At 41.1% G+C, this 121,213-nt stretch overlaps 2 protein-coding genes across 3 annotated transcripts; one reads left to right on the forward strand and one right to left on the reverse strand.

Moving 5' to 3' along the window:
- Positions 1 to 5,730: 5,730 nt before the first annotated feature.
- On the reverse strand, positions 5,731 to 18,085 carry LOC308684377 (protein NLRC3-like; the record flags this gene model as incomplete). 2 transcript variants are annotated; one of them, XM_081355557.1, is made up of 7 exons in its annotated part: positions 17,855 to 18,085; positions 17,424 to 17,526; positions 15,478 to 17,307; positions 14,889 to 15,062; positions 11,049 to 11,222; positions 7,461 to 7,507; positions 5,731 to 6,506 (listed from the first exon to the last, which is right to left on the reverse strand). In XM_081355557.1, exons 2-7 carry the CDS (start codon positions 17,468 to 17,470, stop codon positions 5,977 to 5,979), a joined length of 2,802 nt encoding a protein of 933 aa, XP_081211683.1. In that variant the 5' UTR covers positions 17,471 to 17,526; positions 17,855 to 18,085. The 2 variants fall into 2 exon arrangements, with proteins under 2 accessions (XP_081211683.1, XP_081211684.1); XM_081355558.1 differs by lacking the exons at positions 5,731 to 6,506; positions 7,461 to 7,507; positions 11,049 to 11,222; positions 14,889 to 15,062; positions 17,855 to 18,085 and having other exon boundaries at positions 15,474 to 17,307; positions 17,424 to 17,451.
- Positions 18,086 to 41,404: 23,319 nt separating this feature from the next.
- pamr1b (peptidase domain containing associated with muscle regeneration 1b) lies at positions 41,405 to 87,352 on the forward strand. The gene is made up of 15 exons (XM_081355415.1): positions 41,405 to 41,606; positions 51,470 to 51,646; positions 52,591 to 52,716; positions 54,421 to 54,535; positions 66,718 to 66,935; positions 72,490 to 72,597; positions 72,843 to 73,013; positions 73,195 to 73,383; positions 74,345 to 75,166; positions 77,858 to 78,043; positions 80,748 to 80,814; positions 81,004 to 81,236; positions 84,417 to 84,760; positions 84,981 to 85,913; positions 86,402 to 87,352. Exons 1-14 carry the CDS (start codon positions 41,483 to 41,485, stop codon positions 85,533 to 85,535), a joined length of 3,435 nt encoding a protein of 1,144 aa, XP_081211541.1. The 5' UTR covers positions 41,405 to 41,482; the 3' UTR covers positions 85,536 to 85,913; positions 86,402 to 87,352.
- The last annotated feature ends 33,861 nt before the right edge of the window (positions 87,353 to 121,213 follow it).

Below are 121,213 nucleotides of genomic sequence, written 5' to 3' on the forward strand. Positions count from 1 at the left end.
GACTCCAGTCGACCTCATTACGAGATGATTCACAGTAATTTGACCACTCCCCGGAGAGCGCGCGCTATTCAAATGCAAATTCTGAGAACCATTTCAGATCTGTGAAACGCCCACATCAGCTGTAAACAAAGCGCGTCGCGAGTGAGACATTAGCCTTTATGGAGAAAAGTTTCCACAGTGCTGATGAGGAGAAATATCCTGATATGAGCAGCAGATCGCGCTGAGGAGTGAGGTAGGCTGTTTTCTTTTCTCAAGTGTGGAATAACGTTATGGAATAACGTTAGTGTAGGCCTATAAACCGCAAAAAGATGAATCGCATTTCTATAATATGACTCGCGTTTCTGTGAGATGAATGAAGGGTACATATTTGTAAAGAGTGTTTAGCCTAAATATGAATCGCGTGTCTGTGTGTGAAAGAATAAACTGCTTTGCCATAGCCTACTGAGATGAGTAAAAATCGACTGGAATATGTTGAAATAAAATGTATTTGTATAAGCAACGTAAATTAACATTGATATGCCCTGATATTTCAATAAAACAACATTAGTCAGGTGTTAGTCACACTATTTTTGTCAAAAATAAAGTCATAGACTAAGATGTTAGATGTTCCAATGTTGGCTATATTCAAACTAATGAATACATATGATAAAATGTAGGCCTATAATCTTTTTTTTTCTTTCTTTTTTTTTTTTTACAAAGAAAGTTTTTGTACACTTGAAATATTGTTGAAATTGTAATTATTGTTGTAATTGTAACATTTTTAATAAAATAGCTAAACATATTTACAAGATAGATGTAAGCAAAATCTTAAATGGTCAATATAAGTATTCTTCTAAATACATTGTCCTTGCATTGTGGCTCAGTCAGTGTCACACCTGAATGAATGGCTAATTATGCAGAGTCATTATGCAGAGTGGGTGGGACAACCCAGGTGTAAACTACTCCTTCACGCCCCCCTCGCATATTGGCTTTCCAAGCAAAACCTGTTTTACACCATTTAAATCAATGTATTTTTTTTTGTGAACGATAAAGCAAGACTATTTTCACATAATTTTGAAGCCAGTACTCAAAGGTACAACATCAATTAGACAAAAGTCTTGTGGACACATATTTAATATGTGTTTTGTGGTCTTAATTCAGCCACTTTCATTTTTATTTTTTCCAATAACCACGCATAAACATTATTCTCTTAAAAATACAAACATCTACATACACGTTGCCCGCATATTTTGGTAGCCCTGTTTGTGCTATATAGAGTGATTTTACACCTTTGCCATTAACATGTTTATAAATAACTGAAAAAAGCACAAATTTCAAGGCATGTCAGAACATCTCAAGGGCTCCAAAAACACCTTGGTCCCCAGAGGGTTAAACCGGACTATCATAAAATAAAGTAACTTTTTTTTCGGGAGCTTCCTCTGTTTCTCTGACTGAAAATATCTGTATGGGAGTCGAGAGAGTGCTAAAGCTCCTCAGGTCGTATGGCATTTGTAGAAATTATCATTTTTTCTAAATGTGATGTAAATATGATAAAGAAACAGACGCGACTGAAAAAGTAAGTGTGTCCTCTTTCTTTTGTGAAATAGACCTAACGGTAATTTATTTCTGAGTGACTAATGTGCAATTTTGACATAAATTAATTCATTATGATCAATGTATCACTTTTTATTGTAAACCTGAGGTAAAACATCGCTTGGGTTTTAAATATTCAAGTAAACAAAAATAAAATGCTAGCAAACGGCCGCTTTTATCGTGTTTGTTTTCAACGCTGTTTCCAGTGATTTCTGATTAGTTTTTTGATAAAACTTCCATTTGTTGGTGAAATGATGGGTTAGTGTGACGTTGTTCCAGAGAGGCGTGTTACGGGCGTGTTTTAGTGAAGCTCTGTGGAGCTTCTGGCCCGACAGTGGAAACGCAGGCCCGGTGCTATTGGCCCGAAGCTATTAGCCCGGCACGACCCGTTTAAAGCCCTGGCTCGCACTTGCCCGACAGTGGAAACGCGGCTATTGTCATGTTGGAAAACCCAGCCTCGACCCATCTTCAATGCTCTAACTGAGGGAAGGAGGTTGTTCCCCAAAATCTCGCAATACATGGCCCCGGTCATCCTCTCCTTAATACAGTGCAGTCGCCCTGTCCCATGTGCAGAAAAACCCCCCCAAAGTATGATGCTACCACCCCCATGCTTCACAGTAGGGATAGTGTTCTTGGGATGGTACTCATCATTCTTCTTCCTCCAAACACGTTTAGTGGAATTATGACCAAAAAGTTCCATTTTGGTCTCATCTGACAACATGACTTTCTCCCATGACTCCTCTGGATCATCCAAATGGTCATTGGCAAACTTAAGACGGGCCTTGACATGTGCTGGTTTAAGCAGGGGAACCCTCCGTGTCATGCATGATTTCAAACCATGACGTCTTAGTGTATTACCAACAGTAACCTTGGAAATGGTGGTCCCAGCTCTTTTCAGGTCATTGACCAGCTCCTCCCGTGTAGTTCTGGGCTGATTTCTCACCTTTCTTAGGATCATTGAGACCCCACGAGGTGAGATCTTGCATGGAGCCCCAGTCCGAGGGAGATTGACAGTCATGTTTAACTTCTTCCATTTTCTAATGATTGCTCCAACAGTGGACCTTTTTTCACCAAGCTGCTTGGCAATTTCCCCGTAGCCCTTTCCAGCCTTGTGGAGGTGTACAATTTTGTCTGTAGTGTCTTTGGACAGCTCTTTGGTCTTGGCCATGTTAGTAGTTGGATTCTTACTGATTGTATGGGGTGGACAGGTGTCTTTATGCAGCTAACGACCTCAAACAGGTCCATCTAATTTAGGATAATAAATGGAGTGGAGGTGGACATTTTAAAGGCAGACTACCAGGTCTTTGAGGGTCAGAATTATAGCTGATAGACAGGTGTTCAAATACTTATTTGCAGCTATATCTGTCATAATATATAAGGTGGAAGCAATAATGCAAGTAACTCTTTATTGAGGGGTCAAAAGACACAAAAAACAGTTCAGGAACTCGGGTGGGCTGGTGGTGCAGGGACAAGATGGTCAGCGTGCTGGTGAAGAGTGGTGACGGTGAATCCAGTGCAGGTGAACATCCAGACAAAACGAAAACCATTAGACACTGAACAGGAACAGGAACTTGAACCAGGACTGCAGACGGGCACACGAAGAACACACACTGAGGACACCAAACCACGATCTGACAAAGAGAGGAGAGTGTGATGAGTCTTTATAGGTGAGTGAATTGGCAGCAGCTGGTGCGGGAATGAGATCAGCTGGCGCGCTGATCAGCTGCAATGAGCGGTCACGCCCACTCACACACACAGAACAACAAATACACGAGACACGAAGAAAACAGTGAATTCATGAACCGTGACAGTATCATACAAATAAATAGTTAAAAAATCATAAATTGTGATTTCTGGATTTTTTTTTTTTTTTAGATTATGTCTCTCACAGTGGACATGCACCTATGATGACAATTTCAGACCCCTCCATAATTTCCAAGTGGGAGAACTTGCAAAATAGCAGGGTGTTCTTATTTTCCTCACTGTATATTGAGAATACAGACAAACCCTATATTACTGTAAATGTCTAGATTGGCAATATGTGGTTAAAATATTTTTGGAAACTACATTTGAGCAGTGAAATTAACTTTAAAGAAGATCTACATTTCTCATTTTCATTCATGGAGATAACACAGGAAATGTGCCATGCTTTAGTCAAAGATTTCTGTCACCTGGTGGAAAACAAACTCTTTTAACATGAAAATGGCATGACATTACCACTGTAGCCAGCAGATGGCAGCAGAGGACCACTCATTAGCTCATTTGCCATTATCACATCCTTTTATAGTGCTTTTTGCATGTTTTACTTTTGGATTTATTATAAAATGCATATAATAGGTCTAATGTAACACATTTTGGCAATTTTTGGGTCTCAGGACTGACTGTTCAAAGGCAAGCCGACAGAGAGCATCCAAAGGTGCATCTTGTGAGATGCACGGTCATGGTTCTACTCCAGTATTATCAACAATAGCCCTGGTAACTTTAAGAAACTTTTCTCTACTTTAAATCACATCCTCAAACCGCAAACTGTCATTCAGAAGCCACAGAGGAGAGGTGCAACAACTTTCTCATTTTTTCAGGGAAAAAAGTAGACACCATCCGCTCCCTCCTATCCAGCTCCTCCACCCTGCCTGTCCAGACTGTCGACCCACAGCCTGGGACTTCCCAACCTCTCTGCTGTTTCTCTGACATCTCACAGCGAGAGGTTGAGGACATCATCAGAAAGATGAAACTCTAACTCTACCTCAGGAGTAAAATCAACCCCCTTTGCTGCCCTGCCATCATCCACTTTGACCACCTGCCTGGAGAAGATAAAGGTGTGGATGAAGCAACACGTCCGCAGCTAAAAAGCTCCAAGACTGAAGCCATCCTACTTGGCACTCCACACCAGGTCCGGACATCTGCCAGCATTACCAGTATTACCTTCTCTGGACAGGATTTTCCACTTTCAACATCAGCCACCAACCTGGGTGTTAGAATGGACTCTAGTCTGACCTTTGAGGCTCACATTAAACATCTGTCCAAGACCTCCTTCTTCCATCTTCGTCCCACACTCACTCTTGCAGGTGTGGAAAAGCTTGTCCTCGCCTTTGTCTCCTCCAAGCTGGACTACTGCAATGCGCTCCTCATCGGGATCCCTCACAAAAGCCTCCAGAAGCTGCAGTACATTCAGAAAAGCGCTGCTAGGGCGCAGATATGACCATATCACCCCCATCCTTAAATCACTCCACTGGCTCCCTGTCTCACTCAGGATTGAGTACAGGGTCTCCCTCCTCTCCCACCAGTGCAGCCCTTGTCCACATCAAATACCTTTTTTTTATATAAATCTGAATCGTGGCATACAAACACTCTAAGATCAAATCTGTATTTTATATTTTATAAATGAGGTGTAAATGTAAAGAAGCCAGTCATTTGTTCATTAAAAATACTTTTTATTTCCATTTGTAAGGGTGGGTTTCCTACAGGGTCTCAGGCTGCAAGACTGCCGAATGACTAAAGAAATGTTATTAACAAGATGGTAGAAAACTGTACATTTCTTGTCTATTCCACCCACTGCTTCCGTACCAATGACGGAAACAAGCGCAGTTACAATAGCTTAATATGTGGGAGAGCGTCGCTAGAGAGTGACGATATCTTATTGCAATAGGTAGCACTTTAAAGTCAATACCAAATCAAAACTAGTTAGCACATTATTTGTAATTGAAAAGGTTCAATAACAATATGGTTAGCTATTTAAAATAGTTATAACATAGATGTATGAGATGATAAAAACTTATACCGTTAATTGTACCCAGCATATATGCAAATTGTTACCTGAGAGATAGAAAGAGAGGGAGAGGCAGAGAGAGAGTGTAGAGTAAGAGAGAACGAAAAGAGGAGGCAAACAGAGAATGCCTGAAGAAAGAGAGCCAGAGAATCACAAAGAGACAGAGCAACAGTTACAATCATCTTTTATCCCTTCCTTGACCATGTGACCGAAACCCAAATGTGAGACTTTCAAACTGACCAATCAGATTATTACACTTCCCCCACCATACTAAGGTGTGACAATTCATCGACCCCGAAGTACACACATCTTGGCCAACAGGCCTTGATCACTATCAGCACCTGTGTGCCTTTAGAAACTCCAAATGTTCCTTGGGGTAAGAGAGAGGGGGTTGAAAACAGCAAAGCAAATGTCTTTGTTCATTTCAAATATCTTGGAATTATTTTCAATCATACACATTAAACCAATTAAATAGCATTTATATTTCAGTTTTTTTTTTTTTTGTTGTTATATTTTAATGTTAGTAAGTCATGTTAAAAATTGCTCTGTGCATAATAAGCCAGTGTGTTATGATGTGATGGGCCGCTTTTTTTTTTTAGTCCTGGTCAAATGAAAGCGCACAGACCAACTGCAGGTTGTTAAATCTGACACAGAGAGACGGAGGCATCATAAACCCTAAATCCAGCATAGAGGGGTTCAGTGAAAGTGGTGTTGAATGTGTGTAAGTGTGTGAGTGTGTTTGTGTCAGAGATGCTGTAGAAGGACAGAGTGCCGGATGGCCAGTCCAGATACACTCCTACTCTGTTAGATGGCGGTGAGGGGGAAGAAATGTTATTGCTCATATTATTGTGCCAGACAGTAAATCCATTTGCAGTGCAGTACAGACTCCAGGATTTGTCACTGTATCCAAACCAACAGTCATTCCCTCCTTTCCTGCTAATTCCTTTATATGCCACGGCTATACCAGCCCCCTTCCCGCTCCATTCAGCCTCCCAGTAACAGCGTTCAGTCAGACTCTCCCCACACAGAACCTGCTCATAGTTCTCAAATCTCTCTGGATGATCGGGATACGACTCTGGGTCTTTGGTGTGTGTCACCTTCCTCTTCTCCTCACACAGAGAGAGTTTAACATGTGCTGTGTTTGGATCCAGTAGGAGATCACAGGCATCTGAACACAAGAAACACAAGAAGAAGATTAGAACTTGTGTGAAGTTGATAGTTTTAGAGCAGTGCATGTGTGTTTGTGTGTGTGTGTGTGTGTACACTCAACAAATAAGAAAAGACAAACTAAACAAGTTTTTCATAAACATTTGATGAACAGAAATGGAATAATGAGACCCTGATCTGGGGGAGGATATATCAAAAGTAGCACTCGGGATCTGGTGTGTCCAGCAGCTGCTTTAAGCCCTACACAGCATCATGGACTGCAGCAAACTGGCCAGTTCTAGCTGTGAGATTTTACCTCACTCTTCCACCAAGGCACTTGCAAGTTCTTCTGGGGGGACACGTGGTTACACGTGGTTTGGCACTTCAAGGATGATTAGCTGTCCTTCTGTCTCCCTGCAGCACTACGTTAGGTGTCTTACACTACACGCACTGCACTTTATTGCTCTGTTCACATCTGCAGTCCTCATGCCTCCTGCAGCAGGTCTATGGCATGTTCACACAGGTGATCAGGGACCATGGGCATCTTTCTTTTGATGTTCTTCAGAGTCAGTGGAAAGGTCTCTTTTCATTTTTTTTCTGCCTGTAAACCCATTAGTGTTTTGAAGACTGTTACACAGGTGCATGTGCGATAATTGTTTATGGTTCAATGAAAAACATTGTTTAAATCCTTTCCAATAAAGATCCGAAAGTTTATTTGGATTTTACTAAATTGTCTTTAAAATACAGTATCCTAAAAAGGGCCGTTTATTTTTTTTGCTGAGTTTTATGAGGGTTATGTTTAGAGGTAGGGGTTGGGTTAGGACATATTAAAATATAATCACCTGATGAAAAAACAACAGAAGTCAACCAATTGAAATGAGATGTCTTCAATAATATAGTCATTAACATATAGTGTGTGTGTGTGTGTGTGTGTGTGTGTGTATGTGTGTATGTAAGTGAAAGAGAAAAGTCCTACATTTTCTCAGTCCTTGTTGAATTCTGAAATGTTCTCCATGATCCAAACTAGAAAGAGACATAAAATATTAGTGAGAACTTCAAAATAAATAAGTATTTCTCGAAATGAGGCATTAAAAAATGGAGCCAAATACAGAATCCTTTTGGACACAGTCCAATGAACTTAGCAGTCTAATAGTTACAGATCTCTAAAGACAGATCAGCCTACAAAACCAACAGCATCCGTAACGCAGTGACAATAAATTCAAGACCAAGTGACTAAACACACAGCTATATACATTTTGAATACAGAAAATCACTCACACCGTAACAGACAGAACCCAAACACTGGGTGGAATTAAATCGTTTATTTAGTCCGCAGTGAAAACAATCACAACAGTCCTGGAAGATAAATAAAAAAAAATAAAAAAAATCCAAATCACAGATGACGAGTCCCACTACAGTTAGATGATGAACTTGAACAGGAAGAAATCACTTGAACAATCCAATCTGTATAATCCAGGATGGTTTGTGATCGATACGAGAGAATACAACGTGGCATGAGATCGAAGCACAAAGAGACAGAGGGCAAGAAAAAGTGGAAAAGTGGAAGAAAGCGTCACCGAGCCACGAAAATTTACCTTGAGAAGAGAATGGAAGATTTGCCTGTATTCCGCACTGAGGGATTTTAGGCATTTCTTGACTCTGTCAAACAGAACGGAAGCAGGATTTAACACCCGTTGTTTGTCTTGGAAGTTATGAAATCTCACCAAGATAGGTTGCGGTCGCGGCCGCTGTGTAGAGGAGGGTTTAGGAGCAAGTGAGTTGTACGCTCTCTCTAGCTTTATACGGCCCGCTTTCAAAGCAATGCAAAGAGTCTTAGGAAGCCATGACTCGAAGAACCGCGTAGGGTTCACACCCTCAGGTAGCCCTACGATGTGGAAATTCGTCATTCTCCTGCTGTTTTCGAGGTCCTCAGCACGTTCGCCCATTTCATGTACGAGTTTTTCTAGAGATCGTAGTTTAGCCTCGATCGGAGTAACCACATCCACAGCAGATATCCTGGTTTCCGCCTCAGTGATCCGCTTTTCATGCCCATCTAATTCAGCACGATGCATTTGTAGAAGCTGCAGTATCGGATCCATCTTTTCGTCAATGAGCTAAGAGATATTGGCTGTAATCTCCGCAACCACGTCAGACAGCGGAGACGCAGATGGGCTAGTGTTATCACTAGCAGTGTCAGCTCGCTCATCAGCCTCGTCCGGGCTGCTGGTAATCGCCGTTTTCTTGCATGGCATGCTTTCTGTCTGCCTCAAAAAGTAATTATTTATGCTCATAATGAAAAATGCAAGACATGAGCATGCAAAAATTAGGATATACGGGTTTTAATATTAGAAACTTAGCGAAGTGACACTACATACAACCGCCCTTCAAGCCGCCATCTTGAAACTGCTTTTCAGTTACATTTGAATTAGATTCTGTTTATCATTCTCTACTATGATTTGTTTGTGGTGCAGAGTCATGTACGCATCATATTTTAAATTAATCTTTAGCTTGGTCACCTTTATTTCATAGGAGAAAATTGCACGTTTTTATTTATTGCACTATTTAAAGTAACAACATGTAGTTTTTCAACCTTCATAATATATTTCCAAGACCCTTGTGATGGTACATCGACTTACAATAGGTTGAATGACACGTCTTCCAGAGCCTGACGGGGTCTGTATCGCTTTTACTGGCACTATGTAACTTCGGGGTGCGGGTAGTAACCAGAGCTCAAAAAGACCTACAAAATTCGACTGCTTTACGGCATACGTCACTTCGCCAATCACTTCCTCAAATTCGGCCGTGACAGGCCAACCAGCGCGTTTGTTTTCGTCATGGCTGAAGCAGCAGCGAAACGTAAGAAGTCCAAGGTTTTGTCGGAGTAGAGTCGGAAGAGGAAAAGGGAGAGTGATAAACTGAAAGGCAGGACGAGGATCAATATTGGTCGAGCGTTTGCTCGCTGGCGTGAACTTATCGTCAGACCGATGCTGACTTGGCCGTCATGCTGTTGAACTAGTAAGTAAATTGCTTGCATACTATCTTTAGTTTTTCTAATCTGTTGTCTGCCTGGCTACGTTACGGAAACTATCTGGTCCTCCGTTTATCTTCATGAATCAGCTAACGTTAGTAGATGAGCGAATTATCAATCTGGTAGCTAGTAAACACTAACATACTAGGTTTAGATGGTTAGGATGCTATCGCTATCATTCTCGTTCAAATTTGAGCATTGCAATCGACATGCAAATCGCACATGTTTGAGTTAAAATGTTTACTCTACTAAACATGTATAAATTATGAAAGGAGGAAGATTAATAATATTATCATTGCCCATATGAAAAAAACCTGCATGCTTCATATACAGTAACAGCCCGTTCTCATCCCAAGTCGTCATATACTGACGCTTTCAAAATTTCTTCAATATCTGACGCACAAAGCACCCTTTAGCGTCCATATGAGACGCATAACCCTACCACAGACCTAAACCTACCCATAACCGAAGCGTCTCATATTGACGCTAAGGTGCTTTGTGCGTCGGATATTGAAGAATGTTTGAAAGTGACGATTTGGGGATGAGAATGCGTTGACAGTAACTGTAAATCATTTTACGACAGCGGTAATGGACAATTCCGCTTCCAACCTGTTGGGCGACCGCAGAGGAAAAGTTCCATGTTGTTGCTTTAAGGCACTTTTAGGTAAATTACCTTATTATATTTCTTATATTTTCACCTCTAACCTCTTTAACCATTTGTAAATATCTTTTACAAACTGATTTAAATTAGACATTTAATTGTTTTTGTTGATTTGACTTTATACTGTATGTGTATTTGTAGTATTGTTATCTTATAATCTTTCTGATCTTTAAAAAATTTTAAACCGACATAAATTATTATTATTTGGTCAGTTTGTTTTTTGTGATTTGTGTGTGTGCTCATGTAGCACATACTGAAAGTATAATTTGTATACATACCTGTTTGTGTGTGTGTTAACCTGGTAAATCCTACATTTGTACAGTATTAAAATCATTATGTCTAAAGAAAGTCCCCCATAAAACATGAAAACGCAACATGTGTGTGTGTGTGTGTGTGTGTGTGTATACAGTACTGTTTAAAAGTCGTAAGCACATTAAATGCTTCACAAAAAAGGTTTTTAGATTATTTATTTTAATACTTATTTTAATGTCTTTTGTTTTAGTGTACCAGTAGGAAATACCAGTTTAGATTTCCAAACATGTTATTTACGTATATTGTAATAATCCAGTGAAATTTTTGTATGAACAAGTCTGACAACTGTATGGTCTGGTCCACACAGAGATCTGATCTTACCATTATTGAATCAGTTTGGTTTGATTACTTGAAGAGAGAAAAACAACTGAGACAAAAATAAAAAACCAAAATATTGATTTGATTTTAGATTTATAATGTTAAATAATAAATACTTAACGTCTTCACAGGAACTTTTGCACAATACTGTATGTGTATTTATACATACTTATGTAATTTATTTCACTCAGTTTCACTGAGATTAGCAGTAATCTTGTGTAAAACCCTGATACTGCCCCACATACTTGAGTATCTGCAGTGAGCAGTTTGGATCATTCAGTTTGTCCGAGAGCAGCTGGACTCCTGAATCTCCTGGGTGATTGTAGCTCAGATCCAGCTCTCTTAGGTGTGAGGGGTTTGAACTCAGAGCTGAAGACACATAACCACAGCCTTCCTCTGTCACCATACAGCCAGACAACCTACAGACAACACAAAACAGTCAGATAATCTTAAACAGAAGATTAAGAATTGAAGTGAAGACTCAAAAACATTACACAGACCTGACTGGACCTGGCTTGACATACTGATATTTTATTTAGAAAAGCTGCCAAAACTTGAGAGTGTGGGTCTGCTGCGTCTAGACATGCTGCCATCTTACCTCACTGTCATACCATGTCATAAGTGTCTGGCATGTCAACACTACCAGACACTCTGAATCTTTTATTTTCTCGTTTTGACCGCTGTAACAAGAGAGGCCAGCATTCATCTTGCTCAACCAGAGAAGGACGAACCTATTCAGCTTGCCCAACATCAGGTCAGATCCACCATTAGGATCTGACCTGAGTCAATAGGGGCTTTTGCACAGGGTAGTTCTAGGAACTTAAGCCACATTTCCACCAAAATTACCCGGATCAATTTGTTGCTGGAACTTTTTTTCCACCAGACCTGTTGCTGTCTGCGTTTCCATCACAATCTAAGTACCGTAAATCTAGTACCGTGAAGATTAGGCAAATAGTCCGGTGACGTAGAACTGCGCGCTACTGTACAGTTCCCGCTGGGTTTCATCCTCAGAATTTAAGCCTAATAAAGCCTGAACCTCGTCGTTGGTCCATTGGTCGTATTTTTTAAACTCCATTGTTGATTCGAACAGCAAACAAATGTTACTGCACGCACCGTAACAGATGGTGGTTAAAATAAAATGTTGCGCGGAGTCAACCAATCAAAATGCGGCATGAACTCAACCAATCAGCATGTTCAACGCCCAAGTTCCACCCCTGAAAGTTCCTGAACTTTGAAAAAGTACTACCTCGCAAGCGGGGATGGGGGATATTTACCCGGAACTTCATTTAGACCCTGGTTCCTGTGGTGTAAACACACAGAGTACCACCCTAAAGTCACTAGTTCCTGGGGAAAGTTCCTGCGGTGGAAACGCAGCTTTAGTTCTAGGAACTAGCCACCAGGGTGGTTCCAGAGAACTAATGGTTCCCCTAGGAACGTTTTCCTGGTTACATTCGCACCGCCAGTAGGAACTCTGAAGTAACGTAAGTAACTCTGAAGTAACATTGTTGTTGAGAAATTTATTCGCGCAGCAGACCTTTATTTTGACGGAACTGAGAATGCCAGCCAGAGCCACACAGTGCTCGCATTCTCCATGTTCATTAGTTTACGATCTGTCTAACAGTCCTGTCTAATGAGTTATTAGATAGAACTGTTATACATAGAAAGTAGACAGTAGTGAAAAGTTATTAGCAAATGCCGTGTTGTTGATATCCAGCTGAGCAGAAATACATAATCATGTTTCGCTTAGTCCCCTCAAAGTTTTCTCCTCAGCGTAAAGGTTTAGAAACCCATCTATCACTGTTTTCAGTGTTCGTATCCTGTCATCATAGCTCTCCACATTGCCCTTACACACCTGGACCAGGAAAACACCTATGTAAGAATGCTGTTTGTGGATTTCAGTTCTGCTTTTAATACAGTTATCCCACACAAACTGCTTCCAAAACTCAGCAACCTGAACTTAGGCACTTCACTGTGCGCATGGGTTTTATGGCGCTTTTCCACTGCATGGTACGGCACGGCTCGGTTCGGTACGGCACGCTTTGGTGCTTTTCCACTGCATGGAATGGTACGGCTCGGTTTGGTATGGCTCACTTATGGCGCATTTCCACTGCATAGTACGGTACGGTACGGCTCGCTTCGGCTCGCTTTAAATGGTACCACCTCTGTTGAGGTTCCAAGCGTACCATACCGATACTAAAATGTGACGTGAAAACACTGCAGATTACTGACTGGTCAGACAGAAACATCACTACCAGCGTCATTGTATTTACGACACGAGACACTAATCCCGCTAGATTTAAATAGCCAGTAGACAACAGCCAACGCTGTAGCACTTGTTTTAAAAGTACTTGTTTTACTTGTTTTAAAAGAGTATAAACTTCAAAAAAAGAAATGGCTGAATCGTGGTCAGTGGACGAGGTGCGTACTTTCCTCTCGTTGGTTGCCGAGGAGCGGATGGGGTAACACGGAATGAAAAATTCGCATTAAATATGATGATGTCTTTGCAGTAAAGACGGCAACTATAACGATCAGTCCCACCCACTTTGAAGCGGTACTAACTGCAGTGGAAAAGCAACCGAGCTAAAGCAAGCCGAACCGTGCCGTACTGAGTCGAGTCGTACCACGCAGTGGAAAAGCGAAGCGAGCCGAACCGTTCCGCGCCGAGTCGAACCGTACCGAGCCGAACCGAGCCGTACCATGCAGTGGAAAAGCGCCTTTAGTCTTCCTGAGCAACAGATCCCAGAATGTCAGGAAGGGAGATTACACATCATCCACTCTCACCCTGAACACTGGCACACCACAGGGTTGTGTCCTCAGCCCACTTCTCTACTCCTTCATTACCCATGACTGCTCCCTGTTTATCCTACTAACACAATCATCAAATTTGCTGATGATAAGATATGGCATAACTTTATTGTCAGACAAAATCCAAAATTTGTTATTTATTACAATAAGTTCATTCACACTTACAAAACCATATCACATAGACACAACCTTTACAATCACATTAAAAAAGCCCCGGTATAGGTTAAATTTTTTTTGTAGCTTGTCCAATATGGAAGTATATGGGTAGCAATATTCAATTTGAAATGTAATATGCAAAATGACAATGCAATATGTAAAATGGCAATGCATTTCTGTATTTAAATTTAAATTTTCCATTACATTTGTGCAATGTTGATGCAAAATGAAAAATCAATTATATAATTTACATTTGGCATTTCATACACTAGTTTTAACATGTAAATTGAATACATATTTTAACACTTTATAAGTTGCAAAATGAAAATGAAAATGTATAACAGAAATTATTAGATATTTCTAAGCAAAAACTGTAGCAAAATGATAATTTAAATGTTAATTCAATGTGCAAATTGAAAATGCATTCTGAGCCAATCACGTCCCCGCTCCCTCCCGCCCTGTCAATCACTGCGTGAAGGCAGGGCTCGGCAACAGGTAAATGTAGGCTATGTGTTACGTGTTCTGAGGTGTTGGAATGAAACACGGCGGTGGCAGAGCTGATACAAGCGTTAAATTCACTGGCATATGAAGTGGAGTGTGAACAGAGAAATGGTAGAGTTTCCGAAGATTATTACGCCTCTGCAGGTGATATAACCAGTATGATGTTGGAAAGTCTGGGATCATTTTCTGCCTTATCAGGCGTCAACACCCGTTTGGTGTCAACATTATGCTGCGCTGTTGTTGTCTGATGCTGGACTGTGTTAATGATGGTTTTATTTTGTATAAAATATTCTCATTGTCTGATACACATATGCTTCTCTTTATTCTTAATACTATTAACTATAATTACCCAATAATTTTGGAGATCATACAGTTTTTCCTAACAAATACATAGGCCTATTGCACAGTTGGTTGTGAGCAGTATTAGCTGTGAGAGTGTGCACGGATTTGCACTTTATTTCAGAACACCATCCGGGTACAAGTACAAGTCTGTTATGACTTTTTTTTTTTTACTCTAGTTTTACCATTTCTGTGCTTGGATCCCTAAAATCACTATTAGCACTAAACACTCACACTCATTGAATTACAAAGATCCAAGATTTAGAAGATCAAATGTTGCATACCTCAGTATCTCTAGCTGACAGTTTGGACTCTTCAGTCCGTCTGAGAGTAGCTTCACACCTGAATCCTGCAGGTCATTGTTACTCATGTCCAGCTCTCTCAGGGCACAGTTTGAGGATTGTAGAGCTGATGACACAATTTCACAGGACTGAAGAGTCAGATTCCATTCAGCAAGACTGAAACAGAGCAGAGCACAACAGAGTTGCATTGCATCTTCAGCAGGCTAATAAGTCAGTTATGGTCTTTAAAAACAAACAAACAACTGTTGCTGTAAAATATGAAATATAGAACTTAGTATGTATACAAGCATACAAGATGGATTCATGTATAGTCTTTCATATTGAAAATTTATTATTTGTTTAGTAATTTAGCTCGCTAGGGAAGTTTTGATGAGAATCACCATTAAATCTGATAGTTTACTTTGCTGGACATTGCGAATGATGACAAAATGAACTTGTTAAACAAGATAAATGGTCTATGCTTATTTATTAATCGCACAAAGAGAGTGAAAGTAATTTTGATTAAAAAAAATGTATCTACTGACAGCCATATATCTAAAAACCTTTGTCTCTTAACTGAGCACAAACTCACAAAACTTTGTGGCAGTTGATCACAGCTGGTATCAGTCTTCTTCTACCCTCATCTGATGTGTTGTATTTCTTGAAGTTCAGTTCATCCAGCACCCCCTCTGACATCTGAAGCATGTAGGCGATTGTTGAGCACTGAGCAGGAGAGAGTTTATTCTCTGAGTGTTTGTCTGATTTCACAAACTCCTGAATCTCTCTGGACAGAGTCTGATCTTTCATTTCCAGCAGACAGAGGAACAGATTGATGGATCTTTCAGTGGGGAGTCCATGTCCATCTTTGATCTTCTCTTGAATGTACTGTGTGGTTTCTCTGATGCTCTCTGAGCTTTTAACTGTGTGTGTCAGTAGATCCTTTAAGAGTCTCTGATTGGACTCCAGTGAGACGCCCAGCAGGAACCGCAAGAACAGATCCAGCTGTCCGTTTTCACTTTTAATGGCTGCATCTACTGCTCCTTTGAGCAAATTATGCAGTGCAAAAAAGGTTAGTGTCTCCATAATAGTGTACAAATTGTAGTAAAAAACATAGAAAGCTGCAAGGAACTCCTGGATGCTCAAATGAATGAAGCTGTAGACTTTCCTCTGATGAATCACAGATTCCTCCTTAAAGATCTCAGTGCAAATCCCAGAATACACTGAGGCGTCAGTGACATCTATGCCGCTCTCTCTCAGGTCCTCCTCATAGAACATCACATTGCCCTTCATCAGCTGTTTGAAAGCCACTTCAGCAAGTTTCACAATCACTTCTCTGTTGGACTGCAAGACTTTCTCTGGATCTCTCTCTTCATACTTCTGATTCCTTGTGTTGATCTGAATCAGCAGGAAGTGGATGTACATTTCAGTCAGAGTTTGAGGGATTTCTGCACTCATATCTTCTTTCAGGAGCTTTTGAAGCACAGTGGATGAGATCCAGCAGAAGACGGGTATGTGACACATGATGTGGAGGCTTCTTACTCTTCTGATATGTGAGATAATTCTACTGGCTTGATGCTCGTTACTGATTCTCTTACTGAAATATTCCTTCTTCTGAGACTCATTGAATCCCTGAATCGCTGTCAGACGGTTGATGTATTTGGAGGGGATCTGATTGGCTGCTGCTGGTCTGGAAGTGATCCAGATGAGAGCCGAGGGAAGCAGATCTCCTTTCATGAGCTTTGACATCAACACACCCACTGATGAAGTCTCAGTCACATCAGAAACTTCCTGAGCGTCTGAAAACATCAGTGGGATTCTGCTTTCATCCAGACCATCAAAGATGAACACAACTTTACACTCCTCATAAATCTTTGAGTCCAGATCTTGAAGTTCAGGATGAAAGTCCAGCAGAAGTCTGTGAAGACTGTACTGATGATCTCTGATCAAGTTCAGCTCTCGAAATGGAAGCACAAACATGAAATCTACATCCTGATTGTCTTTTCCCTCGGCCCAGTCCAGAATGAACTTCTGCACAGAGACAGTTTTTCCGATTCCAGCAATGCCTTTAGTAAGAACAGTCTTGATTTGGTCTTTCTCCTTGCATCCTGGTTCAGGTGAGACTTTAAATATGTCATTACAGTAGATTGGAGTGTCTTGTGAGTGTTGTGTTCTGGCCGTTTTCTCCATCAGTAAAACCTCATGTTCTTCATTCACTCCTTCACTCTCTCCCTCTATGATGTACAGCTGTGTGTAGATCCTGTTAAGAAGGGTTTCATTCTCTTGGACTTTGGTTCCCTCAACTAAGTTCTCATACTTGTTCTTCATGCTGGTTTTGAGTTGGTCTTTGGCTCTCTGAATGACATCGTCCACTGCTTTCTGCAAGTCTCCAGTCTGCAGGGATGCAGTGCATGTCGGAAAGGTTCTGTAAAAAAGACAACGATATTATGATATGAAAAAACTCAATGAGATTGAGTTTCTGACATTTTTATTCATATGAAATGCAGTATAGTAAAGTAGCTACTACATGTTTATACTAACAAAGGGTAAGAGGACATGGAATCACTGAATGAAATGGGTCGATTCATGGATCTATTAAACTTCACAGACACACCGCTGGGTTCTGGAGACTCGTCTCTTCCTCCTGGTGATAGTGACAAGAAACAAATAAAATGACGTTATACATATTTGCCGTAGGGCTGCACGATTAATCACAATTTACATGAAATCGCACTTAAATCGAGTTGGCTTGTTGCAATTTTGAAATCACAAAGGCTGCAATTATTTTGTATGCACAGCTTATCATTGATGTACAGCTCTGTAAACGCTGCTCCATCTGAAAGCACTGTGAGTTTGTGTCACTTATAACGTGCATTTGAAAAAACAACATCTTTCCAAACATGAGAAGCATTTATGAACCTCTTGTCCAACAAAAGACAACATTTAATAACATGCTTTTACTCCAAACTCACTTTATAATGATAGTTGAGCATCCTTCTGTGAGATGATGTGGTTTCTTACACAGAATAAGGCAGTCGTGTGTTTATTAGTCATGTTTAATCAAAGCGTTTTTAATCAATCTTCTGTTTATTCAGCTACAGCGATGATGCCCATAGGAATGATGTGTGTTATCGTACTTCAGCGGAGGGGTCTGCGTGAGACACCCTCTGGCGTTCAGATGGCTTAAGCCTTGTCTGTAAAACCTGGGGAAAAAGTAACAGAAGAAATGTTATAAGAATAGAGAATAGTTGTGAGATGAAAATAAGAAAGTGAAACATACACAGTTGATAGGTGATTTTAAATAAATCTTGCAGAATCTGCAAAATGTTAATGTTTAACCCCTTAAGATCGCAGACGGCCCCAGATTATTGTTGTTCAACATTCACTACCAGTTAAAACATCACACACTTGATCTAGACAATATACAGCATCTGTCACGGCTCTTAGTCTAATGGTGCGCATATTTGGAGAAATAATGATTTATCATCACATGTTTATATACAGAATAATATTTATATTCTTTTTCCACTGAATTTTGCGATCTGAAGAGCTATCACAGTGAACACAGCTAGCTCTGTCTCTCCTCTTCCTGATTTGCGTCAGTTATGATCTCAGCGCTCTCTCATTCGCTGTACAGCTGTCAATCATATACGTGATTCAACGTGACCATAATCCTGCCCTTCTGCATGACGCTGTCCTGTACACTTCCTCATCCTGTGCTTCGTGAAAATCAAAGCCAAAGAAATATTTCTGCACCTGACAACAGCTCATAAAATGCACGATTTCGATTATATGTGGTTTGTGTGCGATTTTCGTGTGATTTGGGGTATTTTCATATGAATAAAGAATGTTTACAGTATACATGCTAAGAATGTGTAGCAATTAGCTGCATATAAAATTCTAAATATAACATATTTCAACATCATTATATGACTAAAAACCACTTTAGATCACGACTGGAAGATAGTACAAATACTCTATGATGGTTTAAAGTGAGGGTTAGTAGGTTGGGTATGAATGAATGAATGAGGCATTTATATAGCGCTTTATATGTACTACTGTACACCCAAAGCGCTTTACTATCATGTCAGGGGATCTCTCCTCAACCACCACCAGTGTGCAGCATCCACTGGGATGATGCGACGGCAGCCACAGAACATCGGTGCCAGTGCGCTCACCACACACCAGCTATAGGTGGAGAGAGTTAACCTGAATAAGTTAACATGAACCAATGTTCTAGTCTATTGTAAAGTGTCTAATTACATACATTTTACCAGAGGCCACTTTTTGCATCATGGATTGCCGTGGACCAATTGCGCATGGATTCATCATTCATACATGTACAGTCTGATCCAGGAGATGAAGGACTTGTTTCAGACGTAGTGTCTTTTGGAGGCACTGCCCACCTTCTCTCCTGTCTCAAAAAGAGTTTGACTGCAGACAATTAGTGGAAACGAATTTGTGGAAAATTAGTGGAAACAATGATACTGTCACGTTTGGCTGTATTAGCTCACACAGACAAGGGAAATTCAGGAACAGTCTTTAATTAGAAATTTGCAGGCATACATAGGGAAATCCAAAACAACCAACTAAATGCTTACGACAAACAATGCTGAACAAGGAACTAACTGAAACAGAGGGCTTACATACACAGAAAACAAAAATAAAGTTATTAACGTAATTTCGAGAGGAGTACGTCCATCTAATCTTCTAATTAATACCAAGGTATAAAAACCAGCCTCTTACCACATCCCATCGTTAGTTCTTTCAGAATCCCCCCTCATCCCCTTCTCCTTTTGTACCATATTTTGCCTGTGTAATAGGAGGCAATCGGAGCTCGAGTAGAATATCCTCTCTGAGCCCCTCATAGAAGACAGCAAGCCAAATTCGTTTACCACTTACGCTAAGATTATATGGGCACACAAACTCGTGAATGATCTAATTAAAAAGACACCTCAAACGAGGACTCTAATCAATCTGTAAACTAGGAAACAAACAGGCAATAAACAGAGGAGATTATGAACTAATTAACAAATTGATTGAATTGATTTGAATTGAACAGCGGACTGATGGACTGGAGTGGACTCATGGACTGGAGCAGACTCTGGAGTGGACTCATGGACTTGAGCGGACTCATGGACTAGAGCAGACTCATGGACTTGAGCGGACTCATGGACTGGAGCGGACTCATGGACTGGAGCAGACTCTGGAGTGGACTCATGGACTTGAGCGGACTCATGGACTAGAGCAGACTCAAGGACTGGAGTAGACTCATGGACTGGACAGACTCTAGAGTGGACTCATGGACTTGAGCGGACTCATGGACTAGAGCAGACTCATGGACTTGAGCGGACTCATTGGACTAGAGCAGACTCATGGACTGGAGCGGACTCATGGACACGAGCGGACTCATGGACTGGAGTGGACTCATGGACTGGAGCGGACTCATGAACATGAGCGGACACATGGACTGGAGCGGAATCATGGACACGAGCGGACTCATGGACTGGAGCGGACTCATGGACTGGAGTGGACTCATGGACTGGAGCGGACTCATGGACTGGAGCGGACTCATGGACACGAGCGGACACATGGACTGGAGCAGACTCATGGACTGGAGCAGACTCATGGACTGGAGCAGACTCTGGAGTGGACTCATAGGACTGGAGCAGACTCATGGACTGGAGCGGACTCTGGAGCACACTCATGGACTGGAGTTGGTGTGGCAGACATGTTGTGAACCGGCTCTGATGTGGCAGACATATTGTGAACCGGTTCTCGTGTTGTTGATATGTTGTGAAATGGGCTCTGCTGTGGCAGACATGTTGTGAAATGGCTCTGCTGTGGCAGACATGTTGTGAAATGGCTCTGGTGTGGCAGACATATTGTGAACTGGCTCTGGTGTGGCAGACATGTTGTGAAATGGCTCTGGTGTGGCAGACATGTTGTGAAAAGGCACTGGTGTGACAGACATGTTGTGAACCGGCTCTGGTCTGGGTGGTATATTGTGAAATGGCTCTGGTGTAGCAGACATGTTGTCAAATGGCTCTGGTGTGGCAGACATATTGTGAACCGGCACTGGCGTGGCAGACATATTGTGAACTGGCTCTGGTGTGGCAGACATGTTGTGAAATGGCTCTGGTGTGGCAGACATGTTGTGAAAAGGCACTGGCGTGGCAGACATGTTGTGAACCGGCTCTGGTGTGGCAGACATGTTGTGAAAAGGCACTGGCGTGGCAGACATGTTGTGAACCGGCACTGGCGTGGCAGACATGTTGTCAAATGGCTCTGGTGTGGCAGACATATTGTGAACCGGCACTGGCGTGGCAGACATGTTGTGAAATGGCTCTGGTGTGGCAGACATGTTGTGAAAAGGCACTGGCGTGGCAGACATGTTGTGAACCGGCTCTGGTGTGGCAGACATGTTGTGAAATGGCTCTGGTGTGGCAGACATGTTGTGAAATGGCTCTGGTGTGGGAACCACAGGGCAGGAAGGTACATAAAGCATTGGGCTACCATTAAAACAGGATTTGCTGGTTTTGTTATCTTCTCATAACTGAGATAGTTCCTCCTGTAGCATAGTATAATACATTAATGGCTATTTAATATTACCCCTAAACTTTGACTAGGTGTAATGAATAGTGATGTAAACCATGTGTCCAAAAAAGGAAACAATTTTTAGTGAAGCTTTGTATCGATGCTTGATTCGTTCTATCACAATCACGTGACCAATGACGTCCGAAGCTTCGTATCACACACACCCACTTGACTGCTTCGTACTTTGATTCAAAGGTCTAAAAATGCGCGATGCAGGGAGTGCCCTCATGAGTTGTTAAGGTGTATTGTATTCAAACACTTTGAAACATTTTAAGGGTAACACTTTAGAATACTGTTCCTTCATTAATGAGGTATGAAAAAAATAGTAGTTACTGATTAGCTAATAGTGAACTACCTCATTCAACTGAGCACTATTACTTACTAATGTGTTAATCAGAGGTTCTTCTTAGTTAATAGTAGTTATTAGAATGTTAATAGTGCGTTACTCGTGTTCCTGTGTAGTTATTCATTAATGAAGGAACAGTATTCTAAAGTGTTCCCCACATTTTTGCTTCTAAAATTAACGCGTTGGTCGGTTGTGAAACATTTTGCGACACATCGCTTTCACCAGCAGAGGTCCTCGTCGAGCTCTGATTTGAAAAGCTTCTGATTTGAGAAAGAAATACATTTTTCCTTAGCCTCAAATTTTGTGTAGGCTAGCTTACGCCTGCCCTGTGTATGCTCTCTTTTTTATGTAAGAAATATATAAAAAAAAATTATACTGACAGTCTCTGAAAATGAGAATCAATTCTCAGCCAGTCCTATACTATATTATACATACTGTATATGTTTTTGGCAGTTCTCGTTTCATCAATACATCTGTGGCAGGGCAGCGCTGAGTGAGTCTCACGGAGGAGCTCTGGAAGGATAAAACGACGACTGACGACAGAGAAGGGCGAGAGAAGACCAGGCCTGTGACATTTTAAGTTGTAATTGTGTTTGCATAATGCATCAGTCGTCCGTGAGGGGCTGCTTTACTTTTACTTTTACTTTGTGTTTGGTTTATTTTGTGATTAAAGTTTGTGTTGAACATTTGCTGGTTCTCGCCTCGTTCTTCCCTGAACTACAAATTCCATTACTACATCGTCAACCACATCATAAGACATTGCATTGATTCAAATTAATGTGACTAATATATTATAAAATTCATCCCTTGTCCAAAACTCAGTGTATTGTCTAAAATAAAAGTTATGACTGCTGTGTACTACACTTAAATCAATATTAAATATTGATCTGCACTTCACTACAGTGTAAATGCATCTGCTTTGCGCTGTCCAGTGTGTCAGACAGATTTTGATAGTTGGACAGTTGCAATAAACGGTTCAAGAATCCACAGCGGATTTTGCTGCAGCTGAAGAACTGATGACGGCACAGACTGATATCAGGTTGACTGATCCGTGGAAAGCAGCATTTCATTACCGTCATCGTGTTCGAATATTCAAGCTCAAGCATTTTCTACCCATGAACCTAAAATTGAAAAATCAAACTGAATTCTTGTTTTTTTCTTTTGTTCGTTCTTTAGTTCTTTCTTTAGTTCTTTCTTTCTTTTCACAGGCACAGTTTTCTTATTTCATTTCAAATTGAAAAACAAATTCAGACTGTACACAGACCCTCGGCCCGTTGTGTTTTGAATTTTTGCATCTTATTATGTGAATATAAATGTGCTTGTGCAATTGCAAAGAGATTGTAGAGTTTGAGTTGTAAATAATGCTCTCAGTTATGCTATGGAGATCTTGTGACAGTTTCATATATTCTTTATCTATGATCTCTCTATTACTTCTCAGTTGTTTGTGTTACTCTGTTTGAAACACTGTAGTACATGTGTAGAAAAGCAGTGCCTTTAATAGGCCTAATAGTGTGCTAAATGTGATACACTTTTTTTTGACACTTTTTGTAATGTAAAAAGACCACTAGCACATCTAGAAACATCAGGATATCTGCCTTGTTTTAACGTTAGATCGCGTGCGGCTCTTTGTAACTTTCAGGCTTCTGGTGTCCTTATCTCCACTTCTTCTTTTTTTAACCACAGGTGGAAAACAATAGCTTACTATGTGGCAAATAAAAAAAGGATAAATGAAAAAAAGTATGCATGACTATTAGTCTATAATATTTAATTATACATAAAAACTAAATTATTTTAACAAATATTATAATATAAAAAAAAATCAGTGTAAATATTAAAAATGATTTACTTTGACTGTAATAATCAGCATTTCTGACATTTTGATGAAGTAAGTCTGCACATTAAACAGCTGAAATAAAGATCTATCCCATGTAAAGAGAAGTAAAAACCTAAATCCCTTAGGCAACTTACCAGCTTTTTAAATATTCAGTGTAAAGAGGTTTAAAGCCTCGGAGTCAGCGACGAATCGGCAGCTGGCAACAGGAAGTTAACCGTCACTGGCGACTGAAAGTTTGATACCCGTCACTAAAACTGAATATTCCAAAACACCCAACATCCACTTTCATTTACAACCAGAAGTAGGAGGTTCCTGCAGCTAAAGGCAAATAATAATGACAAGAGAGTGATCACACTCAATTAATAATAATACTTATAATTGTGATTAAAATTTGTTATTACATGTTTTTTAATAAGAAGATTGGTAACACTTTAGAATACTGTTCCTTCATTAATGAATAATTACACTGGGACAAACGAGTAACGTATTATTAACATTCTAGTAACTACTATTAACTAACAAGAAACTCTGATTAACAAATTAGTAAGTAATAGCGCTCAGATGAATGTAGTAGTTCATTATTAGCTAATCAATAACTACTATTTTTTTCATACCTCCCAGAGAACTACTATCTACAGGTTCATAATTAACATGAATAATGCATAATTTATGATAAAAGGTAATGGTAACCCACTAGTAATGACTCAAGTATTACTACATCATTCTAAAGGAACTACTAATTATTTGGATCAGTATCTAAAGTGAAAAACATGATAACTACTAATATTGACTAAAGTCATTGTAAGCTTTTGAGATTTTTGTAAGATTTTGAATAGTAATTCCTTCCAATGGATTTGGTGACACTTTAGTCATTACTAGTGTGTTCCCATGATCTTCACTTTAGATTACTGATCCAAATAACTAGTAGTTCCTTTATAAAGATGTAGTAACACTTGATTCATTACTATCAAAAACCTTACAAAAGCCTTAAAACTTACAATGACTTCAGTCAATATTAGGTATTTATCATGTTTTTCACTTTAGAATACTGATCCAAATAATTAGTAGTTCCTTTAGAAAGATGTAGTAACACTTGATTCATTACTATCCAAAACCTTACAAAAGCCTTAAAAGCTTACAATGACTTCAGTCAATATTAGGTTGTTATCATGATCTTCACTTTAGAACACTGATCCAAATTATTAGTAGTTCCTTTAGAAGGATGTAGTAACACTTGATTCATTACTAATGGGCTACCATTACCTTATATTAAACATTGTGCATTATAAATATTTATTAACCTGTATATAGTAGTTCTTATAGTCTTCAGTGAGGTATGAAAAATAGTAGTTATTGATTAGCTAATAGTGAACTACCACATCCGACTGAGCGCTACTACTTACTAATTCGTTAATCAGAGTTTCTTGTTAGTTAATAGTAGTTACTAGAGTGTTACTAATGCATGACTCATTTGTTCCTGTGTAGTTATTCATTAATGAAGGAACAGTATTCTAAAGTGTTACCAGAAGATTGTATGCGTTCAAAGTTATGACGCAATCATAAAAACCATGTGTGCATCAAATGAGAATAAACTTCTACTCAGAATAAACATTCAGCAAACATTTATTTACTATACAAAAACAATTTGTAAAAAGAACAATACACAAACTTTATGTAACTGTTGGCAGATCTTCTCAGTGTACCTGTTCGGATGATGACGTTTACTCTCATCCACAGCCTCTGTAGTCTCATTTCTGGTTCCCACGTGTCAATCATCAGTTTCAGGAGCGAGTCGTGTTCTGTTATCCTCTCATTTCGACCAGATGATCCCACAGTAGCTGCACGGGTCTCGAGCTGTCTGGCAGACATCTCCACATGGATGAAGGAACATCACCTGCAGCTCAACCTGGCAAAGACTGAGCTGCTCGTCCTCCCTGCCAAGCCGTCTCTACAGCACGACTTCACCATCCAGCTTGATTCATCATCAATCACCCCATCAAGGTCGGTCAGAAATCTGGGAGTAACGTTTGATGACCAGCTGACCTTCACAGATCACATTTCAAAGACAGCTCGATCATGCAGGTTTGCATTGCACAACATCAGGAAGATCAGGCCTTTCCTAACTGAGCACGCAACACAACTCCTCGTCCAGGCCCTGGTCATTTCTAGGCTTGACTACTGCAATGCTCTTCTGGCCGGACTTCCAGCATGTGCTACCAAACCTCTTCAGATGATCCAGAATGCTGCAGCTCGTCTTGTCTTCAACGAGCCCAAGAGGGCCCACGTCACCCCTCTGTTAATCTCTCTGCACTGGCTACCTCTCGCTGCTCGCATCAAGTTCAAGGCATTGACGCTTGCTTACAGATCTATCACAGGCTCAGCTCCCTCCTACCTTCACTCACTCCTACGAGCCTACATCCCCACCAGACGCCTACGATCAATCAACAAGCGACGTCTCGTGGTTCCATCACAGAGAGCCACAAAATCACTTTCCAGATCATTCTCATTCACAGTTCCATGCTGGTGGAACACTCTCCCCACCCTTATCCGGAATGCTGAATCCCTGACAACATTCAAAAAACAGCTGAAAACCCATCTCTTCCATGAGCACCTAAACTCATTAAAAAAAAAAAACAAAAAAAAAAAAAAACACCTTTCCCTTAAAATCCCACCTATCATGCTTATGCTACTCTGAATAATGCCTGAACTTCGTATTCTGAACACTTCTTGCGTTGTTGTTGTCTTTTGCCTCTTCATGATGACTCGCTTAATTTAGTCCTGATTTGTAAGTCGCTTTGGATAAAAGCGTCTGCTAAATGACTAAATGTAAATGTAAATGTAAATGTATTGACTACTCTGTGTAATAATAGATATTATCTGATGTATGGATTGTCTTGGGTGTTGGACTCACCTGGTTGTGTTGAACAGCGATTCTTCAGGTCACTATCCCGATTCTACTTCAACACACTGACTGAGGCCTCCAGCGCCTCCTGTAGGGAACATGACACAACTACACACTTCTGGACAATCTGAGACATGAAAATGACAACTTGCAGCTCACATGAACAAACGTACTCGGTTAGCTAACGTAACCTCGGTTCTCTTTAGAAGAGGGAACGAATATTGCGTAAGTTGCTTACGCTACGGGTAAAGTTGTATTTTCTCGAGATCTGAAGCCAAGAAATTATCCTTAATTTTGTATTTAATGTCAACGCAGTGCGGCAGCCAGCAGACCATAGCAGGCTGTATAAGTGTGCTCATTGGCTGTCCTGCGGCAACTGCAGCAGCCTACCAGTGAGCCCTGCGTGACGTCACGCCCAATGAGGGTGCTTCGTGCCCTCCACGCGCCTCAGCCCGCCAGAATGGGTGTGGCTAGTGTGTATAAAAGAGGGGCTCACAGGCTGAAATTCTGGTTAACATAGACTGAAGCGAATAAGCTCGTGGCGCGACACGGCAGGTTACGCAATACTCGTTCCCTAGAGAACCGAGGTTACGTTAGGTAACCGAGTACGTTCTCTTACGAGAGGTTCTCTCGTATTGCGTAAGTTGCTTACGCTATGGGAACCCCTTCTCAATGCCGTGCGCGCCGAGCATCCACTGCATGAGTCCCAGGGGAGCCTGGGGAACACAACATGCGGGAACAGGACCAGCACATGTCATAAGCACTTCATAGGAATACAGAGCGGCTCTGCCGGTCTATGTATAAACATGGAGAATGCGGCCAGCAGTTTAGCCTGCAAGGCGGGAACTTCCAGGTTATAAAATCTCACGAATGTAGAGGGGGAGGCCCAGCCTGCCGCCATACAAATGTCGTGAATAGAAATCCCGCTGGACCAAGCCCACGATGAGGCCATGCCTCTAGTGGAATGGGCTCTGATGCCCAAAGGGCACTGCAGGTGTTTGGACGCATAAGCTGCTGCAATAGCATCCACTATCCATCTGGACAGGCTCTGTTTCGAGGTGGCGAGACCCCTGGTGCGCCCACCAAACGAAACAAAGAGCTGCTCAGAACGCCTAAAGGCGGCGGAGCGTGTGATGTAAACTCTCAGCGCCCTGACGGGGCATAAGAGGTTTTCACTGTTCTCGCTATCGGATGCTGGCAGAGCCGACAGGGAGATGATCAGCGCCCTAAAGGGAGTGCCAATTGCTTTGGGGACGTAACCGTGTCTCGGTTTGAGGATGACTTTGGAGTCATTTGGTCCGAACTCGAGACATGCGGGGCTAACAGACAGTGCGTGTAGATCTCCCACACGTTTTATTGACGACAGAGCTGTCAGAAAAACGGTTTTGAGCGAAAGGTATTTCAGATCCACAGATTCTAATGGTTCAAAGGGAAACGCTTTCAGGGCCTCTAGGACCAGAGAAAGATCCCAAATAGGAACCGAGGGGGGCCGCGGGGGGTTCATCCTCCTGGCTCCTCTAAGGAAGCGGATGATAAGCTCGTTCCTTCCTATTGCACGGCTGCGCGTCGTCTCCGCGAACGCTGCAATAGCCGCAACGTACACTTTGAGCGTGGAGGGGGACCTGCCCTTGTCCAACAGCTCTTGTAGGAAGGAGAGCACCCATGAAACCCCACATGTGTGTGGATCCAGGCTCTTAGTAGCGCACCATTTAGAGAACACTGACCATTTAGATGCGTAGAGCCTTCTCGTGGAAGGAGCTCTAGACTGCGTGATCGTGTTTACGACCCCTTCTGGCAAATCAGTGGGTATCCGTTCATTATCCACGCATGCAGAGACCAGCGCTCTGGATGGGGATGCCAGATTGATCCACCGGCTTGAGAGAGAGATCTTTCCTCACCGGGATCGGCCATGGGCCTGAGTGCGACAGCATACCAGCTCTGGGTACCAGATTTGGTTCTCCCATCACAGGACTATGAAGCTTTGCGCAGGCTGGTCGCGAGGACGGCGTGCGGCTGAGCTCGAGCGTCGAGGCAGGAAAAGGTTCATAGCCTGCGTAGTTTTCTGTACCTCCGAGAAGCAGTCCACGATCCCGTTAACCGCTGGGCCGAAGAGGCCGGTGGGGGAGAGCGGGGCGTTGAGGAAAACAACACACTCGGACTCCCTCATGTCAACCAGAGGTGCCTCTCTGTGACGGTCAGCGAGGACATGCACCTTCCAAGAGCCTGGGCAGCGGATTTTGTGGCGCGAAGGGAGAGATCCGTCGCGCTGCGCAGATCCGTAATAGAAGCAGGATCCGAGCCTCTCTCGTCCAGAACACGGAGGAGATCGGCTTGGAGGATCTGCAGTACTGCCATGGAGTGCAGGGCTGATGCAGCCTGTCCGGCGGCGGAGAAAGCGCGTCCAGCGAGGGTTGATGTAGTCCTGCAGGCTTTGGACGGGAGGGCAGCCTTTGAACGCCATCCAGAGGTCGGGCAAAGGTGCGCTGCAACCGCCTCTTCCACGGGGGGAATGGCATTATACCCCTTCTCGGCGGTGCCATCAACCTGTGAGAGCGCCGAGGAGGCATGGGAATGGTGCATTCCACGATTTAGAAAGCTCGTTGTGGAGCTCTGGCAGGAAGGGTGCAGTCCTGGATGTGGGTGTTCGGCGGCGGCGATGTAGAAAGCAGCCGTCGAGTCTGTTCGGCGCTGGCTCTTTCGGCCGTGACAACTCGAGGCCAAGCTGGTCAACGGCCTTAGTGAGGAGGCGCAGAAGTTCCGCATCCTCGCCGGCTCGAGTACGGCCGGATTCCTGGATTGACGAGGAGGCGGTGGACCATTCCTCGCTGTCAGAGGCCAGGATGGAGCAGCTGTCAGCGGCGGCGTCCTCATCCAGCTCATCCGCTTCATCCCCTGAAGCGGCGGCGGCGCGGGCGAGTGCCGGCGGCTGCGTGGCCGGGAGGGGGGGCGGAGAGGGAGAGAGAGAAGCTCGAGGGAAAGGTTCCGGCGAGCTTTTAGACGCCACATCGGTCTCCGGTGGTCTCTGGGAGCGGCGCTTCTTTCTGCGTGGCCCAGCAGAGACAGGCGGAGTGACAGCTTCGTTGAAAGCTTCAAGTCGAGCCCGCAGGGTCGACATTGAAAGTTCTTCGCACTCAGGGCAGCCGCCCGTAGAGAGTGCGGTGGCGGCGTGCTCGCGGCCCAGGCAGAGAGCGCAGATGAGGTGGCGGTCTCCGTTGCTGAGCGGGGCTCGGCACGAGCCGCAGGAAAGGCGAGGCATTTTGATAAAAACGCCTCGTGCTCTTTTAGAGAGAGAGAGAAAGTGTGTGTCGCAGCGGCGAACACACACAGCAGAAAAGGATATGTCGCCGGATGGCGTAGGAGGCACGGATGGCTGAAGGCGGCGAAGGCGGCCGGCTTCCTCAGACGCTTCCTAAGCTTGCTGGTCGCTGAATTCAACAGCGGTGGCTCTCAAGATCCAGCGATGCGAAGAGCTTCGCTGAAGACATGAAAATCAGAATTTCAGCCTGTGAGCCCCTCTTTTATACACGCTAGCCACACCCATTCTGGCGGGCTGAGGCGCGTGGAGGGCGCGAAGCACCCTCATTGGGCGTGACGTCACGCAGGGCTCACTGGTAGGCTGCTGCAGTTGCCGCAGGACAGCCAATGAGCACGCTTATACAGCCTGCTATGGTCTGCTGGCTGCCGCACTGCGTTGACTATAAATACAAAATTAAGGATAATTTTTTGACTTCAGATCTCGAGAAAAGACAACTTTACCCGTAGCGTAAGCAACTTACGCAATACGAGAGAACCTCTCGTAAGAGAACTACTAACTGTGTGTGTGTGTGTGTGTGTGTGTGCGTGTGTGTGTGTGTGTGTGTGCGAGTGTGTGTGAGTGGAAGTGAAGCTGAACTGAGGATCGTGTGTGTGTGTGTGTGTGTGTGTGTGTGTGTGTGTGTGTGTGTGTGTGTTTGTGTGCATTGCTTTGAGAGTGTGAGGTTAAGATGCTTGCTTTTCTCAAATGGATGGAGCGAGGGAGGGGTAAGCAAGAGAAGTTTCACAAAACAGCCTCGAAATCTTTAAGGAAATTCAAGGAAATAGCCTTAATCTAAATAGTCTTTAATCCAAAAAATCTACAGGAATTAAGTATTTGATTTCTCATTAAAAAAAAATAAAAAAAGGAAATGTAATCTATTGATTATTACTGTGATTGCAATGTAAATAATGCTTGAGACTGTAATAAGATGCATTACATCTTGTATTCTTACACTGCTTGATTAGTGGTTAGCTAATCTATAAATTTACATAATTAGTTGTAATTGTAGTGATAGTGTATTTGTATATGCGAGTACTAAAACTAACCACTAGCTGTCACTAGCGTCACACTTCCCTGTAGACTGTGTGCTGTTCCCGACCTGAAACTGAAGAAATGCTACACAACTGTTTCTTTACTAGATCAAGAAACATTAGAAACAGAGCTTGTTATTTCAGCTGTGCAAAGTCAGAGTTGCTTGATGATGGAAACTGGTAGTATTTGTTATCATATTATTATAATTTAAACACACTAGATTGTAGCGCAAATAGTTTTATCGTTTACTGCGCTTTGTTATTTTTCCAGGCGACTTATGAAACGACAGTCACGCACATACACAGAAAATAGCTTAGTACTAATGCATTAAAAAATAAAGTCTTTCTTTCCAAGAAAATTGACTGTTATTCCTCAGTTCCTCCATCGCACTATGACTGGCCTTTTCCTCTTGTTTTCTTGCACATTCCGCAAATCTTTCTGAATGAACATCTCCTGAGGACAGGAGGACGAAAGTCCTTGATAACAGCGTACTTGATAACGTCACACACACCACCTTCGCTACTCCGCTTTTCCTCACTGTATATTAATAAAACAAAATATGATATAAAACACCAATACCACTTTAAGTTTTCATTTAAAAAATATGAACTATATTAGCATGTGGTTCAGGCACTAAGTGCACAAATACTCTGATTATCTTCACTGTATGTGTAGGCCTATAATAAAATGAAAAAGGGCATAAAACACAACCCTGTCTCCTTTTGTTTAAAGGGTTAGTTCACCCCAAAATTTAAATTCTGTCATTAAAGGTACTGTATAGTGGAGGATTTTCTTTTTCCGGGTGGATCATCAAGACTATTGGTCCTCCTAGTTGTCAATCATTCTGGTGATATGTTTACGTAAGGCCGTCGTACGTGCTCGTCCCCAGGTAGTTTTCGCTTTCTGCGCATGCGCACTTTCAGGTGTATATGTGTGTTGAGCTACGGTTTCAGCCATTCATTGAAGCTCGCCGTTCTCACCGGGTTTTTTCAAAATGTCTGAGGGTCGCAAGAGAAAAAGTGTCTACGAATTGTATGACAAGAAGAGAAAGGCCTCTGAAGAAAGAAACAAGACCAGAGTGTTTTTGGGAGAATATTTCACACGCTGGCGTGCGCTAAAAACACAGGTTGGGCTTCCCACTGATGCCTCAGTCGCGAAGTTTCTACTCGACAGGTAAAGTTTGGCATGCTATTTGGAGAAATCCATTTAAATTCACTGCTAGTGGTAAAAGTTAATGTAAGCTATGATTAGCGATGCTAGCCCTGGCACAAGTCACGCACCGCGCAGACACGGTAAACATCTCAATTTGTCTAAAGTAGTCTTATGACCAAATGGTAAAAGGTATCACGCTGAAATGTTCTAAAACCTTGTGTGTTCATTTTTGATAATTCCAATGTGTTCACCACAGTATTTATTACACAAATGCAACAAGCTACTTCTCCATTGCAGATCATGTCTTGAGTCCTCACTCAATCGATCAGTATAATAAGTAAATAAAACACGGAAGGGCATTTGACATTTTGTCTTGCATGAATGTTTTTGAGTTAGTTTATAATTTGCAACATAATTTGCCACCAAACGTGACTAGCCAAATTTGGATGCCCTTCCAAACAATCTACTTTGATGCATATCTGTGCACTAAAATATAAAAGATGTTTTATGCTTGTACTTTGTTAGAACAAACAACTAACATGTGTATAAAGTAGGCTTGTATGAGCCATGCCGACAGCAACTTGTAAACAGAGCGTGCACGAGGAGAACTAGGCTCGTGCATGCTCTCTCATGCACACGTTTAATAGGCGTTCCCTCTCGGGAGCAGGTAGAGTGTTGCGCATGTGCATTTTTTCCAAAAGTGAAGAGGGCGGTTCTTTTCTAAAATTCGGGAAAATCCTCCACTATACCTTTATTTCCTAACCCTCATGTCGTTCCAAACCCGTACGACATTCGTTCATCTTCGGAACATAAAAGAAGATATTTTTGATGAAATCAGAGAGGTTTCTGACCCTCCATCGACAGCAATGCAACGACCACGTTCAAGGCCCAGAAGGGTAGTAAAGACATCTTTAAAATAGTCCATGTGACTCCAATGGTTCAACTTTTATTTTATGAAGAGACGAGAACCTTGTGAGGTGCAGCACTTCCGGTTTCTACGTCAGAATGCCGGCTTTGTATTGGCCAGCTGTGTCGTTGAGCTCACGTGAACAGCGTCGGCCAATCAGCTTTGCCGTTATGATGTAGAACCCGGAAGCACTGCACTGTGGGTACAATGTAAACGGCTGACGTGGAAGAGAAGAAATTCTTCAATAAAGTCGTTATTTTTGTTTGTTTTTTGCGCACAAAAAGTATTCTCGTCACTTAACATTAAGGTTGAACCACTGGAGTCACATGGACTATTTTAACGATGTCCTTACTACCTTTCTGGGCCTTGAAAGTGGTCGTTGCATTGTTGTCTGTGGAGTGTCAGAAAGCTCTCGGATTTCATCAAAAATATCTTCATTTATGTTCTGTAGATGAACGAAGGTCTTATGGGTTTGGAACAACATGAGGGTGAGTAATTAATGACAGAATTGAATTTTTTGGGTAATTAACCCTCTGTAATGTCAGTTTATTGCACAACAATAGCCATTATAAAAGTATAAGTAAAAGCTTTTATTAGGCCTACTAGCATATTGGCTGTTTATTAGTACATATAAAACACATATGGCCTTATTCTGCATGACCATATTCTACATCCCAATCCTACCCAATACTTAAACTTAACAACTACTTTACTAACTATTGATAAGCAGTAATTAGGAGTTTATTGAGGCAAAAGTCATAGTTAATAGTTAGTTAATAGTGGAAATTGGACTAATCTACAGTGTGACCATATAAAGTATAAGAAGCTTATACAAAAGGAAATAAGGACAAGCAAACAATTTAGTCAAATGTACAAAGTCAGCGCTCAACGGTATTTATAAGAATATAAAGTTATGAAACTTAACTTTGCCCTCAGCCAAAACGATATGCCCAGGGAACAAATTTTAGACCCATGAGACCAAAGATTGCCCATTAAATATACACAAGACAAATTATATTTCATATAAACCATTATAGAGACATCAGATCCATTATTTTTTGTTTCAGGGCAGACGTAACCTGGAGGATTATGTGGAGGAGTTCGTCAGCATTATCCATCACGCCAACTGCGATGACCTGACAGTCATGGAGGGGTTCTGGAGCAGACTGGACGATGAGATTCAGATTGTAATGCTTAATAGGGATTCCTGTTGGACCCTGGTGGAATATATAAACTTCGCCATGTGGGTTGATGGATCCTCTTTTGCAGTGGGCAAAGTTGAAGAGGATTCCGTCCCTAGCGTCCAGCCCCACTTAACATCAATCAGCACTCCAGATCCAGAGGCTATGCCCACTGCAGATAAGAAACCAGACTGAGAGACCCAGCTTATGCCCACCACGGACATCATGCAAGAGCCAATGCCTGCAACTGAGCCAGCATTCCTGGCTCTGCCTCGTCCCTCTGAGCCCTCAGCTCCACCTTGGCCCGTCGACCAGTCCGCTCTGCCCTGGATCCTCACCCCCTCGGCTCTACCTAGGACCATCGTCCTTCCGGGTCCAATGGGCTCCCTCGTCCCACTGGCTCCTTCTCGGCCCGTCATCACTCTACCGTCGCCACAGACTTCCGGACCTTCGGCTGTGCCTCATTCCTCCATACCTATAGCTCCGTCAGGCTCCTCTATCCCTCTGGCTCTGCCTCTGTCTTCATACACACCATCGTCGCCTCAGTCACCCGGCACCACTGGCTCCTCCTCAGCCGCTCGTCACCACGGTTCCACCTTGGTCTCCTGGTTCACTGGTGTCACCTGGTCTCTCGTTCCATCAGATTCCGCCTGGGCCTCCACATCTCCCGGCGTCACCTCTGTCGGTTAGTCCCAAAACCCTACCAGGATTTTTCAGACCGCAAGGCCCAGGTCAGTTGAGAGTTTGTGGTGAGGTAATAAGGCAATATTAAATACATGCAATAGTTTTTACACATACACACTACTCCAAAATGAATATAGGACTCACAGATGAAGTCATGCAGCCTTCAGATAATTTGTGTAACGATTTCCAATTTCAGACCAAAAGGGAAATTCAAAATAGACATCAAGCATGACCCCTCAGTCTCCACGGAGAAGCAAAACAAACTTTAGTGGGTGAAACATCTGTTTATTCCATTTGCCTCTGGCTATGTGTGTTTGAGTGTCTATTGTGAATGGGGAATGTGTGTGTATTTTGTGTACAGCAGGCAGAAAATCTCCTTTTCTCTGGGCTTTTCCTCATTGTAGCGTGTCTGTGGTTTCCATTATTTCACAGACATTTCCAAAACACTTTCCTCTACAGCATGCCATAACACTTAAGAAGGGTAGCAGTCCAACATTTCTTAAAGGCAAAGCACTTGAAGACAAATAAATAAATGGTAACACTTTACAATAAGGTTTCATTAGTTAACTACATTAGTTAACATGAACTAATAATGAACTGCACTTCGACAGCATTTATTACTCTTTGTTAATGTTAATGTCAACATGTACTAATACATTATTATAATCAAATGTTGTATTTGTTAATATTAGGTAATGCAGTGTGAATTAACATGAACAAACAATGAAAAACTGTATTTTTTATTAACTAACATTAACAAATATTAACAAATGCAATAACAAATGTATTGCTCATGGTTAGTTCATGTTAGTTAAAACATTAACTAATGTTAACAAATTAAACCTTATTGTAAAGTGTTACCAAACAAACACATAAAAAATATGCAGTGGCTCTTCTATTATCTGTGACATTTATATTTTATTTTATAAAATAATTATCAGTATAAGATATGCAAGCTATAACTGTCATGATTCTGCACTCGTGTCCTTGATTTTCTTTAGTCTTGAGGCAGAATCATGACAGACCCGTGTTTTATGTGCAAACACATGGCCTTTTGCGGGGCCATGTGCTTGTGTTGTCTCGGTCTCTTGCCCCGCCCCCTTGTTATCCTCGTTTTGTCATTATTGCTTCACCTGTGTCACCTGTTTCCCTCATTAGTTTCTCCCTATTTAATCCCCTTGTGTTTGCTGTCCTGTGCTGGTTCATTGTTATTCAATCAATGTGATACCTACCGTGAGTAACCTGTTGAAAGTCTTGTGAAGAGTTCATCTTTTCTTAGCTGTTAGTTTATTGTCTGAGTCCTAGTCTAGTCTTGTCTGTCTAATATCTACCCTGTCTTGTTTTGCCCCCTCGTGGGTTTTGTTTTCCCTGTTTTTCTGTAATAAACCCTTGAGATGTCTGCAAATGGTCTGCGATTGGGTTCTCTCCTTCTAAACCATAACAATAACGTTGCTTCAGCTTTCATATTTCTGCAATTATTTTTTCATTTGTTTACTGACATGACATACTTTAGTACATTTAATAAGTACAATACTAAACAATTACTGTGATAATTATGCACTGTGACGTGCATTTCTGGGATCCATGTAAGCCTTTTCTATTGTATCAATCATTCTACTGTAATTTTAATCAGGATGCTGCTTCAGTTTTGTTACTTTATTGGTTCTCGTTGTTGGTAAATGTGATTAGTGTGTCAATATGCTGATTTGAAGTAATGAATACATGTTTGTTAACAAATAATTAGGATATATAGAAAAATGTAGCATTGGTGCATGTTGATTCAGAGTTTGCTTCATCAGAAGTCCTCGCAGGAGTATACGCCATCTCTTCACAGGTGTTGGGACATCTCTTCACAGGTGTTGGGACATCTCTTCACAGATGTTGGGTTGTCTCTTCACAGATGTTGGGTTGTCTCTTCATAGGTGTTGGGCATCTGAAGTCTTCATAAGAGGCTGGATCCAAACTGGAGCTGACAAACTCTTTAGTTACCTCAGGAAGGGCATCCCAAGATAAAACAGAAAAGCAAATGAAAAATAATTAGCGTAGGTTTTGTTCATAACATTAAGCAAAGTAAGTCATGTGCTTTGATCTGATATAACTGGACTATAAGGTTATGAGATGCATTATGTAAATGCTTGGCTAAAGAGAGCCATATTTAATCTAGATTTAAACTGGGAGAGTGAGTCTAAGCCCCGAACATTATCAGGAAGGCTAATCCAGAGTTTAGGAGCCAAATGTGAAAATGCTTTCCCTCCTTTAGTGGAATTAGATATCCTAGGTACTATCAGAAACCCAGAGTTTTGTAATCTTAAAGAACGTAGGGCGATAGAAGATCAGTCAATTACACAGGAGCTAAACCTTATAGGTCAGTAGCAATACTTTGTAATTGATACGGAACTTAATAGGTAACCAGTGTAGAGATAATAAAATTGGTGTTATATTATCAACTCTAGCATCTGCATTTTGGACTAACTGTAGCTTGTTTATTGAGGATGCAGGACAACCAGCTAGTAATGCATTACAATAATCTAGTATAGAGGTCATAAATGCATGAACTAACTTTTCGGCTTCAGAAACAGATAGCATGTTCCGGAGCTTAGCGATGTTTCTGAGGTGGAAGAAGGCTGTTTTTGTAACATATGAAAAATGATTTTCGAAAGACAAGTTGCTGTCTAATATAACTCCCAGGTCTTTAACTGTAGAGGATGAAGTTACAGTACATCCTTCTAAATTCAAATTATATTCTAAGAGATTCTGTGTACAGGTTTTTGGTCCAATAAGTAATACCTCAGTCTTATCTGAATTTAATAGAAGAAAATTACAGGTCATCCAATATTTTATATCTTTAACACACTCTGTCAACTTGGATAACTTAGAGATTTCAACTGGTTGTGATGAAATATATAATTGAGTATCATTGGCATAATATTGGAAACTAATTCCATGTTTTCTTATAATATTACCAAGTGGCAGCATGTATATTGAAAATAATAATAAACCAGCCAATGCACATGTGAAGTCCTGAGCATGTGTCTCAGGTTTCTATGGGAACCGGAGCTTCTAACGGCAGCTGCAGTGATGCAAGGACTTTACAAATCAGCGATTGGCTCTTTTACTTAGAAGGCGGGACGTATTCCATCATATTGCGAGTTAACCCTCTGGGGTCTGAGGTGTTTTTGGGGTCCTTGAGATGTTCTGACATGCCCTGACATTTGTGCTTTTTTCAGTTGCTTATAAACATATTAATGGCAAAGGTTTAATTACACTCTATTTAGCAGGGCTACCATAATATGTTAACAACATGTATGTACATGTTTGTATTTTTGAGAGAAAATATTTTATGCATGGTTACTGTAAAAACTAAAAAATTAAGTTTCTGAAATAAGGCCACAAATCACATACTAAATATGTGTCCACAAGACTTTTGACTAATGGATGTTGTCGCCTTGAGTTTTTGCTTCAAAATGATCTAAAAATCATCCTGCCTAATCATTCACATTAAACAATACATTGATTTAAATTTTGTAAGACATGTTTTGTTTGGAAAGGCAACATGCGTGGGGGCGTGAATGATCATGAATAATGCTCTGATTCACACCTGAGAAAACTAACCAGCACTTCTGAGGTACATTTTCCAGGATGATTATTACGATAGTATTATTCCTAAAGTACATGAGTCTGATTAAACTTGATGTGTTTTATCGAGTTGATGTGGGCGTTGACACGTTTGCATGGATTGCCTCAGATCATTTGCATTTGAATAGCGTGCGTTCTCCGTGGGCGTGTTCACAGTTATTGAGCTATAATGAGCTGAAATGAGAACGACTGACATTCTTTTCATACAGATTACATAAACTGAGAATATTTGTTTTTTATATAAATTACTTCATTTAAAAGAGAATTCAAGCTTCATGCCTGTGTGTCTGTATGCCTGTTTGACTGAGTATTCACTGAGTTACAGTTCATTTTCAGACGCATTTCAGAATGGACTTCACTTACAGAGAGAAGGCAGAACTCGCATCATGTTTATTTATTTTTTATTTGGCGAAAAGCACAACACTTTGTTTTTATTGTGAGTATACACAAAAAAAATAGACACTTAACAGGATCGAATGATGTATAACACTTGTATGTAAGATCAAAATCAACAGAGTATTTTGAGCCTCTTTTGCACTGATAAGAAAAAAAGCAAGCTCGTCACACCGGCGTGATCGCCGACCCCAGGGTGTTAAAGTTTCTCCCATTCATAAGTAATAGGAGTGAACCGTCCTTCTATATCTATAGTGTTTGCCAAAACTGAAATGGAGAAGGACTGTTTTCTCCAAAATGGCTGAATGCTGGAGGAATATATGGAGGGCTTCCTAGAGTTCTACAACGAGGCATGCTGGGATGATGAAACACTCAACCATCTCTTCTGGAAAGGGATATCCTTTGTGCTGTTGTGGGAGGATCACTGTCCTTTCACCGAGTTCGCTGACTACACCTTGCAATCCTCCCTCACAATAGGACAGTAACAACATCTCCAACTCCACAGCACATGTTCCTTTGATAGAAGTAATCTCTCTGCCTTCTCCAGACAGGACTCCTCATTCCAGCACCCCAGACCTGACCTCAACGCCTGAGCCCGCCACGGATATTGAGCCCAAGCCAACTCCTGGCATGGACCAAGTGCGAGAGCTGCCTCCCACAATGGAGCCAGAACCTGCCAACGCATCCGGCCAGGAGCCAGAGCTGGAAGGCACCTCTTTGGCCAGAGCAAGTCACCTTCATTCTGCACTCCCTCAGTTCTGTCGTGGTTCTACATTACTCGGGCTCCCCTGGACTCCCTCGTCCCTCCAGCCCCACCTTGGTCACTCTTAATCCTGGTTCCCCAGCGGATATCCCGGCCTCCTGCTGCGCCTCAGCCCTTCACCCCTTCAGCTCCACCAGGTTCCTCCTTTCCTTCCAGTCTCACCCCGCTCTGCGAGGCAACTATCTTCACCTCAGTCTCCCAATCCGGTGGTGTTCCCTTCCGGCCTGTGACTTCGCGATGGGCAGTCGTCCTCACGCATTTGCAGGGTCTCCACTGTCGTTTGCTCCGTCTCCGTTGGTTGGCCCCAGGCTCCGGTCAAGAGACCTATCAGGGCTCTGCCTTGGCCTCCGTCAGTGCTGCTATGGTGTTCCCATTGACTGACTCCTCCTGTTTCGTGTCCCACGCCTGCCCCTCATCTTCCTCCGAAAAACAGGAGAACTGTTAGGGTTCTGTCTTGTTTCATTGTTTTTTGTCCATTTGTCTTGGTTTAATGTAACCCTTTCAGTTTAGTCTTCATTGTGCCTTAGTTTACTTTCTGATTATGTTTACCTGTTTCTCGTTTGGTTCCTTTGTTTACTTGTGTATACATACCCCCTGTTCTGTTTAGTCCTTTATCGGTTCTCATTTTTGATAAATGAGGTAAGTGTATGTCTCCTCTGTGTATATTCCTGGTTCTACTCTCTAAATTCATTAAAGTTTGAGTTTTCCTGCAACATGCATTTGCTCACTGCCACAACTGTACAGACCGTACAGAGAACGCTCTAGAGCTACAATAATATGAAATTTGGCTTTGGCTTTACTTAAACTTCAAAGTGGCACTTTAACTTAGATGCAACACCCTCAAACATGCACTATCTATCTTGCGGAGTGCACTGAATAATATTTTTGCAATCAGGCTTTGTGAGTGTGACCGTTTATGCCTAGAATAAAATAGAGTAGACTAGACTAGACTAGACTAGAACAGAATAAAATTAAATGCAATGCAAAAAATATATTTCCTTAATCAGTTATTTTTGCTTTATTTTTTATCTTAAATATCTGAACATCCTTAAAACAAGATACATTTACTTAATTACAAAATTAGAACTCATTGGCAAATTTATTTTTCTTGTTTTATGCACAAAACAGACTACACACTGTTCGATTCCTGTTTAAAGCAAGAATTGTTTATTTTTCTTAAACATTCCTAATAAAAAATATATATTGTAGCATAGAATATAATAGAAATATGTGTGTCTGTATGTGTGTGCGCGTGTGTGTGGTTCAGGGGACATGTTACGTTACAAAAATGTTGTTACCTCATTTTATGAGGAAAACAGTTTATAAATCATACTAACTGATCATGAAAACCCAAAGTCTGTCTGTGTGTGTGAGCGTGTGTACTTTTATTCTGTAACAGTGAGTGTGTTCTAACAGCAGAGCTGATGATTAGTGGAGACTCTTACAAAGCTGGACTCTGAAACCTGAAACCAAGGGAGGGGAGAGAAACAGAGAAGGAAAAATCACAGAAAGAGAGACACAGAGATAGGAACTTTCACTTTTGAGTATAGCAGATTTAAAGAGACAAAGAAGATGTGGTGAATGTGTAAAGAATGCAAGAGGTTTGGGACAGAGAGAAACTGAGGGGAGTATGCAGGACGAGAGAGAGAGAGAGAGAGAGAGAGAGAGAGAGAGAGAGAGAGAGAGAGAGAGAGAGAGAGAGAGAGAGAGAGAGAGAGAGAGAGAGAGAGAGAGAGAGAGAGAGAGAGAGAGAGAGAGAGAGAGAGAGAGAGAAAGAAACAGAGTGGGAAAATGTGAGTCAAGAGGGAGGGAAGTACAGAGTAGAGGTGATGTCAAAGCAGCTGAGCTCAAAGAGTAAACAGAGCTTCAGACGGCAGCATGTGTTTATCTGTACCGCTGCAGGGCCGCAGCCAGCGGAGCCGTCACAATCTTCTCTCTCTGCCTGGCTTCACCCTACTCATCATCTTCCTCCTGTTGGCCCAGGGGACGGCCTGGCCATATGGTAAGTCTAATTTAATTGCTTTTAAAGAGTCATGGAGAGTCACACTCTTTTGTTGTCTGAGAGTCAAGGTCATGAACTGTTCCTCTCTATTTGTGTGAGGTATAGAAACTGTTCCAGTCTGTCTTTGTGATTGAAAACCCTGTTAAATGTTACAGTTGTTTGTTGTCTTGCATTACCTTAATGAATTATATTCTCTTTTGTGATGCTTTAAAAAAAAAACTCCCATCTGATTTAATGTAATGTGAAATTTGAAAAACTCAAATTCCAAAGTGGGCAAAAGGCACATGTTTAAAAGTGATTTGTCTACTCATATTAATGAAACCTTTAGATAGAATAGACAGAATTTAATGGTGTTGCTCTGTATGTGGCTTCAAATCTAGTAATCTAATGAAAATCTGTGTAAAAGACAAGATTGAGCTGAGGCCATGAACTTCACTATTCCCATTCAAGGGATTTTCCTGGATTGATTTTACAGACCCCAAGATGCTATTTACGCTGAGACGGTTTCTGGCTCAGATGAAGACACAGATTATTGCCTTTGTATTCCTATGCTCATCACCCTTTGGAACAGATCAGGCAAAAAAAAAAAAACAACATTCAATGGAACTCTTCACATTCACATCCTCAACTCACATTTTGAAAACAAGTAGTTCAATTAAAGGTTATGCCTTACTGTACCTCAAGAATACACTGGGAAATTTATAGAGTGCTAGATTTGCACAAAACATTCCCCAGCAGAGGCTAGTTAGGCAACAAAGACATTCATATTGCACTGTGGTTTCCTCTATGCGTGGGGAAAGTATATAGAGCTTTGCGGTGGTTATTCGGAGTGAGAGTTTTTTGTTCCATGGCTGCTAATACATTCAGGCCTGAGGAATATCCAACTGCTATCCTAAAATCTGAACACTAACATGTCAAGAAACATTGATAGCAATAGATGCTGCAGTCACACTGTATTAAACTCGATCAGGGATCATTCACTTTGAATTATTACGCTTGCTAAAAGCACAGTTTGTTTGCGCACATTGGCCCTCATTTATCAAAAGTGCGTACACCAAATTTCCAGCGTACACCTGGCGTACACCCAAAACCACGGTGACTTTGAGATTTATCAATATGGACGTTGGCGTACGGCACGCTCAAATCCTACGCCAGCTCAGGAGGTGGTGTACGCACGTTTTGAGTGCGGGAATGCGCAGAAAAACAATTCCTAACACCACAAAACGCACTGACAAACTAAAAGATATAATATATTATGACCCACTGTAAAAAAAACAACAACATAGTAATTATAAACTTCAGTGTTTATTTTTGTGCAACATGGACTTCAATGTTTAATTTGTGTGACTTTACCAAAGCATTTGAATTGTAGGCATATGTATTCCTTAAGTTGCGAGCCTGTGCGCTTCACCTGACGTTTCAAGCCTTGTTTATACTTTCGCCTGGCTCCGCAGCGCGAGTCTCCGCAGACTGCGCGCGCACCTCCCCAAACGGACGAGGGGTTACTCGACGCGCTCGCCGTTGTACTATTCTTTGAAACGATGGTTAGGCCAGGGTTAGGCCCGGCAGGTGTGCACGGACTGGGTTTAGTAATGAAAGGCTTTCAATGACCAAAAAAATAATTCAGACTGACAAAATAATAAAAATGCCATTCTTCTTATTTAAAATAATAATAATAATACTACAAATAATAATAATAATAACGACATTCTTCTTCTAAATAACAATAAGCGTCATCATTAATAATAAAAATCTAGAAATCAATTTTGTTTCTTTCCACTTCCCTGGTTTCGCTTTCTCTTTCTCAAAGAAGTTTCTCTTCTTTGCCGTCTTCCGTGTGTCCATGGCGTAAAATGAGGGCGTGGGGGGAGCGGAGACTTGAATATATAGGGGCGTGTTATTCTAATGACGATCGATTTCAGCCGCGGCATTTATCAAGGGCAGGTATTGCGTACACCAGAATTTCAAAGGTACGCACAGCTTCATAAATCAGGCGATGAGAAGAGTGTAAGCAAAATTTTACGCCAATATATACGCCCGTTTCTACGCAAGATTGATAAATGAGGGCCATTATCTCTAATTCCTTAAATTGTGTAGATCAGGGCATAGATCTTAAGGAAAGGGTTTCTCGGCCCTGTTCCTTGAGCCCCAGCACTGCACATTTTCTATGTTTCCCTAATCAAACACACCTGATTCAGGTCATCAGGTCATTGGTAAAGATCCAATGACAAAAATTAGACATTCAAAATACTCCAAGAACAGGGTTGAGAGCCAGTGCTTTAGGAAAACCTTGGGCAACTTCTGGGTCGTATTCAGAAAGTTGCTAGTTCTCTCCAAGTACTACCCCAGAACTGCCAAAAACAATCCAATTATATATATTTTTTTATCAAGGAAATATGGAGTAATGAGGAAAATGGTTTTTGCAGTGAGGGAACTGAACCTATTATTTTGAAGGCAAATGTAGTTTTGTAACTTTATAGCTTTGAATCTTAACTAGAAATTGGACACGAACCTACTTCGGCTAGACTGTTGGCATTACAATTCAATATATCAATGCTTTGAAATGTATAACTATAATAAGATCATTACATGTAATTCTCTTCATGAGATAAACTGTACATCCTAAGCTCTGAAACTCCTGTGGTCTTCTTGCTAACACACTGAAACGGTTACAGACACCTCCCACACTACTGTTCCCTGTTTTTCTGCAGTATGCAAACACACACACAAACATGAGGTCATCCGGCGATTAGATCACAGCGCTGGAATATTTTCTCTCTTCCATGTCTAATGTGTATAAAAGTGTATTTTGCATTTACTCAACCTTGCAGGCTAAACTAATCCTGGACTTTTGTTGTTGTTTTTCCCTTGTCTGTGTGGGTGTTACAGTTTGTCATGTAAACCCACAAAAATGTTGTTGTTCAGAAAGTTTTTGGGGGGAGTTATGGGTTGTGAAAGACTATAGTCAGCTGAGCAATGTTTTCATCCAGCTTGAGGAACACAGAACTTGATTTATTGGTAAATAAATGATTGGAAATCATTTCAACACTCAAGAAACTACATTTAAAGACTAAACAGCAACTGTTAATTTCATTATTTTCTCCAAAAGAATTCCATTTAATTCCTGAGACATCCCTCTGGAAATACCAAAGCAAATCTGGCAAAGTTGTCTCAAAGCAACACCCAGCCTCTTCACTAAAGGCTTCACTTTACTGGTTCTCAAGAGGAGAATGAATCAACCATAACACAACAAACAGCTGTTACCATGGAAAAATACCACAGTGTGTACAAGAGACAAAGCTCACAACTGCACACACAACCTGACATCATACAGTATAAAGCAGGAGTGGCCAGCCTGGAGGTTTTTCTCTGTCCCAAATCTTTCTGCAAAAATTCGGTTGCAACCCTGCTCCAACATTACCATCCACATAATCCAGAATGCCTCGATTAACTGATTATAATTGTGTTTTATTGGGCTTGGAGCTGAACTCTGCAGCATAGCGGCCCTCCAGGAGCAGGGTTGATATAAAGAAAGATCCTGCTATAAAGCAAATACTGTAAATACTATATAGTTATCTAAAATATGGTAAACAACAAGGACATTTAGTCTTCTTGTAAAGTGTTGGCATTTAATTTACCTTACAAACACCTTTTGATGATGCTTTGTGCTTTGCTGAACTAACGTGTGCTTCTGAGTTGTTGGCACCTATATTTTCCACTGACAGAAGTGGCAGCTTTTGCACGTCAGACATTCTGCTTCGAATGAAAACCAACTGGGACAGAAAGGGTCGGCACTAGCAATCGGCAGGGTTGGCAGGGGTAATAAATAAATGTATAAATTTACAATAAATGTAAAAATAGGAAAATAAATAAAGGAATAAATTAAATGAATTAAATTAAATGAATCCTGAATATATTTGTGCATCACATTTTTCTTTCATTTATTCTTTTCTGTATTTTTTTCTCCATTAACTTTTATTTTTAACTGTTATAAATATAATCTTTTTTTTTTATGTATTAATTTATTTGTAACCCTCTATGGGAGGGACTAATTATGAAATGACAGGTGTTGTGCTACTATATTTCAGTTGGAAATGCAGATGCAATTTCGCTGCCTAGAAAGAAATGAAACCATGTCTTAGTGTTTCAAAATGCATTAAAAACATTTGTTTCTTTCTTGGAATTCCAAAGCAATGACTGTAGCACAAGTGAAAATCAGTCTTTTTCAGTGTAGCCCACGCTTTCCACATTTTGACCTGTTTAGTCATCATTTTTGGAGCATTTGCTTGTCAGTGTACGAGGCCAATGGGCAGTGACATCTTTCCTGACCTCTGGTTGTAGTATGGATGATATTTTCCAAACTGGCATAGGATAATGTACCCAAATGTCTGTCTTCAACAACAATCTATGACGTATATTCTTCCTCTCTGCCATCACTATCTGCTTCCAGGGCTGTCCCCAAGCATGGGGTCTAATGCGGCCCAGTGCGAGGTGGCGGAAGCGTGCAGTAAAAATGACCAAAAACTTTACCATTTGGATGTACAATGATTTTATTTTTATTTTTTTATTTCCTTGTCTAATATAAACTCAAAATGGAGCCTAGACAGCATGTAACCTAACATGTGCTAATGTCTCCTTCACTTCCTTGTTGCCAAAAATGTCAAGCACGTGATGTAATATGATAATAAAACTTATTTTGGTTGAATATTATTATTTATTTATTTTTTAATGCAGTTTTCTCCGCGTCATTTATAAATGACGATACACCATAGAGGGTCAAATTTATTTATTGCTGTGTATATGTATTTATTTCCAGATTTATTTATCTATTCTTTTACTTTTCCATGTGCAACATGGAAATGAGGTTTGCTACAGGATAAGCCAGATCAACTGGATAGTTATTTTTATCGATTCTCATTATTATGTACAATTATTTTGTGGCAACCACAGTTTTCCAGAAAAAGAAACACAAAGCTGAATCCAGCATTTTATGTGCTCCTTCCTCACAGCATCATCATCAAGCCTGGAACCATCAAGGCCGTCGTCAGGTTTTAGATTAATGACACCCAGTGGACGGCTGGTTTCTACTGGAATGCCTGTTTATGTTATAATCACAGAGAAAATCTTGTCTCTGCAAAAACTGAAAGTTATTTGAGTTACGTTTACCAACCAACGGCTTCTACAAAGAACAGAACAATCCAGGGCCGCGTTTCCCAAAAGTATCATGAGCCCAAGGAGACTGTATTGACCTTTGGTGCAAGTGGTTTACTATTACCTGAGGCTCACAATGCTTTTGGGAGTCGAGATTTTCTCAGTGATTAAAAAAATAAACAGGCATTAGACTAGAACCTTTGCTACCGTCCACTGGGCGTCTAGGCATCATCAACCTAGAGTCTGATGTCGTCGATGGTTCGGGGATTGATGACGATGCTGTGCGAATTGGTGAAAATTAGGAACTCTCCAGTTTATCTGACTCAACCCGTAGCAAACTCTGATCTTTATCACGAAGTAAGATCTGACCCTTAACACTTCTATACTTGACCTCTCAATCAGTGATGCACTGGAGCTACGCAAGGACCGCATCCCTCATTTTTATCAAATACATTTTTTCTTTACTTTCCTATTTTTACATTTATTTATTTATCTTTGGCCTCCTTACTAACCGGATTTACCTTTAATAAAGTATTTATTATGTATATTTGTGAAACTTACTGTAAAGTGTGACATTTCTACATTACTTGATGTGTTAATAATGTTTGTAGTGTAACATAGCTGACGAGGACAATGACGAGCTTGCAAGCAGACGAAGACAATGACGTAGCGAACCCAAGTGCAGTTTATTTACAGCGAAAATCCCAAATCCAAGAACATGAAACATAGACTATGTACAAAATCCAATACATGAAACAAACCATAAACTGGAACAAAAACTTAACTTGGCAATGGGCAAAGACCTGGCACATAGTTACTTCAATAAACGACCAAGTAATAGGGCAAACATCAGGGCTTAATTAAGACAATTACCCAATGACAACATAGGACACATGCCAAGGGGAGTACATGGTAAAACCAGGAACTTCAAAATAAAGGACATGAAACATGACCATGAAACAAAACTCAAAACTAGACATGACATGTAGGCTCTTTACTAACATTATTTAAAATAAAAGAGCACATTGAGGGGAAACGCTGGACTTTTTATTGTAAAGCAAAAATTGCAAAACATTTATTAAAACCATACAAACATGTCAACATTTTCTAAGCCAAATCTTTAATACATAACGGGAAGACTGGCAAGCCATCATTGCAGACAGTTTTGCAAGGACAAATGCCTAAATTGTACAAACAAAGTCCTTAATTTGTGCCACGTTGGTCGTCTCTTGAAAAGACGTTTAGTGAGGAAGGAAAAATTCCATTCATTTCTTCCATGATAAATTGATTTTTAGCAATGACATATAAAACATTCAAGGCAAAAATGTTCCTAATCTTCAAGGCGGATAGCAAATATGTCTGTAGAAGTCATCAGTAAATGTGATTTTATATTCACAAAAAAATCAGCAGCAACAGCTGATTTCTGACACAGATTATATTTCCCATGATCCTCCCTGGCACCCGATCACACACACCTGTCCCTCATCAGCACTCCAATCACCATGCTATAAAAACCCAGCACACACACACCGCCTTGTTGAGAGTTAACAGACTCACTTAACTGGATCTTTGCCTTGTGAGATTGATAATGTTTTGTCTTCAGTATCAACTCCAAGTCATCTCCTTGTCTCTTCCTGGTAATCTCCTCTGTGCTTCTCATCTCATCTGCTGGGTGTGAGTGTGTGTGAGTGTGTGTGTGTGTGTGTGTGTGTGTGTGTGTGTGTGTGTGTGTGTGTGTGTGTGTGTGTGTGTGTATCACTCTCTGCCTGACAGATAAGATTAAAGCTATCACTCAGTTTGTTCACTCCCAGACATCCCAACCTGCAAAAAGTAATTTCAGGGAGGTATCCCCAAGCATATGACATTTCACCACAGAGCTGTGGTCCCTAAAAGATATAAAAGCATAATATATCATTTCTATAGGCTATAGGTCTATGCAATTACTTGTTAATTATGTTAAAAAATTTAGATTACTTTTACTATTTACATAAGCTGCTTGTACTATTTATGTAAACTGCTTTTATTTATATTCCATTTTAACTTTAAACAGGTCTAAGGAGTTTGTTGTTTTCATGTAGCCTTGGCAACTAGCCGGCCTGAATAATATGCACATGTAATGAAACTTGTTGAACTCACCTCAACATGTCTTTTACAATCATTTAACCCACCATGGGCAATGCTGAAGTCACTGTTACAAACTGTACCGCGTGCAAGACTGTCATTATGTTTTACTCTTATAAGACAGGGGTACACTTTCGTGTAGTCTGGCGTAAAATGTGTCTTATACTTTTGTTTTTTGTGGCAGTCTTCCTCTGCCATGGCGCTCCTGTTTCTAGTTACACTGAACTGATTAATTCGGTTTGGGAGAAGAGATAAAAGCCCACCCACACTGACAATTGATTGGTTGATTTACCGAAACAGGCCAATCAGGATGCTCTCTATCTTACATGCGCTTCATGAGGCACACACGCAAGGTCTCTCGCTCCCTCTCCCTCTCTGCCGTGCGCGCGCTACACGGTTTGGAACACAGTCTCTGTCTCGTCGCATGCGCGCTCTTGCTTGCTTGCTCGCTCTAGATTCCGGGAGATTTTAACTCATTTGCAGGCATCAGGGAGCCGCTATCAATATGCGGGAGACTCCCGGAACTTCCGGGAGATGTGGGATGTCTGCACTCCGTGGTCTGTCATCAAAGTCATTACTAACCTGCCATGTGTTAATCCTGCTGTTGGTTTAATAAACTTACTATTGCTGCAGTATCCCTGCTCTCTTGTTCCTGTGTAAACCCTGACAGAAGGCCTTACCCAGCCAAAATGAACCCAGCAGGATTTTCCATTCACTCCCGCAAAGACATTCTCCTCTCCCTTGCACAATATGGCCATCCATTGAAAGATTACGAGAAGGAGTTCCTTGAGTCCAGCCACCTGGTATCCTGGAGCGATAGCACCTTAAAGTGTCATGAAGCGTTGTTGAACTCATCGCTGCACTTCCGCTCTCATGCGCATGTTGTTCGAATTCTCCGTGGTAATGCGATTTCATGCATAATACAGCGCAGTGATTGGATTGAATGAGCTCTTTCTCATGAATAAATGCAAAGATTATCTTGAGGGTCAGCCACAGCCAATCACACACTCCGGAGGTGCTTCTACCTCACATTCCCTGACTTTGCTTCGACTTTGCTTTTTAACCCGGAAGAACGGAATTGCTTGGAAAAACGCAAAAATAACCAATTTCCACTTATTGATAACATTTATGAGTGCTTTTAGTGTTTTCAATGATGTGCAACCTGTACAAATCTGTTCACATCTGTGAACCAGATCCTGTGAACCAGGGGTTCTGCTTAGGCCCTCCAGTCCAGCGGTGTCATCCTGGGTCTTTGTCTCCTTGGCTCTGCCGGGGTCTCCACCTCTCCCACCTCCACTTCAGTCGGTTGGGCTCCTGACTCCTCTCTCCGTCTGTTCTGCCATGGGTCTTCGTCCTAATGACTCTGCATTTGTATAAAACAAGAGAGAGTGAGTCCACGAGATTGGATGGCATAATTAAATAACTGCACAAAAAATATTGATTTGACTGAGTTTAAATATTTTATTAGCTCACCAAATGCAAAACTTCCACGAAGAAAAAACATTCCTAGCAAGCGCATAGCGCTGCTAACTTAAGTGACCCGGATGAGCCTGCATTTCTGTTTTCAGCAGTTGTTATCTGAACATACAGATCTTCCATCTTCCGAGCAGCTTTAAGGCCAGATTAGTGTGTCACTTCTCAGACATTCCACAACCCAACAAACACAGACTGAACATGTTCAGTTGGCGAAAAACAAGCGTCGAGCAATGCCGACAGGAGCAACACATTGATTTGACAAAACAATTTTTTTTTGTGCCATGGGTCTTCGTCCTAATGACTCTGCTCTGGGTCTCCTCCCTCCCTCATGACTGTTCTGCCAAAAGTGCATAATAAACACAAAAATCATGTTAGTAAAGAGCCCACAAACATTAGAAACACATTAACTGATGTCCAAATGGTTTCCACTTCAAGCTCATAAAATTCTTTATTGCTTTCAGGTAACTTTAATAAAGTGCTGCTCATTGTCTATAAGTGTTGTTAATTGTTAGTTCATGGTAACTAATGCATTAACAGATGATACAAATTGAAGATATTAATATTTAGAAATGCATTAGTATAAGTGTTATGGTTAGTTCAGATGAAGATGATGAAAAAGGTCCAAACAGGTTTCTACAAACAAAAGGTACTTTAATAAAACAAACTCAGGTAATCAAAATGCGAGAAGGCAACGTAACAGTGTGTCTACACACAAACAATACCAGACACTGAAGTGAGCAAGAAGAGGAACTTAAATACACAGTGATGATGAGACAATGACAAACAGCTGTGATGATTAATGAGTGTCCATGACAACTAACGATTAGCAGAAATCTAGGAACAATGGAAACATAGGAAACAGGCGACTAACGAATGCAAACTAAAAGTCCATGAAAACAAAACTAAGCACACAGAACGTCACAGAGAGTTAACATTAATAAAGATTAACTAATGCTGTATACTGATCTGGTTCCTTCTTAGACTTCTTGTTAACTAATGCAACAATTACCATTAACAATTACAACTTTAGTGTAAAGTTAAAAGGGTATATTCATTTTGATTATAATGTGTGTCATCAGTATGTACTGCCTATGATATTGTGAGTTGCTTGTTAGATTACAGGTTCCTGTACAGCTACTGTCCAGGGCCCGAGTGGAGCGTGATGTGCAGGGGATGCTGTGAATATGACGTCATCCACTGTAAATGCCCTCTTCAGGGGTATCCCGTAGGTTACGCAGTGCCATGCTGTCGTAATGCTGTAAATGAATGCGATCCCTGCATCATACATCCAGGTGAGCAGATAACACACAAACAGGTTTGCAGATATTTCTCAATTTTCTCTTCTTGTGATGCATGTCTTGGTTTGTTCATGGTTTTTCACTGTTAATCGCTTCAGTTGATCCTATATTTTTAATAATTCTGCAGCTCAAAAGCAATCAAACACCTGGCAGAAATATAAATGTCATATATGTCCTTCAGTCCATCCTGGTTTATGATTTGTTGATTTTGCTAACATTTTTCTCTGGAACCTTGTAAACAAAGAAAAGAGTGAGTGCATTCCTTCCATTTGGATTTAATGGTTAAAGGATTTTTTTTCCCCCTGAGCAATAATGTTTGTCACATTCTTGACTGTGTGATGTCTATAAAGGATTTTACAGCAACAGGAAAATTAAATGTCTGTACATGCGAACAGCCAGATGTTTGTAATCTAGAAAAATTCCTGAATTGCTGTTTACAGTCAGAAATGTGGATTCAGGCTCTGTCTCAGAACTTACCCAGACTGCATCAGTAGGTATCATAGGCACTCCTGTCTCAAAGTGTCAGATTTTGCTGTATTCTGACATGTCTTTGCCAAAATGTGAGGCATAAGTGCATGTATCATTCATACAAGAAAATCTCATAATTTAGTATGGCGAGTTCAATGAAAAACTTTGCAATAATGCTGATTTGAAGAATAATTCCAGTTCATTACAGCCTAATAAGACTAGATACAACGTCAGTACTCTAACCCTACAGTTCCACCATGGAGTGTATTAAAGGTCACACCACATGTAGAACACATTCTGTATGTTCTGGTAATATTACTGGCCATCTCCCAAATGACGAACGGTGGTGGCATCTTTGTGTCATAGAAAACACGCAAGCTCTTTGCATCTTCTTTGCCAGTTCATTAGAACTAAATCCCAGTCTTCAATGCCTCTTTCTAAATCTAGGGCTTTTGCTTTTTCCACTTCAGGCTGCAGCATATTTGAGAACTGCAAGCGCTGTAACAACGGCACATGGGGCCCAAGGGACGATTTCTTTATAAAAGGGCAGTACTGTGCAGAGTGTCGCCCAGGATGGTCCGGTGGGGACTGTTTAAGTAAGTTCCTTACAATCTGCAGTGTTCATGCATTCAGAGTAATGACAGATTTAAAAATCATCTGGGAATTTCTTTCTCTGGATCGTGACTGTGAAATATTCAGTCTTTGCTTGCTTGTTTAAAGATGACTTGTGAAATGCTTGTATTTTAATGCAGTTTTTCCTGTATCAATAATCAGCCAGCTTACCCAGATAAGTAAGTGATAATGTACATCCAGCCGGTTGTTATCTCAGAATAAACCCTGACAGGGTGATCAGGATCAGGTCTTGCATCAACCTGAAGGGGGTTTATTCTGAGATAACAACCGGCTAGATGTACATTATCCCGATTATTACACGGATACTTGCCACGTATGTAAACAATTAGACACGAAATATTGATCTGAGTTGAGATATTTTATTAGGTGTTTAAACTCAAAGCTTCCGCGGAGAGAGCAGTTGCAGCGTCGCAAGATCAAACAAGTGTACAAAACAATAGTCACAAAATGGCCGCCTCTGCATTTGTATAAAACGAGAGAGAGTGAGTCCACGATACTGGATGGCATAATTAAATAACTGCACACAAAAAACTGATTTGACTGAGTTTTAATATTTTATTAGCTCACCAAATGCAAAACTTCCACGAAGAAAAAACATTCCTAGCAAGTGCATAGCGCTGCTAACTTCAGTGACCCGGTTGAGCCTGCGTTTCTGTTTTCAGCAGTTATCTGAACATACAGATCTTCCATATGGAGCAGCTTTAAGGCTAATTCACACACACCGACAGAAGCCGACCAACGCTGCCAATCACCAGATTAGTGTGTCACTTCTCAGACATTCCACAACCCAACAAACACAGACTGAACATGTTCAGTTGGCGAAAAACAAGCGTCGAGCAATGCCGACAGGAGCAACACATTGATTTGACAAAACTTGATAAACGTCCCCTCCAAAGGGAATCAATCTCTCCAACAGAAAACACCTTGTTTGTAGTCCTGCCAATATTTCTGTAACGTTACTCACATTATTCACCACATTTACATAATGCCATCTGCTGGCTACTCAAACAAAGGTAGTGTATGTCTGGGAAGAGTTTATCACTATGTCAGGTAAACGCTGTTTTTCACTGTCAGGGCAAAACATTATTACATGGGCATGAGGAGTTGAAGAATCAGAGGTTAATTTGTGTTTAACACTATTCTTCAGCACTACAACCTTTTGTTTTGTTCTCATCACTTTTCTAACTACTGAACTATTGTTTTCTGAACCCTGCAGTTTGATGCAGGTCACTGTGTTGATCAACATACAGTTTTTACAGTGATGTAGAGAAACAACATGGTTATAACATCACTTGAAATGTAAGAGAGGTAGAAAATAATAAATTAGCACTGTACAGTGCAAGTCGTGGTTGTGAAGGTGGTTCGAGTCGATCAGCTTGTCGTTATCGGACTCGGGCTCAAACTGATACGGCAAAACTGACGTCATAGTTAGCTTAGTTACAGTAGTGTTTACAATGCCACCGGATACTCGCTGGTAAGGGGTGTTATGTTTCCGACGCACGCTCTAAGTGGTAGGCCAATCACAACAGACTGGGGGCAGCTGACCAATCAGAGCAGAGTTTTAAACGTGTAATGTTTTTGTACCTGCGGAAGTTCACAAAGTTGGGTATTTTGCATTTAATGTGTACATTTGACATCATTTTGACTGACTATGTCTCCTTTTTGAGCATGTGGAGGGATGATTCATAAGAGGCAAGGTCACCTGGTGCTGGAGAGTTACCCAAACAATGCCCGCTGCGAGTGGACGCTAAAAGTGGACCAGCCTTATACCATTGATCTGAGGTGAGATGAGAACTAATATTATGCACACACACTGGGTTTACATGTTTTATGGGACTTTCCATAGACATAATGATTTTTATACTGTACAAACTATCCCTCTGGTGCTCTTTGGTCATTTTTGACTGAAAGATTTCACATTTTGTTTTGTTTTTGTTGTTTTTTCTTCATCGGAATGGTACGAAACTTGGTAAAGGTTTTGGCACTTGCTGTGTGAAAAAAAAAAAAAAAAATCATGGACATTATTCAAACAGGTTAAATGGTCCTGAAAAAATTGTCACACTTGTACTCTTCGCGGTCAAAAATGACCACATAGGAAATGAATGAGAGACGAATTTCACCTAGTGAAAACTTTTGGTACTGCGGCCAAATCAAATCTTGTTAAAAGCTCATTTTTTGAGATATCAGGCTCAAAATTTGAACACAACTTGTTTAGATTTATGGCTTTGATTTTCTCACAGCTAAGCGTAAAACATGTTTTTGAAAATATATATTTCATATAATTTTGTTTTTTCATAACATTAAACATAACATTCTGTATTTTTTTTACATTCACTTTTTAAAACTTTTTTCACTTCAGCAATAATCTGCCAAGTGTCATCTTTGAAAAGAGATCAAACTTAAGTCTGTGCTCTAAATAATTCAAGATTTACGACAGTTTAGGTTGGAAATGTAATTTTCAGGTCTATGCTCAAAAAGTGAACAAATGGATTATAAATACAGCGAAAATATAACTTAGTACCATAAAATCCCCCCAAAAAACAAAATATTAAATAAAAAACATTATTGAACTAAAATATAGTAGATTCATTTCATTGAAATAAAAAATAATAATTCTGTCATTTTTGACCGACATGTGAAGAGGACCTGAGGGCTATATATATTCAGAATCAGAATCAGAATCAGAAAGAGCTTTATTGCCAAGTGTGCTTGCACCCACAAGGAATTTTTTTTGGTACTGAAGCTTCCAGTGCACATACAGTATACAAATACAACAAGAACATAGTAGTACAAATTCTAAGAATAAAATATATTAAAAAATATATATATATATAAAAATAGTATAAAAGTAAAAAAGTAGGGTCACAGTTGGGTTTAGTCCGAATAAACATTTGCAGATTATGAACATATTTACAGTATTTTGAGTAGTATGAATAATATAGATATAAATATCACCTGAGTTATAGAATATTGCACTAGACAGTGGGAGTATTGCACTTACAGGCATATGCCTTGGGGGGCATGTTAAGTGTTCAGAAGGGAAACGGCCTGTGGAAAGAAACTATTCCTGTGCCTGGATGTTCTTGTGGCCAGTGATCTGTATCGCCGTCCTGACGGTAACAGTTCAAACAGGGGGTGTCCAGGGTGAGTGGAGTCTGTGATGATTTTACCTGCTCTCTTCCTCACTCTGGAAGAGTACAGGTCCTGGAGGGTTGGCAGGGGGGCACCAATAATCCTCTCTGCAGTCCGGACTGTCCGTTGTAGTCTCCTGATGTCCGATTTGGTAGCTGAACCAAACCAGACAGTGATGGAAGTGCTTAAAACAGACTCAATGACGGCTGAGTAGAACTGGATCAGCAGCTCCTGTGGCAGATTGAACTTCTTCAGCTGGCGAAGGAAGTACAGTCTCTGCTGGGCCTTTTTTACAATGGAGTCAATGTGATTTGCCCACTTCAGGTCCTGGGAGATGGTAGAGCCCAGGAACCTGAATGACTCCACTGCTTCCACAGTGCTGTTCATGATGGTGAGAGGAGGGAGTGCTGGGGGTTTTCTCCTGAAGTCCATGATCATCTCCACTGTTTTGAGCGTGTTCAGCTCAAGGTTGTTATAGCTGCACCAGACAGCCAGCTGTTCAACCCCCAGTCTGTAAGCAGCCTCGTCACCATTTTGGATGAGACCGATGACAGTGGTGTCGTCTGCAAATTTCAGGAGCTTGACAGAGGGGTCTTTAGAAGTGCAGTCATTAGTGTACAGGGAGAAGAGCAGTGGGGAGAGAACGCACCCTTGGGGGGCGCCAGTGCTGATGGTGAGGGTCCTGGATGTGAGTTTCCCCAGTCTCACTAGCTGCTGCCGGTCCGTCAGGAAGCTGGAGATCCACTGACAGATTGTGGATGGCATGGAGAGCTGAGTCAGTTTGGCTGTGAGAAGATCAGGGATGATGGTATTGAAGGCCGAACTGAAGTCCACAAATAAGATCCGTGCATAAGTCCCAGGTCTGTCAAGATGTTGCAGGATATAGTGCAGTCCCATGTTGACTGCATCATCCACATGTAGACCTGTTTGCTCTGTAAGCAAACTGAAAGGGATCCAGCAGGGGTCCAGTGATGTCCTTCAGATAGGCCAACACCAGTCTTTCAAACGACTTCATGACCACAGACGTGAGAGCGACAGGTCTGTAGTCATTAAGTCCAGTGATTTTAGTTTTTTTGGGAACCGGAATGATAGTGGAGCGTTTGAAGCAGCAGGGAACTTCACACTGCTCCAATGATCTGTTGAAGATCTGCGTGAAGACTGGGGCCAGTTGGTCAGCGCAGGCTTTTAGACAAGCAGATGAGATGCCGTCTGGGCCTGAAGCTTTCCTAGTCTTCTGTTTTTTGAAGACTCGGCTCACGTCCTCCACACAGACCTTAAGCTCAGGTTGGATGGCAGAAGGGGGGAGGAGAGGGGTTACTGGAGGTGATGGTGGATGTGTGAAGTGCTCATCAGAGCGGGTGTGAGGTGTGAGTCTGGGCTTCTCAAACCTGCAATAGAATGCATTGAGAGTGTCAGCCAGTTGTTGATTCTCCACAGATGGGGGGGATGGTGACTTGTAGTTGGTGATGTTCCTCAGGCTTCTCCAGACTGATGCCGGGTCGTTGGCTGAAAACTGTTTTTTCAGCTTTTCAGAGTAGCTTCTTTTAGCAACTCTGATCTCCTTTGTCAGTCTGTTTCTGGCCTGGTTATACAAGATTTTATCCCCACTTCTGTAAGCATCCTCTTTGGCATGACGAAGCTGTTTGAGTTTCCCAGTAAACCATGGTTTATCATTAGTGAATGATAAGAATGTCCTGGTAGGAATGCATGTATCCTCACAGAAACTGATATATGATATTACAGTATCTGTGAGCTCATCCAGATCGGTGGCTGCAGCTTCAAAAACAGTCCAATCAGTGCAATCGAAGCAGGCCTGGAGATCCTGCTCTGCTTCGTTGGTCCATCTTTTTACAGTCCTTAATACAGGTTTAGCTGATTTCAGTTTCTGCCTGTAGGTCGGTATAAGATGAACCAAACAGTGATCAGAGAGCCCCAAAGCTGCCCGTGGGACGGAGTGATACGCATTCTTTATCGTAGTGTAACAGTGGTCCAGTATATTACTGTCTCTGGTAGGACATGTAACATGCTGTCTGTATTTTGGCAGTTCACGGGAGAGATTTGCTTTGTTAAAATCCCCAAGAATGATTAAAAGAGAGTCTGGGTACCTTTGTTCCATTTCAGCTATACAGTGAGGAAAATAAGTATTTGAACACCATGCTATTTTGCAAGTTCTCCCACTTAGAAACCATGGAGGGGTCTGAAATTGTCATCGTAGGTGCATGTCCACTGTGAGAGACATAATCTAAAAAAAAAATCCAGAAATCACAATGTATGATTTTTTAACTATTTATTTGTATGATACAGCTGCAAATAAGTATTTGAACACCTGAGAAAATCAATGTTAATATTTGGTACAGTAGCCTTTGTTTGCAATTACAGAGGTCAAACGTTTCCTGTAGTTTTTCACCAGGTTTGCACACACTGCAGGAGGGATTTTGGCCCACTCCTCCACACAGATCTTCTCTAGATCAGTCAGGTTTCTGGGCTGTCGCTGAGAAACATGGAGTTTGAGCTCCCTCCAAAGATTCTCTATTGGGTTTAGGTCTGGAGACTGGCTAGGCCACACCAGAACCTTAATATGCTTCTTACAGAGCCACTCCTTGGTTATCCTGGCTGTGTGCTTCGGGTCATTGTCATGTTGGAAGACCCAGCCTCGACCCATCTTCAATGCTCTAACTGAGGGAAGGAGGTTGTTCCCCAAAATCTCGCAATACATGGCTCCGGTCATCCTCTCCTTAATACAGTGCAGTCGCTCTGTCCCATGTGCAGAAAAACACCCCCAAAGCATGATGCTACCACCCCCATGCTTCACAGTAGGGATGGTGTTCTTGGGATGGTACTCATCATTCTTCTTCCTCCAAACACGTTTAGTGGAATTATGACCAAAAAGTTATATTTTGGTCTCATCTGACCATGACTTTCTCCCATGACTCCTCTGGATCATCCAAATGGTCATTGGCAAACTTAAGACGAGCCTTGACATGTGCTGGTTTAAGCAGGGGAACCTTCCGTGCCATGCATGATTTCAAACCATGACGTCTTAGTGTATTACCAACAGTAACCTTGGAAACGGTGGTCCCAGCTCTTTTCAGGTCATTGACCAGCTCCTCCCATGTAGTTCTGGGCTGATTTCTCACCTTTCTTAGGATCATTGAGACCCCACGAGGTGAGATCTTGCATGGAACCCCAGTCCGAGGGAGATTGACAGTCATGTTTAGCTTCTTCCATTTTCTAATGATTGCTCCAACAGTGGACCTTTTTTCACCAAGCTGCTTGGCAATTTCCCCGTAGCCCTTTCCAGCCTTGTGGAGGTGTACAATTTTGTCTCTAGTGTCTTTGGACAGCTCTTTGGTCTTGGCCATGTTAGTAGTTGGATTCTTACTGATTGTATGGGGTGGACAGGTGTCTTTATGCAGCTAACGACCTCAAACAGGTGCATCTAATTTAGGATAATAAATGGAGTGGAGGTGGACATTTTAAAGGCAGACTAACAGGTCTTTGAGGGTCAGAATTCTAGCTGATAGACAGGTGTTCAAATACTTATTTGCAGCTGTATTATACAAATAAATAGTTAAAAAATCATATATTGTGATTTCTGGATTTTTTTTTTAGATTAGGCTATGTCTCTCACAGTGGACATGCACCTACGATGACAATTTCAGACCCCTCCATGATTTCCAAGTGGGAGAACTTGCAAAATAGCAGGATGTTCAAATACTTATTTTCCTCACTGTATGTTCAGCCAGCTGTTGTAGCGCCGCGCTCACACACGCATCTGGAGGAATGTAAACATTCGCGAGAATGAATGAGGAAAACTCCCGCGGCGAGTAGAAAGGTTTACAGTTTATGAAATGCACCTCTAAATTAGGAGAGCACATCTTCTTCAGTGTTGTTACATCTGAACACCAACTTTCGTTAATGTAGAAACACAATCCACCACCTCTCGTTTTCCCCGTTAGTTCCGCGATGCGATCCGCTCGGAACAGCTGGAAGCCCGGCAGATGTAGTGCGTTGTCCGGTATGGCTTCACTCAGCCAGGTTTCAGTGAAGCACAGAGCAGCGGAGTTTAAAAAATCCTTGTTAGTGCGGGTGAGGAGAAGAAGTTCGTCCATTTTGTTAGGAAGAGATCGGAGATTCGCAAGATGAATACTGGGGAGTGCAGTGCGGAGGCCGCGCTCACGGAGTTTAACCAGCGCGCCGGCGCGCTTCCCGCGTTTGCGTCTGACCGCGCGTTTGAACAACACCGCTGCCCCTCCGACGAGAATGTCCAGTAAAACGTCTGAGTAATCAAAATCTGTGAAAAAGTTGTCTGGTGTGTGTTTCCTAATGTCCAGTAGTTCGTCTTTGGTGAAACTGATAGGAAAAGAATGACTAAACGCAGAACAAACCAACAAAAACAACACAATAACTGGAGAGCTCCACACCGAGGCAGCCATCCGCGGCGCCATCTTGTATGTAGTACTTAAATTAACCCTAAACCTACCCATCATAGAATACTTGTTGGGACATTTTGTCCACAACTTAAAGTAAGGAATACCTGAACCCCAAGTACAAATTTGTCCCCTAAATATGGTTTTAGGTAAGTAGGTACACACACACACACACACACACACACAACAAAACCATGGGGAAACAATTTAGTCGGTCTTACTCCTATTTTTTTATTGAGTTAAATATAGAGAAATACTGAGAGAGCTGTTTTGGTTACACTTTGTTTTATGGTGACGTAGTTACAATGTACTTACTCAGATAAGTACTGAGTAATATTAATTAACTACATGTATTTACTATAGAGTTAGGGTTTGGTTAAAGGTTAGTTACTTGAAATTGTGCATAATTTACTGTTATTACTATAATAAGTACATGTAGTAACCTGTAACTACATAACTTTAAATTAAAATGTTATCGCTGTTTTGTTTTTTATTAAATTCAAAATACAAGGTAACAGTAGCTTTTTTGCACTCATTTTTTATAAATAATTTTTTAATGAGGTTTCTTTTTCTTTTTCTTAAAAACAAGTTCAAAACATTATGCCATAAATGAATTGTCTTTGACAGATTTATGGAACATAGCAGCCTCTGACATGCACAGACAAGACTTGACTGCTAGGAAACCTTATGTTTTCAGTGCAAATGACAGTTTACAATCCTAATGATTATCCCATCTCGGATTCTGCCTGCACTGGGAGCCTATAGCTCTTACTGAACCAAACCAGCATCTGTGTATAATGCAAATGAACAAAGAATTTACAAAAACGTACATATTTGTAAGTGTAGACAGATGTAGAAATGTACAATATGGACTTATTTACAGCATCGGACACATAAACAGTTTGATGTATTTACAGCTGTAAAAGTGAAAAAATTGTCAATACCTTAAAATACAACACACCTGTATATAGATATTTTTGAGCCGCTTATCCCTCTCCATTTTATTTTTTACAATATGAAAGTCTTATCCTGATCCACTCATTTCTCTTTGAGCATATATCACCCGAAATATGATGTGTCGCAGTTTCTTGTAAGTCTCCACTCAGAGGAGTATGGCAAGCTACACAACTTATCGTTCTTTATTCATGGAACCAAAGTTACATACAAAATACCTTCTGAAGACACTCGAGCCAAAGCCTTAGAGGAACTCGACGGGCACCTCATAGACCTTCGAAATAGCATCTCTTACCCAATGTAACATTCTTTGCTTGGTAGACACAAAACCTTTGCTACAACCACCAAAACAAACAAACAATTAGCAAAACTTGTGCAATCTTTCACTCTTCTGTGACACAAAGGTTGGAGGAGAAGAACTGCAGTGTGGTTTTTCAACAACTTGAGCAACCTTGACTACATCGGGCGCAAAATCCGTACAGGAGGAGCTCACGGATAAAGCCTGTAAATCTCCAATTTTCTAAACCGGGCTTGGCAACTCTGGCCCTCGAGACCCATATCTGTGGCTCTACTGGAGGCTGACCATCTGGAGCGGAGCCCTGAAATGACACAACAGCAGGGGATATCCGACCCATGGTCTGGTCTAACACAAGCAACAGGAGCACCACCTGTCATAATTACAGTGCCATAAACACCCAAGCTGACTCTCATACTCTGAAGGTAAAGATACATGGAATGTGAACTACTCAAGTTAAGACATTTAAGCATGCTGAACATAATGAAATAAAAGAGAGCAAAGGATTGCTGTTGGTCACATGTTTTACTACATTTCCAACTAACTTTGGATACAATTAACATCAGATATCCAACAGTTACAGTGGTGAAGTTAGAGGCAGCCAGGAGAGATTGGAAGAGAGCAAGATAAATCTGTAGGCTTGCTTATCATCGCTTCATGTTCCAGCATCGGATCCCCAAAGTCCTAACCCATGTGGTGTCTCGACAGCTGCAGTGCTGGAGTGACCGGGGAGAACTGAAGCCAAGAACAAAGCCCTTTCATCCTGAAATCCTCAGACAGTGTGATAGCCTACACTAGTAAGAGTGGGCTGAGTGTGTTGAACACCCAAGCACTTATCACACTTCTCATGTGTGTCTTCACTCATAATAAAGCGAGGACAAGAAACCACAAACGTACAGAATTGCATTGCGTTCACCCTGAAGAGTAATAATCCACTTGATGTGGGTCGCTGAACATGATGAATCCGGAGAATAAGAAAATAAAAAATTTCTCGTGCAGAGAAGATGAGTTCTCGAGAAGATGGATCTGAAGAAAAGCTGAGTTTTGTGGAGCTGCTTTTGTGGAGAATCCAATGGAAGATGCGTGATGCAGACTGAATGAATGATATAGACTTAAAACACACAAAGAGAAAACACAAGCAATACACAAATCTATGTAACGTTAACACAAGACAATGAACAGAAGGGGCAGAGGGCTTCAATCATCATTAGAGCGCCACCCTCAGGATGAATAACGCAAGGACATTAGAATTCTGCCAAAAGTGTGTCTGATGTGTTCAGCGATTAGAATTTAAAGCTTACACAATGTTTATTATAAACTAGCGCTAAGACCCAGAATCTGCCCCACCTAAATGTATGGCCAGGAGCCGCTACAAGCGAATTCCAAACTAGTCGAACTGGTCTTGGCCATTGGACCCGCAGTCTGCCTGTGCCTACTGGTTCCCGACCTGCACCCGCACCGCAAATGTTAATATTAGTCCACTTGTTAAATCATATATTAGTGGTTCATCCGCAGGATTTTGGACTCTGCCTCCCCAGACAGAACCATCTTGTGCCTGGATTGTCCCAAAAGTCCTCTGCTGGTGTTGTCTGGATATCCTCACTTTTGATCTCCAACACAGTTCTTATGGAGTTGTAGTGAGTGCAACGATCAGATAAATCTGACACATTCAAGGAGTTTGGCAGGAGTTAATTACTCGCCTGCTGAGAGGAAAGAAGTCATGTCAGTGTTCCAGTGTTTGAGAGCCAGGAAAACATTACCTCTCCATTCTAGAGAAAAACAAGACAGCTTTTGTCTCGAAACCTGAATTTGGATTATTTACAGACAAGAACTGTTTTTTTTTTTTTTTGTGTGTGTGTGTGTGTGTTTTAAATACTGTATATGTTCTCCATTTATATTCTACCAAGAAGTCATACATTTAAATGTTTGTTTAAGAAAATATATATTTTTATGGGAAATAACATATCTATGAGAGTTGATAAAATGGTCAGAAAACTAGTGGGACAATTCTATTTGAGGGGGGAATTCGCCAAGAATGAATTGAGCCATAGTTTATTTTCATGTGCTTTCTGTTATTCCCTTAGACTTACCCGCTTCAAATGCACAGGTACCCTAAAGCCACCGGGATGGGGATAGGGATGGGGGTGGGGGTGGCGCAGCGGCTTGGGCCGTCAGGGCTGCTTGCAGTTTTCTATTAAATTACATTGTATTTATCCCAAATCATCAATAATGTACATACTGACTTCGCCCTCTGCTGCAAGATACATTTAGTTTTACATTCAGAGTTTTACAGTTTGGCAAGAACATGAAAAACAGGGCATTTATAAAAAAAAAAAAAAGCAAAGACAGGTTATAGAGGTTAAGTATATATCCAAATGCAAAGCCTAATAAAAGTAATTATGTCTGAAAACATTGTTCTTAGCAACTTCATTGGAACTAAAATAAAATACTGCATAAATTGGAAAAGAAAATCAATGTGAACTTTGAAATCCAGCTTGAGCATATAAACTGTGTGTCCGGTGTGTGATACTAGTGAATTGTCATAGACGCAGTGTGGCGCTGCCTTTCTCGTCCAGTGTGCAACCCCCTTCTGAGGCTTCTGGGTATCGGTGTTTTGAATTATCTTACTGGTGGGTTGGTGACATCTCTCTTACCCCTAATTTACACCAACTGCAGAACGGCTGCGGATCCGCTCCGACTCTGGCGATCCGCAGCCCTCCGGAGCAGATTCGCAGAGCTTCTATTTTTGCCGGATGCCGGAGCGCTCCGCAGCAATTCAGCACTTATATCGCGCGATCATACGTGAATTTGCGAGATCTCGTGGGTCCTCGTGACTTCAGCTGTCAAGTCATGGCCGCAGCCGTTCCATAACAAATCCGGACCTGGTGGATATTGAAGGACGGCGGAGCACGGAGCCGATCCGCAGCCGTTCCGCAGTTGGTGGAAATCCGGGGTTAGAGAGTATACCAATTCCAAATTTTATAAAGTACATGCAAAATTAGCAACGTTGACCATAGGGCTGTACTATACCTTAAATAAAACAATACAATTATTACAAACAAGAATAGACACAAATTAAAACATCTACTAACATACAAGAAAATATAAGACCTGTACCCACGGCAACAATGCCTCGTCACTCATATATGATCAAGGTTGATGATTGTTTAATATAATCCGGTAGACTTTGGGGTGGCTACCGCTAATACACGGTCACCTCTAGATTTTGATTTAGTCATGGGAACAAATATGAGATTTTGCATATGAGATAACAGAGATCTCTTTGACTTTTGAACTTCTATCAAGTCAGCAATATATGTAGAGGCTATACCATGCAAAAATGTAAAAACTGATTTTACAAAAAAAAAAAAAATTGTTGGTACTCAATGCTTGAGTAACAACAAATAACCTATAAACATAAAATAATTTAAGTAAGGGATAATGTAGAGCGAGGCGGTTGTTATAGCGAATACAACCCCAACAGGCTGATCTGGACCCCGACGCGAAGCGAAGCTTGAATCCTGAAGGGGTTGTATTTGCTATAACAACCACCTCGCTCTACATTATCCCGCTTATTACATGGCTACCTACCAAATAAATCAATAATTTGACACAAAATATTGATTTAAAAAGGAGTTTATTGATTTAAAACGATTATATTGCTTCCGCTAAAGAAAATAGTCTGTTCCGTCTCTACGGTTAGAATCCTGCGTCCATAGCAACGCTCTGTTTTTCATGGCAACAGTGTGTTATACTTAGCAGCGATCTGTTATCAAGAAATAACACACCGCATTCTACATTAGAATTCAACCAAGCCATGTAATAAGTAATAATATTATACAGTACATAGTAACATTTTTATATATATATATATCTATAGAAATTGATATTTGTTTTACTTTGCACCTGGATAATGTAACTGTTATTGAATGGATAACTTTTCTATCTGTTTTAATTGTGTTTGTGTTTGATTTCGAGTTCGTTTTGCACCGTTCTCAGTACAGTTGCCTGTGTTTTCTTTGTCAGTGCTTATCATGTGTCTCACCTGTGTCTTGTTAATTACCTCGTTAAGTCCTTTGTGTTTTTCTCTCGTTTTCAGTTATTCTTTGTCAGATCTCATCTTTTAAAAAAGTGGTTGTTCTGTTTCCTGTGCTTGTTTCCAGATAACCTGTAGAAGTATAATTTTAAGTTTATTTTGATTAAAGAGAACTGCATGCAATTGGATCCTGCCTTTATTTTCCATTTTATTGCATCCCCTTGCTGACAATACGATTCAGTTTACAACCCCAAATCCAGAAAAGTTGAGACATGTTGTAAAATGCAATAAAATCAAGAATCTGTTCTGTTTTAAAATTCTCTTTAATCTTTATTTAACTGACAAAAGTACTGACAAAGAAAATATTTTCATCATTTTCACTGACCAACTTAAGTGTATTTTGTAAATATAAACAAGTTTTGATTTTGATGGCTGTCACACACTCCAAAAAAAGTTGAGACAGAGGTAAAATAAACAATAACAAACTAACAAACTAATACAAACAAATAATAAAATAAAAACAATAAAAAAAACAATAGGCAATCAACACACCAAAATAATGTAAACAAGGAATGTTCAAAGCCAGGGAAATATGTTATCAGATATGTTATAAGCAGTGATATAAGGGGCATGCCTAATGTAATTACTGGTGTAAATCTGGAGACTAAACAATGACACTGACATATTATAAGATATGGAGCACCACAACCAAGGGGTGCGCTGGAAGATGAGTGATGCCCCAGACGAAGAGTAAAACACCTATTTGACAAATAAGAGCCAGTCTCTAAAAGTCTCTAAGCATCATAGGAGTATGTCGTAGTCAACAAACCAAATGCAACACTTAGATCTAAAAGGCCTAGAAACTTTTATTTCCTTGAATCAGTCGTGAGAAAGATGTCAGTTGAGACTCTTAATAGAGCAGATGCGATGCTGTGTAAAGCATTAAAACCTGATTGAAAAACTTAATTTATAGAATTATCTGACAAGAAAGATTGTAATTGAGATCTTTGAAATAAAAGGCAGGTTTAAAATAGGCCATCACGTCACACCATCACTGCATGTCCAGGCACCTGAATCATGTCCTAATCACCTGAACACTTTATTCTCTGTGTCTCAGGTTCATGATGCTCAGCTTGGAGTTTGAGCACAGCTGTCAGTATGACTATGTTGAAGTAAGGGATGGAGACAGCTTGAGCTCGCGTGTGATTGGTCGTTATTGTGGAAATGAACGACCTCCTCCAATCAAAAGCACTGGCAGTTCCCTGCACATTCTTTTCATCTCAGATGGATACAAGAACTTTGATGGGTTTTTTGCCACCTTCCAGGAGAGCTCAGGTAAGAGAGATTAAAGACAATGTGCCTCATTCACCAACCGTTCTTACGAAGAAATGTGTTCTTAAACCCCACTTACGCACTTTTTACGAAGATTCTGACATTCACTAATGTTTTCTCATGTTGTATTTGTTCTTAGCTAAGAACAAAATCTACACACACTCAAGAGCACTCTTACGCACGTTTGAGTGATGACAGTTTGCTCCAAATAATTGGTTACCACATTTTATTTAATTCTACAGTCGTTTACAATGATAGTATTTTACTGTAATGTATTTCTGATCATTTGTTAAAAAAAAAAAAAATCATAGTATGCAAAGAAACTCTAACACTGATCGGTGGACCACTGCCGTCTGTGCGTCTTTTGGACATTCTCCAGCTTGCACACGGTCCTGAAGTGTCATGTCCTTATGTGGGAATTCACGGGGTGTTTTCTTATGCTAATTAGGAACAACTGGCACGCGCTTTCAATTACGAAGACGTGAGATTCATCAATCCTAAGAACACATGTGCGAACAATTCTGTTGTTTAAGAACATGTCATGAATCCGACGTAGACTTTTCTTAGGAAGTTTATTAAGTACAAAGTTAAGAAAATTCTTAGGAAGATATTGGTGAATGAGACCCATTATTATCAGTACGTTCTTTAAAAATATAGTTCATTACATTTCCATTCAATCATTTAGCAGATGCTTTTATCTGAAGTGATTTACAATTGAGGAATACGATAAGCGATGCATCTGAAAGAGGAAATAAACACAAGAAATGCTATACTGAACGATGTCTGAAACGTTGTATTGCTAGTTTAAGATGGAACAGATAGGGATTAAGGAATAGTGAGACTATATAAGTTGAGTGTTTAAGACTCATATAAGACTGTTTAAGACTATTTAAGACTGTTTAAGACTCATAAAGACTGTTTAAGACTCATATAAGACTGTTTAAGACTATTTAAGACTATATAAGACTAAGTGTTTGCAGAAGGGATGAGTTTTGAGTTTTCAGCTGTTTCTTGTATATTGCCAGGGATTCTGTCCGGATAGGGTTGAAAAGATTATTCCACCAGCAGAGATTGACTGAGAACGTTCCTGACAGTGATTTTGATTGTATAATGTTGAGCGGAGGCAGGAGCGTGTGGAGCTCGTGGCTGTCCTGTAGCCAAGCACCAATGCGAGCCACGGTGTGTGACATGCTCTCTAGGGCCCGTTGAAAGCAGGCGTGCTGCTGCCGTCCTGATACGCATATGCATGGATGGAGTCATCTCATAGTTTTTTTTCTTTTTTGTCATATTGGTATTCGCTAGTATTCCCTCACATTCTATTGAATTAATAGGAAATCATCTGATTTTAATGAGAAAACATAACCTAATGAGTCAGCGTTTTCCCTGCACATTCTTACAATGCGTCCTAAACATTTACATGGTTATTTATTTAAAGGTTGGAATTTCCCCTGCTTATTAAAAGTTACATTAATCTTCATCACAGTAGCAAATATCAGATCAGCTGATGGACGAAACACCTCAATATTTATTTGACAAATGTCAAAATGATTCTTCTGAAATCTGAGTACAGGATTGTGTGAAATTCACCATGCACAGTTATACAGTTGTATTTCGAAGCAGTAAAGAATTAAATTTGGTTACATTTTGGCTAGTAAAATGCTGGTCAACAAAAAGACATCAAGAAAGAATATACACGCTTCACAACTCATTCAGAGAAATGATGCTGAATGTGTATGGATTTAAAGACATGAAGCTTTATATCCAAGCATTTATACTGTCGCACCGAGATGATGCATGGTAAACCTTGGATCAGTAAGTAAGTATTGTGTAATAGTGCAATATAGTAATAGGGGCTGGTATGTACTGTTATACATTTGTTGTATATTCAAATCAATTTCTGCTAATAATCCCAGATATACGCACAATGATGTACATCAAAATTATATTTTGTGTTGGTTGAGATTCCCGTGTTGGCAGTGTGCCGTTGACACACCCTTAATCATTTCTATATATCGCTTATCCTGCCCGAAAAGACCATAAACAATTAATTTACATAAAAACTCATCCTGTCCCACTGATGCCGCAAATCAGGTGATTTTAGGTTAATGTTTTGGCTGTAAGTCAATGGTGCCATACTTTCTTTCCTAAAAAAATAAATACAAAATTAAAAGAGAGAGAAAAAATTGTGTGTGCACACTGAAGATGAGGATGAAAAGGATGATCACAAGATCAAAAATCCACATTTCCATGATATATTCCTGGGGGGAAAAAGAATGAAAAAAAGTTAAGCTTTACTTGTCTTAAACTTCTTTAGAACCATTAAAGGGGTAATTCCATGCTTTAACCACTAGATGGAAGTAAGTTTTAAGTCTACATTTTTAACAGGTACAAATCTTTAATTGTTTTTAAGGTTTCTTTGAATTGCACCAGTAGACGTTCAAAACGTCACTGTTTTAAAGCAACTCATTTTATTTTAGATTGTTTTGTTTATTAATTATTATTATTATTTTCTTCTGCTCAACCTAATCTAACCTTCACCAGTGTAAATGCTTTTGTCCCCTCTTGCATTTAGGAAACTGGTATTCTGAACAACATGCCTAAAAGACTACTCTAGATCTGTTAAACAAATTAGGCTAAACACTTTTGCTGGGGCTGTTACGAGGGGAAAGGAGAAATGAACCGAGGATTTAGGGCAGAATTTAAAAAAGGATTGGAGAAACTGCAAGACAATTTGTTGAAGTCTGTAATTTTACCGGATGACAGAAGCAAGTGTTTTTAGAAGTGGAACCTACCATCTGAATTTGCTCCCCATGGTTGTTTGAGAGAATCTTGGGAATTAAAATAATCATTATGAAATACAACAAAATAAGTGTCCAAATAATGATATGATTACTTCTGTCCTCTCGTCTTAAGTGTCGGGTCCCGTAGAGGTGGAGGAGCATATCCCTAACACACCCCAAACATCGGGGAGGGGTAGGGTGACTAGATCTCTCAGAGTCGTATACGGGACGGACAGGCACCTTTACCCCCACCCCACATATGCTCATGACAATAACATTACCTATTTAAGAAACGTATGTAGTCTTACCTAAAAATGCAGATCAGTGGGAACAAGAGGGTGCATCAGCGTCAGTTTTGTACTTTTCACTGAAAGCAATTTTTGCCAGTGCGCTATTGTCTTTCAAGAGTTTATCGTAAAGTGCAGAGTAGTCCAGTCCAAAATGAATCTCCACGGCCAGAGATAAGACTCCAAAGGAGCACAAAGGCAATCATCATCTGGCATGCCACCAGCTTCAGCGAGGGTGTCCATCTGCTTTTTAATGTCAGAGGGAATAAATGATTCATCCAGCCTGGCCTGCGAGATTTCTTTCAGGTCATGAATGTGTGAAGCCTCTTCTGTGGCAGATATATTGTCTTGCTGTACTGTGTCCAGTGTGAAGTGAAAAGTTCCTGTTTGCTTAAGTGCAAATCCAAGCCAAAGTTTTGTTCAAAGGTTGCTGAATGTGTCTCTTAGAAACTTTGGGCATTTTCTTGAGAAAGAAAGAACGCATGCAGACCATCGAAAAGGTGAAAGTGAAAGTGACACGTGACGGCCAAGTATGGTAACCCATACTTGGAATTTGACCTCTGCATTTAACCCATCCAAGTTAATGCACACACATTAGGAGCAGAGTAGTGAGTAGTTAACACACACACTGCAAACGTGGATACACACACCCAGAGCAGCGGGCAGCCTTTGTGTGGCGCCCGGGGAGCAATTAGGGGTTAGGTGCCTTGCTCAAGGGCACCTCAGTCATTTCCCACCGGCTCTGGAATTGAACCAGCAACCTTTGAGTTACCAGTCCAACTCCCTAACCACTAGGCCATGACTGCCCCTAAGGTGCCGAATTCGTTCAAGAGAGAGGAAACGCATGTTACCGTGCTGCAGTGATAGTCCAGCTGTACAAAGCCTTTGAGCTCCTCTACACGCACTGTGTAGATATGCAAGTATTGAGTATTGTGGATGATGTGTGCCCAAAATCTCCCTTCCCAGCTTCAGCTGCAGATTTCTCCAGGTCTAGCCTTTACAAGCTCTCCTAACACCGCCAACGGTTTTGTTAGTGTTATCAGCACAGAGAGCAACTACTTTTTGATCAAGGCCATATTTTTCAACGACGTGGGAAATATATTTTTTTATGTTTCCAAATCCGGTCTCACCTGGCAGCGATGAGAGTTAAATTATCTTGACTTTTACACCCTCTAGTGGATTAAATGATTGCACAAGCACGAGGAACAATTTAATGTCTTCCTGGTTGGACACATCCACAGTTACTGTGAGAAAGGAGCACTTATACAAATCACGCTGAACTTCAGATTCGCAAGTTTGCTTCACAAAAAATGAAAAAATAATCACTGACACTTAGTTTAGAACACTTACTTTTAGCGGCGTCCACATGCTTTTTTGTGTGTTAATATACTGCATAATGTCACCGCGGCCTCGGTGAGCAATAGAAAAACAAGTCCAAAAAAGTATTTTTGAATTGAGTCCAAATCTGAGTGACCTCGGAGTCTACAAGGGGTCTCGGGTCCGTCCGTTCGCTGGGAACCGACCAGACATAGGAGAACAAATAGGAGAATCCTTGATTGGGAAATTACAGTCAGTCAAACGTTAGCTATAATGGGAGACTCCAATCTGGCACTAATTCCTTACTTTACCTCATAAATGGGTGCTAGAATAAAAAAAAAAACTTCAGTCCTTCCACAGAGATTGTAGTTTTATCAGTGAAGTTAAACAAATGGAAGCGGCTGCAACAGCTTCTGGAAACCTTCCAAGGTCATTTTACCAATACACACATTTTTGTCCACCTAATCAACTTTTTGAATGGAGTAGATAAAAAATATACTACAGTTGATAAAATAAAACCCTAATGAAAATCATAAAAAAAAGTCAATACTGCAAAATAAATTGCTGTGTCGTACAGAACCACATGGCCCGGTTTGTCAGGAATTTGGGTTGAATGAAGAGCGAGGACTCAAGGATGCGGAGCAATGGGCTTTGTTAAATAGCAAGATAAACACAATGAACATAAACCACCCTAAAAGGAAAGAAAACGTGGGAGCTGGACTAGACAAGACTAGGGAGGATGGGGCAAATAAAGCAATAGCAGCAAGAAGGGTGTTTAAGATAATAAACAGTGGAGCACATGCTGTTTGTTTCTTAGTGCCGCACAAAACAACACGAACACGCAGCCAACGAGAGCTCTCACCACACTAAACATGATAACATGTAAGCAAACGTCCCGATGAAAAACCCTGTGTGCTACACAGCCGGTTAGAAACAGGAAAGCATGGTGCATGTTGGGACCCTGATGTTTTGGACGACTATATTTCAACTGTGCTTCTGAATAGCAGTTTTCTTGCTAATGATCATTGCAATTTTGTCTTTCAAGAAAACTTATTTTGCTATCCTGTACACATTAATGTATATACTGTTGTGTATGTTTTTGTGTGTCTACAGTATACACTGTATTAATGATGGAACAGAATGACTGACGTGTAACCGTATCTATTTGTGTAGAATGCTCTTCCTCTCCATGTATGCATGATGGCACCTGCATCTTACACTCCTCTCACTCCTTCCACTGCGCCTGTCTGGCTGGATATACCGGAAAGAGATGTGAACATGGTGAGAACAGTCTTTCCAAAAGAGAAATGTAACATTTAAGAGGATGCTAATCCATATGTAACAGGGTTTAGGTATAGACTCGGATTGCAGCTGATTTGTTGTTGTTGTTTTGTTTAAAATGCATTAACTCTCTATGGTAACTTGTTCAATCGCTACCCTTACAGGACAAATTCATGCCATGTATTTTATAAGGTGGCACATTTTATACCATAACGTGTAATGTTTGTATGTGCACGATCTCTCAGTGCTTGAATGCGGAAGGCCTTTGATTCCGGCCCACGGGACTGCAGTGCATCTGGATGTAAGGGTTGGAGGACATGTTCTGTTCCAGTGTGACCCTGGATACACATTAAATGGTTTCCAGATGGCCGCCTGTCTGCTGGATGGGTCATGGAGTACACCAACTCCACAGTGTGGTGAGCACCTGAAAACTCATTATAAGGCATAGATCGGGCTGCAAGGCAATAATAATAATGATGATAATTCAATTCAAATTTGTTTTAATCAGTTTCTCTTAGAAAGTGTCATCATATGCAGCCTCTAATCAATATGTTAAAAAAATGTAATAGTTGAAGCATGACTGTATCTTTTCACCAGTGCCTTACCACAATTGCGGCATTCCTCCAAAGCCAGAGCATGGTGATCACTTCCTTGTTTATGGACCAAATGATGTACTTATTGCTATACAGTATTTTTGCTATAATCAATACAAACTGAACGGAGCCCCTCAGAGAACATGCCTGGGCAACAACACTTGGAGTGGGACGGCGCCAACCTGTGTCAAAGGTACCTGGACTCAGAATTTAGCTAGAAATGTATTCATTGTATGTTAATTAATATTGTCAATTAAGTTGTTATTGTTGTTGTTTCTTCAGTAGCTCTAGGTCCTGAGATGTTTAAAGACAAAAAGAAGTTCTTTAAAGTCTTCTTCTGGCGGCACTGAACTACTAAATCATGCTTTAATTTATCTTTATGACTGAAATCAAAACCATTTCTTTGGGCATTTTTTGGCAAATCCGTGGGTGACCAGATGGCCATTAGTCACTGCTTATTACCAGCTTATTACTAGTACTTATGCTCTGAAGCATACAAGATCTTCAATAGCTATGTTTCCATCCACCTACTGAAAAAAAGGGAAAAAAAGAAGAAAAAAACACTGGATGGAAACGCAAAAATTCTAAAAATGCACATTAAAAAACGTTGCACTCAATTGAGGCAGATAAAAAATGTTATCCGATAAGAAAACATGTGCATAACACCTTTACCTACTTAATTCCTCGATGGGCATTAAAAAAGTCACATGAGTTTGCGCAATGGGATGACATAACTGGACTAACCAGCGGGCTGATCTCATTGCACCGCATCTGAAATGCTGTTTTGGTCTTTCTGAAATGTCTGAGCAAAGTCTGTCATCAAAGTGGTTCAGTATAATGATCTCCCAGAACTGACTCACACGACTGCGTTCCCAAACAGCAGGCACCTGAAAGCAAGATGACGTGTTTATTCCATCTCATCTGCGTGCTCAGAGACTCAAGTCATTTATAATATTTGAAAAAAAGACTTAGTCGCTTCTCCTACTGCAGCAAATAAAAATTTTCTTAGTGATATTTGCCGCCAGTTTATCAGAAAGTGGCGATTTTCTCCCTTTCATCTCACTGGATGGAAATAAATATGCAAATTTCCATATGGAAACATATGCAGCTAGTGCAGTGCTTTAATTAAACCTTTGAATTTCTTCTACTTACAGAGCTAGACATCATTTCTGGAGCAGATCATGAACAGAACAAAGGCAAACACAAACATACTGGACAAGATGAAGTGGGCCATACCAAGAACAAAACTTCAGAAGAAGAAGAAAATGAGTCAAAACCAGACAAAGATAGACCAAAAAATCCTACCGCTGGAAAGGATGATGGAAGACTAGATTTAGAGCTTGGAAAAGATATAGGCAAAGATATTGGGAGTAATTTTGTACAAGAAAAGCCTAAAGTTGAAAATAAGGATACTGACATCAGCATTAACACAATTGGAAAGAAAGAAACTGGAGGGGATAAGGATAATCTTAAACTCCTTGACAAAGATGGACATCTAGATATTAGAGAAAAAGATGGAAGTCCAACAAAAGATTTGGGCATGGATATCTTAGATATTGTGTTGATAGACAATAATCAGACAGCAAAGGACAAAAACAAAGATGGCGGCATGGACAAAGGACAAAAAATAACCGATGGACCCCAATACACGATAGTAACCGAAGATGAGAATGAAAACATTCTTTATGAAATTGATATCATACACAGAGGGAATAACACTGAATTTTTAAATAGCAATGACATAGAAGAGAATTTGGGGACACTGCCTCAAAAAGAAACTGAAGAACTCCCAACAGCTTCTACTGGCAATTACAGCACAGCAATGCTCCCAACAGTGGGCACAACAACCGAAAGAGTGACAACGAGGGTTAAACCTATGGAAAAGGTCAAAGTGGATACAGTAAATGAAAAGACAGCAGAGCAAGTTTTGCAACAAGAAACAAATAGAGAATCTCAATCAAACCTAAAGAATGAAGGTGAATATCCACATGCATCTTGAACATTTCTACAATGATACACATTCATTAGATTGTTTCTTTGGGTTAGAATGAAAACAAACACTATTTATACAGAGAAATGTATGCAACTAATAATCTTTTATAGTGAAGGAGGTGCTGGTTGAACATGTTTGAGAATCTAGCTGCATTCTCCTCAAGTGTTGTTCAGAACTTCACTCTTCCTTTAGAGTCTTCAGCTTGTCAAAGGATAGTCTATAATGGCGCTGTCCTAAATTTGACAATTGATGTGGACTTGGATGCCCTGTTTTATGATTCAGAACTCTTTTGGCTACTGTTCACCTTTTTAAGAAGCTGTACTGATGCAGACTTCACAACTACCCAACATTAAATGGCGTCACCAAAGTATAATCTTCAGAGGACGACCATAGGAGCTGTGGGTGGCATTGAGGACAGGGCTAATGTGACATCTGATTCAGAGATTTAAATGAAGCACCTAGATGCAACAGTCAACTTTAAAGGTGCAAAAGATGATCAGGGAAATGCTAACTTTAGCCTGCTAGCATTGATCCCACCCTCCCTTCAAATCGCCGTCCAAAGCCATGCCTCTTCCAAAACACATGAATGCGCGTTGGATTACAACGAATGATAACGTTATTGGATTACATCGCGTGTCATGAGAAAACCTCACAGTACAGTGAGTAACAGTACTACAACAACCAACGTAAACAACTGTTTGCCTGCCATTCTAGCTCTGTCTGCACAGCGTACATGAGCGCGCAGATGACGAATGATGTCTGCGTGAACAGGCTTCGCAGTGGTATGCAAACACACGCTGACTGACAGGGAACACGTTATCATTTCATTCGGACTGAATGCAATGATTGAACGAACATTTTATGGTCCTACACCTTCCATAGACGATATATATTTGATAGGGGTGTGACGAGATCTCGCGATACTAAAATGTGATGAGATTTCCCGCAGAGTGAAAAGCTGTCTCGCGATATCACCATGACGGAGCGTGAGGGTGAAATTAGCATAGAAAATACGTCACCGCTACATTCACATTAAATTACTGCCTCCACTGTCGTTTTGCTGTTTTAATACAAATAAAAACCATTGTAAACTATTGTAAACGTCTGCTCTGCTCATCCAGCACGAGTTGCAGTCGCACACAGTGCAGCAGGAATCACAGTTCACTGATCGCGTGAAGATGGCGGAGGATTCGTTTCGCAACAGAGCCTAAACGTCTGATAAATGTCTTATCTTGTAAAATGCGCGCTCAGCACGGCTGCTCCCAGATACTGTACATGGAGGACGTGCGATCGCAAATCCGAAAGTGAAAGTAAAAAACGAGCTCCCTGATGTGCGCAAATTAGGCTGCATACAATAGCCTGTCTCCCAATATCAAACCTATCTCTGGACTGTGTAGTTGTGGCTCGGGTCTCTGTTTTGGTCTCTGTTTGCACTTTGAATATTGAGAGAGTACTTTGATTATGGTTTGCACTTAATAAGACTAGGAAAAACACTGTTATTTATTTTTGTTATTTACACTGTTTTTATTTTCTTTGTTCAATTTGTGGAAAGGAGTTCAATAAGGAGGTTCAACACAGCCTCAGTCAGAAGTTCTGGAAGTTCATAATTCATGAACAGTAAGGTCTGAAGAGACTCGTGAAATCACGCAGGAGAGAAGCCAGTCAGTTGAGTTTGTGGCAAAACCTTTTACAGTGCTTGTATATTGTAGTCTTTCAATGCATTTGATAATTCATACTTATAAAGTAGAACTGAAATTACATTCATTACAAGATTATTAGTTAAAACATTTCAAAATGCACCTGCGGACTATTTTCCAGTCATGAATTTTGTCTTTGAGGATTTCTATTAAATAGTGTACAAAAATCTCGTCTCGTGAACCCAATCTCATGTCTCGTCTCGTGAGATAAGTGCCTCGTCACACCTCTAAATTTTAAAATATATATATTTTTATACAAAAATACATTTAGACCGCTCAACATAGTGATTGCTATCAGGATATGAGGACAATTTCAACCAGCATAACAAAAAAGGTTTCTGTAGAGAATCACCTATTGCACCTTTAATTAGCAATAAATCAAAATAACAAACACTCAGGAGATATCAGGAGAATATAAAATGCAGGAGCGAAATAACCACTAACCAAAGACGTAGTAATAGACGAAAGAATAGACTAAACAGGGAGTATATACAGTATACACTGACTAAATGAGTGAGGGGCAGGTGGACACAATAGGTTGCGATGCTAACTAACAGGCACACTAGGTCGACTAAGTCAAGTCAAGTATATTTGTATAGCGCTTTTCACAATACAGATTGTATCAAAGCAGCTTCACAGTATTAAATTAAAATAATACAACAAGGTATAGGTAACTAAGGAAGACAGGAAATAAACACAGGAACTGGGAACACATAAAACTACACCAAAACTGAACATAAACCTGACATTGGTTCTTTTTAGTCTATCAAAAACATACAACACAACCAGTGTTGTCCGATTCCCAAATGATCCCAAAAGCATTGTAAGCCTAAGTTGATCATAGAGACCATTGGTGGCAATCTTTCTACAATCAACTTAGGCTTACGATGCTTTTGAGAATTGCAGCCCTGATAATTTAGCATTGGAATTGCATTTTTTTTCTTTCACACTCTCACACTTTCTCTTCTCTGTCTCAGAGGGTGAAGGGAGATCGTGTCCTCGACTGGCACCATTGTATCATGGTTACTATGAGTCGGTACCTGGCCTCATTCCTGAAACAGTGGAGTTCTTCTGTAACCAGTCGTACGGTCTGAGTGGCAGCTATCGCAGGACGTGTCAGACTAATGGTACCTGGTCTGGAACCCAGCCCGTCTGCATCAGAGGTCAGTGCAGTCTTAGAATTTCTCTCTTTCAAATATATAAAAGTATTGAATGAATTAGAATAATTGAGAATAGCTTAATGAGACTAATTAAAACACACGATGTAAGACCCATTATGTTGTATTGAATGTTTGTTGTGATTCCATTGTTTGACACTGTGGGTCTAGTATATACTGTAAATGAATAAGTATGCTAAACTTATTCTAAATGAAGTCACAATAGCCCTGTTGAAACCCCACCAGCAGATGGACATTCTCAAAACGTTCCTAGTCCTGAAACTGACACACAAGCTGGTGTTGGGATGTGCCCATCGAAACACTCTCGGCCTAAGGACACGCCACTGGGCTTTCTGTATGCACCAATGAAAACTGGTGGCTTGGGAATTCCCAATTTGGGGACCTCAATTCCATTGCTACAGAAAACTTGATTTGACAAACTCCTCTCAGGTAATAATTCCATCGAAAGAGCCCTGACTGAACAACCATATTTTAAGACAATTCTGCGCAAGATTAATCTGCAAAGCAGAATTCGTAAATAAACTGCAGAGGAAGCAAAGACAGAGTGGACGAAACAGCTCCAAGTCTCTGTGGACGGGAAAGACTGTGAATGAAGGTGTGGATAGAACAAGTTATCACTGGCTTGAAAAACTTAGCAATGTCTTCTACTGTCTTCATTTACGGAGCATTTAACTTTGTGAATTTAATTTCCTGAATATAAAAGCAAGGGCTGCCAGAGGGAGGAATAAGACGTTGGAAGATACAAGATGTCGAGGGGCCTGTCACACAAAGCAGACATTAAATCACATTCTCCAGGTGTGTGAAGTAACCCACGATGCAGGATGCACCCCATATAAACGGGTAGCAAATCAAACAGAGAAAATGCTGAGAAAAAGTGCAGTCCAGATGTGGGTAGAACCTATAATAACTATGTGAACGAGCTTCCTAAAACCTGACATAATGGTAGATGCCGGCTGTAAGATTACCACCCTTGATGTATCCATAGTAGCGGGTTGTCGGATTGAAAAGAGTTATAAATTGAGGATTGGAGTCCCTGCTCCTTCAGGGACATCAGACTCCCACTTGATAGGCTCAGAGCTTGGAAATGCTATGATATACATGAGGAACTTGAATACTTACGTTAAGTACCTTGCCATTCTAGATGACCTGCAATAGCAGCGACGACCTCGCCACAGCTCACTATTAGCGCCTCTTTAGGCGCCTCAAGCTCAAGTTCCGCCACTAATGATGATGACTTGATAACTTGATGTCAATTGCCAGAAAGTAAGAGAAGTCATGTGTATAATTGAGAGAAGCACAACAATTTTTGACGGTGTCAGGACATGTGCTTGTGGGATTACTATGTGTTTGTGTATCGGAACTGTGAGTTTAAAATTACATCTTCAAGCTTTGTTATAAATAAATTTGATAAACTCAGTACTGGACTGGAGGTGTGTCTTGTTCGATCTCACACATCAGAAACAGCCCTACAACACCTCTAATGCCTGCTATAGACTGCAATTTCGGCAATCCAATAAGATCATTACAAATATCACTGCAAGACATGGATCTAATAAACTTGGGTACGACGTATATAGACTGTACGATGATGACACCTATTGAATTGTAGGCTACGACGCAAGTTGTTATAGAAGAATGAATGAAGCGCACTCCGGCAATTGTGGTTTTTATGTGGACTGAAAAAAAGAGAAGGAAGCGAAAAATGAGGGGAAAAGAGGCAAACTTAGCATGCCAATTTTGCAAATGGAGCTTGAGGTAAGTAGTTTTTAGTGCCATATCGCGCTGATTAATACGCCATTTCATGTTGCATTTGTATTGGCTGGTCAGTAAACGTAACTCGTAACTGCAAACACACTGTGAGATGATCATGCTGAATTTCTGACACTGTCAGAAAATTATTGCAGGCTATCCTTGGTCGCAAGACCTTGACAACAGCCGTCTTTGAACCTCACTCACTGTACGACGTAGCACACCGTTTAGGAGCCACAGATACAGAAATCACAACGATTGCTCATCTTTCATCTGGGACAGCCCAAAATCACACATTGTGTACTGGGCATCATGGTCCATTGTCACTTCACATGGTGCTGCTCTGTACCAATCACTTAAGTGTCTGGTTAAGTTAGACTTTTACATGAAACTTGCAATCTACACCCAAGTGTGATAACAGACTAAAATACCAAGTTTCACATTAAAACAACTGCTAAAGTGGAGTAGATATGGGGGTGATTAGGAGGTTATTATAGACAGAGACGTGGGCAAATGTGGCCCAGATTCCAAAGTTAGCCTACTACACTTTTCAAAAGTAATCCTGATATTTTTTTATGACCACAGACCAATCAGGACCTCAGTAAAACTTCTCACCTGAAAGATGATGCTTTTTTGCAGTATAGTGTACAGTGTTACTCTACTGAGGCATGAGGACATACAGGGTCACTAGCACCTTAGTTTTCCCAGGCAGTTTCCAATCCAGACACTGACCAGGCTCACCCACGCTTAGCTTCGATGGGAAACAAGGCGAGGGTTACAGAGCGATCGCTGCTGGCAAATGTTTTCGCATTAACAACACACATTTTTGAGAAACCCAAGATATTTAGAATATTAAAACTCAAAGTGTTTTTATAAATACTGTGCTGACATCAGTATTTATGAAAACTAAGCTGTGTTTTGTCTGTGTTCTTATCCGCAGCCTGTCGAGAGCCCAAAGTATCTGTGCTGGTCAAACAGAGAGTTCTTCCTCCCCACATCCCTTCCAGGTACTATTTCACTCCTGACGGCAAAACCTGTTACATCAACACATATGCAAATTTAGTTTGACTGGTTTTCCATTTAATATTGTGATATAATTCTCCCATTCCTTCCAAAGCTAAATTTTCAAGTAACACAGTTTATGTAATATGTGAACTGTAAACTGTATTTCATTTATTCTGTATGTTTTTCTTCAGGAAAACACCTGTGCATAAGTTTTATTCTTCTTCTGGGGCAACCAATTTCTTAAGCGAAGTGTGGCCCACCCAGACCCCTTTCAGCCTCCCCCCGCTCCCACAGGGGTTTCACCATCTCTACACACACATTGAGTACGAGTGTATGTCACCGTACTACCAGCACTCTGGAAGTGCACGCAGAACCTGTCTGAAGATGGGAAAGTGGAGTGGACGTCATGTCTCTTGTTCACCAGGTGAGGGCGCACATGACCCAAAACAAACAGCACTGCAAGAGGTGTAGCGGGCTTTGTTAAAAGAATAACTAATTAAAAAAATCTTTCTTCATTTAATCACCCTCACGTCTTTCCAATCCTGTATGACATAGAGCAGCCTAAAAGTAAGTAAGTAGTAAGTAAGTAAGTTTTATTTATATAGCACCTTTCACAGGTATAAGGCCACAAAGTGCTTCACAACAAAACATTTATATCATAAAATACACACAATAAAAGCAGAGACAGAACATGATCATATCAACCCACAAGCAGCTAATTAAAAGCCTGAACAAATAGATGAGTCTTTAGTCTGCATTTAAAGGCATCAACAGAGTCAATAGAGCGCATAGATGGTGGGAGGTCATTCCACAACCTAGAAGCAACAGCCTGAAAAGATCGATCACCTCTTGTACGATAGCGAGTGCGTGGAACCGTCAGCAGATTCTGATCCACAGACCTCAGAGCACGCACAGTTAATTTTAACAAAATTTGTTAAAATTAACAAATTTTAAAATGTATCCTATAAGACACTGGTAGCCAATGAAGTTCTTTTAGGATAGGGGATATATGAGACCTCCTATTAGTACGTGTCAGAATTCTGGCTGCAGAGTTTTGTACTAATTGTAGTCGAGAGAGCTCCTTCTGGTTTAGACATGAAAATAAACTATTACAATAGTCTAAACGCGAAGACACAAAGGCATGAATGATAATCTCCAAATCATTTTGTGAAACCATATTTCTAAGTTTTGAGATTTTCCTTAATTGAAAGAAGCAGTTTCTCGTCAGCTGCTTGCAGTGCTGCACTAATGACATATCTTTGTCCAGGATAACTCCCAAATTTCTAAGACTTGACTTAGCAGACTGGCCTAAATCACCCAAGTATTGTTTAATCCCAGGGATTGCATCCTCAGGGGCAATAACCATTGTTTCTGTTTTGTCTGCATTTAGCTGTAGAGAGTTATCACTTAGCCATTTTTTAATTTCCACAAGACAAAGGAGCAAGGAGTTTAACTTACAGATTTCTGATGGCTTAAAGCAGCAGTAAAGTTGGATATCATCAGCAAATAGGTGAAAAGAAACATCACTGAACCTTTGTATGATCTTTCCCAAAGGAATCAAATACAACAAAAATAAAACAGGGCCCAGAACAGAGCCTTGAGGCACTCCACAATGCAAATCCGCAGACTCAGACCTTATTTGGTTAGCTGTAACACTGAAGCTACGCCCAGATAAATATGAGGAGAACCACTGTAGAACTGACCCTGACAGCCCTACTTGATCCCTCAATCTTTTCAGCAAAACCTGGTGGTCAACGGTGTCAAAGGCTGAGGACAGATCCAAAAGAACTAGAACAGTGTGTTTTCCAGAATCAGCAGACATCATAATGTCATTTGACACTTTCAGTAAAGCCGTTTCGGTAGAGTGTTGTTTACGAAAACCGGACTGAAATGGCTCATGGATGTTACTTTTGTCCAGGAAAAATGTCAACTGTTCGCAGACTACCTTCTCAATGATCTTGGATAGAAGCGGGAGCTTAGAAATAGGCCTAAAACTATTAAAATCCGACGGGTCCAAACCTGCCTTTTTTTAGTAGTGGCTCCACTACAGCATGCTTGAAAGCATCTGGAAAAACACCAGTAGACAGCGAGAGGTTAACCATTTTGGTTACACAAGGGCCAATTTCCTACTTACTTACTTACTTACTTACTTACTATTATACATTGCACATTTTTCAATGATTCTCAAATGACTCATCGGATGAATTAGTCCCTCTAAATCCCTTCTTTCCGCGAGCTACTCTGCTCTGATTGGCCAGACGGCTCAGTCTGTTGTGATTGGTCTACTGCTCACAACGCATGTCGGAAACAAAATGCCCATTACCATAAACTTCAGCTCCAGAGGCTTCCTAAAGCACAGCGATTGTACACACTGTAAAGACAGTAACGATGGCGTCGATTTTACCGTATCAATCTGAGCGCGAGTCCAATGATGAAACGTGGGGAGAAATAGTTATTCAACCCGAACGTCCATCGCAAGGACGACTCGAGCAGGACGTTTCTCAGTGATACACTACTCAGTCTGAGGAACATTATGAGATGTTGCAACTTTAATTCCTCATATTTCTAAATATTGCAGTGCGTATGCAGGAACTGTATCAATAACAGTGCATACATTAGCCGAGCTCTAGCGTGAACGACTGATTTAACATAAACGTTTGTGTAAAACAAATCTAGCTCCATCCTTTATCTTTTACTCAAAGTAAGAACGACAGACAATCTGCATTAATAGACACAGTTTTAGGTCATACTGGTCCACAACTGATCAGCAGAAGTATTTCAGTAAGACAGTAATAACGTGAGTGAGCCAGTAAGCAGGAGACCTACACAATATAAAACACAAAACTACATATTTTGAACACCCGGTAGAAAATATATACATCAATTATTAGTCATACTTACAGGTTGTGAGCAAGCTGGTCCAAATAAACTGAGTACTGACTCATCTTTCAAGAGCAAGCGTTTTGCAAATCCCGCTTTGAACTCCAAGATTTGAGAAGCAGTCGTCAGGAAAATGACGTCTGAGGGCAGGTCAACATACAACATAGGCGAGCATTATGCAAAAATATTTTTTCAGTGACGCAGAACTGATTCGAAATACAAACTAGTTGTTAAGGCGGTTTAGAGTTGATTCATTCTTTTGGGAGACACTTTACTTTTTCAGCCATATTACACACTGCATGAAAGGGAATATTCGGGGAAAAAAACATAATAGTAGCACTTGAAATAGGTGTTGTATGATTTATAAGCTGTTTTCCACGTGGGGACCGAAATTCTGTTTGACATTTTTACATTTTTCCCACAACATTGAACATTACTAGTATTACTATCCTTGTGGGAACATCTGGTCCACAATGTAGGGAATGCATGGACCAAACACACACACCTCACACACACACACACAAAATACACACACACCTATCAGAGTGTCAACACAGGAAAATGCATGAGGTAGTGGAGTAATAAAAGACTAAATTGAGCTCTCCGTGTTATCCATAACAATCCAAATCCTCAAAGTGCTCTTTTATTGTTATATTCCATAATCTGTCAAGTATTCCTTGCTTTTGTTTCTTCTCTTAGTTTCTTTTCTCTCTTTCTATGCCAGTGTGTGGGAAGCTGACGAACTTTGACCCTCAGAACCCTGCAGAAACGAAATGGCCCTGGCTGGCTGCCATCTATCGTTTGCCTGTTGCAAGCAAACTAGGGAAGTTAAGTGTGACGAGGACAATGGGGAAAAACACTGAACCGATGGAAGAAGAGAGTGACATGGATGGTTGGCAGCTTGTTTGCAGCGGAGCCCTGGTGAACCAGCGCAGTGTGGTCGTAGCGGCCCACTGTGTCACAGAACTGGGGAAATTATATCCACTCGACACGGCCAAAATCAGAGTAGTGCTTGGCAAGCAGTATCGCAGCGATCTGAGAGTGACCAAGGGACTGCAGCGATTACGGGTCAGTTTGTAGGAACACCAATAGCTAGAAGTTTAGACACACCTACTCATTCTTTAAGATTACTGCGTTCCACATTTTATAAAAAAAAATAAAAACTTAAAATAATAATTATAGTATAATAGTCACAATGAAATATCCCAAACACTGCTGTAATAATCATAAGCTGCCAAATATTTTTGTTGTATATTCTGTTATTCACATCTCATCTCTGATTGGCCAGGTTTCCTCCATCACTCTTCATCCAAACTATGATCCCCTGGTGCTGGACTCAGATGTGGCCGTGCTGAAGCTCTTGGACAAGGCTCGTATTGGAGAACACGTGAAACCGATCTGCCTACCCAGCGCTCAGGATACAGTAGAAGACTCCAGACAGGGGATGGTGACGGGCTGGTCCCTCTTACCTGACAAAGAGGCTGGAAATGTTGAGAAAGCACGCGTGGGCCGTGTGATTCTGGGGGATGTTGTTCACTGTGAGCAGCAATATGCCAATTATGGTGTTCCTATTAGTGTGTCTGAAAACATGCTGTGTGGGCGACAGGGCGCGGGCGCGGATCAGTCCAACATTTGCCCTGCCGACACTGGAGGTGTTCTCATCTTCCCAGCGGACTCTTCGGTCTCCAGTCTCACTCCTCCACATGGACAGGGCTCACAAGAGTGGAAACTTTTGGGGTTGGTCAGTTTCGGACATGATTCTTCAAACTGCAACCCAGAGCTTTACACCGTGTACACTAATGTTGCTAATTTTGTCAACTTTATAGAGGGAAATATGACATAGGCTGACATGCAACATTACATCTTGTCTCTGTCTCATTTATATTATGTCATGCATTTCCTTCTATCCCTTATAATACTGCATTATGGGGTAATGTATACACTGGACGATGCAGTGCACAGATGTATAGGACATGGACTTATACTTTAAACATTAAGTCCGAACACAACATCAACATCTACCAGCACTTCCTACAGACAGTATGTGCTGGCCCTCAGCTTCTCAGGTGATGTAAAATAAGTCGCATCTAGTGATAGTTGGTTTGCCTATAAATCTTTAAATTGTACATAAATTGTAATGTTGTATTTACCATTGTAAGCATTATTGAAAGGTGTACATATTTACATATAATAACATATTGTCATTGGTCAGACCATAAAGGCCTGTTCACACCGGGACGACGTTTAACGCCTCGTGACTAAACAAAGGGCACCAATGTGAGTGTGCACACCGACGCGAAAAACGCCACGCGTAAAAGCGTCATTTTTTTAAAAAACGCCTCGGGTTTGTTTTTTTTGGTTTGACGCACCGTGTCAAAAACTATCCGACCAATGAGATTGGGGCTTTTGCTCACGTGTCTGGAGCTTCTGAAGTTACAGTAAAACACAACTTGGGGGCGCTCAAACACAAAACGGTCTTGCCGAGCACATGTTGGTGTCGGAACATAAAGAACTATATGACAAACGCGACAGCGGAGAATTTCTGTTTTACATTAAGCGCCATCTAATGTCAGGAAATGAATTTGCATGTTCACTCGGCTCATCGTCAGCGAAAATCGCTTGGGTGTGAACACAAAAAACGCGTTGAAAAACGCTGCCGAATAACGCGCGCCGATATTCGTCCCGGTGTGTACGGCCCTTAACTCATAGTAATATGGACTGCAGTGACATTTTCTCTGAGGAGGCAAGTGAAAAATAAAAGGGAAAATAATGACCAGAACTAAATGAAAACAAATACAATTTTACAACATATCACATTTTTCTAAAATGACACTCCATCAGCTACACCGGTGAGTACAATTATAGAGCTTATTGTCTTCTCAGAAGTCGTTAAAGTGTGATTTGAATATGAGGAAAAATGGCAAGATACAAGAGAGAAGTCACTGGAGAAGAAGCAACGCCTCTATTGAGCTCTGATCGGCCTCATCAAAACAAACTGGAAACACAAAATGTGTGAACACGTTTTAGCAACCATTCATCTCAGTTCAATGAATTGATGTCCTTCATTGCCTGGGATTAATTCTGATGTTTATAGAGGATCTGTTGTCTAATGGTTCAAAAAGAAGATTGTCAAATAACAGTTCACACTCATATAATACTTTACTGAGGTCCATGAAGACTGTCTAATCAAATTGGGACTCTTTTTTTGGGGTTTTTTTGGCCAATTTTTCTTTTCAAAGCTAAATAAATATTTAGAAGGTGCAGCCATCTGTTCAGTACATACACATAATGCATATTTGAAGTGAGTAAAAACTGAGGTAGGATTAAGGTGATGGAGGCATGCTGAGATAAGCAGCTGTTTAAAATCCCTTGTGATGTGATGAGATGCTACTCCTAAACATTTAAATCTTCAGTTAATAGAAAATAGATATACAAATATTGTTACTGTATTACTATAGTTATTACTTTTAAATAAATGTAAAAACTTTATAATACTAAGCAATATAGAATTGGTTGCTTGTTGGTAGTGTAAGGTAGGCGTTGCTTCATTTACCCAGAAACTGTGTAACATCAACATGTTCTTTATAGACAGGTTACAGTCAAATTAAAGACAGATCCATGCAAATGTCAACCTTAGCATGAAAAAATAAAGTTTTTACCAAACAAAACCCTTTTTAAACCCTTGTTTCTTCCTCTCTATGACATTTTTGGTGTTAACCACTTAAAAAAAATGTAAGCCTACCTTTCAATTTTTCACTGACTCCCAATTTTTCTGTATGTTCATTTCATATTTCAAATACACTCCTAAGTACTTAACTAATCATTTACAAAACATGAATATGCGTTTTATAAATATTTAATAAATGATTTTTTTTTTTTTTTTTTTTTTTTGTATGTATGTATGTAGCATTTAGAGGGTGCAGAAAGTGTTGTAAATGCCTTGAATACACGTACAGGTCATTTGTAACAGGTCAGTAACAGTGTTCAACACAATGATGTGTAAACGCATGAATAAATCATTTACAACACTTTCTCCATCCCCTAATCTAAAGTGTACACTATTCATCACTTGTAAATGTGTTACACATCATTCGTAGATTACCACTTCAAGAATCAATAAGGCATAAGAGCTACGAATGTTATCTACGGATGATGTGTAACACATTTACAAGTGATGAATAGTTTACACTTTAGATTAGGGGATGCAGAAAGTGTTGTAAATGATTTATTCATGTGTTTACACATCTATAACAGGTGTTGAACAGTGTGTAGTGTAGTGTAGTGTGTAGTGCAGTGTGTAGTGTGTAGTGTAGTTTAAGTGTAGTTTAAGTGCTGACTGGTGAGGGCATAGGCCGCTGTCTTCTGTAGTGTGTAGTGTAGTGTAGTGTGTAGTGTAGTGTAGTGTGTAGTGTAGTGTAGTGTAGTGTAGTGTAGTGTGTAGTGTAGTGTAGTGTAGTGTGTAGTGTAAGTGCTGACTGGTGAGGGTATAGGCCGCTGTCTTCTGTAGTGTGTAGTGTAGTGTAGTGTAGTGTGTAGTGTAGTGTGTACTGCAGTGTAAGTGCTGACTGGTGAGGGTATAGACAGCTGTCTTCTGTAGTGTGTAGTGTAGTGTGTAGTGTAGTGTAGTGTGTAGTGTGTAGTGTAGTGTAGTGTAGTGTAGTGTGTAGTGTAGTGTAGTGTGTAGTGTAGTGTGTAGTGTAGTGTAGTGTGTAGTGTAGTGTAGTGTGTAGTGTAGTGTAGTGTGTAGTGTAAGTGCTGACTGGTGAGGGTATAGGCCGCTGTCTTCTGTAGTGTGTAGTGTAGTGTAGTGTAGTGTGTACTGCAGTGTAAGTGCTGACTGGTGAGGGTATAGACAGCTGTCTTCTGTAGTGTGTAGTGTAGTGTGTACTGCAGTGTAAGTGCTGACTGGTGAGGGTATAGACAGCTGTCTTCTGTAGTGTGTAGTGTAGTGTGTAGTGTAGTGTAGTGTAGTGTGTAGTGTAGTGTAGTGTAGTGTGTACTGCAGTGTAAGTGCTGACTGGTGAGGGTATAGATAGCTGTCTTCTGTAGTGTGTTGTGTAGTGTAGTGTGTAGTGTGTAGTGTAGTGTAGTGTGTAGTGTGTACTGCAGTGTAAGTGCTGACTGGTGAGGGTATAGACAGCTGTCTTCTGTAGTGTGTAGTGTAATGTGTAGTGTAGTGTAGTGTAGTGTGTACTGCAGTGTAAGTGCTGACTGGTGAGGGTATAGACAGCTGTCTTCTGTAGTGTGTAGTGTAGTGTAGTGTGTAGTGTGTAGTGTAGTGTAGTGTGTAGTGTGTACTGCAGTGTAAGTGCTGACTGGTGAGGGTATAGACAGCTGTCTTCTGTAGTGTGTAGTGTAGTGTAGTGTGTAGTGTAATGTGTACTGCAGTGTAAGTGCTGACTGGTGAGGGTATAGACAGCTGTCTTCTGTAGTGTGTAGTGTAGTGTAGTGTAGTGTAGTGTAGTGTGTACTGCAGTGTAAGTGCTGACTGGTGAGGGTATAGATAGCTGTCTTCTGTAGTGTGTTGTGTAGTGTAGTGTAGTGTGTAGTGTGTAGTGTAGTGTAGTGTGTAGTGTGTACTGCAGTGTAAGTGCTGACTGGTGAGGGTATAGACAGCTGTCTTCTGTAGTGTGTAGTGTAGTGTAGTGTGTAGTGTAATGTGTACTGCAGTGTAAGTGCTGACTGGTGAGGGTATAGACAGCTGTCTTCTGTAGTGTGTAGTGTAGTGTAGTGTAGTGTAGTGTGTACTGCAGTGTAAGTGCTGACTGGTGAGGGTATAGACAGCTGTCTTCTGTAGTGTGTAGTGTAGTGTAGTGTAGTGTGTAGTGTAGTGTGTAGTGTAGTGTGTAGTGTAGTGTAGTGTAATGTGTAGTGTAGTGTGTACTGCAGTGTAGTGTGTACTGCAGTGTAAGTGCTGACTGGTGAGGGTATAGACAGCTGTCTTCTGTAGTGTGTAGTGTAGTGTAGTGTAGTGTAGTGTGTAGTGTAGTGTGTAGTGTAGTGTGTAGTGTGTAGTGTAGTGTGTAGTGTAGTGTGTAGTGTAGTGTAGTGTGTAGTGTAGTGTGTACTGCAGTGTAAGTGCTGACTGGTGAGGGTATAGACAGCTGTCTTCTGTAGTGTGTAGTGTAGTGTAGTGTAGTGTAGTGTGTAGTGTAGTGTGTAGTGTAGTGTAGTGTGTAGTGTAGTGTGTAGTGTAGTGTAGTGTGTAGTGTAGTGTAGTGTAGTGTAGTGTAGTGTGTAGTGTAGTGTGTACTGCAGTGTAAGTGCTGACTGGTGAGGGTATAGACAGCTGTCTTCTGTAGTGTGTAGTGTAGTGTGTAGTGTAGTGTGTAGTGTAGTGTAGTGTGTAGTGTAGTGTGTAGTGTAGTGTGTAGTGTAGTGTAGTGTAGTGTAGTGTAGTGTGTAGTGTAGTGTGTAGTGTAGTGTGTACTGCAGTGTAAGTGCTGACTGGTGAGGGTATAGACAGCTGTCTTCTCTGAAACACATGGAGTCTTTAACCACTGTGCACCTGATGTGAGCAAAAAAATGTAACAATTTATTAAACATTTATGAAACGCATATTCATGTTTTGTAAAAGATAAGTTAATCATTAAGTAATCAAATGTAAATGACTTATAACTGAATCTGCAAAACATACATAAAATGTTAGTATATCACTTGCTAATCATTTATGAATGTTTTGTAAAGGATCAGTTCATCATTAACTAGCCACTTATAAATGACTTACAACTGAACGTTATTATAAAGTGTTACAAAAAAACAAAAACAAAAACATTCTTTATTGTTTCAAATGACTGGTTGTAAGCAACCCTCTCCATCACACGCAAGTCAGTGCTTCTGGAATGATTAAAATACCTCTGGATGAGGTGATTTACTCACACCACATCTAATAGTTTCTAACATCATGTTTGACATCACTGTCACAGAGCAACGGCTCTTTTAAAGTATGTCAAGGGTGGGCAGTTGATATCACTTTATACTTCTAAAATTTACTTATTTAAAATGCTAAACAAACATTATATTTTTAACAAACATTATTTTTAAATGATTTTAAACGTTTTATTAAAGAAGATTTTCAAAGAATTGTTTTGGTGCCCCTGTGCAGTGCATATACCCCATTCCTTTACCCCTGGGTGTATGCCACGTCCTTGATCTGCAACAGAAGTCCAAAGCAGCAAAGGGCAGATGTGATTGCTCTGATACACCACCGGTAAACTTGTAACACACCTGTTCCTGGCTGATCCGCTTCGCTTGGCTGATACACCCATAAAGTCCTCCATACCCCTTATCAGTGAATTCCTCATTGGCTCTGGACAGCTTTAAAGCACAATTTATTCTTGTAGACGATGCACGCAAGGGCATTACTAATTTCAAAACAAGCATCAGCTAATGTTACTAACTATTCATGCAAGTTCAGACAGTGATGATATAGAAGTAATCTATAATTGGACCTTACCACTTCTGGTCCATGCAGCGAGATGGGACAACGCTTGTGGCTGAACATAGTTGGATGGCATGTGGGATGAAGCAACCTGGGAAGGTTCCTGGAGGTGGTCTCTTCGACGTAGAGCCCCTCTGATTGGCTAGATTCCTGTAAATTACCAACCACTTGCACCTGCAATAGACAATATTCTACAATGTATAACAATTGGGAGTTTGCAGAATTTACTTTTTTTAATGTACAGAATGGTATTTATATATAGTGGAATTACCTATTTCCAATACACCGATCTGATAGCATCAAGCATTCAGGCAGCGGTCTTATCTCTCTTAGCAAGAGATGTACAACTTGGAAGGGGTGAAAGATTGGAAAATCAGTGTTTTTGTCACAGAAACAAACAAAATTACAATATCAGATGCATTCTGGCAACAAAGACAAAATTATATTTGTATTGTGACTTTAGGACTCATATCACTTTTGGAATTGTCAATGCATGTGTATTTAATTGGAATAAACTGTAATTCTCATAGTATGTCCCCCGCCAGTCACCGTGATTTTGCCAAGTAAGAAATATTCCTGGATCAACATATTTTGTTGATCCTGGAACAAAGTTCCTGTCCAAAAATGAAATCCTATCCCATAACTTCTCCCTGAAATCTGAGGGAAATGACAGGTGAATAACACTGATGTGGAAGCACCTAACCCTGGTTGTAAGCCTAAACTTGACATAAACTGTGAACTTGTCCCTCAAATCAGACAAAGATGTTGATCCATCCAGGAACATGTTGTACTTGGTGAAATCACGCTTGTATTTTGTGTATTATGATGTATCATAATTGTATTACGATGGATGACAGCATTACATATTGAATGTGCTTAAAAGCAGAAGTTAAAGCTAGGGATGTGCAGATGAAACCATATGAAGCCTTAAAGCTTTCATTCATGATGCCAGGCAAACAAATCAAAGCTTAAATACATTGCAATTTGTCACCTCAACGCCATCTTGTGGTGGACCACGGTTATTTCAGACACTCAAATTGGTGACTGCAGAAGCACAGCAGTGACGTGCGGTCTGGGTAGGCAAACTAGGCACTGCCTACCCTGCCAAAATTCTAAAATAAAAATGTTTATTAAATAATAAACTTGTATTTGTATTTTTACTGTTTATTCTTGTGATTTATATATGCAGTATGTGTGTTATTCCAATTGTTTAGACGTTATGATGACAAATGTAGCGGTTACGCATAATCAAATAAAAAACAAATGGTAGAATAAGCAGTGCTTTTACTGTCCATTCATTGCAGACGACAAGCGAAAAACCCATGTTGCGCATGCGCACTTCGATCCTGTATTCTTCAACATGTACGGCAAAAAGCACAAATCTGCTGTGCCTTTGGACGTAAATATGCTATGCCAGTAAACATCTCCGTTACATATCAGACATGGACCAGTTAAAATCGAGATATTACTGGACATTTGCGCAGCTAACGTCATTAACATTACACCACAGCTAGCCTACATGCCTAATCCCCGCGCCAAATTCAAAGTCACAATGACAGCACCGGCCGTCATCACAGAGTTAAAAACATTTTTTGCCCTTCTTTCAATTGAGAGACTTTGCAAACTGAAGGCCCGTAAAGACCAGTTTTACAAAGCTGTGGTCGACGTCTTCACGAGGAAAGAGCGGCGGATGGATTTTATGTACAAATAATCTACCGATTGGTGAGTCAAAAACTATTTGGGGCTTAAAATTGAATTGATAAATGTGGTTGAATTAATGCAAGCCATTTGCCTTCATATTCAATTGAGCACGCTTGTGCGTAACGTTTACTGTTATTACGTATTATTAGCCTAAACAATAAATCAGGTAATCTGGCTTTCATAACTCAGTGCCTAGCCTCTGTAAGACATCACCGCACGTCAACAGAGCAACAAATAATCAAACAAAATATGTTTTTTTTTTTATTTTATTTTTTTTTTTCTGATATTTATGCTTCTGTGAACGTTGCACGTTGGCTAAACCAGCACATCCTCCGGTGAAGGCACCAATGGGACACTTGACTGCTGCAAGACCAAATCAAATTCTAGCAATTGATTTTACTTTTCTGGAGCGTTCAAGGGATGGGAAGGAGCAAGTACTAATAATGACTGATGTTTTCTCCAAATTTACGCAGGCAGTTCCAACCTATGACCAGAGGGCTTCCACGGTAGCAAATGTCCTAGTGAAGGAATGGTTTTGCCGGTTTGGAGTTCCAGCTCGTATCCACTCGGATCAGGGTCGGAGCTTTGAAGGGGCATTGATACAACAACTTTGTGACCTGTATGGGATACAGAAGACCCGCACAACGCCCTATCGTCCTTAAGGCAACGGCCAATGCGAAAGGTTTAACCGAACACTGCACAGCCTCCTTTGTACGCTTCCAAAGTCTGCTAAAGTTGACTGGCCTAAGTATTTGCCTCAATTATTGTTCTCTTATAATACCACCATACATCAGACAACAGGCGAGTGCCCACATTTTGTAATGTTTGGCCAAGAACCTAATTTGCCAGTTGATTTTAGGTAGTTGATCCTTGGAAGAGTTCCACAGTCGACAGCAGGGACTGTAATGGACTGGATGGAGGAACATCGGGAGCGATTGCAAGTGGCCTTTGATGGTGCGCGGGAGAGAATTCAAGCGGCAGCACAGTTGAGGAAAGAGAGGCATGATCGGAAGGGTTATAGCTGCCACTTGAAAGAAGGTCAGTTAGTTTATCGAAGAGACTGCAGTAATCGAGGTAGAAATAAAATACAAGATGTCTGGAGTCCAACAAAGTACACAATAATTCAAGCACCCACGGAAGGAGGAGTTGTTTATTCTATAGCCCCTCCAGATAAACGTACACTGGTAAAAAGGATACATCGTACTATGTTGAAACCTGTGCCTGATGTTTTGCCCTTGTATCCTTCTCCATGTATGGGCCCTGAGTCTTTGCAATCTGAGAATATCGGAAGAGAAGAAGAAATGGAGGATGGACAATGGATTTGTGTCCCACTGCCAGAAGAGACTCCGCCGGCTACCGTGCCAGTCCCAGCTGTGTCTCCCCCTGGCTGTGCAGAGTCTATAGCTGGCCTGGTACATTCTGATGACCGGCAAGAGGCATCGGGCGGTAGAGGAAATTTCATGCCAGTTCCAGCTGTGTCTCCCCCTGGCCGTGCAGAGTCTGTAGCTGGACTATTACATTCTGATGACCGGCAAGAGGCATCGGGCGGTAGAGGAAATTTCATGCCAGTTCCAGCTGTGTCTCCCCCTGGCCGTGCAGAGTCTGTAGCTGGACTATTACATTCTGATGACCGGCAAGAGGCATCGGGTAGTGGAGTAAATTTCCCACACAGGTCTGCAAGAGAAACCGCAGGGACACATTCCAACCTTCATCGCTTGCCTAGGGCTGTGGGGACTAGTGCAAATGGGGCTGCGACTTTCTCTGGTCATAGTGAGGGGGTGATAATTGTTTTTAGACCCTGGATCTAGGTCATTTTAAGTTATTGGGTTAGTTTTTCCTTTGTGTTTTTTTGGGCGTTTATTTAATTTTTTGCCGACGGGGCGTCGACACAGAGGGTGGGGATGGATTGTGACCGAGTGAATAAGGATTCTGTACAGGGTGGGCGTGTGTTTATTTCACTACAAATAGCGCAACAGTCAGTAGACGGCACACCCTCCTGACGTTCTGACCTTTTCCGTCTCCTTCCGGTGTTGTGACCCCGAAGCGCCATAGCGAGGTGTGAGTGTGGTATTTTGTTGTACTACATAAAGATGTTTAGTCTATTTATATTATTGAATTTGTGTTAAACGTAGGTAGAAAGTCCTTGATGCAAGAGTGAGCGCGTGGGCGTTTGAATGGGGTTAGTGTCGAGCGCTGGATGCCGTGTTTAACCCATAGCAACGAGCTGTAATACCCAGTTTATAATTCACTTTTGGAGTACATCAGAGGTATGTGTGTGTATGTGTGTCAGCAATGAGCTTAAAACTACCAATTATGTAGTTTGAATGGTTGATGATTTATAGGAACGACATCATAGGAGGTTTATTTGGATTTGTATTCCAAATACTAATATTGTTTGTTTGATATTTATGTTTTTTGTTTTTACTTGGCAGATCTTTCTGTTTGGAGTCCTATACATGTGGACCTCTGACATCTAGGCCCTGCTGTTTTGTTTATGATTTATTTTTGTAAATTGTTTGTTTATCATTTGAGTTTGGTTTAGACCAACCGCTGTGGTGTATGTGATGCGTAAATGGGAGTTTTAACCTATATTCCTTTTTGTCTTAGGAGCCAGCCTGTGTGGGAGTGTCTTTCTCTGGGGTCGTCTGGGCCTTTCCCTTCACTGCATGTGGCGTGAGATTTCCTGCACTGCATGTGTATTGGTTTGGGAGTGTAGAGTGGTTTGTATTATTCACTGTACTTTTCTTAGAAGTGGTTTTATTAATCTCATTGAGAACCGTGCACGTGTGGTTTGTACTCTTAGGGCGGCGGGTCCGTGGCCCAGTGACTTTTCCTCTTTTTCACACAGGCTTGGTCTCTCCTACTGTAAGACGGGTGGGCTGTGAAATTTAATAATGGACCTAACGTCCATGTGTATTACAGTTTTTTTCAATTGTTTAAGCACAATTTTGAAAACAGGGCCCGGTTTATCATAACACTACACACAATTAGCACAACCCTACACCAAAGTAGCACAACACCTCAGATCATTTGCAAAATGGAACACTTTTGTCAAAACTATACACAACTTCATAAAAACAATATTTTGTTACCATACGAAACACACACATTTCATATGACTTCAATCTTTTTGAACCAGTTACACACTGCTGTTGCTAACCTAAAACACTTTTAGCAAGTCTAATTCTCAGTGATTAGAGTACTGTAAATGAAGTACACAGAGAAAGTGCAACTATACAATAGTTCACCAAACACTACACAAGACCAATGCTGCAGACTGAGGAAAATATCATTATTTCTCTCCATATACCCAAATCAGTCAACATGGAGAATCACAACAAAACATGTCCCAGTTTTCATGCTACTAGTGTGCATAACACTGTTAGCTCAGCAAACAACAGACAAACGTAAAATACTGTATCCAGTACAGTTACAATTACAGTAAATAACAACAACAACAAACATAAAAAAAAATCTGAAAAAAAAAAAAACCTGACAATATTGTACAGAAAATACTACAGTAAACATACTATACATTATCTCTTCGCCTAGCTGGATCTGGCCAGAGAATTTCATCAACATCACAAGCAATATCCTCATTAGCAAGACAATGCGGGAAGAACCGTCTTGAATGTCGAATCTATCCTTGCACAGCTGCGGAGTCGACTTTGTTATGTATTTTATATACTTACAATAAAGTGAAGAATAAGAGGACACAGACACGAGGTGACTCCAACAATGGAGACCCTACTGTGAAAGTCACCTCATGTCTGTGTCGTCTTATTCTTCACTTTAAGTATATAAAATACATAAAGTTATTGATGACAGTGTATTGCATCTGGTGCATTTCATTACCTGCTGTGACGATGTGGTGCAATCGGTCCAAAAATGCAAGAATGTGAGGTGTGTTGTAAGGGCCCATTTTGGCATGACGGAGGAGAACCCCATGCTGTGAAATGGCAGCCCAAAGGGTGATGTTACCCCCATGTTGCCCTGGGACATTGATTATATTTTATATATTTTATCACATTTTATAATGCTTAAACCTGATTGGTGTGTCTACAATTTAGCAATCATGTGTTTGTGCACCTGATGGCTGTGTTTAACAGATTGGCTCATAGGTGTGGTAATTCGACAGTCAGTGCTTTGGAATTGCAAGGAAGTGACATTATGATATACTTCTGTGTCTGATGTATACAAGTGTGTTTAGTGTTTTGCAAATCACTGTGTGTAATGTTTTGCAAATAGTGTGAAGCTGACAATGTGCTTACAGTTGTGCAAATCTAGCCTTGAGTTTTGCTCCTTGAGTGTAAGGTTTTGCTAATTGTGGGAAAAGTTTAATTTTAGTGTGTAAGCAATCGTAAAAAACTGTAAATACTTATTCCTCTTTTTATATTATTATTAATAGTTGAAAGTGCTTGTTTTAGAGAATTATGCTTCATTGTCAATAAAATGATTTGAGCTTGAAAGTCACGTTCTCGTTCTTCTATCAAGTATTGTCTATTTGAACTTGTGTTGCTGTTATTTCCGTGGGTATATAACCCCGGTGGCGTAGTCGGGACTAAGTTAGGCATAAACGTCACGGTTACACTTCCATTTTTAAAAACCTGTATTGGTTATAGGGACCACAAGCAACATAACTTACCAGTTTTGGAAATGTTGTTTTGAATGTATTGCACCAGAGTGTAAGACTGTGTTGTAGTGTGTGTGTTTGTGAGGGCTTGTGTGTCCTGTCTGATATGGAGGGATTATTGGGTCAGACTTTTAGTTTTTGTTTAAGACTTTTAGTTTTAGACTTTTAGTTTTAAATCTGACCCAATAATCCCTCCATAGTCTGAGGGCAAAGTTTGGTTTTTCAGCAAGAGTGAATGGTTTTGAGTGTAGAGCTTCATTTTGACCTGAAAATAGGATGTTTGGGGAACTGGGTGAGACGTTGTGGATTTGTGTTTACAGTTTTGAGAATACGAGACATAGTTTCAAGAAATGTGTTTAAGCAATCGAGAAAAAATGTAATAAAATGATATGTGAAAACTATAAAATATATACAAAAAAATATAATACAGCTTCAATTATTGAAAATGCAATTGAATCTGCTTCATGCAAGTTTGCATGTATTTGATATCAGAACATTTTTATTTATATCTCTGCTACTCATAACATAGATAACATAGGGCCATAGCCCAGGCTCTTAGCCAATTGAACCTTTCTCTGCCTTATTAGGAAAGTACATGATTTATTATAGGGAATGATCATTAATATGAATAAAATAATGAATAAAAAACAATTTCCATAACAATTCCCCCCTTTTGATTATTATCTTAATCACCCACAAGTATAATACATTCTTCCATACATATTACATCAGACATGTTCATCCTTTCGGTTTCGAAACATATCTTCACTCTGTAGGAAGAAGAAGAAATGCATTTTGCTTTTTTTGCTTTTTTCAAGACATATGCATCTCTGGTTGATTCAGCAAGCTATAAAAATACAAATAGTTAAAAGTAAAATAAAATCCCTTATATCATCATCCTTAGAAAAGCTACTGGTGTAAGGACCACCCATTGGCCCAACGACGGAATCCAACGGTGGGCGAAGGAATAATGCGTGTATGTCTTTTCAGCGCTCCAGTGAAGTTCACTTAATTTATTGGAATTTAGTTTCAATAATACTTTAGCTCTGCGCTTAATCTGACTCCAATTTCAAATTATAATCAAATTTAGATCGTGTTTCTGATTAGAAAATAGTCATAAATATTGATTATGAATTAGTTTTTCTCGATTGTTTACACACATTTTCTGAAAGCATGCCTCATATTCTCAGAACTCTACACACAAATCAAAAAACACACACACACACACAATGGGCAAAACCCCTCAATTCTCCTGCAAAATGAAACTTTACATTCAAAACAATGTTATTTCTTCTCAAAATGGTATTTTGTTTTCAAATGACACACACAAACCATCATATGAATAGACATTTATAAGAACCAGTTGAACACTGATGTGCTCAATGTAAAACACTATGAAGAATGTAAAACACTTCTTCTCCATTCATCATAATGATTTAGGCCTTTTTTTGTTCAGTGTTACACTTACTACAGACAGTACATACATAAGTGTGTTGTAAAATATTTGAGAATATTGTTTTCATACTCAGAACACACAAATACACGGTAACAAATATATTTTATTTTTCCCACAAAAACATTGTACACAGTGTACATCCCAACCAACACAAAGTTGTACATACAGTGGTCTACATACAGAACAACAGAAGAATTGAATGTATACAGTTACAGTAAAAAAAAAAAAAATCCAATGTTGGCATCCATTGCTCCATTGAAGAGCTCACCTGTTGAAGAGCTCACCTGTTGAAGAGCTCACCTGTTGAAGAGCTCACCTGATGAAGAGCTGACCTGTGGCCCTTTTATGCTAAAGCTCTGATTGCTAATTGTAAAACTGTGTGACGGGTGTTTGCCCATGTGATGAGTGTGTGTATATTTGAATGGCAGTGTGTTCCTTGTGAAAACAAGAGATTTTCTGCATGAAAATTGTGCCAAAAGCAGAGAATTGTGTGTAGTGTTTTGAAAAAGTGTGTTTAGAACTGCAGTTTGAGTGTAAAGCAGGAATTGTGCTTGTAGTTCAGCAGAATTGGTTCAGGGGGTTGGTGAATGAGTTACATGTTGTGGTCATTGTGTCTCAAGTACCAGTATTTGTGTGTAAACAATTGAGAAAAACTGTAATTTAGATCTTTGATTACTGAGTATCCCATACTTTCAATTATTAATTTATTAAGGGACCTGATGCCGCACAGAGTCACACGCCCCGGGTTTATGTGGATCTCACGGACACAGCCTCGCCAGTCTGATCTTGGTCAGAGGGTGCAGGGTTTGCTAATACCTCTTAAGTCGGTTGCCTACTGCTCACGCATACAAACAAGTGTAGTTTATTTAGCCACTTCCGTACAACTTGCCAAGTCAGTGATAGACAGAAATCAACAGGTCTTCAGATGACGTGCCTACTGCTCCGTTCATCTGCGCCTTTAGTTTGACCTATCCTGGACACAGAGCTGCGGTAGCACCAGCCTCCTCTTAGTCTATTACAGTTTTTCTAAATTGTTTACACACAAATACTGGTACTTGAAACACAATGACCACTACATGTAACTCATTCACCGACCCCCTGAACCAATTCTGCTGAACTACAAGCACAATTCCTGCTTTACACTCAAACTGCAGATCTAAAACACACCTTTTTCAAAACACTACACACAATTCTCTGCTTTTGGCACAATTTTCATGCAGAAAATCGTCTCGGGTTACGACTGTAACCCTCGTTCCCTGAGAAGGGAACGAGACGCTGCGTCGAGAATCGACACATTGGGGAACGCCTTCAGCGTGACGCGTTTGAAGCCTGTATGGAACTAGTCCAATCTTGATTGGTGTTGCGTGATGACGTCACCTGTGACGTCGCATGTGACGGTGAAGCGGAAGCTATAAAAAGGGCACCGGAACAGGGCAGCGCTAGCTTTCAATTAGTTCGAAGCAAGTCGTTCTCAGGAGCGCGAAAAGTGTGGCCGAGTGACGCAGCGTCTCGTTCCCTTCTCAGGGAACGAGGGTTACAGTCGTAACCCGAGACGTTCCCTTTCGAGGGAACTCGCGCTGCGTCGAGAATCGACACATTGGGGAACGAAATGCCCACTGCGCCACACTGAGAGAATACGCCCTGGTATGAAGCAATCTGGCATACTCAAGACGAGAGAACCCGTGAACCCGGTGTAGAGGGCAGATCCAAACTGTAGTGTTTTATAAAAGTGTGAGGGGAAGCCCAGCCTGCAGCATCACAGACCTCTTGGAGGGAAACTCCTGCTAGCAGAGCCTTAGAAGAAGCCACCCCTCTAGTGGAGTGGGCTTTTAACGCTAGAGGTGAAGGCAAACCGCGCACCTCATAAGCTGAAGAAATTGTTTCCACTATCCATCTGCTAATAGTCTGTTTTGAAGCAGGTGACCCCTTCCTAGGGGACCCAAAGCACACAAGCAGTTGATCCGATTTCCTCCAGCGCGAAGTCCTTTGCACATAGATTTCCAGGGCCCGGATCGGGCATAATAGATGTAAATTAGCTTGCTCATCCGACACATGCGGTGGAGGATGAAAGGCCTGGAGAATTATGGACCGTGCCACATTAGACGGCACCTTAGGCACGTAGCCAGGTCTAGGGTGGAGAATAGCCTTTACTCTACCGGGAGCGAACTCGAGGCAGGAAGGAGCAACAGATAGAGCCTGCAGGTCCCCTACTCTTTTTAGGGACGTGATGGCAAGCAGGAACGCTACTTTAGCAGACATAAATTTCTCAGCCACCTCATCCAAAGGTTCAAAGGGTGCCACAGACAACCCCTCAAGAACCACTGTCAGGTCCCACGCGGGGACCCTAGACTGGATGACAGGCCTCATCCTCCTAACTCCACGAAGGAAACGTATTATAAGTGGGTGCCTCCCCAAAGTGCCCACCCCTAAAGGCGTGTGGAAGGCAGCTAAGGCCGCCACATAGACCTTAAGCGTGGACGGGGAGAGCCCGTCCGAGAAACGACTCTGAAGGAACTCCAGCACTGAAGCCACCGGGCAGTTAACTGGGTCCACTTGATGTTCTCTGCACCATAAAGTGAATACATTCCATTTTAACGCATACAGTTTCCTAGTGGAGGGGGCTCTAGAATTTAAAATGGTCTCGACAACCTCGGTTGAGAGACCGGCATTTAAGAGTTGGTCCCCCTCAGGGGCCAAACCCACAGCTTCCATAGCTCTGGTTGAGGGTGGAGAATTGTGCCCTCGGCCTGAGACAGAAGGTCTCTCCTGATCGGAATTTGCCACGGAGGACCTGCTAGGAGAACCATAATGTCCGAAAACCACACTCGGGCCGGCCAGTACGGGGCTACTAGGAGCAGACTGATCCCGTACCGCCTGACCCTCTCTAGAACCCCTGGGAGCAGAGCAACCGGGGGAAATGCGTATAGACGAAGCCTCGGCCACGTCTGCACCATGGCATCCAGTCCGAGAGGAGCTGGAAGCGTGAGGGAGTACCAGAGAGGACAGTGGGTGTTCTCTTGAGAGGCGAACAGGTCCACTTCCGCCTGACCAAATTCCCTCCATATCAACTCCACCACCTCGGGGTGGAGTCTCCATTCCCCGGGCCTCAGCCCCTGCCTCGACAGGATGTCTGCTCCCACATTGCTGTCCCCAGGGATAAACATTGCCCTGAGTGAAAGAAGTTTCCCCTGGGCCCATAGAAGAACCTGATGCGCCAGTCTGCACAGAGGGCGCGACCTCAGGCCCCCCTGTCGATTTATATAAGACACCACCGACATATTGTCTGTTCGCACTAGAACATGATGGCCTCTGAGATCCGGAAGAAAATGTCTGAGGGCCAGACACACTGCCATCATCTCCAGGCAATTGATGTGCCAAGAAAGATGATGGTCCTTCCAAGTACCCCTGGTGTAGCGGCCTTCCATAACCGCTCCCCAGCCTGTGAGGGAGGCATCCGTGGTTAGAATCTTTCTCTGACACGGTGCCCCCAACACAGGACCTAGGGACAAGAACCCTGGTTTCTTCCACATAACCAAAGAACGAAGGCATCTGCGCGTTACTTTGATCGTGCGAAAAGGGTTGCCCCTCGGGGAAAACCCTCTGGTTCTGAGCCACCACTGCAGGGCCCTCATGTACAGCAGGCCAAAAGGAATCACGTTGGACGCTGCTGCCATAAGGCCCAACACCCTCTGAAAGTGTTTGACAGTGATGGCCTGGCCTAGCTTGAGACTCGTTACTGTGTTCAAGATAGTATCTATCCGAGCAGGAGACAACTGTGCCCGCATCGTGATAGAATCCCACACTACCCCCAGGAAAGTGGTTCTCTGTAGAGGAATTAAGGAACTCTTCTTGGCATTGAGTCTTAAACCTAAGCACCTTAGATGGTTCAGAACAACATCTCGATGTTGAACCGCCATCTCTACCGATTGTGCCAAAATGAGCCAGTCGTCGATATAATTGAGGATGCGAATGCCTTGAAGTCTCAGAGGAGCAAGGGCCGCATCCATGCATTTCGTGAAGGTGCGAGGAGACAGTGCTAGGCCGAATGGAAGAACCCTGTACTGATACGCCTTTCCCCCGAAAGCGAATCTTAGGAACTTCCTGTGTTGGGGAAGGATGGAAATATGGAAGTAAGCATCTTTCAGATCTATCGTGACAAACCAGTCCTCGGACCTGATCTGACTCACGATAAGAGGTATAGTCAACATTTTGAACCTGTATCTCCTCAGAGACCGGTTCAATACCCTTAGATCTATTATAGGTCGTAACCCCCCATCCTTTTTGGGAACTATAAAATACCGGCTGTAGAACCCGGTTTCCCTTTCCTGAAGAGGAACCTGCTCTATGGCCTCCTTTGCTAAGAGGGACTGAACCTCTTGCTCCATAACCTGACCCTGCTCTGGGCTGACCAGTGTGTGAACCACCCCACTGAACCTTGGTGGACGATACTCGAACTGAATTCTGTACCCCTTTTCCACTGTGCGCAGGACCCACTGAGATATATTTCGAAGACCCTTCCAGGTGTCTAGATAATCTACTAGGGGGATCAGTCTCTCGGGACTGACCTCGGGTGTTATAATTGAAATATCGGTGACCTGAAGCATTTGTTTGGCAGGAACTAACCGACATAACTTTATTGCAGGCCTCGTGAGAGGGAACGCAATCGACAGAGCCGCAACGTTTTCGGGCGGACACTGCGATTTGCGTTCGCTGAAAACCGATGTGTCCCGGAGTGCACGTAGCGGCGGGGAGCACAAATCGATTTCCTGAGGGCTCCGTGAAGGAGCTTGATGTTGTTGCTCTATCACGGGGGGGACCACCCTCAGAGGCCTGCGCAACACGTCAGGGCCTCTTCGCCGAAGCCTTCCTCGCCTGAATGACAGTCCTCAGATCTGTCCTAGGCCCAGAGGACTTCGGCTGAGAGTGTTGCCCTCGAACCCAGACCTTCCTCGGGGGGGCACGAGAAGCAACACTCTCCTTCTGCTGCTGCAGGTGTGAGGAGCTGGCGGCTGCCTCCTGGGACTGCCCCCTGGCAGCAGACCCATGAGACTTAGAACGACGGCGGGGGATGAGGTGTTTCAGAGCGGCCGATTGTCGTTTCGTCTCCTGAAACCGATCGACGACAGTGTTGACTGCGTCGCCGAAAAGGCCAGAAGACGAAATCGGGGCGTCGAGGAGGAACGTTTTTTCCCTCTCCCCGATGCCCGACAGATTTAGCCATAGATGTCTCTCCGTGGCTACCAGTGCTGCCATAGAGCGGCCAATAGCGCGGGCCGTCTCTTTGGTAGCACGGAGAGACAAATCGACCGCTCGACGCATTTCACGAATATCGTCAAATGAAACCTCCCCGCTGTCGTCCACCTCTTTTAGGAGGTCGGCCTGGTACGCCTGCAAAAGCCCCATAGTGTGCAGGCACGCACCAGCCCGACCTGCCGCCATATATGCCTTCCCAACAAGCGCCGAAGTGGTACGGCAGGGCTTGGAGGGAAGCGCCGGAGCTCTCAGGGACGATGCAGCATCGGGCGAGAGATGAGATGCAAAATTCTCTTCAACCCGGGGCATCGTCCCGTAGCCCTTCTCTTTCGACCCCACAATACTAGAATATATATGCACATTGGGGCTGGAGAGACGAGAAGAGAAGGGCTTATTCCACGATCTCGACACCTCGGTGTGGAGATCGGGAAAAAACGGGAGAGACCGGCGTGAAGGTTGTGGCCGGGCTTGCAGGAAGCGCTCATCGAGCATACTTTTTTTCGTCGCTTCCTGCTTATCTGGGGGCCATTCGATATTTAATTTACCCACAGCCCGGGTCACAACCTCCAGCAACTCCTCAAAGGCAGGAGAATGTGATGATGGAGTTTCACTTTCTCCTGCCTCGATGTTCAAATTATCTGACCCCTCAGAGCCAGACAATTCTAACATCGGGTCCTCCTCGCGGGCGGAAGAAGCCGCTGGGCGGGCTTCCACCTCGCGAGCAGGACCGTGGGAACTGGCCGATGAATGTTGGGAAAGGGCCGCAGCCGTCTCAACATTATCAGCCAGATCCCTTTGCGATCCCCATGAATGCAAGCGCCGCGCTGCCTCGACAGACGCGGGACCTGATCCATGGGGAGCGCGTGCCTGGCCTGATTCATCGAACAGACCGAGGCGGGAGCGGAGCATTCTCAGGGGCATGAGATCACAGTTTGCACAGACAGCGCCCTCGAGCGCTGCCCGTGCATGCTCCACTCCCAGACAAACAACACAGAGCACGTGTGTGTCACCCTCGCTTAGATAGCGCGGGCAAGGGGACGCACACTGTCTGAACCGTTTCTCTTTCTCCATCACTATTACCTTACCGAACAATACAACACCAAATAAGACACACAGTCACATATAACGCTTGCTGAAGAACAGAAAGCTAGCGCTGCCCTGTTCCGGTGCCCTTTTTATAGCTTCCGCTTCACCGTCACATGCGACGTCACAGGTGACGTCATCACGCAACACCAATCAAGATTGGACTAGTTCCATACAGGCTTCAAACGCGTCACGCTGAAGGCGTTCCCCAATGTGTCGATTCTCGACGCAGCGCGAGTTCCCTCGAAAGGGAACTCTTGTTTTCACAAGGAACACACTGCCATTCAGATATGAACACTGACTCATCACATGGGCAAACACCCGTCACACAGTTTTACAATTAGCAATCAGAGCTTTAGCATAAAAGGGCCACAGGTGAGCTCTTCAACAGGTGAGCTCTTCAACAGGTGAGCTCTTCAATGGAGCAATGGATGCCAACATTGGAATTTTTTTTTTTTTTTTACTGTAACTGTATACAGTAAATTCTTCTGTTGTTTTGTATGTAGACCACTGTATGTACAACTCTGTGTTGGTTGGGATGTACACTGTGTACAATGTTTTTGTGGGAAAAATAAAATATATTTGTTACCGTGTATTTGTGTGTTCTGAGTATAAAAACAATATTCTCAGATATTTTACAGCACACTTATGTATGTACTGTCTGTAGTAAGTGTAACACTGAACAAAAAAAGGCCCAAGTCATTATGATGAATGGAGAAGAAGTGTTTTCCATTCATCATAGTGTTTTACATTGAGCACATCAGTGTTCAACTGGTTCTTATAAATGTCTATTCATATGATGGTTTGTGTGTGTCATTTGAAAACAAAATACCATTTTGAGAAGAAATAACATTTTTTTGAATGTAAAGTTTCATTTTGCAGGAGAATTGAGGGGTTTTGCCCATTGTGTGTGTGTTTTTTGATTTGTGTGTAGAGTTCTGAGAATATGAGGCATGCTTTCAGAAAATGTGTGTAAACAATCGAGAAAAACTGTAAAATAATGATCTCAGAAAACTTCAGAATAAATCAAGATGTAACATTTATTTGTCAGGTAAAAATGTATCATGCCAATTACACAAGTAAATTATTAAAAGCCAATTCAGAAATAATAAATACATAACGTCATTTACTCAAAGATGACTCTAAAAGTAAGCAATGCATTCCTGACAGAGACACACAGTGGTGTGTCAGGGCTTTCCAATGGGAAAACACTAAAACAGCACTGTATGCGGGATGATCCTGGTAAAGGGTCCCAAAGACTGCTCTGTCACCTACCCTTAAATACTCAGACAGATACAAATATTGTTTAGAGTTGTTTTGGGTCAATTCATCAACACCTGGTTTCAGGAGACATCTTGAAGAGACATCACCCAGAGAGGAGAACAGGATTCTCCTAAGTTCTCAATCTGTCTCATTAAACCACTGACTGCAATGAAATTAAGACCATTTTACCAATCGCACTGAGACACTTAAAATGATACCAAACATGAAAAGGAAAAACAATAGATTCACATGATACGTCATATGTGATATATAGACATTCTTAGTGAACTTTTGGTGACTTGACTCGCGAGAAGAGGAAGGGTGGAGGGAGAGATAAGCATAAGGATGAAGAAAAGTTTGGACAGGACAAAGTCCTGTTCTCTGTCGTTGCTATCTTTTGTCCAGGGTGCATTTTATGGCTTTACTGCAGGGTGAGTTTGGTCTTAGCAGGAAAATCAGTTCTTACACTGGCATAATTGTTCATTTCATTGTCATGGAAAGTCCCTGTAGTATAATCAAACAAGTAAAGATTTATCTGAAGTCGGCTGAATGAATAAGCACTGTTATTGCACTCCTGACACTAGGTCAGACCCTCAGTCACCACAGTATAAACAAGAAATAGTATAGATATTCAGAATAGGAAAAAACAAATCTCTTAACTCAATTAATACATTTCACTGTAACTTCCACTGGTCGTGTCGTCATCGAATTTCTGTGGTTTTGGGTTTACATCTTTCAATTGATCCTCATAATCAGACATTTGAATCATTTGGTATGAGACAGTGTTTTTCACCAGCCTCTCCACTAAAGATGAAATACATTGAATTACACATTCCAGCAACATCAAAACTCCTATCACTATTACTGGCAAGAGGGTGTGACATATCCAGTAACCCCATCCTCCCCACAAATTAGTGAACCATTAAAACCATGAATTATCAGCATGTTGAGGCTCTTTTATGGCCGTCCTCATATGGGCGATGATATTGGTCACATTATTACTGTAATCAGGAATGTAAAAACAACACAAAGTTCCCAACATCTCGCGTACCCTGCCCTTTTCGGCTGTAAGCATGTCTAGGACCAATCCTGAATGCAGCATCCCTCATTTGTTTCATTTCGTCATTAATCATGGTCAAAGCATTTTCAGTACTATTAGCTACTGCTAAAACAGTCCAAGCTAACCCACTGATTTTGTGAAGTCCTGCAGTTGTACCTCTACCTAAGAAAATTGACCACCCCACATTTGCCCCAGGCGTTGTCCAAGGATCAGATAAAACATACCCATCATATTTGTCTGGCTTTCGTTTTACTCAACCCTGGAATGTTCATTGTCTCTTGGCAAATACACAGAGGTGTCCACATTTATTAGTGCTGGGTAACAGCACCCTGCCCACCCCTGTTGTGGGAGATAATGGTATGCTCTGTCACCGCACACCCATACCGCTGCTGGGAAAGTGTAATTTAATATGTTGAATGGGCATTCAAAATACACAGGTTTGTTACCGTATGTTGAAGAACAGGTCATCGTTGTGACATTCTCAAGATCAATTCTTACCCTGCATTCAGACCATGCTACTGTCATTTTGGATTTCTCTGAACAAACACACACATCACCTTGCATATGATTCACTCTCAGTGGTGGTAGTGCCATTTTCAGGCTGTTGTATTCTGATGACACACTACACTTGTGCATAGGCTGATTTGTCAGTGTCCTGCTCGCAGTACTTGCATCATTTGCTTTGGTATCTGACACGCAGTTTCATTCACAGTCTCTACAGTCAGAGGGGCCGCTCTCCAGGTACGAGACAGCTGGAAACACAGCCAGCAGCAAGTGTTTACGTTCAGTTCCTTTTTCTGTAACAGTGCCAGAGTGCAGGCTTTGTTTCCCTGACATTTCAGCATGGCTTTCTGTACCACAGGATTCATACCCCCCTTTCTCCACAGTCTCATCCATCCACACTGTTTCATCTCTTGTAGCAAGCTGGAAAACAGGTTTGACTAGGGGTTTCATAGAATTGGGGCCTGGACGGCTGACTGTTGATTCAACACAGTTCTTCACAAACAGGCCCACTGAAGCCCATGATTGATTCAAGGATTCAGACAGAGATAAATGTGGAACAGACTGTACTAGATAAAAAGGCAATTGTGTCTTTGTTAAAGGGATACTTCAGGATTTAGCATTAAGCTTTGTATTAGTAGAAAACCTGTAGTATTTTCGAATTACTGTGCTTTCCCCCCTCATATCCCCCTGAGACGAGAGATTTATGTATTTTTTGTCTGGAAAAAATCCTCCGATGATGCAAAAATCATCATTTTGCGTCATCGGAGGATTTTTTGGCCAGAGGCTAAAGACTACAGCCAGTAGTAGGAGCTGTCCCACATGTCTTCAACCCGCCCATCTCACTCACAGAATGTACACATAGTGTCAGCCATCTTTCTTTGGAAGCTAGGCTAGCAGGCTCTTGTTCTGTGGAGAAAGCTGAGTAGTAGGGGTTACCATCCTCTTTTTCCCGGACATGTCCGGCCGTCGAGATCATCCAAAATGTCCGGGATTCGGCTTTTGCTTTCTGCAGTCGCCATTCATTGTTTACATGCACACCTTTTGTTTCAATCTAACTGAATTTATTCCGATTGGTGAATCGGAATGTAGTGTTTACATGAACGCTAAACAAGTGATCGGTTGATGTGCGTTTTAACATTGCTAAGAAAATTCCCATTCCTCCATGAGAGATACGAGACCGGCTCATCAGTAATCACGCCACCGGCCTCACACCGTTCTCCCGCGGCCGTCAGCCTCGTCCTGCTCGCCACAGTAAACATAATGAATGGCGACTGTAGAACGCAAAAGGGACATTTTGAGTGATCTCGAAATCCCGTGCAGACTCGTCACGGAGACTCACTAGTAGCCTAGCCTTGTTGTTTTCAACTGCGCTCTCTTACCGGTAGGCGTGGCTTGGGAGTGGCCTCCTAGGGCAGCGAAGCAAGTGCATTCTGGGAGTTATTGTCTTTCATCCACATGAGCCAAAAATACATTTTCTGGCTTTTCTCAGTCTAGAAAGCTCCAAATTCAAAAATAATTTCACATTTCTTCTACATAAATGACCCATTTTAAATACACATTCATCTTTCCAGAGGTGAAGTATCCCTTTAAGCAAACCCGCCAGCACACATATCTTTAGTCCAAAATATTTGACTAAGATATGCCCATCGTGGCTCTCTGGACTCAATTAGAGGACAACATACCTGTTCCTCAATCACTTTAATACCAGACAAGCAAGTCTGCAACAAGTGTTAAATTTAACATACACATCAAATCTCGACCCATAAGAGGTGTAGGGCATGCTGGTGAAAAAAGAAAAGCATGTTGTAGGCATTGGCCCGTCTCAGTTTCACTTTGCAAAGGGACAGTAAACCTGTCCATAATTTGGTGCCCTGAGGCAGAACGAGTTATCAGTGTGGCTTCAGACAATAATGGCTTGCACGACAGATCACATGGTTGCAATGTGGATCGACCCGTCCCACTGTCAACCATAAAGGAGACCCATGTACCCTCCACTAACAGTGGGTATCTCCGCATTCATAAAAACCCCTCACTATTGTACATCAATAAACAGTCATTCGAAGAAACTTTACTTATAGAGTCAGCAGTGGGAGAGCAAGCTGAGTTTTCATTGCAGAGAGCAAAGTTATCAGTGTATGTGTGTTGCAGTTTTCACTTCCCTGTTATCTGGCAGCTGGCTGTCCGCCCGGAACCCCTCCCTCCTGCTCTCCCTCTTCTTCTCAGTTGGCTGTTCGGGTCACTTCAGTGGTGTTTGCGGAAGCCTTTTTATTCAGACATTGATAAGCCCAGTGTCCATCTTGCTTGCACCATCTGCACTTAGTGCATTGTCTGCCTATGTGAGTGTCGTCCCCACAAATCCAGCATTCCTTTCCGCTGAAATGACCGCTTCCTCGATTAAATTGTCCTCTTCCACGTCCCCCTCCCCTCTGCCCTCCCATGTGTTGCTGAGGGTTAGAGGGCTGGTCTGCCTGTTTTATTACCACCTGCAATAGGGCCAGCTGCAGGTCTCTCTCTGACTTGGCTTTTGTCTTCTCCTTCTTTGATGTCTGTTGCAGTGCGTGAGTTAAAACTGTGGCTATTCTGCCATTCTTCCACTCGATGTAACTGTCCTTCACTGCTTGGGTAATTTCAGGCCTCAATCCATTCAGAAAACAGTTTCGCAGGTGACATTCCCAAGTGTTCAGTTGCGGCCCTCTATTAGAGGGTTCATCCAGCCCGCTGTGTTTGTTGAATGTCTCATGCAGTCGAACATAATAGTCCTGGACTGACTCTTCTCTTTTCTGGCAGCAATTGTCAATCTTTGCCGTGTCCACTCGTGGTGGGAATGCAATTTTCTTGGCTGTGGCCTGGTCTGTGACCGCCTGGCGATATGGGGCGCTGGAACCATCCTCCCAGTTACTGTGTGCTCTCCGTCGATCTTCCTGTGGCAGGCGTCCGCTGACCTTGTGCCAGTTAGCTGCACCCAGCTTCACCGCCAGCAGTCTACGTAGTTCTGACACGGTGGGCTGAATTCTTGGCAGAACACGATGAGTTCAGAGGAGAACTTGTCTCCTGAGTCCTCAGGGCTCGGCAGATGAGCCATCGCTTCCTTCATGTCGTTCACTGTCCATGGCCTGTAAACCATAGTTGGGCCCTCCAGTCCCGAAACTTCGATCATTGGAGCCAGAAGTTCTTCATCTTTTTTGCTTTGTTGCTGCCCTAAGTCTTGCTTCTGACCTTGAGATCTTGTCTGCACAGGGGTATGTCTGATGGAAGACTTGTATTTGGTTTCCCCCTGGGAGCTCTGGCATCCCCCTGAAGATAAGGGAGAGCCCCTTCCTGAAGCTCCATCTTCGGCGACTTGTGGTAGTTGGTGTGGTCTTCTTGGTGGAGAGCAGTCGAGGTCAGGGTCCACTTTTAGGGCTTGCAGCTCAGCCGTGGCATAGTGATGAAATGGGGGTGGTGATGCATGCGAACAGACAGAAACATCAGAGGTGTTAATAGGTGCACATGGGGCAGATTTTGTTTTTTATGAGATTTTTGTGTTTCCCTCATCACTAAACGGCAATTTTTTTCTGCATTGACCTTCTCTTTTCTCTCTCTCTTCCACCCAACAATCAACGGTCCTCTTACAGGACACACACACATGTCTGAAACAATTTCCATAACATAACGCATAATGCATTACAAGTAACGTGCATTATGTTATGAGATTACTTTTTGATGTAACATGTAAAGTAACGCATTACAAGTAACATGCATTATGATATGAGATTACTTTATGATGTAATAATGCGTAAAGTAACGTATTACAAGTAACATTAATTATTTTATGAGATTACTTTTTGATGTAATGCGTATAGGAAGGCATTACAATTAAGGCATTACAAGTATTGTGCATTATGTTATCAGATTACTTTTTGATGTAACGAGTAAAGTAACACACTGTCTGGAAATACCAGAGACGACGACAGCAAGATGGTGAGTATAACACAGGTTTATTTTTGCAGCGTGGCAGAAACGCAGGTAAACAAACCAGATATGTCAGATGAGTCTTTTTCTGTGTTGCAGGTGATGTTGGAGCTCGTGGATACGTGACATGTGATGGTGAAGAGTACACACTTCCAGGGATCGTCCAAAACAGTTAAAGGATACAGGAAAGGGAAGTGGCTTCCTGGCAGAGAAATGAAACCTTGGAGAAACACATAATTGCATAATCAGATTACTTTATGATGTAACTGCAAATTACATTCTAATAACTCAAATATATTTATTTACTGCCAAAAACTTTAAGAAAGAAGTATTTTCAAGAACAACAGTCACAGTAATATTATGAAATGTAGCTGAAATAAAACTAGTGATGCATGATAATCAGAATTTCCTCCAAATTTAAAAATCAATACTTGGAAGATTTAACAATGATAGATGTTACTTGATGCAACAACATTTTTTTTTTTTACCTGCAAAAGTCTCTTTGGATAGAAGGAATGAATGGATATTCTGGAGCAACTAGGCATTTATGTTTCTTGGTTTGGAGAAGCAAAAGTCCACATACAAAGGCTTGCCACTGGGTGGCAGTGAACAGGATGATCCACTAGGGTCCTCTGTAGGGGTTGATGTACAACTATGCCATCAAAACCCATGCATTCACAAGAAAATGGCTTTTTGAATAGCTGTCCACTGTAGTGACCTCTACATGTGAAAGGGTTCAATTATTCAAGTGCAAAGGATTATGGGTATTCCCACCAGCCACAATGCTTCTCCAATGAGCGTGCTTAGTAATACTGTAAATGCAACAATGTGAGGTTTAAAGTGCTTAGCCTTTATAGCTTTACAAAAGCAAACTCAAACTGTCCACTCGACAGAAGTCTGGCAGAACAGATAAAAGCGTCTTTACATGTGGTACTTAAAGTGCTTAATCAGAGTGTGTAGTGGCAAACAGTTTGTGCGTAACATCCTTTCCCTTGTAATATCAAAATTGTGTTTAAAGGGGACCTTTTATGCAAAATTCACTTTTATATGGTGTTTGAACATAAATGTGTGTTTCCAGTGTGTGTACACAACCACCCTAATGATACAATTTATTTTTTTATCCCCATAAATCATAAGCAGTGTCTCAGAACAAGCCGTTCGCAGATTCTGGGAAAAGTGACATCACTTTGCATAGGCCCCTCCCACGACTGTTGATTGACACTTCTGTATTAGCATAGACCCGCCCTGAGTGAGCTGGACACAGTCCGCCATTGTTTCGACGCCGGAGCTGCTGTAGACAAGAATGTCTCCTAAGCGAATGAGGTGTTTTGTTGTTGGATTTAAGAATGCACATAGCAGTCTTCATGTACTCCCGACATCTGAGCCGCTGAAGACGCAGTGGATTACTTTTGTTTTTGAAGGGAATGCCTAAATGCGTTTATATTTGCGTGAATCATTTTACACCAGACTACTTTATGAAAGAGGGTCAGTAGAAAGCAGGCTTTGCTAAAAAGTTGTCACTCTTCTTGAAAGGGGGCCAGGAGCAGCAGCTCATTTGCATTTAAAGGGATACACACACAAACAGTGCGTTTTTGCTCACACCCCAAAAGTGGCAATTTTAACATGCTGAAAAAAATTATCTGTGGGGTATTTTGAGCTAAAACTTCACATACACACTCTGGGGACATCAGAGACTTATTTTAGATCTTTTAAACTAGAAGATATGTTACAGTGATGAAGCAATATATGAAATGTAATATATAAAAATAGAAATATATAAACCGACACAAAGTCATTTCATTGATATTGTTTGTAAATACACAAGACTAATGACTAGACAATGGACACCTGTGAACAATAAAACAATGAACCAATGACAACATGACAATACAGAACACATGGCAGGATCACATGACTAGAACAGGGGATCACATGACAGACGTGAAACAAGAACATGAAACAAAACCAAAATGTGACAGATCCCTGTCTCGTGGTCATTTGTTGTATTTATGGACTGGATTTTGAAGTGTATTTTCTGTTCACTTAGTTGCAGTGCTTCCCTTTCCTTATTTGCCTTTGGCCATTTCTCAATATGCGTTCTTGTCTGTACTTGTGTTCTTGTGTACTTGTGTTCTTGTGTTCTTGTGTACTTGTGTACTTGTGTTCTTGTGTACTTGTGTACTTGTGTTCTTGTATACTTGTGTTCTTGTGTTCTTGTGTACTTGTGTTCTTGTGTACTTGTGTCCTTGTTCTTGTGTACTTGTGTACTTGTGTCCTTGTTCTTGTGTACTTGTGTACTTGTGTTCTTGTGTACTTGTGTTCTTGTGTACTTGTGTACTTGTGTTCTTGTGTACTTGTGTTCTTGTGTACTTGTGTACTTGTGTTCTTGTGTTCTTGTGTACTTGTGTTCTTGTTCTTGTGTACTTGTGTTCTTGTGTATTTGTGTACTTGTGTACTTGTGTTCTTGTGTACTTGTGTACTTGTGTTCTTGTGTTTTTGTGTTCTTGTGTACTTGTGTTCTTGTGTTCTTGTGTACTTGTGTTCTTGTGTACTTGTGTACTTGTGTTCTTGTGTTCTTGTGTTCTTGTGAAACGTCATCAGTCACTGCCCAAGTACTGTTCCAATCCAATGTTCACATCTAGCCAAGTCCAGTTTAAATCCCTGAAAGTGTTCTGATCCGCCTCTTTTGCAGAGGATGCATTGAGAGGTGACTTGTGCGGACTTGAGACAGCCAGGTATCCCAGAATGCCTCTCACACCAACCAGCAAGCGTCTGTTATTGTGTCACGAAATGTAGTTTTAAGAGTTTTTCAGGTGAGAATGTTGTGTAAAGCTCAAATCTGTGGTTTATTTATTTAATTTTTATTCAACACCTGCACCAAGGTTTGTGTTCTCGAGCACCAGACACTGTTGATGTGTGGATGAGCGGCCGGATCGTGTTGAGGGTTTTCTGTAGAACGGTGTGTGTTAGCTAGCTAAGTTAATAACTAATGATCTTTGCAACAGAAGTGAATCAATCAAAACTAACTTTAGCTGGACAATAACTTTATTCTAGAGCTGCTGTAAAGCCTAAACAATCTCTGTTACTGTAATTTCCTATTATCACTGTAAAGCTGCTTTGAAACAATCTATACTGTTAAAAGCGTTGTATAAATGAAGGTGCCTTGACTTCAGTTGTGAGATCCAGGCGATCAGCGGTCGCTCAGCGCTCATGTACCCGCCGAGATCACCCTTTCCTCGGCTAGTCCTGCTGACGTTTGCCGCTGGCTCTGATGTCTCTAGTCTAGTGGTTAAACATGAGATAATTCGTCTTGTGTATATCTGGCAAATCGTGTTGGCTGAAGTTTGCGTACTTGGTATTGAGAAACGGCCCTAGTCTCTGCAGATCCCTCGTTTGTTTCCTTAGTGATTAATCAGTCTGAACGCTCTGACTGCTCAATTCAGATTTAAAATTGTCTTTTGTGTCACACTCTTAGCACAACACACAACCACAACATCAAACCAGGGATGGAAATGCCAGAAGTATTCATACATATATAGATATATTGTACCAGTGTCGCTGAGTTTTTCATGTGCGACGAAGGAGTTTTGCACCGTGAAGCGACAGAGAACGAGATGATGCACCTCCATTTTACACACACGCGTAATGATGTCGTCACCAAAGCAACCCATGCAGATAGAGTGATTATTTCTGGACACACAAATCTTATTTCATCACTTGTAATTAATAGAGCGGACAGTCTCCCTGAAAAGAAAAATCAGATTAGTCTGCAGTCTGAAAATAGCCGTAGACATATTATAATGGGTTTGTGTGAATTGTTATGTGAAGTTCATTACAATTAAAAGACAAACGCATCAGTATTGATGTATTAGTATCAGTGATACAGGCCTTTCTCAGGGTAATCCTTTAAAAAGATGCCATTAAACAAACATTTTAACATGTGTGGTCTGGTATTTTGGCCCATATTTTGGGGTTCTTTTTTTCTTTTTTTTCTTTTTTTCTTTTTTGTTAAATACCAAAGGGGATATATAATTATATACCTTGCATATTGGGGAAATGACTAGATATTTTATGCCTATGATGCAATGGCTTTACCAGTAAATTTCTGTTCATTTAATATCAAAGGGTGTAATAATCCAGTCAAGCGGAATAGGGTCATTACATTTCTGAGAAAGGAGAATGTTTCAGTTGCAATGTTGCAGGAGACACATTTGACTGAGAATGAACATAAAAAACTTAGAAAAGACTGGGTTGGACATGTGTACTCTTCCTCATTTAATAGTAAAAGCAGAGGGGTGGCGATACTGGTGCATCAAAAATTGCCCATTAATATTAATCATGTTGAAATTGATGAAAGAGGTTGCTATGTTTTGTTGCATGGGGTTTTATATGGAGAGAGAGTTACTATCCTAAATGTATATGCTGCCCCTGACCTCGACCCTACATTCTTTACTAAACTGACTGATTTACTGTTCAAGTATCACTGTCCCTATATGATTGTTGGTGGAGATTGGAATTGTGTAATGAATAATATTTTAGATAAAAGGCCCACCATCACTAGTGCAAAACAAACTCCTAGACAGCGAGCTTTGCAACAAATGGTTGATGAGGTTGATTTAGTTGACGTGTGGAGACATATGCACCCTGGAGAGAAGGACTATACTTTTTTTTTCAAATCCTCATAAAACATATACAAGAATTGAATTAATAAAACAAAGTAGCATTGGAAATATACATTTGTCGGATCATGCCCCAATTAAAATTGAGGTTGCATTTACTTGTTTATATAAGAATAAAAATGTTTGGCAGTGTAATAGATCAATATTATCTGATCTTAATTTTTGTAACAAAACTAAAGCAAATTTAATGCATTTTCTAGAAATGAACGATAATGATGATACTGATCCGGCAAATGTATGGGAAACAACAAAAGCTTATCTTCGAGGCTTGATGATTTCATGCTAGGAAAAGGAAAATGATTTATGAACAAAAAAGACTAGAGTCAAAATTACAAGAGGCTGAGACTAAACATAAGCACAGTCTTTCCGCTGAAAGCTGGGATCGGGTTATGGTTGCTAAAACAGCACTCAATTCATTGGAAATCCAAAAAACAGAAAGAGAATTATTTTTTACAAAAGTATAAACAGTATGATAGTCATCGATCTGCAAAATATTTAGCAAGCTTAATTAATATTAAAAAACGCAAGTCCGCAATATAAAAAATAAGAGATAAAAGCAGTAAATTGGTTTATACATCAGGTGAAATAACAAATGTGTTTAAAGGATTCTTTGGTGATTTGTACAAATCTGAGAATACAGATAGTGAAAGGGATATGACCTTGTTTTTTCAGAAGCTTACGTTACCTAAACTTGACTTGCAGGATTATCTGTCACTTGGTCCTAAAATTACAGTCGATGACGTGAACAAGTCAGTTAATTCTTTAAAGAATGGAAAAGCATGTGGTCCAGACGGTTTTCCAGCAGAGGTCTACAAAACCTTTGTGGACATTTTAGCTCCTTCAAGAATGTTTCAGTATGCTTATGATGAGAAGAAATTGCCAAAGACAATGCAGCAATCTATTATTTCATTAATACCAAAAGATCACAAGGATCCAGAAAACCCTGCATCATACAGACCATTATCAATTCAAAAACATAAATTAGTCTCTAGCGATCAAACAGGCTTCATTAAGATGCGACAGTCTAGCGCCAGTGTAAGGCGACTGCTTGGGATATTACAGTATGTAGCATATAAAAAAGAAAAGGCAGTGGTCATTGCATTGGACGCAGAAAAAGCTTTTGATCGCGATGAATGGAAGTTTTTAAAAAAAATTCATTTAATGAAAGTTTCATCAACTGGATTAAATGATTGTATACAAATCCTCAGGCAGCTCTTTTGATTAACGGAACTGAGACATTCTTGCTGGAGAGAGGAACAAAACAAGGATGCCCTTTGTCCCCTCTCTTATTTAATTTAGTTAGTCAATAAGAACGAGCGAGGAGATCGAGGGCATTGAGACAGAGAGCAGTTCCCACAAGATATCGCTTTATGCAAATGATATACTTTTATTTTTGAAGAATCCTACCAAATCTATCCCTTTACTAACAAAAATGATTGAAAACTTTAGTAAGTTTTCAGGATACAAAATAAACTACGAAAAATCCTTAGCTTTTCCGCTTGGCGACAGAATAAGCTCATTAAGCTATCACCCTTTTAAAGTGACCACAAAAGGATTTAAATATCTTGGTATATATTTTAGTGCAGATCTTTCAAAATTGATAAAACATAATCTTTTACCTGTAATAGCAAAAAGATGGACTAATCTTTCACTATCTCTATTGGACCGCATAGCCATAATCAAAATGAATGTTCTCCCTCGCCTGTTGTATGTTATCCAAATGCTACCTATTTATATCCCATCCAAAATGTTTGCAGAAATACACAGTGCGGTAGGAGTATTTGCGTGGAATAACACAAGGCCAAGGATGGAACTTCGAAAGCTTCAACTACCAATCAAAAAAGGAGGACTTGGCATCCCAAATTTTAAGTTTTATCATTGGGCTACGCAACTAAAATTCATGGCAGAATGGATTAAAAAAAGCCAGCTTTCCAGCTTTAGAAGGTATAGGTCTGGATAGGGTTCAGTTAGAACACCTTCCGTTTATATGTTTCACAAAAATATATACCAAGATTAAGAAAAATGATATATTGAAAAATATCTGTAGATCTCTCAGTGCTGTTCGTAAATATTTTGGGCTTGACAAATATTCATTGTTGGCTCCCATTGCTAATAATCCAGATTTTAGACATGATGCTGGTTTTAATGAGTGGAGAGAAGCTGGAATCATAAGGATATTAGATGTTTATGCAGACAATGCTCTTAAGTCTTTTCAACAATTACAGTATGAGTTTAATATTTCTCAAGCCCACTTCTTTCGATACTTACAAATGAGAAGCTACCTTAGTTCTATTGAATACTATAAACAAGGTGGGAAAACAAATGTGCTTGATAGCATTTTATTAAAGGCAGCTGCATTGAAAAGTAAAACAATGACATATATTTATGACCAAGTTACAGCAAATAATAAAGGTTTAATAAAAAAGTTGGGAACTTGACTTTGGTGTTACACTGGAAGACCAGATATGGAGCAAAGTATTAAATCATGCAAGACGAAATTACTAAATCAAACAAATCATACGAAGTACAATATAAAATCATTAACAAGCTGCATGTGACTCCTTTAACTCGAAGTAAATATGACACATGTAGAAAGTTTAGTTTGAAGTGTAAAAGGGATACAGGAACTTATTTCCACTTAATATGGACCTGTCCTCTAATTGCATCATTCTGGTCTTCGGTTGTTCAGGAAATTGAAAAATCTTTTGGGATTAAAGTGCCACTGGATCCCAGATTGTGTATCCTTGGTGTAAACAATTGTGTGCCGGAAACAAAAAACAATATCCATAATGTTGTATGCTGCTCGCCTTTCCATACTTCATGTTTGGATTAAAGAACACTCTCCTACTTTAACTCTTTGGCGTGAAAAACTCTTGTCACTGTTACCATACGAAAGACGGCATAATGTACTGGATGGAACTCTGGACACCTCTGTAAATGACTGGTCTCCCCTTAAAGACTATTTTGGACGTGAATGGCAAGCAATAACATGTATTGATATGGACTGAAAACAAGAAGTGTACATTTATTGGATCCCCTCCCCCCAAATAAGTATTTAAATATGGTCTGCGGTCTGTATAAAACCTGTGTAGAGAATGTGTATATATGTGTGATACCTGTGTATACATGAAGTATAAAATTGACACTGCTAACTAACTAAATGTAGACGTAGTAGACCTGTAATATTTTTTTTTTCTTGTTCTCTTGTTTTGTTGTTGTTTTTTATGGTAAGAAGGGAAAAATGTGAAAATAAACAGTAAAAAAATATATATATATATATTTCAAATACTGTCTTTATGTTGTTTCCACATTAATTTGGAGATTTGATGTGAAAATATATTTTGAATTACAAATTTTAAGACTAGGCGTGATTATAATTAATTATAGAAGCCTTTCTATTTTATTTCTTTCTTTATTTTAAGGTGTGATTTATTCACAGTTCCTGCCCTTGCCCCCGGGGGACCATTATAGCTTTATTGGGCTTCAATGCATCTTTAACACATCAATCTCTCGTCATGTCGGCGCTCGGAGGCTCGAGGAATGAGCTCTTCACACACTGCTATGAAGCATATATATGCATATCTGCATATATATGAGCAATATATGATGAAAGAGCCCTGAACTCTCTCTCTCTCTCTCTCTCTCTCTGACCACAACAAGTGAGCAATAATCCAAAAAATACTGAAGAATATCGCAAAACAATGTAAACAATTTTTTATATGTTCATATATGGGAGATTTTAAGTGGGAGTGCTTAATATAATCTCTAAGCTTAAAGTTCTCATTACTATCCTCTTTTCTTATAGTAAAGCTTTATCCTGCAGCAATAAAGAGACCTCATAACCTCTACCAATGCCAAAGAGCAATGCTGTCTGAAAGTGAACGGAGGATGGATGATTTATATGTTTTTGTTCATGCCACATATGAACACAATTATTCAAAACACATGCAATATGCAGATGCGACTGCTTCTAAATCTGAGCATAATCGTGCTGCTGATTCAGCTGGTCGTCGCACGTCTAACCTCTTAAAGCACTGAACTTACCAATGTCTTCATTTCAGAGAAGTGACACTTTTATTTATTTTTACCTACATATATTATTATTTGTATTGCCTTCGCTACTTATACGGTTCAGCTGAAATGTTTGAACTGATAGTTGTTTAATGATTTAAATTTAGTTTGCATAATGTGTTAGATTTAGAAAGTGTGTTATGTTTAAATTTGCATAAATTTGCGTAATTGTAGCTGTGCCACTGATCCACGTTAGGATTTATTTACCCTAAATTCTCGCTGAATTCATTAACTAAGGAATAGGCCAATTGATGGCGACAATGTACGATATGGTTCGTATAAATATGCCAATTTATCGGGAAAAAGCCGCTCCACTCCTGACCTGGATCGAGAGCAGATCGCAGGAAAGCGTGGGAATGAGATTGTAGAAATTCACAGATTTACCTTCTTCCCTCGCTTTCCTTTCTGCCCTCTTTCCATTCTTTT

Source organism: Scardinius erythrophthalmus (assembly GCF_964197995.2).
Source record: "Scardinius erythrophthalmus genome assembly, chromosome: 24".
NCBI lineage: Eukaryota > Metazoa > Chordata > Actinopteri > Cypriniformes > Leuciscidae > Scardinius > Scardinius erythrophthalmus.

Coding starts and splice junctions, on each gene's coding strand:
- pamr1b (XM_081355415.1), top strand. CDS start 41,483: ATGTGTTTATCTGTACCGCTGCAGGGCCGCAGCCAGCGGAGCCGTCAC. Junction 80,815..81,003: donor CCTCCCCACATCCCTTCCAG/GTACTATTTCAC, acceptor GTTTTTCTTCAG/GAAAACACCTGTGCATAAGT. Junction 84,761..84,980: donor AGGGACTGCAGCGATTACGG/GTCAGTTTGTAG, acceptor CTGATTGGCCAG/GTTTCCTCCATCACTCTTCA.